The sequence below is a fragment of the Plectropomus leopardus genome, chromosome 18 (genome assembly GCF_008729295.1).
Source record: "Plectropomus leopardus isolate mb chromosome 18, YSFRI_Pleo_2.0, whole genome shotgun sequence".
Taxonomy (NCBI): domain Eukaryota; kingdom Metazoa; phylum Chordata; class Actinopteri; order Perciformes; family Serranidae; genus Plectropomus; species Plectropomus leopardus.
Window position 1 is genome coordinate 21312094 of NC_056480.1, and position 118840 is coordinate 21430933.

Below are 118840 nucleotides of genomic sequence, written 5' to 3' on the forward strand. Positions count from 1 at the left end.
TTCTAACTAGTCAACACATTCCTCTAGTGAGTAAACAAGCAATAGTTGCAGCTACTGTGGGGCATTGCAACCTGCAGCTGTTGAACACAGGCAGCTTCAGGGGCCCAGGAATGTTGTAAAGCAGGACGGCAGTCAGCGGCTGCCTCCTTACCAGGATGCCTCGAGGGGAATGATGTGAACTTTTTTGGGCTTTGACCTGCACAACATTTATCCATCATGTGCCAGTTACAATTAGACTTAAGTGTCACTGCTGCATTTTGATGCCTCTGTTGACAGAAGTATTTCTGCCCGCTGATTTTAACACTTTATGGTGCACAATATTCTCCAGAAGTGGAGTTCTGGAAATGCTACAGATTATGTGTGACATATGTCAATAAATAATAAATGTAAAACACAGCAATAAAACTTTGCTGTAATCCTTTATAATTCAGATACATTGGGTAAGGAGCTGCGGGAGGAGCAGTTAAGTTGCTGTTATTGGTTGTAATATGGACCTAGTTTGTCTGACAAGTTGAGTATATGATGATAGATAATGATAGATAATTAGCTGTTACCTTTTTATTATATTAATTTATGTGTTTGTATAAACAAAACAGACCATATTTTGGCACTATTAATAGTCTGGGGAGTATGAAGTGTTTTTGCCCCTTATAAATAAAAATTGAGATCTGTGGAAGTGAGGCTTATGGGCTCTTATTCTGCAAATTTTACGATTATATTTTTCTTGTTTACTCTGAATAATGAGCTCAACTGCATGAGTTGTAATGGAGGAAATTAACCAATTAAAAATATATTGAAAATATAATGATAGTGTCATGTCTCCCTCCTTTATTTTGCTCTGTGTCTCTCAAACTTGCAACATTTCATTAATAGTGAGAAATGTAAATGTAGAAATGCAAATGTTTGTACCAGCATGCACGCATAAAACCAACAGACCTGGATGCCCCAGCACAGGTATTGCTTGAAATTGCTGAAATCTAAACTAGAATTACATGTAAATAAGATTCATGTGGTGATAACTGCTTTTCTTAATTCTAATTTATACCACCTTCTATTGTAATCAACTACCTGTCCTAACTACAGATGCTTTAAAACGTTTGTGTTGAGAAATGCGTCCTCTGGCGCACTGGAGGACCAGTGTGCGGGGTGTTGCCTTCATGTCCTGTGGGATTTTTTTAGACCAATCATTAAAGTGGCATAAATAGCCTCCCAAAATGTGGCCTATGGATAGGATCGTGGCAGTTTAAGCGGCACTTCACATCAAAACCAAAACTATTTATTTTTTCCTCTTATCTGTAGCGCTGCTTACCAGTCTAGATTGTTTTGACGTGAGTTGCTGTGTGTTGGAGATATAGGCCGTAGAGACAGCTGCCTTCTTTCAAACATAATGGAACTAGATGGCACTCGGCATGTGGTGCTTAAAATGCCAAAAAATACATTTGAAAAAACTCAACGGCAATGTCTCTTTCCAGAAATCATCCAATCCAGAAATTTACTCAAGATAGACAGACCTTATTGTGGGCAGTTTCGTGAAGGAACTATTTTCTTTTTACCAAACTACCCCCACCAAATGGATCACCACGCAGAAGGAAGTTTACATCTAATGCTAGCTCACCTAGCGCCCCTGGATTAGCTAACGATACAAAAGGCTGTTGAAAAGAGGCTGGGACATGCTCTTTGACCCCTTGGGAGTTTGGGGTATGACACATGTGCAGTGTAACTGGATGTTGGAGGGTTACGGGAGACAGTGCTAGAAATAAATGGACAATGTCCAGCCACTCTTTTAGGTATAGAAAGGTGGATGGAAAAGACTCTTTGTCCCTTTAAGTCATGCTAAGTATTCAATATAGGTCTGCTTGTCCAATGAAAGTCATTTTAATGATCATACTTTACATTAATTAAAAATGCTTGGTAAAACATGGCGTGATTTATCTTCATTAATACTGAGCCTTAGCTGCCAAAGTGTGATGGGGAAGAGGAAGACAAAAGAAAAATCATTTATTGAGAAAAATCGTGGCCATATACTACATATTAACAACAATGTTAATATATGTACCTGCAATATGTATCAGGGTAGCTTTATTCAACTCTTAACATGCGATAATGAGGTTACTGCGGGGTCCTGTCTGAGGAACCTGGGGATTACGAGGAGCAAGTGAACGCCTCATAGGAGCCCATTTTTTTTAGGAGGGCTGATGTCATTTCAAAACTTAACTCACACTCCCAAGTCAACGCGGCGAGTTGCTCACCTCCTATTCTCCCGCAAACTCCTCTCATATGTCTGACGGGGCGCGTTAAAAGAAAACTCCAGGAGGTGAAATACGCGAAAGAAGACACAAACTTCTCCACCAGAAGCGAAGCAGGAGGATTTTTACAGCCCCAACCCCGGGACCAGAGCCCCTCTTTCTGCGGGCAAAGGCGGCTGAACTTTTTTTTTTCTCTCTTTAAAATATAACCGCAAAAAACAACAAAAAATGAATCGGAGCTTTAATAAGTCGCAACCTCTGCGGAATGCGGATTGTAACGCCGTGGAGGTGAAAAGCAAGGTGAGCTCTCAGGGTTTTGTCATTTGTGGGCTCTAAATGGGGATTTGGGCTGAAAATAAGGAGTTCACATGGTCGTCCCCGTAACGGTGCTGGAGTTGGTCGGACAAAAACTGTGTGCAACTATCACATATTTTCTGCTTTAATTCACAAAGCGCTAATCCAGTTCATGAAACGGGAGCTGGTTGTTTGTGGATGTTTTTGTAATTTGCACCGATTATTGCATTCTTACTTCCGAGCGTGCAGATAGTGCTGATTTGGCTCTTTCCCTCTCTGTCACGAAGCTGATGGGAAAAACTGGTTTGACATTAACACGTATTTGTTACAATGTGAAGGTGATATCGGTCTAATCGGGTGTTTTGCAACATTTTGCAACATTAGTCGCTTTCACTGTGGGTTTTGTGCCACATAGTTTCAGCCTCCTCATTGTTTTGAGTGGTCGGCGAGAGGCTGACAGTGTAATAGCTGCATAAATTAAGTTCACCAGCAAGTCAATGACCACAGTTATCTACCAATTTAAGGCTTATGTAATGGAGACCACCAATTTTCTACAGCATGTGAGCAAACTTCTCATGCACTTTGAGCATTTTCTTCATCAAACCTCATTAAATGCACAAGATCTGCTGCAGTTTAAAAACTTAAAGTGGCAGTTCAGATTTTTTAAAATTGGGTTGTATGGGGTACTCATAGAAAGACAGTATATACAGTTACATACAGTAGATCACTGGTTCCCACCTGGTCCAGTCACAGGATCCAGATCTGGGGTCACTGATGTTGTTTTTTCAGGGTGGATACTGAAACAGATTATTAGTAGTTAATGAGACTGATAACTGATATTTGGAACCGATATGCATTTACAGTAAAATTGAGAATCTTTCTGTCAATATTTAGAATTTGCAGTATAACAAACTTCAACACAAGACTTTGTTTAAATGCCTTCAGCAAATGTGTAATCAAAACTGAAACTTTCAGAGTTCCCAGCAACTTTTTTTTTAATTAAGTCAAGTGAAAATTTAAATAGAAAATGAATAAATAAAAAAAATTCTCTTAGCTTTTTCAAAGTAAAAGCCTCCCCATGCTGACACTTTCTTTGCCCTTTATAATTAATTAATTTAATCAGTGATCATTAAATAAATAAGATAATCAGCAAAATGCCAAATATCGGCCCCAATAATCAACTAGGCCGATAATCTGTCAACCCCTAGAAATGACAAGTGTTGACGGAGCATTTGGGCGTAGTGGAAACCCAGATAAACACACGGCACTGTATCCAATCTTTACCACAAAGTGGAACAAACAGGGAGCTATTTTTAATTTTGCCACAGCCTCTCAAGGACTTCTTGTAACCAACATTTTTGTCTAGATTCCATTAAAGTGACGGCAATCCAGAGTAGCATTCATGCCTGTGTGTTTACACATGCCAGCACACTTGAGTGTGTCAGCACATATATGACGGATGAGCTCTTTGACGTGCCAGACTAAGAAGGACAAGAGGTGACTCACTCAGGCCTTCTCACGTCTTAGTTTTGGCTTCCCCACAGAGGGATAAGAGATGATGCTGGAGAATCTATTCCAGGGTGCTCGTACAGCATCATGGGGGAGCTGTGTGTTGTTGTGAGGCAGGAGTGGTCACCTTCAGATTGTTTGTGGGTGGGACTGAGAAACCTGTAGCTGCCGTGGCCAGAACCGACAGGTTTAACAGCGTCATCATCGCAGCGCTGACTCACTGTCATAAAACGTCAAGTTTCCCTTTTTAGGATCACGACTCTTATCACGTCACTTTGTTTCCTCTGGTTTTGTAATGCAAAAATCTAGAACATTTAGTTGAGTATCACCTGGCTAAACCAGAATGACAGCTCAGAGCATTTGAATTCTTGTAAAACAAAAAATCCTTATCATGAAGCTCCACTGCAGTTGTGTCTCATTTTAAATGTGTTAAAGCTCCAATTAGGACTTTTCCTGATGTGATGTGTTGCAAGCTGAAAAGACGTAAATAACAAGGGGTTCATCTCAAGTCAGTATTGAAGAAATGCTGAATGAAATGTTCAAAATGAATCCATGCGTTAGAAAATGGAAACAAGCAGACTTTTCCGATCGCATCGACTGCATCAGAGCTATCTCTCCGCTCTTGTATCAGATGCTGATTTGATAACAAATTTAAAGTGTACATCCAGTCTTTGTTTTATAACGTTTTTGTCAAAGCCAGTTTCACAAAGATCAGTGGTGGAATGTAAGTAAGTACATTTACTCGCACTGTACTTAAGTATGAATTCAAAGTACTTGTACTTTACTTGAGTATTTTATTTTCATGCTACTTCATACTTTAACTCCACTACATTTCAGAAGGAAATACAGTACTTTACTACATTTATCTGACAGCTTTAGTTAAATTAAGATTTTTACATAAAAACACATTATTACCAAATAGTTTATACAAGTACAGCTGCAGGAATTAGTTGATATATAACATTGAGGTTTGGGGTGTTTTGTCTATTTTTAAAAAAATAATAACTTGGGGTTTGGGGTCTTTTTTTTCTAATGATTTTGAGTTTTTTGGGTGTATTTTTTGTTGATTAAGATTTTTCTGTATTAGATAATTTTGTTTTTCATACTTAAAGTACATTTTCCTGATTATACTTGCTTACTTTTATATGTAAGTGACATTTTTTCAAAGCAGGATAATAAGTTGTAACAGACTATGGGTGGTATTAGTACTTTTACTTAAGTAGGAATCTGAATACTTCTTCCATCGCTGTATAAAAACTGCTAATCTAAAAGTACTCAGTTGCAGGGAATATGACATACAGAAACTTTGACTTTGCATTAATAGATCATATGACCTGGATGAGTGAGAATCTTCATGGATGTGTGAGCATCCATAACAGTCCGACATGACCAGATAATTGGTCAAAGAAATAACCCTGAAAAAACTTTACCAAACAATTTTTAAATTTTTAAAAGTTAAGCATCCAGAATCAATAGATTGTCCAAAAGTGGTGTGTTTGTTGCGTATGTAGGTGAGTGTGGTGCGTGTGATGTGCTGCCTGGTTCTCACTGGTCAGCGTTTGGTTTTCTCGGGGGAAACCGCTCCAGCGATAAGCTTATCAGGGATAACACTGGAGGTGTCTGGCTGCCTGTCGTGGAGCCTCGGCCAGGAACTGGTTTCACTCACTTAAAGCTCTTATCAGAGAGAGTGGAAAGGATGATGGGGGTTGGGGTTTTTTTTTTTTTAATTCCTCTGAACTTACTCTGATTCATCAAATTTTTCTGTTAAGAAAATCATCAGAATATTTGTTTGAGGCCTAATGTATTAGTGTAGTACTACGTCTTGGTACCCTTGGTGCCGAGACTTTTTAAAGGTGTCGGTCTTGTCTTGGACCACATTTTTGTTCTTTCTTGTTTAGTCCCAGAAAAAGAGGACTTAAATTGCCTGTGCAAAAAAGATTTGCTGATTGAAGACGGTTATATTGAAAAAATCCACACATTGAATTCATCCCTGCAATGTCTTTTGATTATTTATTACTGAAGACATTTCTCATGGAACACTGACACATACGCACATAAATACATTACGGCAATAAATGAGTGAACGGAGAAGAATCTTCATTTGGTTTCTCTTTCAGATTAATTTGGGGAGTGCCTATGGTTTGCGTAATTCCCATTTTATCATGAGTTTTGACTGCAATACACTGCTCTGGTCTTGACTTGGTTTCAACCCCTCAAAGTCTTGGTCTTGACTCTGTCTCGGTTTAGGTGGACCTGACTACAACACTGACCTGCTCCTTTTGGCAGCATAGAAATATAACATCAATATTGTGATATGAGACTAGATATTGTCTTAAATTTTGGATATTGTGGTGATTTAGGTGTTGTCTTTTGCTGATAGAGATTGGAGTTGAAATGATTTTTATTGATAGCAGTGCCACCTTCGGTTGTGCTTATCGATCAAGATTCCCTTGTTGAGTCTTATTGAGTCTTTTTATTCATTGATAAAAATCTTTTATATATTTTGTCGAAATTCTCGTTTTCAAAGGCTACTCTTTATTTAGTTTAAGTCTTGTTTGGGTCATGAAAACCAGTTTTCCATTAGCCAATATTTTTTATTGTCATTAACAAAATTAAAACTGTGCATCAGGTGTTGAGGAGGGAGGTGATCGGCAAGTTGAGCTAGCTGTAACAACAGTCTGCCTGTTGTTCTCTAAAGTGTATGAAATTAAAGAATATTTGTACCAGATTTGTTGTCATTTAGGTTTTCTTGGGCAAAGAAAACTCTTGCAGGACGTGATGCTCAGTAAGGAAGCAGTGGCACGCGTGCTAAGACTGTTAAATACATGGCATTCTTGGGATAGAATCTCGTATTGCAATGTTTCAGCGTTTCAACTGCAATTTTATTATTATTATTATTATTATTTATTATTCTTTCCTCATGTAATGAAGCCACGCTTCCTCACCGCCATGACTCCTTCTTGATGCAAGTTTCCAGCGACTTCCGCGTCGGTGTTTCGCAATGTGCAACTGTCTGAAAAACATGCTGGCATTGGTAAAAGGAATTGATAAGGTCGGAGGTGTTGTCCGATAATTCGACAATTTGGAACTTGTGCTCAACTGGAACCAGTTCTCGATTCCCATCTCTATTTCCTGGTTTTAAAGGCTGCTTTACGGCGAAGTGAGGTCATTTTCTGAACTTACCAAATTTTTCTAGCTGTTCTATTATTTTCCTTTTCCCACTGTATCCACATTACTTAAGATTATTATCATCTCATTGTCTGAATATTGTAAAAACACCAATGGTCAACCCTACAATATCATAGCATATCAAGGTATTTGGTCAAAATTAAATTGATGTGTGGTTTTCTCCACGTTGCTCTAGACAGAAGTCGGTTTTGTTCCATTATCTCCAATGTGTCAGAGTTTAGTGTCTCCAGGCGTGTTTCAACCTGTTGACATCACTTTGCCCTGATAGGCCGGGAGGACAGGTGATGTCACGTTTGTAGTGATGTATTCTTAGGTTTAGCTTCGAGGCCCCGTGATTAATCACCCCGTGTTCAGACTTGTTTGTAGCGGAGGGCCTTGAGTTCTGCTTGCGAAAACAGATTGTTCAGACTGATCGGGGAACACGGTGCCAAGAGAACACTCAGATTGAAGGCAGTGACGGAGCTCGCTGACACGCAGAAGTGTAATTAACAGCAAGTCGAGTGTGACATGTTGAAGTCTTTCGGTGTTAATTACAGTTCAGTCATGGGTAGGTTTCACTTTTCCAAATGTTAAGAACACCTAGCGAAGACTGACAAACCTGTTTGTCAACTCCTTGTGCCACCTTCTAATGTAGGGTGACTTTTATCAGCTGGAATCCGAGTTACGCTCTTAAAATGCAGGTTCGCATGTGCCTTTGTTGCCTTCAGTGAATCTGGCAGCAAACCACACACCCGCCTGGCATCCCCCTCGTCTCCTAACACGCCTCCTCTTAAATTCATATGTCATCTTCTAATTACAGAGCTGGTTAATGTATCCCCCGCTCTTCTTCTTCTCCTCCCAGTCAGTACACTGCTACTCTTTTCTGCCTCTCTGTCAGCACTTTTCCTCTCCCTCCCTCCTCCTGCTCCATGATCACCTCTTCTCTTCTCCTCTGATGTCAGCTTCCCTCCGCTGTGAGCTGATGATTGCAGCTACAAACAGCACCTTCGTCTACAAATCACCACTGTGATTCAGACTCCGGAGCTGCTGCAATTGTGTGTTGTTGAGGTTTATGGAGCTTTTGTGCCTCGGTTGTATCTCTGCACCTCAAGTCCATTCTTGTGTGTGAGTCACATGATGACCCCACAGTGACCCTCAGCCGTGCTCTCATTGGTGGTTCAGTGACCTAGCCGGGAAAGCTGCAGCACAATTGTTCAAGTCTGCGTGTAAACTGTGGGTGGGAGGCGGGGCTGCCAGCCACTGTCATTTATATATACTGAGACAGCTTACTCATCCACCTGTATTGTTCTATTGTTCCTCTTTCCTGCAGTTTTTCTTGTCAAAGTCACATGTGATGTGCAACTGACATTTGTTTTTGTATCTTGGCGTGCAGTGTAATGCAAAGCTGCACGGTTTCCAGCAGGAACTTGTTAAGCCGAGGTAGTTTGCCATCTAGATCCTGATGCATCTCATCTTGTGATCAGTTTAGTTTCTGGAGGACAGCTGAAACAGATCAAACCTCATGCAGAAGCAGCGTTCGGCTTTAAAGCCAATTTGAGGTAGGGGCCAAAAAGGGTCCATCATATAATGTCACTGGGCCCAAATATCTATTTTTCCCATAGACTTACAGAGACATCGTAAAAGAAATGTCTGGAAATCAGTGGATACATTTTTGTGAGTGTTACAGGGATGGGAATAACTAGAGGCCCCACAATATGATATTATCACAATACAAAATTATTTCAGTTTCTAATGTGTTGCGATATGCTGAGTATTGTGATGACATGTATTGCAATTTTTCAACTGCAAATTGTGTCCTGAAAGAAGTACTTTGTCAACACCTGTTTTATCTAATAAAATAATGTTTTCAGTCTGTTCATAACACTTCAATCATTTTTATTGCAGCAAATTGTATCTAGTGGACTGAAAATGCAAGATTTCATTATCTAGTAGGGATGCACAAAACGTTTTTGCCGATATCCATAATGCTGATATATAACAACTTGTTTTGCCGATAACGATACCAATATCGATATATTTCCACACATAAGTTTTTGATCATCAATTCTCTTCTATAGTGGAATTAACATCATGTTATGCATACTCTCATCGTGATGGCCTACCAGCAGATAGACATATGAAATACAATGCTTTGCAATGTATGTAGTGTTCATTCATTGTGCAAAATAAGAGAAATACTTCAACTTAGGGTTGGTGTTTTGTACATGTACATGCATCCCTATCTAGTAGGCTACTAAAAGTGTTGTATTTCTAATATTAATAATTGATGTAATTTTAAAGAAGTCCATACTTGGCATCCATGTATTGATACAATATTGGCACTAAAATATTGGGATAGTATGCTGTAGAAGTGTAGAATAGCCGTACGATTAAATCATTCTGTCCTCATTCAAGTTAATGGAGGGCTAAACTGGAAATTAGCTGCTCATCTTGCGGAAGATGCTCGGCTCGTGGAGGTCTTTGGTGTGCTTGTTCTGTGAGTCCTGGTGTTTGAGATGAGCTGGTCCACCTCAGCCATAAAACACTGGTTAAAAGCCTTTCATAATCATAAGCACTCATTTTGAATTATTAGGCACATGTTACTGAATAGTAACTTTGGCTGTATTTATCTGCAAATGTAAAAACTACTCCAATGGTTGGGTGAGTGTTATATGTAAATGTATTTAAAAAATCTACTAAATTACTTCAGCTGCATTGAACCATTTTTGAAAAGGACTGTAGCCAGTTTGTATTGTGCTCAGAAACAGCTTCCCCTGTGCCATTTTGTACATTAGGTCATGACCGCGACTGTGACAGCTCAGTGGACTTCCACGCTGTTAGTTTAATGTGTGCCAGGCAGATGGTTTAGATAAGTCCATGAGGTCGGACATCCCGGTTTCCTCTTCCTGTTTTGTGACTCTCCTTTTTAATGTCCTGTTCTCTTCTGATCTTCCCTTCTCTGCAGTATGGGGCAGAGTTTCGCCGGTTCTCTGTGGATCGAGTCAAACCGGGCAAGTTTGAGGAGTTTTACAAGCTCATCCTGCACATTCACCGCATCGCTAACATGGAGGTGATGATCGGCTATGCTGACGTCCACGGGGATTTGCTCCCGATCAACAACGATGACAACTTCTGCAAGGCGGTGTCAACAGCTCATCCGCTGCTCAGGATCTTCATACAGAGACAAGGTAGGTTGTATGAAAAGTCTTTAAGATATGGCTTCCTTCTGGCTCTTTCTTCTGTTTACTTATCAGTTATCAGTTATCATTAGAATGGTAAACATTGTCTCTTAAAGGAACAGTGTGTACAATTGAGGGGGATTTAGTGGGATCTAGCGTAAAGCATTGCAGATTGCAACCAGCTGAAACTTCTCCCAGTTAGAATTCCTACAGTGTTCATTGGTCAGGAGGTTTTAACCAGGAGCAAAATTATCCACAGAGGTCTCTTCCTACATAAAAAAACGAAGCAGAGGTGTCATTGTTGGATTCATACTAAAAGTATAAGTGCATACAAATTAGATCACTACTTTATGCAATGGATATGTATGAGACCCCGTAAAAACGGAATAAACAAAGTGCCCAGTGATTCAAACCAGTAAAAACACTGGAGAAAAAAAAGCAGTTTTACATCACAAATCAGTGTTTCTCAAATGCAGTTTGGCATGTTTGAGACTTGCTAATGTGCACTCACTTTGTTTCTGATATATCTTAAGATCCACATATTCAGGAGGTTTTTACCAGGAGCCACATTATCTGATGAGGTCTCCTCCTTTCCAAAACAATCAGATTTAATGGTTTAAACCAGTTAAAACAGTGAATAAAGCACTGACAATGGTCTTGTCACAGAGGGGCTTCTAACTATGGTGGCTGATGCAAAAACCTGAATGACCCTATCGAGAGCCAGTAGACGTATTCGGTTCGTCCATTCTTGGCTGCTGTCAAAACATGGCGGTCTCAGTAGACAGGGACCCGGTCCCTATGCAGATTTAAAGGGTTCATTCTAAGAAAATTAAAACCCAACAATTCTCATTTTCAAGTGATTATACACTAAAGAAAACATACTTAGTATATTCAATTTCTGAAAGTATATCCCCCTCAATCCTACACACCGGACCTTTAAAACTGGTTGTTAGTTTGAACAAACACTGGATGGATATTAGTTTTCAACTGGTAAATCTATAAAACAATCATCTTTTGCAATAACTGAATCTTGGGCTGCAATTATCTTGCTGACTCGAATCGAGTTTCCCCACATAATATTTCCTCATCCAATTATGCCTCTTTTCCCGCTCTGGGAACTCAAGGCCTTCTTGTTTACTTCATGCAAGGCTCTGTGTGTGTGTGTGTGTGTGTGTGTGTGTGTGTGTGTGTTTTTTTTGTGTTTCCTGCCCTCTTATTGGCTGGATCTGTCTCAGTCTGTGCCTGTCTGCCTGGCTAAGTCCTGCTTCTTATCCAGAGGAAGGGCTCGCAGGCAGATGAACACACACACACATACACACACACACACATGCACACAGGCCAGTGCCTTGGCAGCCACATAGAAATCAGGTCATTGAGCAAAGCCTGTATCCCGGCATACCAGACATTACTAAGAGACAAAAGATCTGCATGAAAAGAGAGACTCCTTACTGAGCTCCCTCCGTGTGTGTGTATTTGTGTGTGTGCGTGCATGTGAGGGTGTATTTGTTCAAAGACAACACCACGGTACCCTGAATGGGAACCGGTCCTAGTCCCTCTCTCTCTGTTTCCCTCTCCATCTCTCTCTCATTGATCCGAAGTCTGGAGTGGGCCTTGACTGCCTGCCAGCATACAAATGAATCTATAACCATTCACATCTATTCATACCCTCAGTCCTCCCTGGAATGTCCCTCGCTCGGTTGTGTAATGAACATGTACGCTCCGGGGTATTGTTTTAATTGTCGTCCAGTAGTTCAAAAACAAAAGCTGGTTACCGCACGGTGAGTTATCTTGTCGCAGATTTCCAGTAAGAAATAAGGTTTGGATCTTTAGGAGGCCCCACCAGACTCCTGTAATGATTCACTGTGTTGAGATCGCAGCAGAATGAAGTCATCGTACACCGGCTCAGAAGACATCAGCCAAAGATGTCAAATGTGAAAAAAGTTTAGATTGTTAATTAGCTACATTTTTTTATTACAGAGTAGCTTTTTGGATTATTCTGTGAGCTTTTCAAGCACAAATGAATATTTCATAAGATTTTCTTGGGACTTAAAAACTCTCAAAAGAGCAGCTGTTTGCTTGTGCTATTCACTTCAGCTAAAGTTATCATTTGTACTCGCCGTTGTGTGCGACAAAAAACCCTTATTACAAGTTTTTAAAAATGATCCTAGACTGAAGACAAAAAAAAAGCAGATATCTAACATTTATCTTCTAGACATGGTAACTTGACAGTTTTAACTTACTCCAGGTAGCATGCAGGTGTTCCCAATAAAAGTTCACCCCAAACTAAAAAAGGATCTGCCTACTCTTGAATATAATGCAAGTACATGCTTCTTGGCTTGTGTTTGCTTAAAGTTTTTCCCAGAAATCATGACCTTGTTACTCAAAATAATCCACAGACCTTGTTGTGAGCAGTTTTGAGCAGGAACTATTTTCTTTGCACCCAACAACCATTTCACAGAAGGGAGGGTGCATCCACTGCCAAGACGGCATTGATGTTTACATGTCGCACTGTTACGAGCACGAGCCTCTCGTACACGTATAGATGCACGCTTCCTTCTTCACGCACGCTTCACGTTTTGCAGAATAAAATTGGTTCTAAGTGAAAGTCTTCCCAAGAGGTGTCTTAAGTTGTGTACTTATTAGTCTTTACCTTTGTCACATTTCTGTCCCAGTTTCCATTTCTGCCACTCTCTGGAATACTTCATACAAAAACGCCACAAAGCACTAGAGGAACTGAACCTTGTTAAAGGACAGATGCTCTTACGGAGGGGCAATGAAGTGTTGTGGTGGTGAAAACACAACGCTGACATGGTGATGCGGTTGATGGGAATGCACACTGTTGTGACTGATGCTGAAGCAGACTGAGCATCTCGAGCCTCACTGCAGTCTATTGTTAGTCGCCAGACAAAGAGGTGTGTGTTTTACTGTGAGTACCCTCATGTCTCAGAAGAGCTGCCCCACACCCAGAATGCTACATGCACGAGAAAGTGTGTGTGTGTGTATGTGTGTGTGTGATAATGACTGTATCGGTCAGTACCAGCCTGTTAGTACAGGTCATTTAGTTGTGCCACCGTGTGTCTTATGTCTCTGTCAGCAGACCACCCCAGATGAAAAGAAAGAGTTGACACACATAAAGACACTGTGACTCACCCCTCAGCCACAGAAGGGACATTTTGTGTAGTAATTTAAGCTGGACGGGTCTTTCACATGCATGTGAGTGCTGTGAGAAAAAAAAACCTCTTTTAATTGGGCTGCTCCCCTGACAGCTCAGCCCATAAAGTTTATATGTTTCTCTTTATTTCCACTGAAACACAGAAAAGTCCCCTTACCTTACATTTTAAAAAACTGTTACAATGTGTAATACTGTTTTTTTTTGTTGTTGTTGTTTTTCAAAATAAGATGCCACATAGAATAAAACGTGTAAAGAAAAGGTGAGAAATTAAAGGAAAACAAGGAGAGGAGGGGTCTCCAAATTTGAATATGAGCGGGGAAAAAGTTGTAGAGGAAGTTGAAAAAAAACCAACAAACTACTGACATATACCTGAGAATGTTTGTATTTAATTTTCTCAGTAAGACCAGAATCAGAAATCAGAATCAAAAATTCTTAATTGATCCCTGGGGGGAAACTGTGTTTCGTTACAGTTGTTGTGATGGCAACCATAGAGAATTATAGTTAGTAGAAATAAGCACCAGCACAAAGTATGTAAAATATAGAATTAAAATACAGTAATAGTTAAACAATTAGCAGTAGTATGTAAATATTTAAAAATATAAGAATATGTATAATATGCTTAGTATGTAAAGTGTGTAAAACATTAAATGTAAAAGACATACAGTAGTTAAAAATATAAAACTGCATTTTTCTACACTGCAATGTAAACGTTATGTGTGAGAGGAGCGACGCATTTCTGTGACTGGCCGTGTGCGTGCATTTGTCCGTGTAACAATAGGTATTATGACGTCTCTCTTTTATCTACCTGACACTCACCTTCCGGGCTCAGATCACCATTGTTGGTCAGATCACTGGAGCACGTGCAGCAGTTGTGTGGCAACACAGCAATAATCCATCTGATGATACCTGTTACTCCCTCTGGGCGATGATGGCGGCTTGTTTAAAGATGACTTCACCTGCAGAACAGAAGCCAACACTTTGTGGTTTATTCCCAACAATACACAATAGTCTTTTGTCAGCGCAAGCGGAAGTTAAAGAATAACAAAGGTGATGTTTAAGATTAAAACTGACGCTTTGGAGTAACTCACAATTCTTTTTAAGAAATCTATGTTGTACAATTTAGAGGAAAGTTGCAGGAGTTACAGGTGACGTCTTCCACCCTGAACCCCCTGCTCATTCTCACCTGCCCCGTCTGCCATGGTCAGCTCACTTACATACATGTACATTAAAGCAGCAAGCAGTAGACAAACGCAGTATCTTAAATACTCTGTGCATGCAAACAAACAAACCAACAAGCGAATCAAGAAAGACGGAAAAAGAACTGAGTGCAAGATGTGGGTTCATAAAATGACACGTCTGTGAGTTTTCTTCTTTAAAGTCTTAGCGCTATAATTTTTGTGGTTGAAAGGCACTAAGATGTTTTGCTGTTTTGAGAGGGTGTTTAGTTCAAGTAAAGGACAAAGTTCTTGCATATCTTATCAAGAGGGACCAGGTTTTTTAAAACGTTTTCTGAGACCCACATACTGAATATCTTCACTTTTTTTAATGTGAGAGTGGTCATCGTCTCTCTGATTCCATTATATGTAAACAGAGGAGACTTTGTTGTTTTCCAGATGAGTAGCATGATACGGCGGGCCATGGGAGAGTAAAATATTACAGCAGTTCTCTGATGAGCAGATAAATTCTCCTCTCCTTTTGTCACGTCGAAAATGGCACTGACAGGGTTTACCACACACATGTGAGAGGGAGTAAAAAAAAAAAACCAAACATTTTGTCTTGCCCAAAACATGTGGCCCAAAGAGGCAGGCCTCAGTGGCATCTGGGACAATTAAGATTTATTTGCTGAGAATATTTTAGCTAATCTAGCATTTGAAATTTGCATTTGTTTCTTAAAAATGATTTTAACGTCAAAGAATGAACTACAGTTTATTAGCAGATTCACTCCTGTAACTGTTCACAGAGTTTAATGCTGGTTTGCAGTGTGATTAGGTCTGATGTGATATTTCACCAGATGCCTCCTTTTGCCTGAGCCTGCTCCTCCAGCAGCTGGGGTTCCTCTGTCTAATTACATCTTCGGTTAGATAGAGATGTTGCACTCTCATGTTCATGCCCTGATGAAGTCCCTGCATTGGCCAAAACATGAACAGAAGAGTGCCTTGGTTTAGCTCCTCTTTTTTTTCTATTAGTAGATGCATTGAACTGCAACATTTTTTAAATTTGGATCTATTTCACTTGAGTGGGGTGCACTCAGTTAGATTGCAAATTGAGGAGTTGTTCAAATAAAAAAGAAAATGCCTTGAATCTGGTTGTGCCCACAGTAGAAAGAAGCCTTTCTGTTAAAGTGTTTACATAACTATAATCACTAGGAAGTCTTTTTCTAATGTAATGATTAACACACACAAAATAGATGTAGAGAAGACGTGTCATGGACTTGGATGTGCTTTCAGTAGTTTTCAAATTCAGATTAAATCCTTTTTAAACACAACATTGCCTCTGCATCCTCGACTGCTTAATTTCAAGCTTCACATCAGGGGATCTGAGGAGCCAACAATGTCAAAACCTGTGCTGAAAAATAGTTTGTAGACAGAGGGGGGAGGGGAGTCACTTCACAGAGGGAAGTTTTGTACTGGGACACTTCTACACTTCTCATGCCGGCACAATCAGAAGGGGGGAGGGGCGAGCTAGTGATGGGAAGAAACGGGACGCATCAAAAGAGCTGTGAGCACAGAAGAGTGAGTGAACCAGCTCTGTATACGGAGGTGGACTCCCTGTCTGGTCACATGTGTGTGTGTGATTGTAGTGGTTTAGTCAACTGATGATTGATGTTAGATTGGGTCATGTGAGGTTCTACATGTTCGTACAGAGGAAAAGAGAATATTCTAGCTACAGTTCCTCTCATATAAGTCATTTTTACACCGAGAGCATGCTCTAGGGCCACTATGAAGTCCAATCTTTGTGTCGCCGTTGGATTTTTACACAGAACCGAACAGCGAGCATGTTTTCATGCACGAAATAGTCTGTTTTTTACCCTTAAAGACAGAATAACTACAGTGTTAACATGACTAATGAAAATGACCATTCCACTCACACTCCTGTTTGCATGCAGCCATGTGTACTCCAATTAACATGTCGTTTATCACACAAGATGTGGAAAAGTATAATAGCTGGAGCATGTCATTTTGCCTCTTTGCATTAAAATTGCATTTTTTTTTAGTTTCCTACCGGTGGCAGACTTATTAGGGTCCTTCTCTCCTTCCTTCACCTTCTTGAAGAGGTTGGTGCTGCGATATTTTGCATATCCAAAAACCTCTTGATAAGTCAGGTGCATTTCTCCCTCTGACCAGAGTTGTGGGACTTTCATTTGCACATATCTCTACCCCAGCTTAACAAACGGCACTGACTGTAAACCGAGGCCATGTCTTGCAAACTGCGGTTAAAAACCAAAACTAATGGAGAAGCATATCCTGCATTGGCTGTGCTAAATGCTAAATTTAGAAAACAGCTTTATTCAGATTATTGGAATGGAATATGCTGGTTATATGACCATGATCTTATGCAAACTTAGAGGGGAATATTGGTGTGCATGTAACCATAGCAGCTCCAGTGTGTAATTTTAGATAGTATGCTGGCATTGTAGAAGCAAAAGAGGTGTTAGGGGCATGACATTTAGCACAACAGCATCTGCTTATAGTGTGACATAAAACAGGTGGAAGCGCTTTATAAACAATAAAAATGGCATAACATGGCAATAACTGTCGTTTACCATCCCTGTTATGTGGTGGTTGATCTCGTCCTCTGCTCAGAGGGTAAGGAGCTCCCATATCTCATTGTTTTTCACCAATATGCAGACATTTACGGGCGCCGTGAGTTAGCTACTGGATTGGTTGCATTACAGCCTGATAACTGCTGCTTGCTGCTTTTTAACTCTATTGTAGGGAGCTCTATACCAGGGAGCTCCCCTGAAAGGATTTTATTCTGGGAAAAAAAGTGACATTTCGAGCTAAAAAACACCTTTCCTTATCTTGCACACATAACTAAACATCACACCCTTCATGCCCATGATCCTGACCTGCCAGCTGTCTCTTTTACATAGATTGGGTGCTGCTGTTACTACCTCCGTAGCCGGCTTAAAAGGGGGATAACTCTGTCTCCCCAAATCACGATCTTACCTTTATACAAATTGGCAAGGCAGCATAACATTGCAATATTTTTTTTTAACCTTGAACAGGCAGTGTTAAATGGTCTGTCAACTCAGCTTTAAGTGTCCTCTTTCATGCTTTTGGTTCCAAGTGTTTTGTCCTGCTGGTCTAACACATTGTGATCAGAGGCATACACTGAATATACTCAGGTCGTCTGTTTTGTCAAAGGTTGTAGTATATTTATCAAGGGAAACTACTGGAAGCCCTATCTGTTCATTCATATTCTGCCTCTCGTGCAAAATAATGCAAATTAAGAATTAGATAAGAGAGAGGGAACACTGCCTACATAGTGATTTTAGGTAGAGATATTTCAGACAGGAAACCGGCTGCTGAGCTCGTAAATTTCCACATTTCACCAGCGTCTTCTACTGTTTAAAGATTAAAGAAATAATGTAAATAATCCTTGATACCAGTGAAAACATTGGACGGAATACATCTAATCTGTTCCCACAAATCTATTTTTGGAGTGTGACCCGTGAATGGAGGTTGTTAATGCGCTAAAAGGGCTTTTAGAGCTGAAGTCTGACACAATCTTAGCAGGCGTGGGTGCACAGCTACTAATTTCCCACAACACACTAATGGCTGGTGTAATGATGGTCTATGCATAGTAGAGGACAAGAAGAGTTCAAGTAAGGATATGTGTGTTAAAGTCAATTTGATTTTCACCTGTAATTACACTAATGGTTGACAAAAATGGTCTTGTTGCAAGAAAAAAAACACAAGCCTGTTTTTGGAAGCTCAGTTTTGGGGGAAATTGGGGTTGTTTTTGTAGACAGTGCCAGTGGCCTGCACACAGACTACACTCTCAACAAAGAGAAGAGACCCCTGTTTGGCAGAGGGCTAAGAGTTTAAATAAATAGAGCAGATGAGGAAGGCCAAGGTCGAGTCTGTGCAGCTTCATATCTAGCATGCTGAGTATCAGGGTTTACAGCTCCGGCAGCCTGACCGCTCTCCACACCTGTGAAAACTACAGGGCCAGATACCAACATCAGCCAGACTAAAGCGAGCTGTGGCACCGCAGCAAAATCTTTTTTTAAAAATGGCAGAATAAAACAGCAGCTCCGGCAGTTTAAATCTGACATCCAGACCAGTGCTGTTTCGCAACAACTTGGATCGCACACTCGCTTGGAGATCAAATAAATGCTAATGTTATTATGTTTCTACGGCTGCCCCGACTGTCTGCACTTTGCTGACTTTCCACACTTGGCTCGCGTGCTTTTTTTTTTGCATCAGTGAAATCAGGGATGTGTTGTTTGCAGAACAAAGCCTGGCAGGCTGTGAAAAGAGACGTGTCATTTACACTTAGAACTATTGACGGTGAATTGAATGTAGCATTTGGAAATTGCTTGAGTGAAAAGCTCCTAATATGTTTCAGTGTGTTTAGTCATCAGTCAGAGAAGTTGTGTCTGTTCATTGGAAACTGTTGACATCCAGACTTGGCTCATTTTTGGTGAAGAAAAGGTTAACATGGTTGCTTCACTTGCTTTCTCTCTCTACATCATGGAAAAAGTACTTTTGTCACGGTAATGTATTTTGGGCTATCAGGTCTGTAAAGAGTAGGCGTAGGCATGAGTGCGCAAGCTCTCAGTTTGGATGTCACATCAATATTCTTACTAAGTACAGAGTAACCTTTTTTTATTTTGCTTTTTAAAAGAACAAATATATTTAATAAATATACATTTCAGTTGACCCTATCCTATGTTTAAAGTGATCAATTTTTGTACAGCATGCAAAAGAATAGCATAGAACAGAACAGAATATAATAGAATAGATCTTTATTGTTCACCAGGATGAAAATTTGTTTTCGGCCCACCAGACACAGGAGACAACATAATTAAAAAACAGACAAGCACTTTGTAAAACAAACATATAATTATACAAGATCATTAGAAACACTTTACTTGCTCTTTACTAAACACTTTACACATTATCCTTTAAAACCTGAGTAAACTGGCCTGATTTTGAAAAATGTGGGAAAAAGGCAATGAGCAACTTAACAAGAAATGACTCAAAAATTAGCAAGAAACTAGTGAAAAGTTACAAGAGAATGATCCGAATGATCTAATATAAAATTGTTTTTGCAATAATGAAATACAAAGATCAATAATACAAAGATGCTTTTTGATATGTATGATAGGTAAAGGCTTGAGCTAACAAGACCTGACTTACCTTTCCAACTATGGAGTCACTGAAGCTGCAGCCAGTCATCAGCCACACTCAACCCGCTTATGATTTTATTATCATGGATTTATAATAAACAAATAGATAGCATTAGACAGAATTAAGACAATTCAAGTCCGTGAACCAGAAGCTCTGTTGTCATGGTCACAGTCTAATGCCTGGAATGATTACACTCCAAATGTTGACATGGAGTCGACGTCTGATGGTCTTTTGTTTGTTTTTGTCTGGTTTCTCTCATTTCCTCTCATTAAAGAATATGAGTGCAAGCAGACATCAACTTTCTTCAATGCTCATCATGTGCTTTAAAAACTTCTTTTAAAAGTTTTATTTTCAGGAACACTTTTGTTTCAAATGTATGTTGGGTGCACCAGTTCAGCCGGTTCTGACCGACACAAAGTAACTACAAAGAGACAAACAGTGACCAAAAAGGATATAAAATTACCTCAGAATAACTACAAAAACAGAAAAACAACCAACTAGAGACACAAAATTACTACAGACACAAAGCGTCCAAAAAAGACACAAAATTACAAAAACCCTAACATGAAATTACTTCAAAGAGATACAAAATTATAACAAAGACACATAAAAAAATATGAAGAGGCGCAAAAGCACTAAATAAAAAAAAGGCAAAACTACCACAAAGCTGTGTCCATGCCCATGCCAGTGCTGTCTTTTTCCAAAAATCAAACTCTATTTATCTGTGTACCTCACTGCGGTTTTTCTGTGAGGTTACATCGGGCCAGGAATTTTGGCGTTGCCAAAAACTTGAGTAGATGTTCTGCCTTGAGTGAGTGAATATGATTGAAAAACTGAATTTTTATGATGGCACTTATACAGAAACTGGATTGGTTGCATTGCAGCCTGATTCTGGATCTGCCAGTCAGTATCAGTGCCAATACCTCTCCAGTGTATAGGATTGCTGCATGTGTAACTAACATATTTTATTATATATATTTTTCACCGTCTCCATATGAGATCATGTAGAAACTATTATATTTGTAGAGCAACAGTCTCTGTTGTGTCCCTCTCTCAGTCTGTGCTTTTGTGTTTGACTGTGGGGACACTGTCAGCACATCTGGCCACTCTCACACCATCGCCAAAGGGCTTCAGAGAACACGTGGTGTGTGTGTGTGTGTGTGTGTGTGTGTGTGTGTGCGCGTGTGTGCGCACATGCCCTCAACACTAGATGGGATTGTGAAGCAGATGTGTCAACATGCCAGTGCTCAGTCATGGTAGCTGCAGGTTCAAGCTCTGACCTCACTGCATTTGATCCGTGTATACAAGAGGAAGAGCCTCCTTAGTAATTAGTGTTGGCTCTTTATCCCAGTCAGACGTCCCAAAGCTGATTTAGTCCTCGGATCAGAATAGATCTCTTGATTAGTATAGATAATTCAGATATTTATACATGCCAACGTGCAGCTTTTTCTATTTTGTCCTTTGTGCTTTTTTTTTTTGTAATTTGTGTGCTCTTCAGTGGATTATAAACTCGCATGCCAGCCACACAATCACATACCACGATAGGCAGAAAGCATCCTTTTCCTCATTCCAGCAGATCTATTTTGGTCGTGTAAAGGCACGGCCTTTTTGCGTTGCCTCTCTGTGCCTTTGTGACTCTCTTTACAGAACTTCAGAGTCATTAAGAGTGAGTTTGAGTGTGGTCTGTTATGTTGAGGCTGCCACTACTTCTCGTCTTTGTGCTTGGTACCAGTCAGCAGCCTCAGGGTAAACAGCGGAGGAGCTGGCTGAGTGAAAGGGATCGCTGTGAAACAACTGTACTGCTCCTTGAAGGAAAAGAAGACAGCAGCTGTCAGTTAAAGCTAGGGCTGAACCCCGAATCATATATTTTTTATTTGACTCCGGTCTGGCTGTGCAATATAAATAATTGACAATTCATTCCTCTTTTTTTCTTTTTTTTTTTAAAAATATAGTTGACCTAGCGTTCACAAAATTCCTGGCATGAGTTTCAAGTGATGGTTTTGACCACATTATGATAGAAAAATGCAAGAGAGTCCTGGGAACATATTTTTGAGCATTTTAAGATCAATTAAAGGCTTCGAGACAGCTATATGATGCAAGATATGAATTGCGGCGTAATTAATTAACGTCATATGGGGTGCCGGGTGACTCGGTTGGTAGAGTGTGCGCTCCATATTCAGAAGCTGTGCATCCTTGTCGCAACAGTTTGAGTCCGACCGGCGGCACTTTGCTGCATGTCATCCCCACTGTCTCGTGGCCCATTTCCTATCATCTCTCTAGATGTCCTATAGAATGAAAGCCATAAAAGCCCCCAAAAATAACTTCAGGGGAAAAAAATTAGAGACCTGTAACATCTGACTACCATATGGATTTGTCAGAATGATGAGACAGACAGCACACATTTGTTTCTGTTTAAATCAGGGTCGTATTGCCTTGTTTATTCCACTTCAAACATTAAATATTGTGTAAATATTATAAACAAATGAAATGAAACGTTAAAAATAAATTTACAGCACTGCCCACTCTGAAATAACTGACTTCTCTTGTTTAACACGATAGTTCTACTTTGTTATTTCCCTTTGAAAATAAAAACTAATACATAAATCGTAACAAGCATAAATAAACTAAATTAAATCATTTACGATTGCAATATTTTTTAGATGAAAATGGAAACTGGAAGCTCGAACTTGTTTTTTCTTTCTCATGTTTTAGTCAGGGATGATAACAACTAACAGACCATCGATTAATAGGTCTTTAAGAATTTAATTGAACATGTGAAATTAGAAAGATCAATCGACAGGCTATGCAGTGCTGTCAAAATATTTGCAATATGTTGCAGTGAGCTTTTATTAAACTGAATTGGTATTGTTTGAAATGAACAAAGTTTCTGTAGTTTTTACAATTAACAATAAATGTTAACAATGAATTGTTTCACCAATAATCAATCAAGAGAAGTGCTTGTGATTTGCAACCCTAGTTTTAGTTTTCTTTGTTACGTCTCCACTGCTCTGTGTTTTCCCTTTTTCTGAGCACAGTGGTGAAAGTGAGCAGTTCCCGTCAGATACGATGCCAGCAAAACAGTGCGTCTGATCATCTTGGTCCACGTTCAAGAATGCTGCCTTAGGTAGCCGCTCGAACCGATCCTCATTCTTTTCCCATTAGAGCTCAGGCATGACTCAGTTGTCAAGGGCAAAGGGGGAGAAAACCACGGCAGACAGTGGGGAGTCAGCCTGACAGTAAGAAAGACAGACAGACAGGCAGGGAGTAGGAAGGAAGGAGGGAGGACTGGGCAGGTTGAGTCCACCTCCATCCTGCGGTCTTGGCTGTTATCCTTGTGTTGCAATCAGAGCCAGCAGAAATTTTCTGGAAAAGAGGGGAAGCCCGTGCAGGCAGAGGTGGTACAGGCAAATGTCATGTACCGTGTGAGACAAAAAGCCTTTTATTAGAGCTTTGTTTAAGCTTCACACAGATACTTTGATGACACATCTGGGTCACATTCAGAGGGCAGCAGCAAGGGAAAATCCACTGCCTTTGAACACATCTCAGTAAGTGAGGTGTTCAAGGCCTTGTCAGAATTTTTTTTTTCCCCCACTCGCTGTGTGCACGTGTCACAGTGCATCTCTGCGCCATACCAAATAAATCCCCGTCTCTGTAGTGGGAAAAGTTTCAGTGCCGTAAAACCTTTTAGGTAATGTGTGTGGGCTTCTCCATAAAACCCGTGTGTGGCCTTTTCTCTGCGTGTCTTCAGACAATGCCAGCCATAGTTAAAGTGTGATGGAGATGGCTGGTGCCTGCCAGGAGCCGGACAGAGAAGCAGCAGCCATGTCCGACGGGGAGCTGCCTCTCTTTGTGCCTCTGACTGCAGACCAGCTTGCATGAAGCGGTAAATCATGTCAGCTGGCACAATAAGAGACAAACACAAATCCACACCCATGCTAAACATTCAGCCAGATACAAGCATGCACACACTTGGCTCCATTACATCTAATTTGTGCTTGGATAATTTGTTTGTGAAAAGAATCATTTTATTTGTGCCCCAGAAGTCTTTTGCTTTAACTGTAACAAAGCAGAAGATGTACACATTATTGCACTCTTACAACACTCATGGGGAAAAAAGGCTTCCAAATAATCCTTTTTTTAAGAAGAAAGAGGAGAAAGCGATCTTTAATGGTTCTTTGTAAGACTAAAGGTTCAATTAAAAACCCTTTCCCCTTTTTTTCCAGAGAACCTTTTTGAAAGAAAGAGTTCAAAGCATGGGTGTTAAATAAGCTTGGGTGATATCAGTTTTTTTCACACCTTCATATCTTCCTGGAATTTCACCAGGATATAGTACATTGTATGATGTTATCAGTGTGTGGCTCAGCTGCTGCTTAGCTGCAGCACATCTAGATAAACGGAGTTTGGCTGATTTATTTTCCTCCGCATGATGCATGCAGTTGTCAGCAAAAATAGACAGTGAAAATGATCTCTTGATGATCATATTGACACTATACCACCTTTTAATACAGTTTCAATGTCTTAATCTGTCACAGATATGAGGAAATGCAGATATATTTGTTCTACTCAACCTATCCTGTTTCGGTTTCAAAATAAAAGCTCTCTGACAACGTCTCTGTTGACAGAATCCCTTTAGTTGTTCAAATAAGGCATTTTACTTAGAAATATTTGCAATAGCGTGTTGTTGACAACGCAGGAGCTTGTATGGCTTCATAAATGAGTCGAGTATGCGCTTTTAATTGGGAAAATACAGCAGTTATAACAGTAGCTCTGCACCAGCGCCGCAACAACAAACACTGCCAATGTGAACACACATTGCTCATGCATAGTGTGGCCCGGGCGTAACCCTTCGGGGCATGTGATGCGCACTGCATGCAAAACAAACTTACAACCTCTCCGAGATGAATTTAATGAGGGTCCGTATTTTGGACGGTATTGAAAATCACTCTGTTGAGATTTCTAAATACCCTGGTCATAGCATGATACCAGCCATGCTTATTCTAGAAGAGTTCTCTATATTCCCTTTTCCACCAAATTAGCTCCGGTTCTTTAACTGGTTCTGTTCGGGATCCCTGAAACCTTGGTGCTGTTTAGCGAACCAGCCCACATTTCCACCTGTTCTGCCCAGAACCACTGTGATCAAGGATATGTCATCAACGGACTGTGTTACATAACAATCAGTAATTGCAAATTCTCAGATTACATTGATTATCTGCAAACTTTTGTTCTGTTTTGATCAACTTTTAATGAGGGCTCTTCACACTGCTATTCTTCGGCGCCAGCTGAGCACCAACCTTTTGGTTTCTGAACCAAGTTATTTCAGGTCGAAATGCTTAAAATGGTCCAAAATTATGTTTGGGAACTAGAACAGAACTGGGTTTATGTTGATGGAAAAGGATAACACAAGAGGTTCAGGGTGGGATGTTTCAGACGGTTCTAGGTATAATCCTTTACGTTTGGTTCTTGGTAGAGCCCTCTGAAAGGGTTCAAGACAGAGCCTTGATAGACTGTTCTACCAGGAACCAAAAAGGTTTTTGCTACTGGGACAAGCCATAGAAATAAATGTTGTTCTAGTTAGCATCTTTATTCTTAAGAGTGTACCACATGCACATGTTTATATGCATCCCATATCCCAGCTGACGTACATCTTCAGCCCCTCTCTCTGTTGTTGAGGCGTGGGAGGAGAGGTCCACTGTTTTAATTAAACTTGTAAGGGCTGTTGTGTTTGGCAGAACTATATTGGTGTTTGTGTTTCCTAAGTCCCTGCTTTCATTTCGGTTTACGACCTCGCTTTGAACTGCGTCCCCACTCCCCCACAATGAAGTTTCCAGACATTGTGGGACAGGAGTGTCTCAGTCGGGGCACTCCTCCTATCGTGTGTTTGTCACATTTGACGAGCATTTCATGGGTTTATTTTTACATTTTTCAAACCTGGAGTCCACTGTGTTCTCTTTTTGGTTTTGCGTGGTCATAAATTGTCGAAAAAGTACATAGAAAATGTATCCTTCCAACAAAACCGCTCAAATGTTTGACTTGCAAATTTCCTGAAGGATGCGGTCTATTTGCAGCCCCTCATATTGGTTAAAAGCGAACGATACACACAGCTGCTCTCAATTCCCGAATGCTATCACACCTCAACAGGCTTTCTGTTATGACTACTCGGATTCTCAAAAACTCAGTGGCTCACTTGAAATTGACCTCATCCTGCATCTAAATAAGCTCAGAGAGACACCGGGTTTTTGGAAATTGCATGCTAGATGTGATGAATATAGCCGGTCCTTCAGGGACAAACAAACAACTTCCTAAGCCACCGCCGCGACTAGGCCACTCCTCAGCAGCATGAACCTTCAAAGAGAGGAAAACAAGCCTGAAATACTCCCGTGCCTTATTTCTTTTCATTGGTGTATGGCTTGAAAGCTGAAAGAGATTCTGTGACATGTGTGACTGAATATCCAACTGTGTTGGCTTTTGTTCTTTGTTTATGGCGTTGTTTGTATGCTATCTTTAGCATAAGGGGGCAGGGATTGTTTGGGAATTTCCCCTGTCTTAACTTAAAGAATAAATCATTTATTAGCACATCTGTTTATCTATGCAGTAGGATTTTACATGACATTATTTGGTCTCTGGCCAACAGCTGGATAAGAACGTTGATACCAGTATTAATTCTGTCCGTTTATAGATCGAATCACAGCGTTTGTTTGCCATAACTTCCAGGTAGAAAATCCCTGCGTCAAAAAAGGCCCACCTAAAACAATTAATATCAGTTTATGTGTACACAATTCTTAGAATATTTTCACCACCTTACCGTGATGTCAGAAAGCCCTTTTCGACAGGAACTGAAGCTGTTGACTCAAAGCCAACAGACTCCACTGCCAAAAACAAAACAAAACAAAAAAACTGCATTTTTACTTCGCAGAACAGGGGAGTTGCTGGTCTGCTGCTGCCTTGACTGATGAGTATGTTAGGTAAATTGATGAAAATATTCCAAATATAGCATCAATCTATATTGACTTTCTTTTTGTTTTGGGGTTTATCAAAGACACTAACAAAGCAACACGCATATAAAATAAGCACGGCCGAAAGGTCACACCACAATTTGCAGAATTCACATATCTCTGCCGTTCAAATCAGTTGGCAGTTATGGCGATGTGGAAGGGATTGTTGTTAGCGTGACTTGATGGTGATTCGATCTCTAAGGCCAGCAGCCTTAGCGTAACAACAATTTCAAACTAAGAAGAAAGTGTTAACACAATTTGCTTTTATATGCTCTAAACAAACAAAATATAAGCTGTAAATTAGTGAGTTTCAGAGGTGTTGGTAGGTGTTTTTTGGACAGAGCAAAGCTAGTTGTCCCCTTGCATTTCAAGTCTTTGTGTTAAGCCGACCATTCGTTAGCCCTGGCTTCATATTTAGCGCACATCGATTAAGAGCGGTATCAGTCTACTCATCTAACTCAAATCAAGAAAGAAAAATAAACCCCAAAATATCTAACTTTTACTTAAAATCATTGAAATAACCTTTAAATCATCCTCCCAACTACAGAAGTACACCTTTTTTCATCTAGAAATAATTGGAAAACAGAAAACCATTTTATCGTTATACAATTATTCTTCGAGTTGATAGCTCGCATACATCAGTGTCTGCGCGTATCCTTTTGGAGTGGTTGAACCTAATTCTGGGAAATACAGGATGTTGTTAACTTGACAACAATAACAATTAAACAGAAAATGCCTCTCGTAATGCATCAAAAAGGTCAATGATATACGAAAATGCAAGGATGGATTTCCCCTCAAAAAGCGCAAAGATATTGCAGAAAGTGGTTGAATAAGAGTATGCAGTGGAAAATTCCCAGGCCAAGTTTAGAACCCAGCCATGAGCAAACTGAGGGAAGAGGGTGAAGATTTGGGGTTAGAGAGAGCGGGGGATATGGACACTGGGTGGATGTTAGTGGGTTTTTGAGGGAGGAGTAGCTGGTTTTGTGCAGAGACGACTCGCTGTGAGACTGCTCACTGCAGTTCCTCCTTAATTACAGTTCTACTGGAGGACAAGGCCAGGCATGCTCTGTGTGTAGCGCTGAAACACTCACACCGAGTCACACGTACAAATGTAATGAACACAAGTGCAAGCTTGAGCAAAGGATTTGTGTCCTTTGAGGAAATCCGAGTTTATCCCCCATTATCAAAGCATTGAGGCTGGCATGAAAAGAGTGTGATTGTCACTGACTCATGTACTGTATATAGGACTCAGTGTGTCTACCTGGGATACAGTTTGAAATCTTTAAGTAACTTTTGGATCTGTTTCGCTATAAAGGAGCAGTTTGTAAGATTTAGGCGGATTTAGTGGCATCTGGTGGTGAGTTTTGCAACCAGATTGCAACCAGCTGAATTTTCTCCGGGTTAGAATTCCTTAAGTGGCGAAGTTTCTGAATAGAGAATTTTCACGTTATAAAATCAGTTTTTCTCCGGCGCTGTTTGGCATGTAAGAGATAGGCCTCTTGCCCAGCACCTGCTAATGTGTGCTCTCCTTTATTCTCTGATAATTTAACCCCCAGACGTTCACAAGGTTTTCATCGGAAGCTAAATTATCCCCACTGGTCTCTTCCTCTCTGCAACAAACGGACGTGGTGATTTTAAACCCGGAAAAAACTCTTAATGAAGCAGTCTCACGTTAAAAAATCAGTGTTTTCCCAATGCTCATGGGGGGGCTGCTAATTGCCTTGGCCAACAAGAAACATAATAATAATAAACTTCATTCATAAAGCTTTTTTTGAAACAAAGTTACAAAGTGCTTTGTAAGATTGATCCCATATAAATGCAAGAAATGCAAAGAAACAGCAACCCCCAAAAAATAAAAATAAATACCATCAATGAAGCATATGAAGCAGAAAAATTTGCAACTAAGTGTCCAAAAAATTGCACTGAGGTACACAAAATCAAAAACTGGAATAATACAAAAGTTGTATATTGGCAGAAACTGAAAGAAGTTCAGTTTCTGCCAATATATTCCCCTAAATCCCAATAACACGCTGGACCTTTTAATGATCCTTTTAAAACCGTTCATAAACACTACAGTTTCTGGTCTGAAAACAAAAAAAGCTTTATGGCCTAAGTAAGCTGAGCTGTGAGAAGTACATGTACATCTAGCATCAACATCAACCTAGCATTGCCTCTGCAAAGGGTTATTTTGGGAGTCCATAATTACAAAGGAGGGACTGACTTTGCTTCTCCACAAGTCACCCGCAGCAAACACACTCACCACTGGCAAGGTTGGCTTCAGAACCACCCAGCTAACCCGGGGTTAACAGAGTCTTGGCTGCAACGACCGGCTCATGCTAACTGCTGGTACCTTGTCTGTGGGTTAGTTAATAAAAAAGGTACATTTATCAGTCCCCTTGTTTTGTAATTTAAGGATGTTGATGTGCATACTGCTACTGATGCACATGGCAGGCACATATGTACTGTACATTGCAAACACACACACACACACACACACACACACACACTCTCCTCACCCTTTAAACCAATCATGTGATGTTATTTATTTTCCCCGTTTGGTGACCCTGGTCAGAAGTTCACAGTTCCTGAAGCAAAAACCATCCAGAACTAAATCCACTCAACATGAAAGCCTCTGCAAACATGACTGTATGAGCAGCACAAGTGCACTCCATGAACTCTGGTGTCGTTTGGCCTGTGTGGACACTAGTGTTTCTGTCCCAGTCAAGGTACATGTTTTTCACATTTTTGTGTGTTTCTTGGTTTTTGGTCGTTGGAATCACTGGATCCCTAAATGTGGGGAGAATAATTATAAGCCATGTGTGCATGAAGTACATGTGTGTAACATTCAGCAACATGATTATATAAAATGCTGCGTGTCGATGCTGGACGCACCACCATGCCTTCAGCAAAGCGTGTTTATGTGTAGCATTTAGTAGATACTGCATTGTGTGTTTTTTTTCCTAGAAATGATCTGATCCGGTCTGCTGAGAGGGAGGTGGCCGTTTCTTTAGAGTTGTTTACTCCTCTGGTATTCCCTTGTGGCCTAGCCACACTGTCGGAATAGGAAGCCATTTTGTTGTTTTTGTTGGGTTTTTCTTAATGAAGAAATTGGGCTGTATTTTAGAGTAATTTGTCGCTTTATCTGATGGCAGCTGGCTTTTAAAATTGATTTAACCATTACTTTTTACCACCAATGGATGGTGTTTGTTTTTTATGGGAAACTAACTTAAGTTTTTCATTTTATTTTATTTTTTTTTAATTTTTTTCAGAATATTTGACTTGCTTTGCATGTCTGTTGTGGCACATTTGATTTATGTGGAGTTGTAGAGCGCTCAGGGAATTGAGAGAACAGTTGTATCTGGCTAAATGACAAGAGTAAAGCCATATATAGGTCATGAGGCTAAAACAATGAGACAAGCTGTCATGCTGCCTCACCATTCTGGCAATTGTTCAGCCACTACATGCACCGCAGTGATTTGATTGGCTAGAATGGAGCCAGAAGTTGTTATGATTGGCTATCACAAATCACCAGAGCTAACAGAAGCCATTGCAAACTTCATTTAACATCAAAGCAAATCACTCAGAGGACCCACGCACGCGTCCTTTATCTATGGATTGTCGATGCTGCTATTGATTTATCTTTGTAGTGTTTCTGCAGTTACTATTTGGCTGTTTATTATTTGACTGTGATGTTTTATCTAAGTGATTAGATTCAAAAGTTTATTTTGCAGCTGCGTTTTGTCCCATCAGTGTATCTCTGGTTCAGGGTCAGCTCACCAAATGAGAAGGCCTGTCCTGAATGCCTGAACTACTTTTGTCAGACAATATGTTGTTCTGGGAAATAATTGAGATGATATTGCTTTTTTCAATAGCAAAAGCTATTATTATGTTATAGTAATAGCATTATAATGCAAGTGCACCCTTTCAAAGAGCTTTGTGCTTTTAATTCTTAGTAATTTTCAGACATGGGAACATGTTTTTTTTATGTAATTATCTAAGAGGTAGTATTCAAGAAAGTACAGAGAAAAGTGTAGTATCTTTACAAGAAGAGCGCAAAATGACTCAGTTTTGTGACAAAATTTGGCCAACAAAAACAAAACCAAGTAATGCCTCATGCGACTAATAGACAAGCTCAGCGAAACTTTGGGAACACCGCAGTTACCTTCATAATCCGGTCGCTGTGCTGCCAAGGTTATGCAGCCTGGGAGCTGGGTGGTTTGCAGAGTGGAGGATGAAGTTGTTTGTGTGTTAAACGATAGATTTTTAGGACGGTTTTTCTGTAACTCCAAAAGTGGAGAATTGCTGCATCAGACTCTAATAATGGTTGGAGAAGCCCTGCTGTCCAGGTCAGTGTGACGGAGGCCATGTCCATATATCGTACATTAAGTTGATTATCATGACAGACCTTCAAGTAAGAGCTTGAAAATTGTGCTTTTTGTCTTATACAGTGTATAAGCTGTTTCAACTAAATATATATTATAAATACTGTAAAAACTGTTATGAAACTGTAACGTTCCTCAGCGACACCCCCTGTTGGCTTTAACTCATAGTCACTTTAAGGTGTACTGGGGCTTTCTGTTTGTGTCTTTCGGATGACGGCAGCATTGATGCATTCAGCATGAAAACATCCAACTTTAATGAAATTCCCCAAACTAATATTTAACCCAAAGCCTTGTCCGTCTGTGAAATTTACCATCTTATGAGCTCCTGAAGTGACTCACAGGCAGCAATAGACCGACGCACCGTGAGAAGATGATGCCCCCCACCACCCCACCACCCCCCACCCTCACAGACATGTGGGCCACGAGTTGGTGTTTGAATCAGGCCAACTCAGCAGTTCAGGATGGGAGAGGAAGGAAAAGAATGGAGGAGGGGAGGAATGAGCCCTGACTCTTGTCCCAATATGAATTGTGTCCCAGAGACTCGCTGAAACAATGGACACTGACAGCTCATGTGGAAATACTCCCACAGACAGTTTTGACATTGTGTGTGTGTGTGTGTGGTGAGAGAGTGTTTTGGCCAAAGAGACTAGATGAAGTAAACCACAAATGGAGTTGGTGGAGCAAAGCATGGAGCAGGAAGAACCAAGGATATGTGTCACCACACACACAGGAAGTGTTGTGTTATGCTGTGTGGTTGTGTAAGAGAGGCTGTTTCAGGTGCAGGGGAGGACGATGGGACGGAGGCCTGTACGAGCTTGCAGAGGATTTACCCAATCACACCCGGAGAATGGGGGCCCCTTTACCTGGAGGCCAAGAAGGGGCTTCTCACTGACCCATGTTCATGGCTGAATAGAGGTCATTGAGGGTGCTCGTGTTAATGGCGGGGTCCGTCACATACCAGTGGGAATCTCATGCTGAATCCCCTTCAAAGGATTAAGAATGATGACAAAAAAATGAACAGGAAGCCCATATTCAGCTAATACTATCATATTGATTTGTTGCAAAACACTTGACCACCAAAGCTTCCCAATAGAAGAGGTGTGTGTGTGTGTGTGTGTGTGTGTGTGTGTGTGTGTGTGTGTGTGTGTGTGTGTGTGTGTGTGCATTTGTCTGCTTAGATAAGGATAAAAAATGACCTCATTCAGCATAGGAGACAACATTTTCTCTGGCCGCTTATAAGTCAAGTTGTAGCGTGATGGATTATTTTTCTTGCCCACAGTGTGAATGAGATGAATGTCTCCAGAGGCCGCTTCATAACAGAGGATCACTTTTCCTGTGGGTTGTTGGAAGACCTTCTCAGCGAGGTGTCTTCTGTGAGACAGACAATCTCACTTTTTCTCAGTCTCTCTGTTTTCCCCCTAAGCCGGCGGTTTACAACAAATCATAACTGGCTCCGAGGCTGAATGATGGGACGTCGGTTTTCAAGACGGCATGTGTGTTCACATGCGTGGCTGCCTCATTTTCTTATCTGTCTGCTTGAATGTCACATGCTCTGGCATTCCTTGTCCTGTCTGCACTGTGTGTGCTAGTGACAACGAGAGAAAGAGCCAGACAGACCATAATCCTCCTACTCTGCTTGTTGTCTGTCACCTGCAGCCGATAAAAGATTAAAAAGTGACTCGCATCAGTTCCCAAAAGTGGAACAGTGGACAGTGAAGGTGGAGGTTACAAACTGGGATAGAAGTAAAGGTCACAAACTGGGATAGAAGTAAAGGTCATCCTGAGTTCACTTGTGGTTTTGAAGTGAGATCAAACCAAATTTTACCAGGTCTGGTCTCTTGTAACTGCATTTTGAACTGTGAAGACCTCTAGACCAGTGATAGTCAACTTACGGCCCATGGACCAAATGTGGTCCCCAACGGGGTGTGGGATGGCCTTCCAACTATTTTGTAAGTCAGTAAAAAATAGAGGGATTCACACTGAGAACTGTTTTTATACTTTAAGTATGCATAAGGTACAAGAGTGTGTAAAACAGCATCATAATAGAACTTGTTTATCAAAAAAGGGGGCAGAGGTCCTAGCTAAGCCCCTAACGTCCTGAATTTGTAGAAATGCTCTAAAATACTATCAATCTCCCAAAATCCTAGAAATGTTCTGAAATCCTAGAAACCTCCTAAAATTCTAGGAACGTAATAGAATTCTAAACACCCTAAAATCCTAGAAAGGTTCTAAGATCCTAAAGACATTAAAAATTCTAGAAACGTCCTAAAATCTTAGAAACGTATGGAGCCACTGTGAGGATTTTAAAATCATTTTTAAAAAGCTAGGGAAAAATGTCTTGAGAAAAAAAATGTCAAAACAAAGTTGGGAAAAAACTATATTAGTAAGTATCAGAATTACATATTTAAAATTTGTTTGAGTCATTGTACATTTTTCAAGAACTTTTTCAGGTCACTGGATTTTTTATCGTTCTGTGGGTTTTTTTTCAGCTTTAAAGTAATTTCTTGTACTTTTTACTAATTTCTTGCTAATTTTGGGGCTGATTTCTCCTTTTATTAATAGACTTGTATTTGTATAAACACTCTCCTGTTCTTCCGGCCATTCATTCATACACTTTATGTCAATTTTATTATTTATTATTTTAGCTCTCGCTGCTAGTGTGGCCACTTTTTACGACAATTCACCAAACCTGTTTGCCTTTATTTAAATAACATGAATAATTTCAAACACAACTGCAGCGCTGGATGAGTTTTATTCACTTTCTTAACTGTAAAACTATCTCAACAAGCTGTAGCAAATGAACCATATTCCCCTCCTCCCACTCCTGAAGTGAGCCCACATGCATAATATCCACACAGGACTCATAAACGTTGCTCTCTTCATTAAGCAACGTGAAGCAAACCCAATTGAAAGCAAATCTTTTCAGCCGGGGGGCTCATTAAACATTGTTTGATGGTCGACGAGGCTGAAGGCTGCTGAGCTTTTGTTTTGGTTTGTGAGTGTGGGAGAGGAACTGAACTGTGTTCGAGATGGTGAACACGTAAAGGAAAGATTTGATATCAGGAAACAGTATCCTGTGTTTCCTCATAGTTTAGGGTCATTTTCTTGTCTGTGTAAGCCTTAAGTCTAGTGCTCTTTCTCTCTCTCTCTCTCTCTCTCACTCTCACACACACACACACACACACACACACACACACACACACACACACCAACTTAATGACTTATCTCACAAACAGAAGGCCAGACAGGTGGCAAGGACACAACTCCAAGGCTGCTGCTGGGACTTGTGACACCGGAGCACTGCCAGAATCTATTTCCCTGATCCCGTCTTTGCCAAAATGCCCATGAAATATATATTATTTGTCATATGGCTGCAGGAGTGTTTTAATGTTGTTCTCTTTGAAATGAAAAAGCTGTCCACCACTTACACAGACTTCCTACAGCCTAAGGCATCAGGTTAGAGCTAAGATTTTTTTTAATGCCACTCAGAATGAAATTTAAGACCAATTTTACAACAACCAAATTGATTTAAAAAGAAAACATGAACTGATATCAGTTATTAGTTAAAGGGACAATTTTGGCCAAGTGTTTATTGTAACATAAAACATGACATTTTTAGTGACATTCACATGTGAGTTATTTTTTCAAGTTTTATATATTTAAAAAAAAAATAATAATGTAGAAAAATGATTCTTTAAAATGCTCAGACATGGGAAAAAAGATTTTATGATTTTTTTTGACAATACATTGTAAAATTTCAAAATAACTAGTAACATACTGTGTTTTTTTCCTTCTTTTTATTATTATTATTCACAATAATAATAATAATAAAAAGAAGGAAAAAAACACAGTATGTTACTAGTTATTTTGAAATTTTACAATGTATTGTCAAAAAAAATCATAAAATCTTTTTTCCCATGTCTGAGCATTTTAAAGAATCATTTTTCAGATTTATTAATCCCAATACCTTTTAAGACTTTTTAAGGATCTGTGGGAGCCCTATTATTGCTCAGGATATCTCTTCTTGAGAAAAAAGTCAAAGATTTCCATTAACTTCAGTATCCCACACTAACTTATATTTACATCTTCACGTGGGTTAGTGAGGCAGAGCCCGGGTACCTGTGGGCCAGATGGTGATGGAGACTTGGTGGAGCTAAAATCAACAGCATGTGTTTTCTTGGTTGGAAACATGCATATGATCAGCAGAGAGGCAGCTGGATTAAAACCAGAAGCAGTAGTTGGTTGTATTCAAGAGAGAAAGAGAGAGAAGGAGGCAGGAAGTTTGGTGAACCCCCCCCCCCCCCCACCCCTTTTTTCTGTGGGGGGGGGGGGGGGGGGGTTGGAGATTGAAAGGCTGGAGGAATGCAAGACCTGTCTGCTCCATCGCTCTCCTCTTCCTCCTTTGATGCCCCCCCCTACACACATGCAAACAGGTTAATCTCCTTATGTACGCACACATGCTCACACTCCCTTAACCTCTGTTTCTTGTGTGATTTGGCCCAACATTTGCGTGTGTGTATAGGTGGTGTGTATGTGTGTTTGTGATGGGGGGGGTGGGTGATACCTGCAGTGAATCTTAAACCTGTGACTCCCACCGCACCCCACCCAACCACACAGGCCGAGCCAGAACGGAGCAGACAAGGCAGCTCCATTTAACGTGTCCCAGATGTGCAGCCCGGCCCCTGTGTGCCGCGGCGAGTGAAATGAGTGCAGGGAGTGAAGGAATGGAGGGGGTGCGTGCAAAGTGCTACCCAGCACATATGCATGCAAAAAGTTTGAGAGCTTTGTTTTGTTTTATCAGGTTTGAGAACTCCTCGTTTGCAGACAGCTTCACCTGACTCTCACCTGATTCATGTTCGTTTTTTCTAATCCCGCGGTCTCTTTGTTTTCGTTTATCTACGAGGAGTATGAAGCAGTACAAATGCACGCTCACAGATGACTGCAGGTCTTTGACGTCTGTTAATAAGTTAACATGGCAGCCCAGACTTGAGGCTCCTTTTTTTTCGATTTTTTTGGTAGTTTACATGAAAGTGATTGAAGTTATGCTTGTGTGTATACGTGCAGTAGTGTGTATATTCCCCCGAATGTAGTTTTGACAGATAATCGGCCAATACAGATACTGATTACTGTTGATCGGTATCGGCCCTGAAAAACCAATATCGGTCGACCCCTACTCTGTTACAGGTAAAAGTCTTGGCATTAAAAATGTATTAAAGATAAAACTAAGTAAGCATCACCAGCAAAATGAATGCAGTACAAGTACTTTGATGCAGAATGGCTCCTTTTTAGTGTTGTATTATGAGTTATTTAATTATTTTGATTATTGATGTGTTAACTTGTAAGTCATTTTTAATATTTCATGATACTCCATAGACAGTGTGTTACTTACAGTACATGGCAGTTGTTGTACTCAGTCTGAAGAAGCTAAGCAATTTACTGCTGTTGACATATTTTAGCCACCTTAAAAAGTGTACGCCATATTTGGAGTATTTTCACCATTTTACCTCTCTCTCTGACAGAAATCAGTGACTAATGGTAAGGTAAAGCAGTATAAATATTCTGGAGCACCCAGTCGGTCACCTGGTAGAGCGGGCGCCCCATGTACAGCGGCTTTCCGTGCTGCAGCGGCAGCTGGTTCAAGTCCAGCCTGTGGCTCTCTGCCGCATGTCATCCGCTCTCTCCCCCTTTCATGCTTAATTTGCCCTTTTAAAAAAAATGCAAAAAGCTGAAAAATAGTCTTTAATAAAATAACATAACATAGTTATGTTATGTTACATACATAACATAACAACATAACATAACAAAATAACATAGCACTAAATAAATTTTAAATCTTTTAGGTGGAAGTTTTTTAAGGCTAAAGTGGCTAAAATACATTTACACTTTCGATACCTACCTCATACACTACCACTTCAAAAGATCCCGAAAATACCTTTAATATGAACAATGCATCATATTTTTTAAACTTATCATATGTTTTAACTTCTACTTTGTAAGGTAACTAGTCACAGTTTTCAAAAGCTTTCAAAATAGTGGAGTAAAAGATAGAATATTTCCTATATAGTAAATATAGTAAAGCCATAAGTAGCATTAAACATAAATACTCATGTTAAGCACAAGTACCTGAAAGTTGCACTTGTGTGCAGCACTCAAGTAAGTGTATCAAGTTCCTTTCCACCACTGTCTGTGTGTTTATTCTTTACTGTGCACCTAGCATAACACAGCATGCACAAGATCACAGAAACTTCCAGTAAGTTCCTGCCCAAACCTTCAGTGCAGCTGTCGATTATAACCACGTACGTTTATCAAGTTCCTCCAAATTTCCACCCAGGCCCTGCCTCAACCACCCCTGCAAGAATGTGAAATATGTTTGCATGTTTAAAAAAAGAAGTTCTTCTTTATTCTGTCTGGATTCTTTTTCCATGTTAGTGTTAGCTGAACGTCTTGGCAGCGGTCGGCCCCTAAACACACAGATAGACTTCCCGGCCGTCTCCGATGGGGAAGAGAGGAGACGTCCAAGAATACTGATTGTTTTGGTTCATTCCTCACATTTATGTGTACGTCCCTTTGGAAGGGGCTCCACGTGCACTTTACATCGACAAAGGTGAAAACTTGACCGGGCAACTCAAACATTAGAGGAGAAATGACTGTTTTAGTATTCGCTGCAGCTTATTTACATGGGAGAGGAATGTAGAAATTTGCTATTCAGCTCATTTTGCTGTATTTGGATGAAACCACTGGAGAGTCATGAAAACCAGCTATTTCTGAGCCCACGCTATGAGGAGAAAGCAACAGAATAGCGCTCTGCATTTCATTAAATCATGTCTTTTCTAATGCAAACTGGACAGAAAAATGCAAATGTGTCCGCAGGAAAAATGTTTCAGTGGATACATATGCTTACTGTACAGCACAGTGCCGGACTGTCTCTTTTTGTCCTGCATGGCTGTGCTCTGTCATGTGCTGTTTCATCCTGTTCTACTTTATGCCATATTCCTGGTGGTTTTGAAAGTGAGGAGCTTCCAGCTGTGTATGCATGTGTGTGTGTGTGTGTGTGTGTGTGTGTGTGTGTGTGTGTGTGTGTGTGTGTGTGCGTCTGTGTCTGTGGGGCCCAGGAATGGAGCCCACTGCCACAGCATCCAGTGACCTAATGCAAAAGGCAGCAGGGTCTAGCACTATTCACCATTCTCTCTGTGTGCTCTCCCCCCTCTCCAGTGATTATGGTCTCTCCTGTCACTAAGCACTTTGTCACGCTTGGCCGAAAACCATGATGGGGGCTGGGGGGGATTGTTGGGGTGCAGGAATGTCACTTGCATAGATGGACTGTAGCTGGATATGCTGTAGACAGAGCAGCAGGCTGCAGGTCATGGGCTGTAGTTTCAGCATACAGAAGTGAGCTGATGAATATGTATATCGTGGCTGTCTTGTGAAAACTGGAGATCTTATGTGCTAAGCAGAATAGCCCTGTTTTTAACAGTAACAATGCATTTTTTCAGATTATCAAATGTGTTTTATTTATATATTACTCATCTATTTTTTAGAAGTAGGATAATTTTTTTTTCAGAACAATAAATAAGTAACAGTTCGGAATTTGTGGAAAAAGCTTATTGGCTTTTTTGCAGAGATTTGGATTAGAGGATTGTCATCACTCTCACATCTGCACAGTAAATATAAAGGTACAGCCAGCAGGCAGTTAGCTAAGCTTAGCACAAACCCTGGAAACGGGGGAAACAGCGAGCTTAGCTCTGCCCATAGCTAACAAAATTTCCCAACCAGCACCTCTAGAGCTCAAAAATGAGCATGCTTTATATCTCGATTGTTTAATGCGTATTAAAGCCAGACTGTAAAACGATTAATTCATGGATTTCCCAAAATGCTGGACACTTCCTCTAAGTTGGCCTGCAACTAACAGTGATTTTCACTGTTGATTAGTCATTTGTTCATTTTCTTCATTTATCGTTTTTTTTTTTTTTAATAAAATGTCAGAAAATGGTCAGAAATGATCATCAGTGTTTGCCAAATCCAAAAATGACATCCCAAATCCCAAATATAGTTTACTGTCATAGAGGTGTATTAAAACCAGAAAATATTCACATTTAAGAAGGTGGAATTGGGAAATTTTTAAGTTCTGTTTTTTTAAGAAATTAACCAAATCGATTAATCAGTTATAAAAGTAGTTAGCAATTAATTTAAAAGCTGGCAGCCAATGGGTTAGTCATTGCAGCTCCATATGAAGTGCTTAATCAGAATTCCACACATCCTTCGTGTGTGTGATGAAGTCGTCTTTGCAGGATGCGGTTGTCTCTATTGCCTCTGTGAAGCAGACTAAAAGGATTGGATGTTTGCAAGTTCCTCAGCAGGGCTGCTAGTGTCTGGGTCATATCACTGAGTAAAAATATCATTACCAGGGGTCAGACCCCTGAGGGGCCACCGCTAAAGCTGTTAGCAGGGTGTTGATGTTGTCGCCTCTATCCCAAGTCTTACATGCACATAATGATGTGGCTTTCCACTGATAAAATTCTGTTTTAAAATCAGGATGAACGTCAGTCTTATAGAAAATATAGTTCTTGGATGACAGCGAAACATTTTTTACTTTAATTTTTCTGCTTTGACAGTGACTCAACCAATCAGAGCTGATAATTGGATAGATGCATACATCATGTTCCTCCATGGACTGCCCATCAAGCACAAAGATTTCCATTCATACAGATTAGCACACGCAAACACCGTGCATACACATGTAAGCACTGAACACATGACACTGATAAATCATGAAAAACTATGATAAAGTCTGCCTCTGGTTCCAACACAGGTATACCTAAAGTACTTGGACATAGCGTGCCAACTTTCACAAAGCCCTGTGTGAAATATCACACATGAGGCCGGCCCCAAACACCTCTTTAAACCTTATTAGTCTGAACTCTGCTTAGAGATTGTGGTGCCGCTGAGAGGAACCAAAAGCATACCAGACATGTTGTGTCTGTGGTGTTGCATGTTCACTTATGTAAAGCCAAGTTTTCACAACAGTGCTTACAGAGCGGCGAACACAAACACCCATCTCACAAATTCCCCGTTGATTAATTTCCATTTGAATATGGCTCACACACACATAAATCAAATGATAATGTCACACAAAGCTCAATTCCTGGTAGTATGTGGTGTAATGACTATGACATATAATTGGCATGTTGATGTCTTCAGGTCTGGACTGTTATTAGATGTGAAATTTTGGGCAGATTGAATAATATACATGCAAATTTAAAAAAAACTGTTACATGGCAAAACACGGAAATTTGACACCTCACCATGGCCACAGCCTTCAGCGTAAACTGAAACCTTTAATAACTTTTCATGTTGAAGGTGTGAAGATGGCACAGACTAAATTTGAAGTCGATTGGAGTAAATCTCACAAAGGAGTTCATTAAAGTAAAACCATTGTAAACGGCAAAATACAGAAAAACTGCACTTTCAATCGAAAATGTCTGACTTCCTGTTGAGTTTAGGGTATGGCGCCAAGAGACTTTTTTTCACGTCTGGACATGATACACGTGCATACCAACCATGTACATCTAGTGAAACATACCATGGATGCTACTTTGTTTTTCCCTCAGTTCTGATTTGTATGCAAAGTTTTGTGAGTTTTTGAGCACCTTCAGACCCTCAAAAACGCAATTCATTTGCATAAATGATAATAATTCCTTTAGTTCAGTGCTCGGGCTCTAATTAGAAAAGCATAAGAAATATTTTTATCTTTGTTAAAGCAGAAGTCTGTTTTTCTTTCAGTTCATTCCCACTGTCTCCTCATTTTCTGTTTACAGTCATGTCGAGTCAGAAGTGAATGTAAGAAGACCTGCCAGGAACAAGTGTGCACAGAGGCCCTAATGGCTGATCATAAAACTCTTTAGATTCCTGTCTTTTATGGGAGATGGTGGAAAAGCAGTAGGACTTTAAGGGGCTTTATCCTCACAGCTCTGGTTAACTAGAGGTGGGCTGCAATGGAACAAAGACTATTTTTCTTCTTTTTCCAAGAACAGCATGAGGCTTTCAAAAGCAACTGAGAGCCAGATGCAAAAATGGCCAGTTAGCTGACTTCTTATTGGTCTGTTTTTGAACCCCAAAGCAACAAAACTACATAAAAAAAAATATATATTTAAGATTAATTCATATGATTGTCAGGTAGCTCTCATTTAGCTCTAAGTGTGGGTGTGAAAAAGATTAGCAATATGCCAGTGATGGATCGCATTACTTCAACAGCTTCATGGCAAGCTTGAAATAGCCAGTCTCTTTGGTTCAAAGCTGCCTGTGCCTGTCTCCAGAAGCTATGCAGGTCTTCAACCTGTTCGGAGATATCTCCGACTACCACAGCATTCCTCAAGTGTCATACACACACACACACACACACACACACACACACACACACACACACACACACACAGACTAAAGCACATAGCACAGAGCAGAATCACCCAGAAGCCGTCTTTCCACCTTTGACCTCTTTCGCCTGGCCTTGTATGGGTTTTTTTTCCTCTTGCAGGAGTTTTTATTAGCTCCAGTATTCCTAAATAAAACACTTTTTTTCATGATGATTTTATACCAGTATACTGTAAGAAAGAATTTAGGTTCACATTACTGGAAAACTGTAATGTGGAAATCCCAGTCAGTTTCTGTCCTTCTGTCTTTATCCACCCAGCTGTGTCAGAGCGCTCGTATTACCCTTACTGATACTCTTCACCACAGATGTTAAATGTTGTTTAAGTGAATGAATGTTTTTTCCATCCCTGTCAGCGTTTAGCCTTGTTATTAACTGTACTTGTAGTGGAATTCCCTGACCTTAAGTTTGGTGCAAGCTTGGTAGGAGCACAGATGCTTTTTGTCCTCATAGATCATTACTGAAGCAAATACGAGACATAAGTATTTGTATTTTAATAGCTGTTGAGTACTTCATATTAAGATTTTAACACCACCAAATTTATTGCATTGAGGTATTTGACAGTGAAAACCATGTATCTGACGTTATTTCTTGTTTTGCAATACAAAAAAAATGCATTTAATAATTTTTCCAGTGTTCACAAATAGGGATCCAAAACATTCAAGTTTCAGAATTAAAAAAAAGATTCAGGTTGTCAAATTATGATGCAAACATTCAAGATGAACATTTTCAAATGGCACAAGCCTGACTAACCAGGGAAGGATAAGGCAATCGAGCCTGAATGCATTTAAACCGACTTGTGGCCGATCAGAGCGCAGTTTGTCTGTCATGTGATCTGAGAAAGCAACAATTGAACCTCAAAATACGTATTTTGCAGTGTTAATGTGCAATTGATTATACAGGATGTTCCCATTTGAAATTATAAATATTTTTTTATTTTAATTTCAAAAGGGTGATGGTTTTTAATTAATGTAAAATGCAATTCATTAATCTGTGTTAAAATGTCAATATTATGTAGTCAGCCAAAATTCAAATACTTCTGTCTCTTATTTGCTTCCATAGATTGTGCATTACTTAAATTTGCATTTAATATTTCATACTCTGATCTGTAAATAACGTGATGGTAAAATAACACTGTGGAAATATTGAGTAACAGCTAATTGAAGCACCAGGCTTTTCTAACAGGCTTTGATCTGAGGTGCTGTTTAGCCTGCCGAGCCTGGCAGTGACCCGACAGTCTCTGATTAACGGGTTCACATTGGCTTACCCATCATGCTTCAGTGTAGCAGGGATTAGGTTTGTCAGGAGTTGTTACGATAACCTTTGTGTGATCGACTGGAACGTGCTCACTTAGTTCAGCTGTGTGTGTGTGTGTGTGTGTGTGTGTGTGTGTGTGTGTGTGTGTGTGTGTGCGCGCGCGCGCTGCACTTGGCGGGGTCGAGTTAGGGCCAGAGAGCTGTGGCACCTGATAGTTCAGCCTTACTTATCTTCTTTGTAGTCATCGGTGGACTTTATGACAATGGACGGGTTTAGAAAAGTCTTTTTTGATCTATAATTTAAAGGGCAGAGCAATTTTCCTGCATTATCCCAAACTGCAATCGCATTTAGTTAAAACTCTACAGTCCAGCAGAGGAAGCACATGCAATTTTACTATGAAACATACAATTTCTACCATGGAGTGTGTTCATCAGGGGTTTTTTTCAACAGTAGCAGAGAACATAATGTTTAACTTTGCAATGGAAAAACCCATTTCACTCTGATGAACGCACTGGCCCTGAATATAATACCCCAACCCAGCAGACAGGCTTAATAGACAGACAGGATTTCGCTGCCACAGTCTGGTTCTATGACTCGACATCTTAATTTGTTTGGCATCTTCAAATACTGCAGTCCGATGATGCTCCAGTGGTTTTAGTTACCAGGGAAACATGCCATAGCTTCAGCGTGTTTTTGATGGAAGGCATGGTGCAGTTAAAAGGATGCAACTAACAATTATTTTCACCATCAGTCAATCCACTAATTATTTTAATGGTTAACTGATTCATTTTTTGGTGAAAATTCTATTTTCCAAAGCCCGAGGTGACGTGTTTAGATTGCTTATTTTGTTATCCTCCTGTCTAAAGTAAAAATGATTTAATTTGCTACTACCATTAATGACAAAGCAAAACTGAGAAACTGGAACCAGACATATTACATTTCTGACTGACAAAAAAGGCTGAAACAATTCGAATGATAGTGAGCTTAAAGGTTATAACTATTGTATTTCTGCCTGAAGCATGACTTCAGGGTGGTGATGTCAGTTTTGGTTTATTTATGCCCTACACCCTTTAACCCGAAACTTACAGGTTCATTTGTAGGGAAAAAAAATGCAAAATGGCGCAAAATACAAGCTTTCTGTTTAGTCCAGAGCTCCACTGGTGCATTCATTTGCAACTTACCCAGGATGCCATGGGCACTAACACACCCCCATTCACAGCCACTATGCTGGCTTTGAACTTTGCACTGGTAACAATCTGGATGGCATTTCTGGATGTTGGTGATAAGCTTTCACTTTGCATGGTAGTGATCCCTAATTGAGGGTTTGCTGACTGTCAGAATTTTAACTCGCAGTTTAACTGCTTCACCTGCGGCTGTTTATCCTTGTTGTTTTACGCCTTCTTCTTTTATACCGTCTTGGCTTACATTCACATTCTTTCACAAACTATGTGACATTTCTGGATGCTTGGTTGTCATCTAGATAGATTACATGAAGCGTGATACTTTTATTGACTTTTTAGTCGGGTAGACAGCTGTCATTACAAAGTCATCCCCTGTATGATCGAATCAGTTGGTTTACGCTAGGCATGTGCTAGTTTTCTGCTCACTGAGTTTCTCTTCTGAGTTGCTGGTCTTACTTTTAAAAAGAGAATTTAAGGGGAGAGGTGTGTATTTTGACCTGTTATTGCTGTTCATTTCATTGCTGAACAGTAGAGGACATCAGTGAGACAGAACTTAGATATAGACTCTTGAAAATGAAGCGCCACTGGTGTATTGAAATCAGCGTAATCAGCACAAGGTGTCCCAAAATCCAGATATAATCCCTGCTCAGTTTAACTTTAATCTGTCCTCTTCATCTTTTGCCCCAGGACATGTCAAACACACCCCGTGTCTTTGTATCTGTAGGTTCCTTTAAACAAATGACACCAACATGGGCTTCTTATGGGATTTTGCAGAACAGCTGTGAGACATTACAAATAGAAAGCATAATTGCAGTTGTACACATAGGATTTCTGACAGAAAGATCACCTATCCTACTAAACACAACTGGTGATGTGGTGTGCTGTGTGGTTTCAGACTGAGGTGAGGGTGTGGAAGGAGGAGGGTGTTGCACCATAGACCTGTAATGAGACTCTGCAGCCGTCCCCTCAAACGTGGTTCCCATCAGGGAGACTTGCACTTGTGGTAGAAATTTCAGCCCTTTAGCAGATGCCTTGTCTGGATTCAATCAAATAAGCTTGCGCCTCGATATGCCCAGAAAAGTAAGCATACCGTGCACTTTGTTTGATATTCAGAAGCTCAAAAATAGCATTTTAAAGCAGCAGCAGTTGATAAGATAAGGCTAGTTCTTTAGTCACAGCAGTTTGGCTTGAGTTCATGAGCGCTTGACAGCATTATTTCGTGCTGCGCCAAGCAACGTCAATCTACTCTGTCACCAACACTCATTTATCATTCTTATTTTCCCCCCAATTTAGTCATCACCAATTCCCCACATGCATTGTGGTCTGTATCACTGCTGACATAGGCAAAAGCTGCGTCTTCTCTTCTGACAGACTGGTTTCACACTATTTCCCACCAGATCCTCCATATCTGAAGCTGTAGTAAAACGTGCTGCTTAGTCAGGAGGAGCAAGAGGAGGCGGTGAAGGATGAGAGCGTGTATTAATGATGAGTCAGCATTGCATAGGGAGTTGTACGGCAGACGTCCACGCTCCTCGGAGGCCACGGGGTCGAGCGGCCAGCTGGCTGCGTTCGGAGACTCCGTATTTGTTTCACTGTTCCCTCCTTGCACTTTGAAGACGGCGCCAAAAATTACAGTGCGCTCACCCACAATCATTTGAGAAAGCAGGTGTCCCAAACAGTAGGACAAAGATGACTCATCGCCGTTGCCATGGAAGTGCAGGGAGCTGATGTTCCCGCCTGGGAACCTTCACTTCCTGTCACTTCAGGCTGTGTTGTGTCCAGATTTCCTGTCTGCCTGAGACGGGGGATAAGAGAACTATCAGGTTATTTTGTTTTCATTATGGAGCACACTGTATCATCTCCCACTATCTGGCACTGTCTTTTTTCAGAGCCATGATTCAGTGTGTGCATTCAAAGTAAATTCTTCATTCCAGTTGGAAACATCATGCTTTAATTGAGACTCCCTAACAGCTCATTCTTTCCACACTGTATTATATCATAGGGGGTCTCGTACCAGTTCATCTAGTGGAGGACGGTTTCCTAAAGATGTCCCGATACAATTTTTTTTCCTTTTCCTGTACCTGAGCCTGCATATGAACCGACACCGAGTACCTATTCGATCCATTAAGCACCAAAGCACCGACTTTTCAACCACTAGCACGTTGGTCTTCCATAACAATAAATTCGGGCAGTTTTGTCAGTTATCTTTGTCGTTTCTGAGTTGTCTGTGTGGAATTTCTGGCATTGCTGGAATGCAGTTTCTAACATTTGCTCCTGCTTTTTCCCCTGTTTTTTCTCCTTTGCTTTGGTGAAATAGTTGTGCTCTTCATGTGATCCGTCTTTGTACGACTGCTGAAGTTAAAAATGACTACACTAATGCCACCCCTCAAAACTACAGCCTTGCATACTGTACATTAGGATTGCAATTGTATGAAATTTTCCCGGTATGATATCTTTCTCCAGAAATATCCCGAGTTATTATTATTAGTTACAATAACCTTTTAAAGGACTGTTTTTTGGTTGAACAAACATTTTGTTGTAACTGAAACCAGTTTTTTTCATTAGAAAAAAATCTGTTTTGAAAATTAAGATTAAAGAGGAGCTTTTCTGTCCGGTTTCATTCTCTTTAATGCCATAGATTAGCAGATGTACACGGTATGATAACGGTCGATGTTCATAACATGGCAAACTGCTGCATCTCTACTGTACATGTTGCCTTTTTACTGCTGGGACTTTGTTGTGTGAAATATTGCCACATTGCTGACATTTTATTGATGTCTAACATTTTATTATTTACTGGAAATAATATTAATAATAATAATAATAATACTTTTTAAAAAAATACAACACAAACAAAACTAAATGAATTCCACTTTGCTGCCCTGAAACAGTAATTGCCAGTGGCTACACAGCACAACTTGCTGTGTACTCTTTTACAGTGGCAAAGAATTGATTTCCAAAAAAACTGGAAGTATGAAACCAATGTTTTTACAATGGTAAATGGTATTGGATCAGTGCATAGAATACCCAATCCAGCATTTTAGGCAGCACATTGAAGGCATTCCCAATACTGGTTAAGGCATCGGGACAACTCTGCTGTTTACTATCTTTTGAGTTCGTGTACTGAGAACAGTGCATGTATGTGCCTGTGTAGAAAAGAACATTGTGAATCTGTACAGCTGCTGCCTGGTAGCTGAAGGGTGGGTCACCTCTGTCAGCACAGGCAGGAATGCTCTGCACACTCAGCGTATCATACGAACACGCACACAGAGACAGACTTAGTATCAGCCGTGTGTGAATCCAGTTAATATGCTTGCATGCCATTTTTCATACGCAGGTTGGACTCATCATTGTAAAAACATTGGTTTCATACTTAACCTGCTTGTGGAGTAAAGCAGCAAGAACTTGAGTAATAAGAACTGTGTTATGTCACACATGGAATAAAATCTGTATAAATGATTAGCAGGTCTCTCACAGGAAAGTTATTTTCAAGCACATCTGTGCATAGTTTGATCAAAGCTTGTTGAATTTGTTCGGCAGGTGGTTTGATTTAAATATGTAGGCAAAGACTCATGTACAGGTTTTGTAATTCCCGGATGGACATTTTTGTGTTGTCAGTTTAACTCTCCAGATTCTCCTCTCTCAATCTTTTTGAGCTTTAAGATAGTTTTTCCTCGTTGCCTTTAACTTTTGCGGACAAAGTGCACATTGAAAAATGTTTTCAGCCTGCATATAAACAAAGAATTTCTAACACTTCCTGTTTCTCTGTCTCCCTTTTATCTCTACAGAAGAGGTCGACTACTCTAACTATGGCACCAACACAATAACTAGAAAGAAGAAGGCGGTGGTTGCCCTACGCAACAACGACATCAACCGCAAGCGACCACACATTCGCATCGGCATGCCGCAAGACTTCCGGCCCGTCTCCTCCATCATCGATGTGGACATCCTACCTGAATCTCACCGCCGCGTCCGACTGTATCGCCACGGCTCAGACAAACCCCTTGGCTTTTACATCCGAGATGGAACCAGCGTACGGGTGACGTCACACGGACTCGAGAAAGTCCCTGGCATCTTCATATCTCGGCTGGTGCCGGGAGGGTTGGCGGAGAGCACCGGGCTGCTGGCGGTGAATGATGAGGTGCTGGAGGTGAACGGCATTGAAGTGAGTGGAAAGTCTTTAGATCAGGTGACGGATATGATGATCGCCAACAGCCACAACCTGATCGTGACAGTCAAGCCGGTGAATCAGCGCAATAATGTGGTCCGCAGCAGCAGGATCTCGGGGAGCTCCGGCCAGTCGTCTGACAGCAGCGGGTCGACTGGTTACCCGAGTTTGTCTGTTGCCTCAATGGGGGTTACCTCAATGGTGTCATCTGGAGCACACGGGTACCAAGATGACCTGGAGAGCGATGAAGAGACGGATATAGTCATTGAGAGCAGCCTCAAGCGGCCGTCTCAGAGGTCAAACGCTTCTCTGGCGTCCAGTGCGTCTCGCACACACCAGCAGACACCAACAACAGCTTCAGGCCCAGCGGCACCTCCGAGCCCGCCCTCACGTCCTGCGTCGGTGGTTTCCACTGCCTCCTTCCACTCCCAGCCGAGCCTCAACGGAGGGTCCCACCACCACCACCACAGCAGCCTCAGCTACCAGCTCCACAGAGACCTGAACCTTCAGCACAACCCGCACCAACAGTCCCAGCACCGCCATCACCAAATACAGCCTCCGCATCACAGCAGCAACCCAGCCCTCCGTCACAGCAACGGCAGCCTGCACAGAATCCTCAGCTCTCTGAAAACGGACCCACGACACAGTCTCGCACTGCCCAGGGGAGGGGTGGAGGAGGACGGCACCGTCATTACCCTATAATACTTACAAACAAACACAGACACAAACATCCCAACTGCTCAGAGACTAAAACTGGAACACCAGGCCGGATAAACATGAGCACCAGTGTGTTTTGTCAGATACTAATTTTGTAACTTCTCTGCTTTTACAAGATAATTGATCATTGGAAGTTGCAAGCCAGGAAACGCGGAAAATGTATTGTATATATTTCCTGTATTTTTTAAAGCTGTCTTCGTCTTACATCAAAAGATTTGTACGTATGTAATAAGCATCAGAACAAATACGTGTTTTTAGGCAAGTCCACTGTATCCTAGAGTTCTGAATGTGCCTACAGCCTAATCTCTTTTGTTAGTGACCACTTTTATTAAAGATCCTTTTCATTCTTATTACCGGGACCAACATGGGGTTGCTTATGGATGTTTTTAAAGAGTAAAATCTATATTTCTTATATTCTGATAAATGCTGTTTAGAGTATGATTTTTTTTTTTTAAATAGTTCTTTTATGCATTGATGATTGTGATCAAATCCTTGTATCTGTTCCAATAAATTATTCTAAGTCTGCAAAATAGAAATGTGATATTTGGTTCCGCATTTATATAGTTCCTAAAGATTTGGACTGTGTCAGTTAAAAGTCCATGGGTCACTATGGTATTGTGTCACTAGAAACCAAATTTGAATTTTAATCAAATGAATTTGAACCACATAATTTGAAAGTGAAAAAATGAATTAGAAATGCCTTGTTTGAATTTGCACTTTTAACTGGTATAATTGCATTGGAAAAACTGAATCTGAATAGCATGAATTGAAATTGAATTCCAAACAGTATTCAGATCTCACGTTTCAAATTACTTGTTGAAATACAGTTTCAATTTTCACAGTTCAGAGTCAGATTTGGAAAGAACAAATTCAGTGCTTGGAGACATACATGCGGGTCCGCAGGAAACAGCATTCGAGTGCAGATCACAAGAACCTGTCGGCCAATGTCTAAAACACACCATACAGGGTCGGAGAAACACTGATTTGTACTGTGAAACTGCTTTATGAAGTGTTTTTAACTGTTTTAATCACCTCTGTTTGTTTTGGAGAGGAAGAGACGTCTGCGGATGATTCAGCTCCTGAATTTAGATGCCACTAAATCTCCCTAGATCTTACACACAGTTTCTTTAAAAACAAACTGACAGATCACAGTTTGTCTTAGTTTAACCTCATTTTAAATCCTCAATTTCATCACTCAAGTACGTTCTTAGGCTGTTGGTGCATAAATTAGCTATAATGTAACTTTTATCAGTAAACTTTTGTTCCCCTCTGCTTTCCATCTTCCAAACATAATGTAGGTGTAGGATTAATAGAAATATACTGGCTGAACAAAGACAATGTGATATCGAGATACTTTCGTGTCAGCTTGACTGGGTTTTAGGGGTGAAATTGCAAACATCATGGTTGTATCCCCTGATAAGCAAAACTCAGAATCTGCATGCTGCTGACAGTCAAAGCAAATAGTCACGGCAGAGTCTGACATCCCAATTTCTTCATCAACAGCAGCATCTGTAGATGAGTAATGCATAACCACAAAACACATTGTAAGGGGTGTGACTTTGGTTTCTCTGGAAATTACTCTGTATTTTTTAGCATTCTGCAGCTACAGTGAAGACATCAAGACGCAGTGCCTAAAACAAGCCAGGTAAAACCACACAGACTACTGATTAAATGACTATTCAAAGACAATAGAAACATTTTCATTGTACCTTCAACCTCATTTAAGTTATCTATATCTACAGTGTAATGCAGGTCAGTGGTGGTTTAAGGCAGCAGTCAGGCTGAGGTAAGGTGGATAGGACACAGGTCAAGTTTGCAACACTGTGCTCTAGACATCACATAGTGAAGAATGAAGGCTGGCATGCTTTTCTCAGGCCCAACCAGCCATATCATCCAAAATATTCAACATAGACTTGCAGCAGGAATGCAGTTTTGTTCTGGGTCAGAGGCCCTCCTGCAGCAGCACACTCCTTTCACCTCTCTGCTAATGAATGTTTGTCTGCTGTGTTTACTCGAGGTGCCACGCTGCTCAAACAGCTAATACATCATTGATACCCAGCCGGTCTGCCTTGACAGTCAGCACCACCAATCAGCAGCAGATTTCAGTTTTTTTGGTAGACACCTCCTTCCCCTAAAAGAGTTATCATCACTGCATTTAAACATGACTTTTAACCATGGGCAACCTGCATATGAACCATGAGAGATCAGCTGAAAACATGTATATGCAGCTCATCCATGTAGTCTGAAAAAGTTTTAGCCCAAAAGTGTGAAAGAGCTCAGTTCCTCACATGTGACACAGATGCTCAGCGAGCAATTTTGAGATTCAAGTGTAGACTGATTAAAGCTGACAAGGTCTTGTGAAACATTAAATAAACAGAAAAACATCTGGACTAAGAGAGTTCAAAATCTGATGTGCAAAGACACATACATAAATGAAACCATGTTAATGCTCTTTCAAACGCTTATTTTAAATTAAGGGGGATTCATTGCACATCCTCTCTCCAAATAAACAGATTTGACAGCTAATCAATTCTATTAGATATTTTAAGTGATGAAAGGTGTGATGAACATTTTTAACCAATGCCATACATACTGCCTCTGCACCAAACCTGTGAAGACCAACAAAGGTGATTGCCATGCAGCAATTCTGTCTGCCATCTGCTGGCAGAGATTGCAATGACATCTCATACCAGTGCAACTTCAGTGTCTCAAAATATTGCCATTTGCATTTTAAAATTGATGAGACAATAATTTCTCATGAAGACTTTGAAATGCTGTTTGGCTGAAAGAATAAGCTTACACTATTTTAATCGTGAAAACATGAAATCAGACACATTACTATAGTTTGGGGCATTTCCTATTCCAAAAGTAATTAAGATAAAATATAATTAGTGTTATTAATCCCACACTGAGGAAATTCACACATTGCTCAAGAGTGAGAAGCATGAAAAACAGGGGGAAAGGTAAGGTTTTTTTGGGCAGTTTCTTGTTTTTGACTCTTTTTTGTGTTTATTTTTAGGTAATATTCTTTCTTTTATTTTTTTGTTGTTGTTGTTTTTAAAGAAGTCAAATCAATTTGCTCAGCTTTTATAGGGTTAAAAAGGAATTTAAAAAATATAAACTGAAAAACAAATTAGATCAAATAAAATTATCAATAAACAAAATCTAAATACTCTATAAACACCTTATCTTTCCTATAACTTAGATAGACACATGGTGTGCAGTGTATTAACTGTTAAGTAAATAAGTGGTAAAATAGTGCACAGTGGGAAAATTCACAAGAATGTGACAGAGTATAAGTTAAAAGAATATGGATATTTACATACATAAGCCTATGTGAATGTATATGATTGTGAATAAATACAATATATATTACCTGAGGTAGAAATCGTGCAAATTAGCTGTCGTGTTTATGTTCTTTGCAATTTATTTTTATTTTTTATTTAACATCTATCCTTATCATCTATTCACTACAGGGCTTTGCTTCATCCCAGTGTTTGTTGATACATCTCATTGGCAGATATATGTCATTAACTGTTTTTGATAATCAGTTTGTATTTCATACGCTTTCGGTTTAATAAATGTGTCTTTTATTTCTAAATTCAATTATAGGTTACATGAACTGACAATTTACAGTCAAGTAAAAGTTTTTTTTTTCCCCCAATTCTTTATTGCGCGTTACACTATTTTGACCCTTGCGAGCCACCATCAGCTGCACAACACACGTGACTGAGTCAGTTGACAAGGCAAAACACGGCAGTGGACCTGAAAGACAGGCGATATGGACCATCATCGGGTTGACAGAGTGGGCCTGCTGTCTCCCCTGGAGGAGTCCAGCGCTGAGATAAGCAGAGACAGCGGCATCGTCTCCCAGAGCGCGAGCAGTTTGTCCATGGTGAGCGAAATCCTCAGCAGCGGTACCGTGTCGCAGAGCCCCAGCTTTGGCGCAGCAGCTAACGTTAACATCTCTCAAAGCCCGAGCCTCAACGAAGCAGCAGAGCCCGGGACACCGGAGCAGCAGTACCCGGAGCAGGACGACGAGGTCCTGAGACACAGCGCCCTCAGCTACTCCTCCTACATCAGGGCGACCGCGGGAGAAGAGGTTTGTGCTCAGACACCAAGTTATGTGGAGCAATGTACGCACTAACTAGCTAAGTTCCCGTTAGCTCTTTGTTTACGAAATATCTGTAGCTTCTGTTATTTGGCTAATAAATCACTTCAACTGACGAGCAACGCAGTTCATAACCAATGGCTGAAAGTGAAGTTGTTGCTAAGCGACAGTGGGGTCGTGACATCCCCCTATTGGTGTGCTTTCACTGGTTCGGGTCCACTGGGATGTGAGCAGCGGTGGAAGAAGTACTCAGACATTAGGGACTGTTCGTTATTTAACAGACGAATGGTGCACAAAGGGGGAGGCGTGTCAACTATTTTTTAAGCACTGGTGAAGGATTTGTTTTTTTATTTTTTTTTTTATTTTGGCTTAAAGAAGAGGGACATAACTTTGGATGTCAGTGCTTTGTGTTAATTTTACCACCAGTTTTTAAAATTGCAACATGTACTATTAGAAGTTGTAAAAACAGAAATTATCATTTGATTGTCACATTTTCCGCTGGCTTTGGACGTGCCATGATAAACAGAAAAAAAAACAACTGATAATCAAATCTGATCTTAAAACAGGTATGTATAATTCAAATGTATGTCATTTTGAAGCTCCATGAAGGAGCTTTTTTTAATACCTTCTTTGACACATGACGGAGCTTTCCAAAGTGAAAAATAAAGTAACCTAAATGATGTCATCGTTTTATCTCAGTCATGTGTGCCTTTTTACGGTGTTCCTGTGGCACAATTACAATCATGTGTAAGTTAAAAAAGTTGCATATTACAAACATTTTTGGTTGAGTCGTTTAATGTGAAAAGATGTAGTGTCATCTTTAAATACATATATGCAGTAAAAATATACACTACCAGGAAAATGAAACTAGTTCACTAAACACTATTTTATAATGTGATTTTTTTTGTTGAGTGTGTAACCGGTGTCCAAATCTAAATGGATTTGCAAGTCGTATTGTATTGCATCAAGCCTGAAGTCATCAGATCATCATGAGTCAAGACTGACTTAGTTGAGTCCAAGTCATGTGACACGAGCCCACTCCTCTGTTTTTTAGGTTACAGCTATAAACCCTAGCTCAAAAAAAAAAAAAAAAAAGATAAAGAACATCCGCTTGAAGAGACAGTTGTCTATGTTTGTAGGAACTATTTTTTCTTGGATTATTTATGATGGCAGACTAACCAGACTGCTGTCACTCCTGAGTTGACATTAAGTGGAAATGCGTGACACCAGGCAATTTACACAGAAGCTAAGCTATCCAGCTGGCTCTGTAGGAAGACAAAGGCCCTTGTGTTTTGGCCTTGTGGTTCTCGCTCGCTCAATTTAAAGACATTTTATTGAATTCCAGCTATAACTGGTGTGTGGGACTATTTAAAGTGCACAGTCCTACGCCAGCTCGGGTCAATGGTAACATTCTCACAGCCTTTCTGTTAATGATTTCTCTTCTAGATCCTGTGCTTGGACAAGAGCTTGGAAGAAATGCTGACGAGAGTAGATGAGTTTGTTGGAATGCTGGATATGGTAAGCTAAGTCAGGCTAAATCTTATGAATGCTTTGTATTTATTTATTTTTTTTATAAATTGAATAAAATGCATATATGTCTCTCACATCCTGTATTCCTTTAGATCCGTAATGATACCTCCCAGATAGTGAATGAAAACCTACCTCAAATCCAGCAGAAGTCGGATGAAATGAGACAAATATACAGAAGAATTGACAAGTTAGAGGTAAGTGGTCGTTTTAATCCAATGACTGGAATCATGTGACCAAAACAGACCACAAAGTACACTAACAAGGATTCTGAAATTGATGTAATATGAAACCTATGATATAATCAATCAATCAATCAGACTTAATTTGTATAGCACTTTTAATTCAAGCAAAACTGTAACACATAGTGCTTCATACAAACACAAAATCACCCAGAAAACCAAACAGAAATGCGAGTTGGTAAACCTTTATAATAATATAATATGTTCATTGTCTTCCGTGTGTTCCACTCTAAAAAGGGTTGATAATGATAATCAAACCTTTTCTTTTCAAAAGTCATATTTTATGATGCAATAAACATTTTGGGCAAAATAAAATTGTTCTTTTTCAAGTTTGGTTATGAGATTTAGAAGTTGTAAAAACAGAAATTATCATTCGATTGTCACATTTTCAGCTGGCTTTGGACATGTCATGATAAATAAACAGAAAAAAACAACTGATAATCAAATCTGATCTTAAAATAGGTATATATCATTCAAATGTATGTCATTTCCAAGTGTCATTAAGAAAGTCTTTGAAAGTTTAAAATCTACCTTGCCTTAAGCTGCAGGAATCATGCTTAGTGTGGCTGTATATTTAGGAAAAACACTAAAACTTATCAGTTTAATTTTTAAATATCTTGTCTTGGCACTGTATTCTACTGCATATAGGTCGAAACAGGATTTGCAACTTTTTTTGGAATCAGTATTGAGGTTTTATATGTGATGTTTAACTGTCTTGAATGATTTTGTCTCAAATAATGTTGCAAAGAATCTAAGTTTGATCAGCTATATTATTGCGGTGTGCCTGCAGGCCTTTGTAAAGATGGTTGGAGCCAACGTCAGTGCGATGGAGGAGCAGGTCACGCAGGCAGAAGGAGAACTAGGAACACTACCGGGTGCTTTCAAGAAGATCCTCCGCACAATGAGTGTCCCGGGCTTCCTAAATGTGAGAGCTCCTTCATGTACTTGTGGATTTGCAGTTCTAGATTTGTAATTTTTTCAGCTCAATACTTTTTATGTGTTTTCACAGTAACAATCATGAAGTAACCAGTGAATTCTGGTGTGAATCTGTGTTTTGTGCTGGTAACATTTTTCAAATAACAGTTAAAATCCTGCACGGAAATTGTTGTACTTTTATGCCAGTCAGTGCTGTTGGATAATTAGGATTCACTTTGTGTCTCTGACAGAAACCGGCCAGCCCGAGAAGACCGGCACCACATCAGCGTCAAGAGGTCCCCAGCGTTTTCCGGACAGATGATTATTTCACATCACAGCCAGAGCAGTGACACGCTAGAACATTTAACACATCACTTGGTTCTAACCTCAGAGGCCCGCTGGGTGAAACTGTAGAGACGACTTTTACTGCCATCCATTGCAAAAGGATCTATTGGCGCAGTGGCCTCGACAAAGCAATAGTAGCCTTTCTGAACAAGTCACTGGAAGTCAGTACGGAAAGACATTCTGCATTTTTGAGTGTCATTTCCTGGCAGCAACAAGCACTGAACTGTAGCAAAATGCTTTTAAAAAGTGCCTAAATTGGTCTTATCTCTGTCGGTCTTATTTTCACAATTTTGTGAAGAAAACAATGTCAGATTTTGGATATGTGACAAGTCAGGAGGACGAAGTCATCCCACTTGCTGAAAAGACACTGTAAAGAAGGTACAATAGGAGGAGCTGTAAACATCTGTAAAGACGTATTTCATGAAAAAAAAATTACCCACCTTTTTTATAAATTACATTCCTGTTACTGGTGTTTGTAAAGACCTGCACGCTGTTATGAATTAATCTGTGTTTCTAATGTCTTGTCACTCCCTCCGAGCAATATTGATCTCGTCCAGTTAAGCATTTAATGTCTTCCATTTCAAAATATTCACTTTAGTGCTAGCCTAATGTTCCCGGCTGTGGATGACAGTTGCCTCATTGATTTGGGCCTACATCTTTGATAGCACCTTTTCAATAAAAGCACACTATAGCCGAGTTGTTACTTGATTATGAAGTTTTGGGCCAGGGCTGGAGCTGTGATTGTGACAATAACCGGAGGAGGCCTGGATATTGTCCTCTGGAGACAGCTATACCTTATAGATGTGATGTGACCCGTACCCATCCAACAAGGTTTAATCAGTAATGGTTACAGCTAGGATTTATTATGTGATTTATTGTTTGCCAAAATAGTTAGGAATAAAGATGTTTCATTTCCAGGTTGATTTTTGTTTGTTTTTTAATAATCATTAAAGATTTATTTGAAGTTTTTCTTTGTTGCATGGCCTATTATTGTTTTTATCCCCCTTAAAGTATATATATATATTTTTTTAGTTTCAGCTTACCGTCCTTGAAAGAAACGGTGTGTAGGATTTAGCCGTGGTTACTGGCATCTGTTGATGAAGTTTGCAGATTGCAACCAGCTGAAACTTCTCCTGGTTAAAATTCCAAGAGTGTTTTTGTTTGTTTAGGAGATTTTATTGGGAATTGAAATTATCAGCAGAGGTCTCCTCCTCTCCAAAACAAAATGGACCTTATTCATGCACCTTCAAAGTACGCAAGTGATGAAATTGAGGATTTAGAATTAGGTTAAACTAACACAAATTAAATCCCAAACTTGAATCTGTCTGTGTAACATTACTGTTAAAGGAATGGTGTGTAAGATTCAGGGAGATTTAGTGGCATTTAAATTCAGGAGCCGTATTATCCGCAGAGGTCTCCTCCTCTTCAAAATAGAAGGACCAGGTGATTAAAACCTGTAAAAACACTTTATAAAGCAGCATCACATTACAAAACGGTGTTTTTCTGATGGCACTTGGCACTTCTGAAACAGGCTGCTAGCCCAGTACCTTCTAATGGGTGCTCACTGTTTTTCTCTGAGATTAAGATGTTCAGGAGGCTTTTACCAGGAACCAAATTATCCATAGAGGTGTCTTCCTGTCCAAAACAAACTGACCCATTGAAACCAGTTTTTTTTTAGGTAGAAGAAGAAAAAGAATAAAGCAGCAGATAAGACAACACATTATATTATGCTATGTAATGTTATGTTATGTTATGTTATGTTATGTTATGTTATGTTATGTTATGTTATGTTATTTTGTATCATATCATATTTCATATTACATATTACATACCCTTCAATCCTACACACTGGGCCTTTAAGATATCTCTGGACGTAGTGCCCTGAGTTCAGTTTTTCGGGCAGCGCTACCCTGTAGTATGCCTTCAAATCCTGCCTCCTTTACCAGGACACACTGGTGTAAGTCCAACCATCTGAATCAGAGTTTTGATCTTACTGGAGGTGGTGATTTTCCGTATTTCCACTGTATGGTATGGCTACTCTAAGAGGTTGGTGGTACATAGTCAGGGAGGATGAGCTCCTGACAGGCTAAACTCAGGGCGAAATTGTGAACGACTTTAGTCTTCATTGGTCCTCTGCCATCGACGTCATGGGTTTGTCATGACACGGAGGAAGCGGGAACCCCATCATCCTCGGCTGGGTCTGTCTCATTCCACGCTGGCTCGCACGCTAATTAAAAAAGTAAGCTAAAACTCCCGCGCACGGTAAATTACTGTTTTCGATGCTACTCAGCAACAACACGCCCGGTTGTATTAACGCGGTTTTGTTGAGGCGAATACAACGGAGAAAGAACGGAGAAAACCTCTATAAAGCAGTTCCGGGAGCAGCAAATCTGGTCGCTAACGTTAGCCATAACTTTAGCTATTGATTGACTTATGGCGGTGGCTCGCAGTGTTGAATAGTAGATACGGTTTGGGCTTAGTTTACAATATAACACTGCTTCCACTTCTATTGCATTAACCGTAATACGCCTGTTTAATGTATTAATTGTGATATACACCAGGGCAGCTGGTTTAATTGGAATGCCCAGTCATACAACAGTATTGGAAGCAGACAAAAATAACTTTTTCCACTGCCCAAAAAAATTGAGCTTTCACTAGTTTTGCCCTAAACTGTATTTTCGGGGGTTTCCCATTTAACGATGAAGGTACAATACAAATAAAAAGATGTTTATATACATATATGTATGAGTTAACTGTAAGCTAAACATTAAATTGTTCTGTCTGGCGTGGAAATCAATAATATGGGCTTATTCTTTCAATTTCTGTAGTCAATATATATATATATATATATTATATATATATATATATTTATATTTATATTTATATTTATTTATATATTTATATATATATATATATATATATATATATATATTATATTGATGATAATTGGGAGTATGCACAATAATATCGGAAGATCCACAGTATCTGCAGATATTTTCTTTTAAATGAGACATCATGACCGGCCAGCATGCTGTTCTAATTTTATCAAATGTAAAAAACATCAACCCTAAGTTGAAGTAGTTTTTCTTGTTTTGCACAATGACTGAATATTTCATACACTGAAAAGCAACATTTGGGATTTTTAAATAATTTTAGTGACAATGAAAATGTAAGGTTGGATAATGTGTTCATAAAGGGTCAACATGACTGGCTGCTAATAACCAGACTCTTTTATTTTGCAGATCCGAAGCTTCACAGATGGCTTGCGAGAAAGAAATATGGCAAAAGATTGGAGAGGGCTTTGTCCAAGAATATTACAACCAGTTTGACAATACCAACAGGGCAGGACTGGGTAATCTCTATGTAAGTTTGTTCACTGTCTTTTTAATTATTGCCTGTTTGATAACACCAATCAGGGACTCTGTGGATATTTAAAAAGTCTTAAAATGTATTAAACTTAGTTTTTGATTTTCAAGATCTAAAAATGCCTGGAGGTGTTAATTTTGATCTGAAGCATGTCACTGAGTGTGGTTTTTTTTGCTCAGTTTTTATATCTTACCAGTATTTTGTATCCCGCAACCATTTCTCCAACGTCCAGTACCTGTTTGTTCATACATCACTGCTTGGTGGGTGGCAGTAGTATACTTTGTGTGGCTGTGATCCACATGTTAAGCTAGAAGAAGGACATGTTTACTCAGCTTCAAATTTGACAGCCGCAGGGGAAAAGAAAAAAGTAAAACAATGTTACGCTGCAAGCAAGCAATGCAGTTTCAGCCATGAGTAAAGCAAATTCTGGTGGTTGAAGAAAGAAATGTTGTGCCTGGTTGACACTAACCAGTGATTTGCATGAGGCGCAATGTGAACTTTGTTAAGCTCTATGCTAGAAATCGAATAAGTGCTATGCCCATCAAGTCATTTGCAGTAAACTAAAGGATGAAGTGTTCGTTTATGTATTGAGAAAATTCTGAAAAGAACTAAAAGTCTAGTTTGTCGATTTTTTTTGTGATAGGAATAAATACTTTAATACTTTTTACTTTTAGAGGTATGAAAAAGATTGTTAAAAATGTACTTTAAAATGTGCTGATCAGCATGTGGTGTACATGTTTGGATGTACTTTCTTTCAGTCTGCCGAGGCCTGTTTGACGTGGGAGGGATCACCTTTTCAGGGGAGAGACGCCATCGCTGGCAAATTAGTAGTAAGTATCTCTTCCTGCTCAGTTTGTGTTAATCACAAAAAAATGTGGGAAAAGTAGGTTTCCCTTACAGGTTAATTTTAACAAAAAAGGAGCAAAGCTGTTTACTGGCAGGTTCTTATTTAAGTGTCTTTGTGTGTGTGTGATATTGAACAATCCATGAACAAATTCTCTCGTTATCATCCCACAGAGCTTGCCTTTCAAGCGTATTAAGCACATCATCACAGAACAAGACTTCCAACCCACAATAGATAGTTGTATCCTGATCATGGTGTTTGGACAGTTACAGGTAAGATGGTACATTCTGTTGAAAACCTTGTATTTGCACTTGGGGCCCGTATCACAAAGTGAGTTAAAATTCAGTCTGGCTCTCTTTGGATTACCAAACGTCACTGAACTTAATATTGACTGTGCTGGATCACAAAGCCCAATCTGTTTAATCAGTTTTTTCCAGTCCAGCTACAAACATCTTCATGTGAAAGAGGCGGTGTTAATTACAATTAACATTGCCACAACCATGAAGAAAGTACTTAACCCTTTTGTGCCCAAAACTAGCATTTTTGAATTAACTTTGGAAGTGCTCTTTGGGGTTTGTCTTTGGACAAATCTTGAGAAATTCTTGGTCAAATTGTTTGACTGGAAAGTGAGTTTTTCTTGCAATACTATATTAACTTTGGGCACATGGGACTAGAGTTTTTCTGTACATTTCATAATATTTCAGGCAGAAACATTAGTCCAATGTTCCCACTTAAGACTTAATATAGTGTGAAAAAAAGACGGCTTTATCTCAGAAACTACAAGGAGAGCCCTTAAAAAGTTCAATGTCAAATATTTGCAGAGTAAAAAATGTATACATATAAAAGAGATTTAATAAACACAATGTTAGCATTTTTCCTTTATTTTAAAAAAAAATCCTGACTGTTGATAAAAGTCCGATTTCTTTGTGATCTCAAAATTTCCAAGTTTTCCAAGCATTTTCCTTTATCATACTTAATATAGTCTTTGGGTACAAATTTGTTAATATGAAATGTGATGAAATTGGTTAAAACAACAGCAAAAAGTGAAATGTATACAATCACATAACAACCTCTATTAATAATACTAACAATTTACAGATTTAAATGTAAGGCTAGGCTATGACTAAATGTGGGAATTATTATACATGTCTTTAGTGCAGAGTATTCATTTTTTTGTCTTTTGGTCTGATAGTAAACAATATTCATTGTTAGATGTTAATTAATTTTAATGCAGCTATACCTGTCATTATGTTGAGTGTGGTAAAAAAATCCTTTGTTTTTCAGAAACTATAATTCTGCTGATCTATAAAACATTTATTACTTCTAAATACTTGCCACCTTAATAAAAAGTCAGTCCTTTTGTCCTTGGCAGAAGCCTGTCAGAAAGAGAGCCTGCTTCGTTATCGCAGGAGCTAAAGCAAAGCATTGTATTTGCCTCAAAACATTTTCATCTAGATTTAAAAATAGAGCAGAACATTGTTTTGTTCTGCATTTCTGCTTTAGTCAACGTTACCATTTGTCATCATCGTGCTCACAAATGCCTCCAAACCCTTTTCTGTAACAGGCAGATGAAGATCAACCAATGCCCTTCCATCAAGTGTTCATGCTGAGGTCCCATAACGGCTCGTGGGCCTGCACGAATGACGTGTTCAGGTTGGGGATTCACAACATACCAGTGTAACTAACGATCTGGATTTGTTCGTTTACACACATTGACATCCAGCTCAGAGAGTCACACTATGGTTGTGTTGTCATTGAAAACACAAAAGACTACATACAAAGTTACTCTGTGGTTACAGTACATGTATAAGCATGCTAACTGCATTAAAGCTGCAATATGTCAAATTAAATTCCTGTCCAATAAATAAATTTATAACTGAAATGCTCACTCTGTTTTTACTGTTTTACTCATATGTGCCCATGACAAAGACTACCATGTGACAGAGAATAATTGAAAGTGAAACTGAGTAGTTTTAAGCATGAGGTTAGTCATAGAAGTTTTGGGGGAACTGGTGTCCTGTCACAGCCTGGTAACGGGACTTGGTGGTTTTGTAATGTAGCGTGTGATGTGTATGAGCACTGGAGGCGCTGCACCTCCCTGTGTGGGTTGTCAGTTTAAAGCCAACAAAGCTGCAGCTGCATCCACACGAGGTTATGAGACGAAGCTGATCCACAGCTCCGAATGACATCGACGGTGACAAAATAGTACTGTCGGGAAATGGACCTTGTGAATATATGTCGGCACTCCGATCACCTTAAAGAAACGGTAAGACATTTCTGCACACTGCAATGAATTGTACTATGGGGGACGTTACGTCAAAAACAACCAGTACGTAAGTTTCCTTTCCCGAGACCACGAATAAATGACGGCGAATACGCTTCGACTTAAGTCGAATTAAGGTCTTAGCGTAATGGATGTGGGTTATTTCAAATTTAAGGTTAATATTTTAATGTTACAAAACTGGCCTTTCCTGCTAATGTAAGCTAGCTAGCTTAACTATCAGAGACGTTGTGGGGGTTTGTCGGATATAACAATCGTCGACAAAAGGGTCGACCTAAGTGGTAATAATGGCAATAACGCCTATAATGGTATTTTTCAGGCTTATGTTGGACACGTTACGACATGTCCTTTGTTGTGGATCATGTAGTGGATGTTGTTGGAGTTAGCGCGCAAGCGCAGTATTATAATAGCAGCAGTATTATATTTGGTAATTAAAGGGACAATCCTTAAACACGGTTTGTCTGCCAAAGTCCAAAAAACTAACGTAGTAGGGTTACTGCAAGTGCTTTGCTAAATTTAGCAATTAGGGACTTTTCTGTATTTATCAGAGGAGGGGGTGGCTGGGATGGGACTTTTAAAAAAAAATGAACTCATTGTTGCGTATAACAAAGACTGCGGCATGATGAGTTCAAGTGAAGTGAGTAGGTTTCAGCATCAAGTTTGAAGTCTACACAGTAATTTTGGGCATCTCTGTCATTTTAGGGACTGCTCTTTACGAGAGGAGTGGGTGGCTCTGGTGTGACCTCTGTTTTAGTCAATGACAAAGATTTCCATGTGATGAATACTGAAAGTAGAGTGGGTAGATTTCAGCATCAAGTCTGAAATACAGTAATAGTTGATTTGGGGAGGATTTGCATCATTTTAGGGACTGATCTTTATTCACGAGAGGTGTGGGTAGCTTTGGAGTGACTTTTTAAAATTGTATTTACTCATTGCTAGCTATGACAAAGACTGCCATATGAACAATATTGATACTGAAAGTGAAGTGAGTTGGTTTCTGCATAAAATTTAAAGTCTAACCATAATCACTTTATGTCATTTTAGGGACTGTTCTTTATTTGTAGGAAGAAGGGGTGGCTGGGTTCTGATTTCTATTATTGTTTGTTTGTTTTGTTTTGTTTTGTTTTGAGCCTCTCCAAAGCTACAGATGTTTTTCCCTTGAGCCTCCCTGAGTGACTGGGGGAAATGTATTAACCTTCCATTACCATAAATTAATGTTTAATTTTAAAATGTACCACTTAATGTTTGAAAGATAAAAGAGGAAGACAAAATCCTAAAGTTGCAAAAAAGACTCTTGTCATGCATGCAGCTTAGTTTGTACAAATGTTTTATTTTTGGCTTAATATTAAATGAGACACAGATTGATTTTTTTTTAATTAAATAAAAATATTTTGAGCTTAGATTTTTTTTCCCCTGACACAAGTGTTCAGTCCATGTAATGTGTTTATTGACCACCCAAAGGTAATTTCTGTTTTTACAGTTTGTCTATGATAAAGTGTCATCTTTTCCTGTGGTTAAACAAATACTTGACATGCCTCCTCCTTTTTACACCACTTTCCCCTCCCATTAACATCAAACAGTCTCTCATAATGTAAAACATAAAGCAATATACCAAACGCAAATTGAGAGTATGTTTACTTGCTGATAAGTTTCTTACTGTGTTCTTGTTCTTTGTAGAACGGCCTTAAGGATAAAGACCCAGACTGTCAAAATGATTCAGAGAAAGAGGAAGAACCTTTACTTCGAGAAAACCCCCGACGGTTTGTCATCTTCCCCATTCAGTACCCCGACATCTGGAAGATGTACAAGCAGGCACAGGCCTCCTTCTGGACAGTGGAAGAAGTGGGTATCAGTTTGACTTTACTAAGCAATTTAGGTAATTTAATTTTAGTGTTTCTCCAGCTGGCTTAATGGAAAGTATACTTACCAAAAGTATTTTGATGAAAACATACATTTCACAGTATCATAATATTTTAAATTGAATACTTTAGAAGAAAAAAATTAAAAATTCAACCGTGCTGTCATGGCACCACTTGAAATGCGCACAACACATAAAAACCATACTGATTGCTATTTCAGGTTGATTCTCCCATACTGTTATCATAATCAGACACGTGTTATTGCCAAGTCAGTTTGCACTTACAAGGAATTTGACTTGGTGATGATTTGTTGCCTAACAGTTAAACACAGAGCAAACATATAAGGGTGAAAAGCTGTATTAGTGCTGTTTTTTAAAAGCTGTGCAGAAATGTGCAGATTATTGTCCCGGGATGCAAAAGTTCTCAGTATGTGGCTTGTTGATGAGGCTAGCTGCAGTTGGAAAGAAACAGTTTTTGTGGTGTGAAGTTTTAGTCCTGATGGATGTCAGGCTCCTGCTTTAGGGGAGTGATACAAAAAGGTTTATATCTATCTATCTTCTCAGCAGAGTGAATAATATACTGCAGTCTGCCTTTGTCCCTTTGGCAGTCCGACACAAATACACCACCAAAACGAAAAGAGACACTTTGTCATCCACTGCAACGTTTATGAGACTGACAGCTGTACTGTTAATGTGTGTGTCTTTCAGGTTGATCTATCCAAAGACTTGGCACACTGGGACCGTTTGAAACCTGAGGAGAAACACTTCATCTCACATGTTCTGGCCTTCTTTGCTGCAAGCGATGGTATCGTCAATGAGAACCTGGTGAGGGATTTCACTCAGCTGTAACAGATGTTTTGTCACTTATCCCTTAAATATGAAGGCACGCACAAGTATTCAGAGAAATTAGTTAATTGCTATTTTATGATGGATCTAGGCTAAAATAACACATTTTCATGATTTGTTTTTCTATTTTTTCTTCAAAATATGACCTATAGTTTTCAGATTACATTTTGTATATCCTGAGATACATTGCCCGTATAGGGTATGAATTTAACACTTTCCCTGTATTGAATAGTTCATGTGCCAACTTATTAAACATTTGCTTCTTTCTGACATGTTTTGCATAGAAATTTTTTAAAAAGTAAAAAAAAAAAAAAAAAACACACAAAAAAATTTACATAACAGTATTTTTTGAATGCTCGAAACAAATCTAATCTTTGGCCAAACAATGACCTGTCAACATTTATAAACAAAACATGTAATTCCTGTTTTTATGTTATCTTCTTCACTGTGGTGCCCCTACGCTATCCTGTCATAGAGAGTCGCAGTTAGTGGAGGAGAGGAGAATTTATCTGGAACAGTGACACAAATTTGTGTCGCAGCCTCTAAATCTGATGAACCTTCAGGTAGAAAAATAAGAATAACAAAAAATAAAAAGCAATCAGTGTTTCACACTTTTATATTGTTATCTACAGAGACTAGGCCTAAGAACACAAGTATATCTGTGAGTAATTATTGCTAAACTTTATACCCCTTATCTGGGCAGTGTATCCTCCAGGATGTGGACACTGAATGCCCAACATGTTTGTGTCTTATCTAATATATAGGTGCAGAGGTTCTGCCAGGAGGTGCAGCTCCCTGAAGCACGCTCCTTCTACAGCTTCCAGATCCTCATAGAGACTGTTCATTCAGAGATGTACAGCATGCTCATCAACACCTACATCAGGGACCTGAAGGAAAGGTTAGTTCACGTTTCTCATTTTGATCAAGGCCTTCTGATGCTCAGTGGCGATGGTAAGATGGTAAAGATTATGTGCCACAGTGCCTTTGGCGCAAGTACATAACCACAAACAGACATATTTTTCCCATGTGTATAATCTTCTGAAGATTCATACAAACTGTAAGACTCGCACCTGTTCATCGCAGCCTTAGTCTGCTCCACTTTGTGCAAAATTTCTGTTGCTTTTCCAGCTGCAGCAGATGTTTGTGTACTTACAGACTACAAAGGCAACGGTTTTATTGCATTAACAGACAATTCACAACAAACGAATCAAACTCCATGTTGTATTGTTTTACAATATTTAATCATGGCATCACAGATTGGCAGTATTTCATTTTATTTTTTCAATTTATTTATTTATTAACAAGTGTAAGTTTACATATATTTCACAAACATTCATGTTTGTCTACACTGTGCTGGTCCTTACATATCACTTTACATGCATGAATCACCATAACACGGTAAATGAAAAGGAGACTTCATTACTCACATTTTTTCCCCATATTTTAACCCCCTCTCCCTCCCTCCCTACCTCAGAACAATTAAATGTATTTTAAATGTGTATTTTATCACTTTTGAGTATTATGTAATTGTATTTTGTGGGACTGAAAGAAATTAGACGTAATTTGTATTAAAATATTTTATGAGCTTGTGTTTGTACATTTTAAATACTTAAAATGTATTATTTAATATGTCGTTTTATTCTCAAATGAGACACATTTTTATCCCCAGATTTACAAACAATGCAAAAAATAGAGAGAAGGACTTAAAGGACTCTACCAAAAGTTACACACTTTGAGCCAAATAGTGCTGTGGAAATAAGGCATTTGACTGACAAAAGTGGATTTTGTCCACATCAAAAATAACACATTATAACCATACAACCTAAAACTGCAATATTCAGTACTTCTCTTAGTTACTGTATTTAACATTCTGATGTTATGTGGTCTTAGCTAGTAATGTGGGTCATTTTGTGTTAACTGTGTGTTTCAGGGACTACTTATTTAATGCCATTCAGACTATGCCCTGTGTCAAACGAAAAGCAGACTGGGCCCTACAGTGGATAAGCGACAGTAAATCCACATTTGGTAAGATACAACATTCAGTACATCATATAGCAAATAGCATTATAATGAGAAACTCTCGTCCAGAGGAGCTCCACATTTATATATAGTAAACAGCAGTTTTTGACACTTTTTCCCATCAGGAGAGCGAATCGTGGCTTTTGCAGCAGTGGAGGGCATCTTCTTCTCTGGCTCATTCGCTGCCATCTATTGGCTCAAGAAGAGAGGACTAATGCCTGGCCTGACCTACTCCAACGAACTGATCAGCAGGGATGAGGTGAGATGAATTCACAGACAAAAAGACATGTAGATCACTTTGCCGAAAGGACCGCCAATTTTGAGTGCAGCTGCAAAAAAGTGGACAAAACTTGGAAGAGGACTTATGTTTTAACTCAGGCTACAATTAAGAAACTGGAGCCAGTTCGGGGTGAAATTTAAGTTATCCATGACATCATGCAGCACATAAATAATACAACATAGAAATCATAGTCATTGCTCTTGCAGAGGCTGTGCAAGTTCTTCCTGTCACATCAGGCCATTCAGCTCACTCTGAGGCGACTGTTCTGTATCAGTGCCTATATTTGCTGATACTTTGATGCTGCTTTGTTTGGCTCTTCCATTCATACTTTGCTGTTTGAAAATGGCAAAAGGAAATACTGAATTATCTTTATTTTATATGTTAATGTGTCTCTTAGGGACTGCACTGTACCTTTGCCTGCCTGCTGTACAGCTACCTGGTGAAGAAGCCATCAGAGGACAGGGTCAAGGACATCATCACCAAAGCTGTTAGCATCGAGCAGGTCAGACAGTGTTTTTATTTACTTATTTATTTATTTTTACAGTTTATTTATATCGACTCACACTGCAATAGACCAATAAAGCAAAATCTTGTTCTGTAAATATATAAATGCATCTTGTTTGGTGTTGCAGGAGTTTCTGACAGAGGCCTTGCCAGTAGATCTCATTGGAATCAACAGTTGTCTGATGAAGCAGTACATTGAGTTTGTAGCCGACCGTCTTCTCAATGACCTTGGACTGGCCAAGGTAACTATCATACAAAAAAAAAATATATATATATATATATGTATATATATATATATCACAATCAAAAATACACATTTTTCCTCTTACCTGTAGTGCTTTCGATCATTTTTGATAGTTTTAACGTGAGTTGCAGGGTGTTGGAGATATCAGCCGTAGCACTGTCTGCCTTCTGTCTAAAATAATAGAATTAGATGGCATGTGCAAATGCTTTATTTTTTTGGCGCTTTGAGAACGACAAGCCAAGTGCCACATCATTTCATTATATTGGACAGAAGGCAGACATTTTTTCAGCCAAAATCTCCAACACTCGGAGACTCTCACCAAAACAATCTAGACTGATATAAAGCACTACAGGGAAGACAAAAAAAAAAGTATTTTTTGATTTTTGGGTTAACTGTCCCTTTAAAGCAGTCCTCTGCAGTCTAAAACCTTGGAAAAACTACCATAATGACAGATGCTTTGCACGTTATTTAAAGAAAGAAATGCAATCAAATAACATGAAGATGTGTTGATCAATTGTGTTTTGATTGCTATTTGTAATAGCAATAATAATGATTTTCTCTCTCCTTTTATCAAAGGTATACCAAGCTGAAAATCCATTTGACTTCATGGAGTCCATTTCACTGGAGGGGAAAACCAACTTCTTTGAAAAACGAGTGGCGGAGTATCAGAGATTTGGAGTTATGTCAAGTATGATGGACTGTGAATTTACTCTGGATGCAGATTTCTAAAACTTCGATGACATTTTGTTACAACATTGTTACATTTGAGCTATTTATTTATTTTGTTTAAGAACCTGATAAAAAAAAAACACTCTTCGGTCTTGTCACAATACTATCACAGTATTACAAAAGACATGTGCAGTTGCAGATAAAATTAAGTTGCATTGTTTCAGCAGGCATGTATAACTTTTTGGCAATACGGATTGAGCATTATATCTGGAGATCATTAGATGCAAAAACAGTTTGCTGGGTGAACAAATGGATCCTGTAAGCCCTGCCCATGGCTCTTTGTTTACCTCGACATATTGCAGGGCAGACGTGTAACCGGAGTTTTGGATAAACATATGGGTGATAGGAGTTATTAATCTGTACCTCAAAATGGTTAATATCTAGAATATATTTTATTCAAGCTGCAGTTGTGGCAGTTGACTTTTATGGTTGATTGTTTTAACATTTTGTCATTTTTAATGTAAAATAAAATATTTTGTAAAATGGAACATTAATTGTAATTTAATAGTTTTTGATAGGGAAATATATGTTATTTATCAGAGCAGGGGGTTAGCTGGGGGGTGGTTTAGTTTTGTTTTTTTGTTGGTTTTTCTTTTTGGTTTTTTTTTTAATATATCACGACCCTCCCCAGACATTGGGTAGAATGATTGGGGGAAAATACATGAAGCCCCCTCCACCATAAGTTACCAAAATTCATAGTTTCTGGTTATGATAAATGTAGTGGTGTTATGTGATGAAGTAATAATACTTAGTAAAAGTACTGTAACGCCATTGTATTTTATAAAGAAACTGTATACTTCACCATTACTTTTCCCCTAAGCATTTTCCTTACTTACTTACTAAAAATAGGGTAGGAAGGGAGGAGGGGTGGATGGAGGAATGAGGAAATGTTAGGGACAGAAAAACTGGGCTTTGGTTTTTAAATTCTTTAAGTTTTAAAAAAGACCTTGTTTTTTCTTTAATAGTCATGTACACTCCAATTATAAGGTGGTGTACACGTTATGAAGAATTACACCATAATTCTCAAAATTCTGGCCACATGCTTTTGTTTTGTAGCATTTATTTATTTTTTTACTTTCAATACTTGCGTACATTTAATATGATAAAATTACTTTTTATAAGTACAGTAAATATATAGTTTAAGATGAGATAAGATAAAACTTTATTGATCTGGGGAATTTCACTTGTCACAGCAGCTCAAACAGAAATTTAAAAATATACAAATATAACAAAATATAAAATATAAAGTATAAAGTACTCAAGACTGTTTACAGTGTATGCACCTTAAGACTTAATATTTGTATAGGTGACTTCAACTTCTATCAAAGATATTTTTCTAACGTGCGTTTCAAACCCACTTTGTAGGCTTGAAGGTCATAGCATCCCATAATCATCCAAGAAACTATACTGCATTCCTCATTTTGTCCCCCGTTCATAAATAATGAACAGTCCCTAAATTATCTGTTCATACAGTGATCAGAGAGCTAATCTCAGCAGTTTTATTTTCAGATCGGGGTGACCAGTTATAAACAACTATTTAACTATTTATTTGGGTATGGCCAAATCCTGAAATCTAGCTCTACTGCTGACCTTCTAACAGTCCGCATAAATCGGTGTAGTTTTACTGACATTTCGCCCAGCAGTCAGATCAGATTAGCCACTCCTCCGTTAGCATACGGATGCTGGCAATGAAAGCTAACAGCTAGCTAGTGTTTTCGTAATTTGGAAAGATGGCTGGGGACCTGCGAGGTTTTGCGCTGGAAAAAGCCGAGTTGCTTTCCAGCCGATTGAAGGAGCTCTTGACGTCGGGACAGGGGTATGTTCGGGATCAGTTCGGGGTGGATTTGGGTCTGAAGCCTGATGTGTATCCGACGTGGGTCATCCTGTCTACGGCCGCGGTGGGTCTGCTGCTGCTTCTCTGTCTGTCCTGGGCCGCCGTCTGTGGCGGTGTGTTTGTCGGGAAAAAGCGGGGATCCCCGGTCACACAAGGCAGCTGTGAGCCTAGCAAGGCCAGCTTCGTTAAAATTGCCAAACCAGAAGAGCACAAAAAGAGGAACAAAAAGAAAACGACTGAAAAGGTAACGTTACTGCTGGCAGCGCTAATGAGCAGCTGAATCATGGTGAATCAAAACAAGTGCGTCTGTTTATATGTGTCGAGAAACAATTAACGTCAGCGCTAAACAAAGTGAAATCAGTTAGCGTTAGCTACCTTTAAAGTCATTTAATAAGTTGATTCCCTCTGTTATTTTCACTAAAGTTGAGTTGAACGTTAGGTAGACAACTTTGCTATCTCGTACACCATGAATTAGCTAACGTTAGCATCACGGCCCACTTTGTTTACACAATAACAAGCTATCAAGGGACTATCGTGTGACCCACTTACCAAATGACAAAAATAAACCAGCTGAAGACACGACGAATCACGGTATCTCGTCCAGAACATGCTAACTACCCAGATAAATGTTAGGACCTGATTAGCCAGTAGCTAATGACAGTTCAAGTTAGGTAACGTCATTAAAAACCTTATCGTATGCACACACTTAACTATAATTTAACTATAAGTTTAAGTATATTTTAAGGTATGACATACCTGATGTAGGGGTAGGAATACAACAATACGGTATTATCGCGATGCTTGAGTAGATGAGCTTAGTATGACATATATTGTTATATATTGTGATCCATGACCTCATTTCAACTGGAAATCATGTCTCCAGAGGAATACCTTGTCAAAAAAATCAGTTTTTATCTAAAAAGACAAGTTTTCAATCTGTTCATCTCACTTTAATCATTTTTTAAAAAGCAAAGTGTATCCAGTAGACTGAAACAGCCACTGATTACTACTGTAGGCTACCATGGTTTAATTTGTATTTGTAATATTACATTCATATAATTATACATGGATAGTTTCTGTTTCTATGCCATATTGTCATGCAAAAATATCAGGATAATATGATGTATCTATTTTTGCCTGCACCCTTAACCTGAAGCATAGCACTTGTTTTCATGATTAATAAACTGTATATATAAGGTGGAAAGAGGTTGGTTTCACAGATCTGTGATCAAGGTTTGCTGCTTATAAAGCTGTAATTCAATCAGTATAATAACAATTCAAAAACAACATTTTAAACGTGACTACATTGGCTATTCAGTTCAGAGCCAAAAGTCTTATGAAGTTACCCACCACAGAATGGATCCTGTTTTTAGATTTAGAATTGTAGGTTAGTCAATGTTTCCAGTTTAAAAAAAACCGTATGTCCATGTAGCAGTCTGATTTGTGAAGTAAATTATGAAAGATCCACCTTGAAATTAAATGACAGTCTGCAATTAGGTATGTATGTTTAACATCATGTTTATCTGATGTCTGTCTTTCTCTCCCAGAACACTCAGTCCAATGGACAACCAGTGGCTGTAGCTCAGGAGGATGTTAAAGTGACCGAGGTGGTTTCCAAGCTAGCCCAGCAGATAAAAACCAACAAGGTATGCTTCAGCAGCTGCTGCCAAACTAAAAGGACCCAAAACTGATGATGGGCAGGGCAGCTACACATTTCTCTAAAGTCTTGCTCATTTGTGTTGAAGTTTAATGAGACAGTTTTATTGGTGAAATACTGCTGAAATCTCACTGTCACTCCTTGTCAGATTTGCCGATGTGGCTAGGCTTCAAAGAACAACAAAGTTACAGGATTGCTGTCAGTATTTTTTTTTTTAAACCCTGTTCTTTCATTAATGTTGCTTTAATTTCTCTCTCCACAGGTTCATGAGGTACAGGCGCCTGTGCACGTGAAAAAGAACAAGAAGAAAACCAAGACAGAGGTGAAACCAGTCCAGCATGTGTCTACAAATGACGGGAAGGAACCTGATGATGGTGAGACGAAACTGTTGTAGGGGATGTTTCATAACAACTTCTCATTTTAAACTGATGCTGTAGTTTTAGCCTGTACACACCCCTCACGTGGGCAGTATTCACAGCCTATTTGACCTCTGTGGTCTTGCCTGTTGTAACCAGCGTCAACAACAGTTCATCCACAGTCAATCATTGAAGTTATTATCACTTACTGCAAAGTAAGTCACCTAACTATTTAATGTTGTTTTTTGGTGTCCAACAGGTGCGTGGGAGACCAAAGTCAGTAACCGAGAGAAGAGGCAGCAGCGCAGAAAGGACAAGGGCCCTGAGGACTCGGGTGGCCCAGGAGGGGTGGAGGCTCCCAAGAGCAATGTGGAGGCACCTGTGGCCTCAGCACCTACCAACACCAGGAAGAACAGAGGAAACCAAGGTATACATCAGTGCAACAAACATGTTTTTACAATATAGTGTTGACAGAACTGAGCATATGTTTAGCAGCTTGATTTGAACAGTTCACTCATGTCGTAAAAAGAATTATCTGGTAATGTTGTAAGGTACTCAGACATGTTATTTTGCCACATTGTTACAGAGTCCCTGCTTTCAAGGCCCACTGCAAAAGGGGAGACAGCTAGTGCAGCGGGTAAAGAAACATATTTTTTTAAGCATTTATTGTGACGGAGATATGAAAACTATTCAATAGCTTCCCTTTTCTTTAGTTCTTTTTCCTTATATTCCTAATTAAAGCTTTTCTAGTATATAGATGAGGAGGACGATATACATAAAGATGTCCTCCTGGGTGTGGTAACTGAACGAGCCTATGATAGTTTTTAAAGAAATGATCTTGGTCTTAAAGGAAAACTTTTGTATTTTTCATCTTGGACCTATGTCTAAGTTAGGGATGCACGATATTGGACTTTTTGCTGATATCCGTTATGCCAATATATAACAACTCTTTTGGCTGATAACCAATACTGATATATACACTTTCTTTCTCACTTAATTTTAGTCATCATCAAGTCTCATCTGTATTAGAATTAAAATCATATTATGCATAACCTATGGAGATATAAAATACAATGCTTTTCAGTGTATGTAATATTCTTTCATTGTGGAAAAAAAGACAGATACTCCAACTTAGGGTTGATGCTTTGTGCATGAAATCGGCATGTTAGCTGATTCCAATATTTCATTTTAAAACTAATATCTGTCAATAACAATGACATGTTGATATTATTGTGCATCCTTAATCTAAGTGACTAATGGAGACATTTTTCTAAAATTGGACCAGTATTGAGAGATACCTGCAGCTGCAGCAGCAAAACAGGTTGTAATGTAAACCCTGCGGGCAAATAGGCACTGTCAATTTATGTAATTTTACGTCATTTTATGTCCACTAAAAGTGCTTGTTTTTGTTACTGACGGGCTCAGATTGTTATTAGAAGTGTCTGACAACATTACAGAAAAGACTCCTCAGAGAAATTAAACATTTTTTTCAACCTTTCGCTGATGTGGTCTATTTGTCAGTGTGTGTCTTACTCAAGGACAAGTCACTCATTGACAAAGCATCCTGTGTGAGTCCCTGTCTTCCCCCGATGTCTGTCTCCTCAGTGACTTCCAGGTGGAGAGAGGAGCCTTCAGTTAATGGCGGAGGATGGACCTCTGTCAACCTGTCTGTGAAGGTCCCTCGTCAGATGGCTGCTATGGAGGGGACCAAGTGGAATACCATGCCCACGGCTACTCATTACAGGGCCCCTCCTAAGACTCAGTCCTGGGGACAGGAAACACAAGGTACCACCCCAACCTGGGTAGACCTCTGAACACCACATATCTAAATATTAATAGCAGTGCTGGCTTCGCTCAGCACCGTGGATTTGAAACAAAACAATAAATATGTTTGGGAGTAATCACATACACATTGGGTGAACAGTGTCAGGCTTTTAGTCTTTTTTATTCTTGTGTGATTTAACAGTCCCAGTTATTACTATGTAGATTAGCAGTATGATCAGAGATTTCAACATACAGGATCATTTGTGTCCACACACCTATTTCAGCATTTTCAAGACTGGCTACAATAACGATAAAACCATTTTGTATGCTAACATAATTAAAAAAAAAAAATTACAATAAGATTTTTCTTGCATTTAATTTCACTGAGATAAAAGTATATTTTTAAGGCTTTCCAACTGAGCCATCTGCTGGACAAAAGTGGTATTGCAAGAGTAAGAGCAAGAGAAATAGGCTGGAGTGGCATTGTTAAAAATTTGAAACCTTAGTAAATTGGTTTGTTTTCTTTCAAATACATGGTGAGACGGCAATGAGCAGTTTGAGTTTTTAAGTCATGGCTCAGAAATTAGCAAGAAAAAATAAATTAAAAAAACAAGAAAATGCTGAAGTGCTGAATATTGAGTAAAAAATATGTATACATTTTTTCTGAAACTTGATTTTAAATAAAAACTAATTGCTTCTAAATATAGTTTGCTGGACATTTTTCCAGATTATTTTTTTTAATTTGCTCTTATTTTCTTGTCACCTTTTACTCATTTCTTGCAATTTATGGGACATTTCTTGCCAAGATGTTCTTTGCCTTTTTTTCCCCATGTTTTCAAAAGGAATCAAACCAATTTACTCATCTTAACACAGCACAAGAAAACTGATGAGGGTTAAAGAAGCTATATGCATTTCTCAGAATATGTATATGATTTTAGAGTCTGAGCTGGGATTGTCTGCACACAGTTCTAAAGATTGAGGTCGCTGAGCCAGCAGCTAACAGTGCTAACTCTACAAACTGTGCTAACAACATTGTCTGAAGATGTTATTGAGCTCCACTATTTGTTTGTCAGAGCAGCATTTCGACGATATAAATTATAGCATGTTTCTGTGTGCTCTCTCCAGCAGCATGGGGTGGCATTGATAGTCGTATGAAGACTGACCTCAACCCTGTTACCTTCTCCATGCTGGGACTAAACACCACAGGTTGGTATTGTGATTGACTGTTATCACCCAGTCACAAAGCTGACTCTACTTCCGGGATGTGTATTCAGAAGCATGTTTGATGTAGCTTTTCCACTTTACTGTAACAGCTTCCAGTGAGGGTTTTTTTCTGCACCTTGACTTAGTTACCTTTTTTCACCTCCCGCTCTCTCTCCATCTCCCTCTGACTGGCCTCTCAGATCCAGTATCAAATTCAATGGAGCTGCAGTGGGCGAGGGGCCCTGATGTTGATGATGAATGGTCTGGATTCAGTGAGTATTTCCGCAGCCTATTTCACGCAGCTCAGCCTTCTAAAGAACACCAGATCATAAAAAGAAAAGTTAAAGCTTCCAGTGATTTTTTTTTTTTTGTCAAAGTTTAATTTTATGTCTTAAAATTAAATACATGCACATAAAAAACATCAATTCTTATATCCCGTCCTGTGACCATCAAGACTCGATGTGATCCGATCACCCAAACTGCTTGCCGAGGTGGTCTGGTATGCATTTGACCACATATCTATGACAGGACAAAGGCTAATGCTTCCTGATGTGTCCCCAACACGGTCATAACAGGAAAATATGTCAGCTGCTAACATGACTTGCGGAAGTGTGGACATAGTAACTGTGTGCAGGGCCAGCAATAATGTACTGTGTGATGATGGGAATTATTTTAGATGGCATAGCAGCAGTGGATCCAAGCTCTGACTGGAATGCTCCAGAAGTGCACTGGGGAAACTATGAAGAGCCCCCTCTGTTGGTGACACCAGTGCCTCCAGTGAAGGAACAGCCAGTCCCCAACAAGGTATCACTGACGCTCTGTCAAACCCTTTACATGGTTAACTAACCATGAGACATTTTTAAATAAACTCTACATAAAGCCTTAAAGTCTTAATACTATTTTAAGAAGGCTTTTTATATTCTGGATTAAAGAGGCAATACAAATGCTAAGATGTTAAACATTTGCATGAATAGAAAAATCAGCAACAGAATACCTTTGATTCTCTTTTGTGATTCATTTGGTATTTTAATGTCCATCCCAAAGAGTACTTCCTGTTTTCTCCCTGCCATTGGTTACCAAAAGCTAGTGATTCTAATTGTCTGATAACCTGAATGTCTGTTTTTGTGATGGCAGGTGTCAGAGGATGAGAAGGACACTGAAGACCCCTCTGGTGGAGCAGCCAAATCCAAGAAGAAGAGGAAAAAGAAGAAGAAAACAGAAGAGGAGGCTGCATCTGAGGCTCAGGCAAGAAAAGACAAACATCAAGCTGTCAGATTAAAAACCTTGCTATAAATTATGAAACAGTTTTATTTATTTATGGCATTTATTTGTACATATTTACATCAAATTAACATAGGCATTTTTTTCTCAGTTTTGTAATGTCATTGCATTTCTTTGATTGTAGTTGGTGAGCACAACGCCTCCCGTCAACACAGTACCCAAACTCCAAGAGCCTCCTGTGCTGGCCTCCAAAAAGCAGAATCCCAGCATATCATCTTCTCAGAGTAGGTTTCAACGGCTCAGACTCTGAGTTCATATTAACTCACAGCAAGGATATATATATATATATACAGCATACATATTGTATATATATATATATATATATATATTTGTAGTACAGATTGTTTGCAGGTCCATCTGCTTTCATTTATTGATTGAAATTTATCTACAGCGTTAAATTGTAGTGTGTAATACCTTTATATATGCATTGAGGGGAAACTCTGTAATCACATACACACACATGCACAATCAGGACCTATACGTGCATTAAATGGAGAGATGTCAGAGTTAGGGGGTTGCCCATGGAAAGCAGTTGGAGATTTGGTACCTTGCTTCAGGGTACCTCAGCAGCGCCCAGGAGGTGAACTGGCGCCTCTGCAGCTACCAGTCCACACTCCATACTTGGACCAGACGGGGACTTGGCCCAGCGACCCTCTGATTGCCAAGCCAAGTCCCCACAGACTATTGCTGCCTTACTGTACCTATATACTAACCTGCAATCTTTCAATAAGGAAAAGATTATTTATCCAAAAATGAGTCTCAAATTTGGTTAAAAATATCTTCAAATGTCTTAGAAAGCATTACATTTTGGTGCCTGTAGACTCCCTTAGTATAGTAAAAATAAGATGGTTCTCAGCAGAAACGTTTTATTTTTCCTTTTTCATCTTCTTGCAGAGAAGCCTGAGCAGACTGTGGAGCCTCCGAAGCCCTCTCAGAAGAAGAAGGTACGAAGGGAAATATGAAGTCACATCATTGGTCCACACAAAGCATATGCAAATGATTGTAAAACGTGTCACATGCAATAACTACCAGGTACAGAGTTTCTTTCTGAGATACATAAACAGTTTATGAGTTACCGAAACAAAAAGAAGGCAAGCGGTGGATATCAGCTGCTTCGCTAAATGTAGTGATGAAATGTGGTCCTATGGACTGAGATCTTAACTAATTTGCACTATTTGCTACACTGCAACCAGAGTGGAGTTTCAGGGGAGGTGGACTTGCAGTGCAGGTACATGTTCATGTAATACTTTTTTTATGGCATCAAAAGTGTTTTTTTTCCCTCTCGAAGTGTGTGTGTTTATAAATTCAACCCCAAAAACACAACATGTTTTTTTTTTTTTTTTGTTAATGGAAATTTCCAAAAGAAGAAAACATGTTTTCTCCGAATAATATTGCACTTTGTTTTGTTTACCATGCTTTCTGCCTCTATATCAATACTGAGATGTGTGGGAGCAAGCTGCATGTGTGGGCTGGTCTCAGATGGGGATAGGTTCAGGTTTTTTTCAAGTCTATCCCTGTACAACCCTCATGTATCTATATGTACACAGGGTTGCTTGGCCATAAAGTCATACCCTCATAGCGTAACTACATTATAAGTAATAGGGTTCAAAAATCCACACTCCTCACTTTGTGCAAAAATGCATTCTCAAGTTTATCTGAAGCTAATATGAGGATGCAGTCCCAGCAGTCATATGGGGTTTGTTGCCACGATAAAACCCTGACAATAAACCTTCACGTGACTGCCTGAACAAAGGTTTGATGTAGCTGTTCTCAGACTGCTGAAGCCTGGTATTAGTTTTGAATGTTTGAACATTAGGCGGCACTTTTTCACAGTAAGGCTCCAATCATACAGAGCTCATTTTAACACCATTTTCATTGCAGATTTGGAAATCTGTGAGTTTACTTCTTAGCAAAATAGCGGAATAAATAAAGAAGAAGCAAGCTGCAGAACACACTCTCTGATTTGGGCCTAAAAATGCATTTTGTACCTCATTTGTTACATTGTAGTAGCGCTATGAAGGTGTCACTGCACAGCCAGTATGGACAAGAGTAATGATTACAGCAGCCTATGACTCTCACAACAAACACATTACAAATGTTGTGTTAAAATAGGTTTGCCTATCCTTTTAAGTAATATCTACCAAAATCTATCTTTTGATTACAAACATGCTCCTTGTAAAAGCTCCTTCATAAAGAATGGCAGCTGTGATCAGGTTGTTTCACAGCAGAAAAAAATAGTATTTGGCCATGGAAACTTCTCCACAACCACCCCTGCAGTGTATCCCACCTCTTTACTGTACATATGTGTGGTAGTATGTTCCAAACTTTCTTTTTTTGCCAAAATATGGTTAAATACAGTACTAGGCTTGAGCTTCGAAGCTGTGGGGAGATACAAAGCAAGACACTGACTACAATTGCATGAAAAAAATCTGTTTTTTTGCCCTTATTCCAAAAAACCCCCAATATTCCTACTAAGCTGTTTACATTGGCTAATGAAAATGAATACTCCGCATTTATTCCCACATACATGCAGGCGTACATACTCCGATGAATGGCCCTAATGGGTCTTATACTACGTCAAAATATTTTAAAGGGAGTGGCTGTTGCTTGTGCCATTTTTGTTTCTTTGCATCAAAATCAAGGTTTTCCAAAGATTTCCACCTGTGGCACACTTGTTCTCCCCTGCGTGCACAGCCTCTCTTTCATTCCTTCAACCACCTGCTTGTAAAGTTTGGCATTCCAGTATGTACACATACTGTAAAAACTGTCGATATCAATGTCTTTCAAAAGGTTAAAAAGGTGTGTTTCTCCTTCTGACCAGAAATCTTGGCTTTTTTTTGTTTGTGGTTGAGGCGTTCATCTCTACCACGGCCTTGCAAACTGTTGTTTTGTGTACAACACATTTGTGACAGCACACAGAGCTGACAGCAAACAGACAAGCTGTGTGTATTGCAAAGTGCATTAAAAACCTAAACTAAGACGTTTATTCTGAATGCGCTGCATACATGTCGAAAGGCTTCTTCTGGAACCCTCAATAATACAGCGCCACGTCTCAATCGGAAAATGCTACATTTAGAAAAAGGCCTATTAAAAAATATCCAAATGGAATATGCTGTTAACATGACGCACATCAAATTCAGAATAGTGTCACATTTGGAATAATATTGGAATATAAGTGTGCATGTAAACATGTCACTGACGGAATGTATTTAGCCAGATTTGGTAAAAATTTAAGTGACGATTCGGAGTGCACTGTCAGCAGAAAAATTACTGTTTTATCAGTTATGGATAAGATGAGATGATTTCTTCAAGGACAATGCTGAATTTGAAATTTGGACTTTGTAAACTGATTCTGGGTTCACATTGAGGACTGTAGATAACTGTTGTGTATAGAGCGCAGTAACTGATATGAAACACCAGGAGGCACTGTAATGTGACGTAAAGGAGTCGTGGGATTACCCCATAAAGCAGTAGCACTATTCGTGTCTGTCTTTAGCTGACTAGACTGTGCATTGATTTTCTACTTAGTTGTCCCTCCTGCACTCATGTCTGATTTTTATTTTTTTAATCTTCCAGTTTTGTGCTTGAAAAAGCCATGCCATATGTACAGATTGTAAGGGCTTTTTCCAGTTCTGTGATTGCACTGTGCAAAAGGCTGTATTGAGTTCCTTTTGATGTCGATGAATTGTTTTTTACTACCTTTTTGCAGAATGTGAAATGTGTAATTTGTTTGTTTGTTTAACCTGACATCCAGGATTTACGATGGGGATTTTTTTTTTTTTTTTTACATAAATTGAGAATGAAGACATACATAGAGATATGAAATGGAGCAGCTTTAATTCCATATCAATATATTAAACAACACAGACACACACACAAACATATAAAAGGAATTTAATTCCATGCCTTAACCTGTAGTTGCATAGAAAGTGCATTGGCATCCTTTTTTTATAGTTTCCAACCAATTGCAAGTTTTGATGTCAGAAATTAATTTCATCTTGCATGACTTTGATAACAGTACTTGTGTACATGACATGAACGATCTCTTGCTTTAACTGTTAGTACTTGGTCCAAGAGTACCACTCAGTGTATATACTGTAAGAGCTTTTTTATTGAGATAAATTGCAGCTTTTTTCTGTGGACATCTTAGCGGACATTAAGAGGAGTCTGTTATTGGTAGTCAAAGAGCCTTTGTGCATCAAGGTGTTGATCAGCTGGTGGTGATGCATAGTTGTTAGTAGAGCTGATAGAACAAAATGATACCTTGTCGCTGTGGCTTCAGGCGCCCCTTTTTTTTAATTTCTACTGATGAATAAAATGGATTCAATCAATGTATTTATATAATTATCTCTAGGACACGGTTATGTGAATGATTTTGTTTATTGAGGAGATACAAATGATATTTCTATGTTTGTTTGGTAAAAATAAACGAGAATTGCTTGGTACCATATTGCCATAGATTTTTTTTGTGTGTCTTCAGGCTTTCTTACTAAACCTATGGTTTACATTATTTATTTATTTATTTTATTTCTTGAGGCTTAAAGTCTCAAAGTAACAACAGCAATACAGACTGTTTCAAACGACAACACAATCCTTTTTCAAGAAGTAAACGGGTACCAAAACTTTTGCTCCAGCAACAGAATAGCAATAAAAAAATTAATGGGGGGCTTAGTGATCAAATGTTTACATTTATAGAGATATTGTTGAGTCTAACATCCAGAGCAGGGCTGGATATTGGTACTTGATATTGTTAATGGTATTCTATTCAGGATTGTTGTTTACTGTTTTTAAATGTGCTTTACTTCTTTTTGCCACCTTTATTTGCATCCATCCCGTATCGTGTCTCTTTGATGCCTTCATATTGCAGACTGGCACCTGGCTGCTACCTTTTTATATAAAGCCCCAGCCTCATCTAAGCACTGTGGGGGTACATGCCCATAAACCAGAGCTCAGAAAATAAGATAAAAACATGAAAATAAAAGCAGAGGGCAGAGTCTCTGAGGAAAGACACACCAGCACACTCTTTAAGTGTGTCATAAGTGAGGATTTAGAGGGATTACATTTGTATGAGTATGTTGATTGTTTTTTTAGGAAAATCCCACATAGTATATCTACCTCAAATGTATTCACAAAATATCCCAGTACAAAGTAACATGGAAATGTCTCCAGACAAACAAGAACTGCATTAGATTTGTGTTTCCCCGGGAGTCTAATGCAGGACCATCAGCCAACAGCAGCAGTGGCTAACTTCCAACACCAAGCATGGAGCTCACACTCATGCAGCAGCTACAACCCATACACTCTGTGGTGTGGTGACGTTCAGCATGGTGTATATGACCGAATGGGCAATTTAGCATGCCACATGCCACCAAAATGTTCGAAATTATGACTGTACTACATGCCAATTCATTCACATTATGGGTATCAAGTAATGCATTTGACTGATATCACTTGATATTGGTATCATTTGAAGGGTAGTAGTATTGGTACTGATATAGTATTTTTTTAAACAGTATCAAGCCCTAAATCCAGATCTCCTCAGGCAAGTTATATCTATGAAAAGTCCTGTGGAAGTACTGATGATTTAACCATGTTTAATCATGTTTTCGTTGCCAAAATAACCTTAAAGTATGAGTTAGAGGCATATTTTTGTAGCAGAATTCCCCACAAACAATGCTGACACTAAACTATGCTTTTTCCCTGTTCACTTGCATCTTGTTTTCATGTTTTATGTCAAACTAATCCAAAATCTGTGATTAATACAGTGAGGATTCACTACATGTCACGGTGCAAATCTTTGTCAGCCGCCAGGCCTGTGATAGGTGCTGGTTGCAGCGACTTTCCTGAGGCCAAACCGCTGCCCCAGTCAGTGTGGTGAGACAGTCGCATGGCACGCTTATAGAGCCTGACCTCCTTCGTCTCATCAGGCTTTCCATCCCTTATCTCTCAGTTCATTTAGGATTTACCAGTTTTTAATCTCTTTCAATCTCTAGCTCACTGTCCATTCAACTTCGCTTCAGAGGGATATCTTTTTTTTTCTCAATTCTTCCCTGCCAGAGGATTGTTCTACTTATTTTTCTTGTTTGTGTGTATGAAAGGCAGATATATTAATAGTGAAGGTCACTCTTTAATGGATGGTGCTGTCGTCGCTCAAAGCCCTGCTATGAAAATCACTCGCTAATGCTGTTTTAAAAAAAGACCCATCCAAAGTCCCCGTGTCTGAAGCCCACAGGCTTCACATAGTGCTATGCCGAAACAAGTCAGTAGATAGTGACAACATTAAATGGTCAAACGTACATCAGTTCTCCTATTGGGATTGTTTTGCTCTACATTAGGTCTGGAAAAAAAAGGATAATAAGGCTTTGTATTTCAGGTCAATGTGTCAGAGCTCTCTCCACACGTACATTAATTCTTCTGTTTAATATTTCCAACACCCTCTTGAGGCTGGAAAAATGGACAGTTTGAGTTTCAGTTTGAGATGTCCTCTTCAGATAGCGTTCCAACATTTAAAGAGGTGGCAGTCTGGTCAGTATTAAGTCATGGCAGGAGAGGAAAATCCCCTAATGTGACGGTGATGCGGTCCACCCACCAGAGCTTAGAGCTGTGGTCACTGGCCCATCTGTCAGGCTTGATCCAGGATGTTTGCACAGACGGGGATACAAACTGACATGAAATGAAAGATTTGTTTCTTGCTCTAACTCTGCAATGAAACACATCAAACCATAGTCAATTTATTTCAACCCATTAGTCAGAATAAATGTTGGTACTGCATTTTTCTGTAAACAACAGATATGTTGCATTTGCACATGTCATATGTAGCAGATATATTGAAATAATATGTTCAGTTTCTTTTGCTTCCGTTTTCAATTTTATGTGGCAGTAAAGTCATGGTTAACATGTGGTTCAGTTTAGGCACAAAAAACATTTGGTTAGGGATAGGAAAACAGTGTTTTGGCTTAAAATACCTGCTTTATTTGCTACAAACATAAATATACAAACCTACAAAAATACTTGCTTTTGTCCCTACAAACAAGGCTGAAAATATCTAGAATTCTCAGAAATAGATAGTGCATATAGAACCCAGTCACCAAAATAAATGTTGTTTTGTATAGGGGTCGATGGATTCTCGGCTTGCCTAATTATTGGGGCCGACTTTATTTTTTAAAAACATTGCTGGAAACTTGCTGAACATGATGTTAAAAGTTTCAGTTTTGATTAAACATTTGCCGAAGGCATTTAAACAAAGTTTTGTGTTGGAGTTTGTCATATTCCAAATTCTAAATGTTGACAGAAAGATTTTACTGTAAATGCATATTGGTTCCAAATATCGGTTATCTGTCTCATTAACTGCTAATAATCGGTATCAGTATCAACCCTGAAAAACCAATATCGGTCGACCCCTAGTTTTACTTAACCATAACCATGGATGTATTTTCCTGTATCACATGTATGACTGCAATGCATTGTGGCTGATATGCATCCGGACAGTTTTTGCTAGGGACACTTTAAAAGTTGAGCAATATCTTCTTTAAACCAGCAGTGCAATGTAACATAATGTCAGTAATAATACTTTATAACAGTACTTGAGCATTTTTTGGGAGTATCTGTACTTCAGTTTTTACATTTCTGCCATTTTTTGTAACATTCTAATCAATAACTTTAACTTCTACAAAAGTCATTTTCTGGTTAAAAAAATCTGTGCTGTTTCTCAAGTATGTCTTTCAGGTTCTTAATCCACCACTGCTTCTAACACTGGCCTGGATAAAAGCTGTGAGTACTTCAACCAAAAAGGCATTTAACCTGCCCAGCTTAAAGGACCCTGAGCGGGGTAAGTACCCAGAATTTTCCTCCTTTTTACAGTAGTTATTATTTTAAAATATTTTTATTGAAGTGTTCCAACTAACATCAAAATATTACACAGATCACATCACACCCCACACTATTGCTTTAAAAGCCAATGCACAAATGAGCAGACAAATATGATAAAACTACCTTTTGGGGAAGCTACTTTTATAAAACAAGTGCAGCATTTAATTTCTTCAAATAAGAAACTGTCACTCAAGAAAGACATCAGCACCATTTCTTCTTTTTCTTTACATAATTATTGTTGTCTCTTGTCTCCTGTCTCTTCTTATAATTTTATTATAGCTTCAATTTTTTGTGATCAGTGTTAAGAGATTGAATGTGCTGATGGATAGTTTCATAGGGAACCCCACTTGTCAAGCCCCTCGAGGGTTTTCTGGGTTTCCCTGCATGTCTCATTTTCTGAAAATGTAGGCCACAACGATGTCGTTTTGAATATGTGCATAATAATCTAATCAAATCACCCCCAAAAAAGGTTGAAAGAAAGCATCGTGTAGGAGCTGAGCTGAGCTGAAATGTTTTGTGTGTGATTATAAAGCATTTTGCATCCATCCCACGGATCTTGGTCAAAATCCTCCCGCGGTCACGTGACTCCGGGATGAGCCAGATTAACGGCTCTCTGTTTGTCAGGAGTCCACTTGCGGAAACAGGCGGACATCGTCTCTAACATACGCTGGATGTGGCGGTCCTAGCACCCAGGACGCCAATTATTCCGTCTTTTTAGGACATAGTAGCTTTGAATAATTCATTTCCTCGGCGGCATTCATGAAATAGCGTGGAAAAAACAGCAGGATAAATAATGATTTCGCCGTGGGACCGGTGGTACTCGACGAGCTGCTGCCTCTGCTGCCATGTACGGACGGGCACCATTATTCTGGGAATATGGTATATGGTAAGTGAATTTTTTTACTCGATGTCAGGCCCAACTGTCCTCAAATATTGGAAATTGTGTCGAATAGATGGATGAAATGTTTGATAAATGCCGAGCGAGTTTGACAGCAGTCGCTAAGTTAGCTAGTTGCTCCTGTTTTTCATTTGTTTTCAGCACTCGTTTGTGATTCACGTTGAGTTTAACGTTACAGCGCTAATGTGTGTCAATCAACAGCCGCCGTGTTCATTCAGGAAGTCTCTGTTAGCTGGGCAGATACGTTTTGATTAAATGTAGGTACGTAGAAATTAAGACATTTTGTAGCCGTAACGATATTCATTCTAGCTCTCGGTAACGTTACATTTTTGTTATGCTGAAATAACAACCCTACCAGCCTATCCAATCTGATTTGTCCCACATTTGAACCGGTTAAAAATAAGTTGGCGTAAAGAGTTTGCTTCTGTTTTTAACCACGGGATATACTAAAGTTTTAAACATAGTTCATTAAGCCTGTTAAATCCCCGACCTTTGATAAGCCTTCGTCTGCCTTTCGTTGTGACCTTACTACTAATCAAGTATATGTCGTTAAATCGAGCCAAGGCCAGAAAAAGATAACTACATAACATGTTTTGACATAACACTGACACGTAGGACTCATAAGGTTATTTCTTTCAATCATGCAGGTTGGAAAGATGCACCTGTCCAGCAGCTCACCAAATATATCAATTTCATGCATCAACATTTGCTCTTTAACAGTTGGTCAAGAAACTGACATAATTTTTTTTTAGACTTTTAGTTGCACAGCACAGCAATTTGAAGATGTTGCTTTCAGCTTGAACTTGTGATTGGTATTTTTGGCTATTTTTGTCTTGTTTTTAATCAGAAAAAAATAATAATTTGAGAACTTAATAATGAAAAATAATAGTACAGCCGGTCAAGAAGCTGACAGCATAATTTTTCCAATTTATATCATCATAATATGAATCTATGATTTTGGACTGTTAGTTACTCAAACGAAGCATTGTTGCTCAGGGTTTGAACTTGTGATTGATATTTTTTACAAATATCTCTCACTTTTAATAAATCTACCCTCTACAAACATTGATTGGACTTTTCTAGGCCATGGAAATAACATATTGAAATTCCTCATTGTGGTGGCATTCCCCTTTAATAATAAAAAAAATAACAGTACATTACAGCCCTGAACAACGTTTCAGGAAGCTTCATTGGGAGTTTTGTCCGGAAGATCTAACCACACTCAGCAGATGACCTGTATTGTATCATTATTGTGACTCAATTCAAAATCCTTATCTAATATCTTGTACCTCACCTGTAATTACTTTAATATTTAAATTACTTTATCCCATTTCAAGAAAAAGGCCCCAATCCATCGGATCAGTTCATTCTGAATGTTAACCTAAGAGCATAAAAATGATTAACTCTACTTTGAACTACAATATTAATATTGATCTTCATTTTCCCACAGCTCATCAATGCGGTGGTCTTACTCATCTTGTTGTCGGCTCTCAATGACCCAGTTCAGTACCGCTACCACCTTACCAGCTCTGAGCTGGGGACTGACATAGATGTCATGGACGATGCAAGTGAGTGCCAGTAATCCCCTCATTGTTACATATCTGATGTGGTATATATTGGATTAGATGTCCTCAATCTGGGATGCTTATTCTGCACAGAAAGTGCAAGTTCAAGATGTGTTAATATGATTTGAGTGAACCATATCATAAAGACATTTTTTATTTGTTATTAACACTAAGGTCTTGTTGTCAATATTCCAATTAGGTAATATAATGATGTTATATTGATATTATGATATGGGACTAGATATTGTCTTAAATTTGAGATACTTTAATATAGTAAGGCATGCCTATTCCTGGTTTTAAAAGACATTACAGTAAAATCATGTAATTTTTATGAACTTATTAGACTCCACTATTATTCTCCTTTAACCACTGAGTCAAATCTTATTGACGAAATTTTTTAAAAAAAAAATATCGACATTGAGGTATTTGGTAAAAAATATTCTGATATTTGATTTTCTCCATATTGTCCACCCATTTTCTTGAAATCAAAAGTTATTAGACTTGTCAACACTGCACTTAAAAATGTAATTAAATAATTCATCTGTTGTCAACACTATTTACAAGGAGTTAAACAGAAAAAATATCACCAGAAGACTATTTAATTCAATTTTTACTGCAAGGCACATAATTTTGGAGATTAGGGGTGTGTGTGTGTGATCCTAGTGACACGTTATGGCTAAATCATTTAAATGTTATTCTCTCAAAAAAAAAGCTCAAAACTGTTACACTGTTGTGGTCAGTAGCCTAATTTTTTATTTTATTTATGTAACCCATATTTAACCAGGCAAGTCCCATTGAGATCAACAATCTCTTCAAGGGAGACCTGGCCGAGACAGCATTACAAAAAAGTGACAAACAAAAATAACCACATTAAAAAACATAGACAGAGGATATACTGTAAAATGTAGTAATATTATACGCAAGCATACCTAGTAATAAGGCTTTAAGACTGAGAAGCCATATCAAAATATTACAATAACTAAATACCCAGACAGTATCGAGTTTAATGGCCCTAATAATATCATTTGGATTTACTTCCCAGCCCCGCCACATAGTGCCTATATAGCATCAACAGTATAGCCCCATGTGTTTCTGCAGCTGTAAAAACGCCTCTCCTTTCTGCCCACCACTTCGTTTTTTCCCAGAGTGCTTCTCTCAGCACAGACGTAGCTGAGTAGGCTCTGCTCCATACAGAACAAATCAGTGTGCATGTGTGTTTTCAGTATTTGCCCTCCAGCAGCTATCATCATCACAGTCGCCTCTGGAACACCACAGACCCTGTCACTGGCTACTCTGATTAAAAACGACTGCTCTAATTCTCCCATCGGATTTAAAGGGCCATCTTTTCTGATAGCGTAGTTGCTTGTGCAGCGTAATTCAGAGATGGTGAAATAGTGGGAAACAATGGAGACATGCTGGTGTCATGGTTTTGTAACAGGCAGGTGTCCCATGCAGAGAAATGATGAAGAGTTAACTCAGATATGTGGTTGATGTTTGTGTGAGGTGAAGGGTTATTATGCAATTTATGCAAGTGTTGTTTATATATAGTAAGTGTCCTTGTGTCATGTGTGGCAGGGGGATTAAGATGGAGGGGTATCATAATTTCCTGGGTATTAACACAGTATCAGTAATAGGCAGCGTTGCTTAATGTTAGAACTCACCAACAGTTGTAGTGATATAAAGAGTTGCATTCAGTTTTTTGGGAGTTTGTATTACGTTAAGTCATGGAAATATTTTCTTTCTGTTAATGCTTACAAACTAAATTTGATAAGTTGATTTTACTTTAGAAAATCTAGGAAACCTATTTCCATGAAAAAAGTAAAAAAAAAAAAAAAAAACTGTTAGTCTTAAGCTATGCCTACTTTATATCTACTCATTAAGTTAACTTAAAACTTTGCTGTATTTACAAAATTTTGTGAAGTTGTAGGAACTTCTTTCTAAATGTTAGCAACTTCAGTAAACCAAGTTTACTGTGCCTTACATCTGTATGCTGCTGGTTGCAAACTAGTCAGTCATATTTGCGTATTTTAAACATGTTAGGAAAATTGAACTTGCAGATATCCTAAATTCACCATTGGCAAAATTCTCTTTGTCACTGCAAAATTAAGTTAGATTAACTTGAATGAGATAAGTTGTTAACACTTAGAAAGAACAAAGTCCTTTTCACTTTACATTTTTAAGTTGCAGCTGCACCACAAAATTATGTAAATAAAATAAAAGTAAAGTAAACTTGACATTTTGGTATAAACTAAACAGAACTTAAGATAAAATAGTTTTATTTACTTATCTTTTACCAGGCAGTTTCCTATTATTATTATTATTATTATCATTATTATTATTATTTTATTTTTACTATTATTTTTTTTTTTTTTAAGTAAGGATAACCTGCAAGATTTTACAGTGTACCAGGGGTGCATTGATTCCACTGTTTCACAGCCAGGACTGTTTCTGTGTACCAAGTTTAATTACTGCCATTACTGCATAGTGATATGGGATCCCTTTCACCAAGTTGCACATGTGCAGATATCCTGTTTTAACTCAATGTCAGTGGATCCCTGTTATACTACTCAGCTACAGCTACACTGACAAGCTTCTCATCACTTAGCTGTAACGTGAATATGAGAGCAGTGTTACATTTAGTCTAATTTTGCACATCTTGCATAACAATTACCCACGTGCTGATCATGTTTTGTCCAAGGCAGATTGGGTGCCAAAAATAGTGAGGTTACTTAAGGTGCTTTGTTTTGTAAAATCCATGTCCTTATAAAGACTTTTGGATTACGTCTGTGTATTCAGGAGTTCCAGTGCAATATTGGTGCTGTTTTTCACTAGATTATCTGTTCTCACATTGCTCTGTTTGTTTGTTTTGCTTTTGCAGATATCTGCATTGCCACAGCAATATCCCTGCTCATGATTCTTATATGTGGCATGGCAACATATGGTGCTTACAAGGTAAATAAACAAACAACATAAATGGGATTCAGACAGAAATCTAAACTTGAGAAGACAACAGCTTTCCCTCTTTCCGAGTTTCTTCATCTTTTCTCAATCTCTCCCACATAGCAACATGCTGCGTGGATCATTCCATTCTTCTGCTACCAAATCTTCGACTTTGCCCTTAACACACTGGTAGCCATTAGTGTGGTTGTTTATCCCAACACGGTGCAGGACTACCTCCAGCAGCTGGTGAGTACTACTTACGGTTAACACAAACACCTGCTTTTAATGACTTTTCTTTTTAACTGCAGGGTTTTTTTTTTGTTCTTGAAATATAAATTCCCTGCTGTTAAAATAAATTTGTGATCACTGCTTAACAAGAAGGCAGATTCAGGGTTTATTGCTTTGTAACACTGCTAAAGATGCATTTAGTGAAAACATGTGACCCAGGCATTACATGGGTCTTAGTTAGGTAGATTAAGCAATGGTTTAAGGGCCCTGACACACCAAACCAACGGTTAGCCGTCGGTGAGTGTTGCCTCAGATTTTTGTGTTCCGCATTGTTGGTATTAGTCAGCGACTGTCAGCCATTGTTGCCTTTTTTCCGTCCACTTCAGCATGTCAGAGAAGGTGGAGCTCACCAGTGAATGAAATCACTCTGATTGGCTGTTGAGCTTATCGCACAAGAAGACAAAAGAAAGTGAGGAAAGCAAACAAATGACCCAAGTCAAGAGCACGTGAGATTGAAACAAGTGTTGTATTAGGTAAAATTATGATTTTTTTAAAAATCTTTGAGCTCTTTAGCAGAAATGGTTCATAATTGTTAATACTATTGTTCACCAGTGCATGGTAAATACCCATTGCTCTATTTGCATCAGGTTGTGTTGTTTATGTGCTAACTGGCTATCTAGCAATCTGTCATGTCTGTCTTCCGTTTTCCCTTTTTTTTTGAATGGTGAATGTCGACTATCGACTGCTGGTATGGAGAGTAATTTCCTCTTACACAGTGCGCAGAACTTGTGTGCTAATTGCAGATGGCTGTAAATTTTGCAGCATGTTCAAATGCAACTTTCTGACAAAGGTTACATGAGGTGACAGTTTGCTTTCGTTAGCACTTGATTTTTTATGTCGGTTTGGTGAGTCTGGGCCCTAAGACTCCATGACTGTTTAAGATCGAAACTATTGTCACTCCTGTCATTTATTTATTTTAATTTATATCCCTCTCTTCCAGCCGGGGACATTCCCTTACAAAGAGGACATCATGTCCACCAACAATATGTGCCTAGTTTTTGCAGTCCTCCTCTTCATTGGCTGCATCCTCTCCTTCAAGGTAAGCCCAAAGAGTCTCTTTATTACTGCAGATCCTCCTTTGGTCTTTTTTGGGCTTTAGTAGTTTAATCTACAACATCCATCTGACTGATGGTTTAAAAAGATAGGATATTTTGTAAAATATAATGATATGCAACACACATCCACACATTACACACACCCACTGAACATTTGTTCCCTGTAGAGCTGCCTTTTTATAGATTTTCTCGTCATATTGCAACGTGATTAAGGCAATTAAGTCCCACACTGTGCACATCTCATGCATTACCAACCATATGGCATGTGTAATGAATCTGCCACTGCGAACATTCCCATTATCGATGTTCTTCATGAGATTATCACACAGTCAGAGAGCAGCGGGTCAGGGACAACAGGAAACCAACTCCTGTCAAGCTAATTCCCCCTGAATGCATGGATGACTCTCCAGGCGTAGCCATGCTCTGGGGCTCAGGGACGAGCTGGGACAGGAAGTTGCAGTCATCTGTACAATCAAATCAAGTTGTTTCTCCTCCGAGCTCAGATTGGAAATGTTCTCGGCAGATATCCAAAGCCAGAGCCGGGACTTTATGATAGGAAGCAGCCACTGGAAGATAAACTGCTGGAATTATAAAGAGAAGAGTTATAAATGTCATGACTGAGGCACAGAGCTTTGTTGCAGAGAGAATATGGGATGGTTAAAATGCTTAGTGCTTTAAATGTCAGTAAATGTACAGTAAATGTGTGCTCTAAACATAAATATAATCTTGACCCATTTTTATTGATTGGCTGCAAATGTAGTATATATTGGCTACTGTAGTGACGACAGTTGGGTCAGTTCCCTGGAAAAGGGCCAGATCTGAAACCTCAAGGACGCATCCAGCTCTCAGCACAGAGGCAACACCTGCTGAAGTTCCTGCTGAAGCCAACATCCTCCACTTGACTGCACTTAGCATAAATGACAGATACAGATGGACAGGAAGGAGAGAAAGGGATGCAACAGAAAGAGAGATGTAAATGGACAGATGGTTGGATGAATGGAAAGTATGTGGGCAAGGTGGTCAAAATCAGACTTTGTAGCGATGCATATCTCCAGCCCACCACATTATCATTGCCATAGAGAATGTTAGATTTCGTTTTGCAGTAAGGAGGTCAACTCAGCAGATGGTAAAGGGATTGGCTAGTAGGCAGCCAGGTTTCCTGGTTTGTCGGTTAGTGCTGGCAGACGTACCAACTCAGCAGGCTAATCACACACATACACAATGAACCTCCTGTTTTTCTGCCAAGCCAGACAAACCTAAACCTCAGTGCTGCCATAGCTATACAGAGGGCAAAAGATGCCCGGTGAGTTGCCCTGGCTAAAATGTTGGTGGATGGCCACGAAGGGTGACATTGTCCAGGAAAATATCCTTTTATTTCTATGAGATTACCATGTATCCTTGCCTGTCCTGTAGCAAAGGTAGTTGAAATATCAGTCTTTATTAAGCAGTGATATGATGCATCTCTGCCGTCACCATCCCTAACCTTGATAAATGGATGAGATCATAGCAAGCAGAATCAGCAATAATGAAAAGTGGAGACAATGTTGTTAAAGGTCATTGTTTGCTCTTTGTTTTCACCTCCCTGGGGAACAGGCCTACCTGATTGGCTGTGTGTGGAACTGCTACAGATACGTGAGCGGCAGGGGCACCACAGAGGTACTGGTTTATGTCACCACCAATGACACCACGGTGAGTCCTCGCATCCACCTCAAGGACACACTGAAAATCCCCCTCACTCAGATCTTAATATTATTGCAATTGAACTTCATTGACTTTTGGCTTACAAGCTTTAGATTTGTTATATAAGCAAAAGATAATTCAGATAAAGGCTTTCAAAAGTTATTTTGGTTAATATGCGTGGCACAATCATTTTAATACCTGATTCTTTCTCAACATCTGTAAGGTTTTTTTGACCCGTACTAAAACATAGACTATATTAACTTTTATACGTTATTGCAGCTCAGTGAGTTCACACCTCTAAATGTGCAAGGTAAGGCTTATAGGCATTACTTGTAATGTGCATAGTATGATTATATAGCTTGGAAATATTCCATAGCTTAGAGCAGCAATTTAGAGTCTAAAAGAAATCATTTTTAATATTATTAAATTCAAAATACTCACAAAAAAACCCTCAATAACCTTAACCTCAGACGTGAGAAATTAATTAAATTTACGTAACACCGAAAGACAGGTGTTTTTCTTTCAGTGTGGGATTTGATATAATTTTATCAACTGGTTAAATATAACAAAAGAAATAGATCAGAGCATATGTCTAACTTGTCATCTGTTGAAATATCTTTATTTATATTCTGTATTTGTGAAAAACAAACAAACAAACAAAAAAAACAACTAAATGAAAAAAGACTTTTAACAAAGTATTTTTTATCTGGTGCGTCTGTATACTGCAGTCATGAAGTCATTTCACATGCACAATAACTTCCACTTCTAAGAGGTTCAGGTTAGTGAGGTCACCATGAAGTAATAAAATAGCTCACATATCACACCTCCGACTTTTTTTCACAGTTGTAGACTCTGTGGGTAGTATTTTAATGATTCATTATTTATCGCCAAAATGGAAATGACACAAGACTGAGAGGTATGAGATCCTGCAGTTAGTAATGTGCATGATTTGCATATTATCAAAAGTATTACAATACTTAGCACACAAAATGACCATTTGTTAATTAATTTGTTATGGAGTAGTAGTTTGAATTTGTGAAGAAAACTTTGTTTAGTCACATGCCTCCACAGTGCATGAGACTGTTTGTACTGACGTGTTTTTAAACGAGAATGAGGTATCCATTTAAGATAAGCAAAAATTAAGACTTATTTTAGGTAATTAAATAAGTGTCTCATAATAAAATCCCGTAAATGACTTTAGACGTTTTGCAAAGTATCAGTAGAACACAACTGTGAAGTGAAACCACTTTATCTCGGTTATCTGACAGTCAGTGACGTGACATTGGTGCTGTGCATAGCAGCACAGTACGTGCTGTAGGTCATCCTGAGGTGTGATTGGCTGGCTGTGCAGAGCCGGGTGTTGGTCTATCCCACTTATCTTCTTCAGTGTTGACTCATGGGGCTCCTGAGAGGCTTAAGCATAGTCACGGTTTCCATTTGTCTGTCTGTCTGTAATCCTCCACACTGATACATAAGACATTAATCTGCCTCACACCCGCTCAGTACGTCTCAGTACGCAGCACCTCATCCGTCTGTCACTTTTTCCTTGTTGTCGTGGTCCTCGTTCAAACTGCTGACGTTTTTCACCTTATGAACCCAACTCCACATCCCCCGAGCTAATCCAGTAGGGCCTGTGTATCATATTGTGTATCATATGGCCAAATATTGAATTTGTGCCAGTCAGTTTTGCTGTCTGCAGATATGATAAAAGCAAGATGTGGAGGAAATTAAATAGCTCTTTCCCTCAACCAAGTTCTAAGAGAAAAGTACATTTGAAATGAAAACATTCACTTTATAAAATACGAATTTGCTTAAAAATGATTGAAAATTGATTTGCATGTAAAGCATGAAAGGAACCAAAAAAACGTGCACATTTTGTTTGGGTTGTTTAAGGTAATGAGACTGAATTCTTCTGTGATATTGTGTATTATTGCAGTTGGTGTTTTTTTTTTTTTATGAACAACAAATGAAAATACCAAAAACAATATCAGTCTGTCTCGCAATACTGTCCAACTCCCCTATCTTGTCTCTGGCCAATTCATATCTACTGAAGACGTAAATCTTGAAAACTGTCCTTTAAATACGTCTTTCTGTAAAAATAAAAACATTTGAGGAAGACATAGTTGATGATGAACTACCTTAAAATTCACAAAGCACAGTGAAACAAAGACTATTTTAAACTTGACATCATAAACATTTTAAATTGGTCCCTTTGTATTTCCTATTGGAATATTTTTGCAATGTATGTGATGGGGCTGGACCCAAATATTCTGGTATTCGTTAATTGGTTAGGTATTTGGTCTTCAATTTAGGGATTCAGATATTTGGGTTGGGTTTTTTTTGCAGAGGTCGAATGTCATTTCAATGTTGGGGAGAACAAATAAATTGCCTAAATACATCAAAATCTTCATTTTTTTCAAGTTAGTATGCTCTCCCTCTGTTTGCATAGAAGGGTCATTGAACCCAACACCTCTGGAGATTGAGTTGGTCTGCTCAGCGCCCCTCTTCCTTTCTCTTGAGTTATCATGATCCTGCTGCTGCGCCTGTCACACACACAGTGACAGCAATGATTATTTTACATTTTACCCAACGGTTACTGGATGCAGATTATTGTACTGAGTAATTGAGTTTTTTAACTCTACAAATGTATCACAACCACTGTCAAACAGTCGGAGGCATACCGGGCTCGCGCACGGTGTCTCTCACCGTCAGGGTCAGGATTCCATCCTCTCCCTTACCTGACGGTGAGCTGTGAAGCACACAGTGTCTCTCCTAAGGCTCATTGGTGCAAGGTGTCTCTGTCTTCTGAGGCTGAAACTATAGATGCGCTGCAGACGCACCATGTCCAATTTTTTTTTTTTTTTTGATGGCTAGAATATGTATACTGGTAGATTTGGTTCATCAAAGAACCAATGGGTTGAACCACCATGTTTTTTTAAGTTGAAGTAGCAGCTGAAAATGACAACAGAAATTAACAAGTTTTGAGATCTCCGCAATTCAATTCCCTCTCGTCTATCCAGAGGTGATTGCTGTTGTTGGTGTGACATCAGATCTACAGGAATTTAATAAACCTGAGATCATAGCAAATGTGTTTTGGGCTGAATTTGTTTCACATTGTGAAAAATAAGCTTTATTATGAGTTAAAAAAATAATAGAAAGCTGTCATTTTCTTCTTTAAATACTTAGATTAAATCTTCAGTGAACAAATCATACATATTGATAAAATACTGACTACTTACTGACTGTCTTTATTATTTATTCAAATTAATTAGGAAACCAAGAACACACTTAAATTAAAAAACAAAACAGCTGAGGCAACTAGGTCAAAGTGAAGGCCACAGCACAAGCTGTGTGAATATTAATTAGAGAAGTATTCAAATGCAACAACCAAGTTAAACAGCCCTTATATTAGCATAAATAGTGACGCCATGATTTTATCACTGCATTCCCTCTCCCCACACACAGTGCTGAATGAATAGAGCACTCCATCTATTTTTACTATTAGAAAGCCAGCAGTGTGTCTAAATGGCTTTTTACTGCCTCGAACATCAAGTACCCAGCTGCTTATCTGCCATGCTTTTATATAAACGCCATTAAAATGCACAAGGGTCGTCTCTATCTCTCTCTCTTTTTTACCCCTCCTCCTCTCTTTATATATCTCTGTCCGTCCTCCTCTCTTCTTCTGGACATGTTACATAATTGTCTGCTTGTCCGCTTCATTTCAAATCCTCCCTGTGATGTGTTTGCCGGGCCTCCCTGGCTGCTTCACAATTCCATCCCCTCGGAGCATATTCTCTCCCTCTCTCACTGAATTAGCAGCAGTGCTGGTTTTATAACACCATTTACAGAGAAAAAAAAACTCTGATGGAGAGAAGGCAGTCTGGCCTCTAAAGCAAAGGACTGTGTGTGGACGTTATCCTTGCAGCTAGAAAAGCCTTCTGTGGGGATGGAATAAAGAGTATAAAAGATGAAGTAGGACCCTGCAACAGTTACTAAGGCTTTGCCTGAAATCACTTTCTATTTGCTACTTACTATATTGACTGGCTGCCATGTTAGGTAGTTCCTCCAGGATTTCATGGACGGTTATTGGGATTGTTGCGGCCTGAAATGCCTGATTTCATGACAGCCTTTGGTAAAATGACAAGGTAAAATTTTAAAAACAGTTCTGATGCTGCTCCAAATTCTGAGATTATTATCATAATAAATTAGTGTTTCCCAAAGTTAGAATCTTTTTGTGATGGTGGGGGTGGAGGGCTGACAGCTGATCACCGACAATCAGCTGTTGCTGCCGTTTGAAGCAGCGCTGAAGGACTGTCTCCGTTACCTGCTCTACTCCTGCACTATGTGCCAGGCACGAGCTCACATGGCAGGAATGGCTAACATTCAACACCAAGCTGTTACACGGTCCCATCAGTCTCACACTGACACTGAAACTCTGTTGTGAAATGTTAGCTGTGATGCTAACAGTTAGCCCTGTCACTGTATTTATGACTCTATCCTAGGCACAGAGCTTTCTTCTGCAGCAGAAGTGTTATGATCAATGGACAGAGAGAGATGGGCTGAGTGAATCAATACTCTGGGTGCAGCACAATGAAATAAGATCTTACTGGTTTCACATAGCCAAATTTGTGGTAAAGGTGATTAGACAAAACTGCGAGGGTATGGTGATTTGCTGAATTTGCGATAATTAGCAATGCAAGATAATATCGGCACATCATCAGTATCAGCTAACATGACTTTAAAATGAAATATCGTATCGGCCAACATGTTGATTTCTTTTTCTTTTTTAGTTATTGACAAAGTGAGCATGTACAAAACATCAATGCTTAGCTGAAGTATTTTTCTTATTTTGCACAATGAATGAATATTACATACACTGAAAATAATCGTATTTCATGTCTCCATTTACTGTTGGGCCATCATGATAACGGCATGCATACCTTGATGTTAATTCCACTTCATGAGAGACTTGATGATCAGTAAAATTAGACGGGGGAAAAAAGTGGATACATCGATATCTGTATTGGCCAAATTAGTTATATATCAGCATGTCTGATATCGGCAAAAAAATCCAATAATGTGAATCCCTAGCGTTAATTGTTGCAAACACAGCATCCTGGAAGAACAGTTTAGTTGAGTGTCTTAATTCTGAGTGTGTACATTTATTTAAATAGTTTCCCTGTAAGAATGCCCAGTTGCTCATTCATTCATCACACCTGATAAAGACACATTTAAGTTTTTGGAAATGAGACGGCTTCTGATTTTCCGTTATATTTCAGGTTCTACTGCCACCATACGAGGAGGCCATAGCCATACCACCGAAGGAGCCCCCTCCTCAGTATATGGAGGCATGAGAGACATCCTTCTTGCTGGAACCCCATACCCCGAAAACTTACCACATTTCCCTCCAACAGTAGGACCCCAATGCTGGCTGGAACATGTTGAAAAACAAGACAAAACAATGTCTTAGAGGCTGGTTTCAGCTTGGATTCCTGCCAACCTTAGATTAGATTAGAAGGACCCTGAGCCAGTATTGCCATCGACTTTTCCCCCACATCACCATCCCTGGCTGTTGTGACGTATCTTCCTCCCCTCTTGTCTCCTCTGTCCCCTTCCAAGGACAGTATCACAGCAACTCCAACCGCTACCAACTCTCCCTCTTGGCAGCTGCGGCCCCCTGGCAGCATCTAAACTCTTGCACGCCCTGAACACTCTGTCCCAACTTAATTTGCACTTTTCTTTGAGTGAAACGTGCAACAGTCTGGCCACCAACTGTTAACCCCCAATACTGTGAATCTCCCTTGTGGTCTTTGTCTAGAAACAAACTACCTGAAGAGAGAAAGTGACAGAGAGAGTGAGAAGGAAAGCAGCATACACGATCAGTTATGCAAGAGCACTTTTTTTCAGAAATTGACAAATTCCTTCATTGAATGTAATGCTGAGGTATTTTTGTATGACTTTTTTGTATAATAGTGAAAACAGAGAGAAAAAGAAGTGAATAGTGAAAGGCTGTCCTGTTGTGGTATCATCTGATGTAACTTGTCATGCAGGAAATCGTATTGAAAAAGGTTCCTCGACCAATAACAACTACGTCTTCCTTTTGTATCCATGCAACACACTGTCTGTAAATCTGTAATCCATTAACTGCCAGTAAAAAACGCTCACCCATTGACTTCAGTCACAAGATTACTCCAGTTTGCGTTCCTGTCCATGTCCTGTCGATTCCAAGGTCTTAAAAGGTGAAAAAGACTGGCGTTAATATAGTGTGCACACAAACATACATGTTTCTCACACTACAGATTCACATCCAAAAAGGCAATACACATACTATAAAATCTAAAATATGTAAACATTAGTATGTTAAAATGTTTCAGTGAAGATGTCTGTCTTGTGTTCCTGTCAAGCTGCAGCTTCAACAGCATCGTCTGTATCTTTATTGTGTGTGGGTTTTTTTTTTTGTTTTGTTTTTTTTTACATGCATCATGGTGTGTAATCTGATCTTTTTAGTTAAGCTAACTTAGCTGGACTGAGGGCATTTTCTTATGAAGGCAGAGCAACATGCTGCTGTACATGCAGAGACTGTGTGTGTGTGTGTGTGTTTGTACTTGTTCTTGTACTTGCACATAGTGAGGACTCTGGTTTTTAACCAACAGAGTGAGGACACTTTTGGAAAGTGAGGACATTTTTGCCAGTTCTCACTTTGTCATATGCCTGTTTAGGGGTTAAAACTTGGTTTTAAGGTTCAGGTTAAAGTTGGGGTTAGGTTAAAGGTCTATGGAATGCATAATGTCACAGAGGGTCCACACAAGGTTAGAAGTACAAGAATGTGTGTGTGTTTGTGTGCGTGTGCCTGCCTGAGTGCTATGTGTTATGTTAAGATACAACTCCCAGCTCCTTTTATATGTAGTAACATTTCCTTTGCACATGCAGCAATGTCGTGTTGAGATATTTCCTGTGCTTGTGACCTTTTTTTGAAATTAACAATGGATGGAAATCTAAAGCTTTGATTTAGCTTAGCATAGTAGCACAAAACCAATATACAGTCTATAAAGCTAGAGAAGCTAGATGCTAGTCTTTGCCTAGAGCAGGCAATTATGAAAATTAACAATGAGCCAAACAATATTAGACATACCTAATCCCACTCTTTCCAGTAATTCCTGAGTAGTATTTGGTATCAACAGAAAAACGTAACGTCCTTCAGGCTATGCAACAGTGCATTCGACAACTCCTTCAACCTACAAAAACACATACCATAAGGTAGTAATCCATTTGATACTAATACTGTAGTTGATAATGTAACCATTTGTTGGACCTTTCATCATTTGTCCCTGTGTGAATTACGACCACTGCTTTTGCAAATCCAACAAATCCGACAATGAAATTGCACTTTAAAAAGTCAGCGTGAGCTCACAGGGAACTCTTCTGTTTGTGTTTTTATTCATCTTTATCACTGTATGCTGTAGTGAAGTGGTTCTAAATACTATCAGCCACCCTCTCCTTGATAATGCAAGCTTCTAAAACATTACATAAAATCAGTATTTGAATTGTGTGATATGACTGAAAAGCTGCAGATTTTATTGTGACTGAAGAATTTCAGTTGCAGAATTTAGAGAAAGGGCTTGTATAGTATCTGGACCAGTGGATGGCTGATTGATTTTATTAGAATCACTTTAAGACTGTTCTTCCACTTTTTATTCACACACATCCTCTTGTTGGATCTGCATGAGCTCATGTCTTCAATTCTAAATAATAATAAAAAAAGCAAAATCAATGTTTTTCCTTCTCAATTTATTGATAGAGTCCATGGTTTGGTTGATTGACTTAACAAGATAATATTACCAAACAGACAGTCAAGTTTTGATAATGTGACTGTTCATTAAAAGTGGGTGCCGTGTAGATCTGCGTGCCTCCTGCTGCCCTCAGAAATTCAGTTATCCCTCAGTGGAGATGAACAAGCTGGCAGATCAGCAAGGATTTACCCGCCTGCCTCAAAATGGAGGCTGGCATTACCTTGGGTCTGACAGCAGGCTACCAGACAGACACGCTCACCTACTTTCTGCTACTGGGACAGGGGGTGGGGGGTGGGGACAAGTGGGTCACATTCTGTCTCTTTTCTTGTCGAAATGTTTGTTTGATGCAGATAGCGGGTTGTACGGTGACATCAGCTTCAAAAGGGGGAAGATATTTGTGAGAGGACATGAGAGCCAAAGGGTGGCTTTGCAATATCTGCCAGCAGACATTTTTGTATAACCTGGATAGTATTCAAATTCTTCTCCTCCATACCATGTTCCAATAACTTTACACAATATCTGCTAGATTATGAATAAACAGTACAGATACTTTTGATATATTTTAGCACCCCCTAATCAATGTGTTCCATAAGTACAGTGTATAAAACTGTATGTCTGTTATGACACTGCCTAGAGACAGAGAAAGATTAATAGGTCACACTGTATTCAGTTTATGGTGAGAATTGTTCAATACTGAATTCAGCCTAGTAGCTAACATGACCTGACACTGTTGCCATGTGACTGTTATTGATTTATATTTAATTTACTTTGTTCTACTTAACTGAAAATAACAATATAATCTGAGATTTTGAGACTAAAACAGTAAAAAAAACAAAAAACAAAGTTCTATTCATGGTGCAGATTGTCTATGCTGGTTCATTTAAATCTTACTCTGCAACCTCTTTAGAAATTGTCCTCATTTGGTGCAGGGCATCTGCTGCACGTGAGACAGATCATCTGGGATGATTTCATTCTATTTAATTGGGAATCAAGAAAAGAGCTTAGGGGAGCACTGAGTGGAAAAACTGGGCCAAACCACTGGATGGATGATGGACAGCTTATATCTCTGTCTCTGCGTAGATACATAAGCCAGAGTTTTAAACTTAGGCTAAAAACAATAACAATATTAAAGATGCAAGCAGCGATGAAGAAACCCTCACACCCATGCTTATGGGTACTGGTGAAGTCCAGCTAAAGTGGCCATTCATTTCTGTGATAGTCAGATAATGCACGCAGAGTTTGGACCCTGGAGTGAAATATTTCACTTGATGTAATACATAAATTTTATGTCACCTTGTTTTCGTCATTTGTAGACCAAACCATGAAAATTTCATGTAAATGAATTAATTAATTAACATTAACAAATGTTAACCTATTTGGAATATTGAGTTTGAACCTTATCCAGGGCAGGCAAGTTTTACAGGGTGCTTCCCAGAGAAGAGTCTGAAGTGCAACTTAAAACACAGTTCAAATGTCTGAAGGTTTAGCTCAGTTGGTTAGAGGGATTACCTGTAGACTATAAGATCATTAATTTGAACCTCACCCAAACAGGTGACTTCAGTTGTCCAAAGCAAAGAGCTATATTCAAGGTAAAACAACAGTGAGGTTTCAGATGCATTGGCTCGGTCTATTAAAAAACGTACTCATAAACCATGATAATGCAAGTTTAAGTTCAACAGAACATTGAAAACATGCAAAATATTAGGAGACACACTAACCCACTGAGCTAAACCTCCTAACACACCACATGTTTTTGACATTCCCCTTAGCTTAGTATCGGCAGTGATGTCTTTCAAAAACTCGACTGATATATGAGTCAGGCCGAAAATCAACTAAGTTCTTGTCAGGGAAAATTCAGTATTCAATATGTGAAATTTGGGATTCATTTGGCAGAAAAATAATAATAATTCCTTGCATTCCAAGAGCGCACCGCTAGGTGCTCGGGCCCTAATAATAGTGTAATACCATATCTTGTCGGATAATGATTCAATGGCTGCAGATGGCACCTGCCTGCTGTAGGTATTCAGGTTTTCAGGAATTGCTTTTTCTAATAATTGCCTGTAACACGAACATTGATAAATATATATATATAACATTTGATATATCGTTTACTTAATTAAGAAATTGATATCAAAATTAGATGATGAGAGGCACCACAACATTGGGAGGGGATCGAAAAGGTGAACTGACCATTTTAATGTGTTTTGACACTGTATTTTGATTAATGAGTAATGATGATGATGAATGAGTACAATTTTAGAGTCAGCATATAGCTTTTTTTTTTTATTACAATTTGTAATTTTATAACATACTACACTATAACTGTTTTAAAGGACAAACTATATTTTGACTTCCTTATAAAACACGATACAAGTACTGGACATACTATGCGACGATCCCTTTTTTGACTTTTTTGTGATTTTTGGGTTTGCAATTTTCTAAAAGAAATACTATAAAATGAATTTTTTTATACAATTCTTGACGACATTATATAGCATTACATTTTTGTGCTATTTTGGACGACATATAAAATAGCTTTTTTTCTGCCATTTTGGACGACATACTACAGTATTTTTTTTTTTTTTTAACTATTTTGGATAACATACTATTGTATGACTTTTGTATCATTTTGGAAGACCTATTATACTATGTCTTCTTAGTACTATTTTGGTTAACATAAGATGATATCACTTTTTTATTAATTCTGGACGTCAAACTGTAGAATGTTTTCTATTCTATTTTTTCTTGCTACTTTGGACGACATACTTTTGATGATTTTTATGCGACATTTTAAACTGTAATTTTAATTTTGAGCTTTTCAAGCAGAATTACAATTTGGCAAACAAGACCACACTATATCTCAGGGAAAAATGGACAAAAAAGTGATCGCTCTAAATGTTAAATCAAGTCGTAGTACAGCATGTTGAGACAGTTTATACTATAGTCTGCTGAAAAAATGGTCCAAAAACTCAAATTTTTGACTGAAAGTATGGCATGGCAAAAAAAAGCCATACTATAGCTCAGAAAAAAATGGTTAAAAAAATCATAGCTCTAAATGATGAAAAAAAGTAAAAGTACAGCATGGTGAGGAAGTTTTTGTAGTATAGTCTGCTGAAAAAACAGTCCAAAAAGTAAATATTTTGAGCGTCTGAAGCAAAAGTATGGGATAGCAAAAAAAGCTGTACGATAGCTCAGGGAAAATGGTTTAAAAAAGTGATTGCTCTAAATGTTAAATAAAGTCATAGTACAGCATGTTGAATCAGTTTATGATGTACCCTGCTGAAAAAAATGGTCAAAAAGTCATTATTTGAAACGTTTTAAGTCAAATTTTAGGATGACAAAAAAAAACATACTATAGCTCAGGGAAAAATGTTCAAAAAAGTCATTGCTCTAAATGTTAAATAAAGTCATAGTACATCATGTTAAGGCAGTTTATAGTATAGCCTGCTGAAAAAACGGTCCAAAAAGTCAATATTTTGACAAATGTAAGCAAAAAAATTGGAGGGCAAAAAAAAGCCATACTATAGCTCAGGGAAAATTGGTCAAAAAAGTCATCGCTTTAAATGTTAAATGAAGTCATAGTACAGCATGCTAAGGCAGTTTATAATGTAGCCTGCTGAAAAAACGGTCCAAAAAAACAATATTTTGACGGTTTTAAGCAAAACAATTGGAGGGCAAAAAAAGCCATACTATAGCTCAGGGAAAAATGGTCAAAAAAGTCATCGCTCTAAATGTTAAATAAAGTCATAGTACATCATGTTAAGGCAGTTTATAGTATAGCCTGCTGAAAAAACGGTCCACAAAACCAATATTTTAACGGTTTTAAGCAAAAAAAAGTTGGAGGGCAAAAAAAGCCATACTATAGCTCAGGGAAAAATGGTCAAAAAAGTCATCACTCTAAATGTTAAATAAAGTCATAGTACATCATGTTGAGGCAGTTTATAATGTAGCCTGCTGAAAAAACAGTCCACAAAGTCAATATTTGGAGCATTTTAAGTCAAAGTATAGGATGACAAAGAAAGCCATACTATAGCTCAGGGAAAAAATGTGAAAAAAGTCATTGCTCTAAATGTTAAGTAAAGTCATAGCACATCATGTTGAGGCAATTTTTATTACAGCCTGCTGAAAAAACGATCCAAAAAGTCAATATTTTAACCGTTTTAAGCAAAAAAATTGGATGGCAAAAAATGCCATACTATAGCTCAGGGAAAAATGGTCAAAAAAGTCATCGCTCTAAATGTTAAATAAAGTCATAGTACATCATGTTGAGGCAGTTTGTGATGTAGCCTGCTGCAAAAACTGTCCAAAAAGTCAATATTTTGACGGTTTTAAGTAAAAAAATTGGATGACAAAAAACGCCATACTATAGCTCAGGGAAAAATGGTAAAAAAAAGTCATCGCTCTAAATGTTAAATAAAGTCATAGTACATCATGTTGAGGCAGTTTATAGTATAGCCTGCTGAAAAAACGGTCCAAAAAAGTAAATATTTGGAGCGTTTTAAGTCAAATTATAGGATGACAAAAAACCCATACTATAGCTCAGGGAAAAAATGTGAAAAAAGTCATTGCTCTAAATGTTAAATAAAATAGTCATAGTACATCATGTTGAGGCAGTTTTATAATGTAGCCTGCTGAAAAAACAGTCCAAAAAACCAATATTTGGAGCGGTTTTTAAGTCAAAGTATAGGATGACAAAAAAAACCCATACTATAGCTCAGGGAAAAAATGTCAAAAAAGTCATCGCTCTAAATGTTAAATAAAGTCATAGTATATCATGTTAAGACAGTTTAAAGTATAGCCCGCTGAAAAAACAGTCCACAAAACCAATATTTTAACGGTTGTAAGCAAAAAAAAAGTTGGAGGGCAAAAAAAGCCATACTATAGCTCAGGAAAAAAATGGTCAAAAAAGTCATCACTCTAAATGTTAAATAAAGTCATAGTAGTACATCATGTTGAGGCAGTTTATAATGTAGCCTGTTGAAAAAACAGTCCACAAAGTCAATATTTTGACAATTTTAAGCAAAAAAAATTTGATGGCAAAAAAACCCATACTATAGCTCAGGGAAAAATGGTCAAAAAAGTCATCATCTCTAAATGTTAAATAAAGTCATAGTACATCATGTTGAGGCAGTTTATAATGTAGCCTGCTGAAAAAACAGTCCAAAAAACCAATATTTGGAGCGTTTTAAGTCAAAGTATAGGATGACAAAAAAACCCATACTATAGCTCAGGTCAAAAATGTCTAAAAAAAAGTCATTGCTCTAAATGTTAAAAAAAGTCATAGCACATCATGTTGAGGCAATTTTTATATTACAGCCTGCTACATCATGTTGAGGCAGTTTATAAAAAACGATCCAAAAAGTCAAAAAAGTCAAAAAATATTTTTGACAATTTTAAGCAAAAAAATTGGATGGCAAAAAAAGCCATACTATAGTCAGGGAAAAATGGTCAAAAAAGTCATCACTCTAAATGTTAAATAAAGTCATAGTACAGCATGTTGAGGCAGTTTTTTTATTACAGCCTGCTGAAAAAACGGTCCAAAAAGTCAATATTTTGACCGTTTTAAGCAAAAAAAATTGGATGGCAAAAAAAGCCATACTATAGCTCAGGGAAAAATGGTCAAAAAAAGTCATTGCTCTAAATGTTAAATAAAGTCATAGTACAGCATGTTAAGGCAGTTTATAGTATAGCCTGCTGAAAAAACGGTCCAAAAAGTCAATATTTGGAGCGTTTTCAGTCAAATTATGGGATGACAAAAAAAGCCATACTATAGCTCAGGGAAAAATAGTCAAAAAAGTCATCGCTCTAAATGTTAAATAAAGTCATAGTACATCATGTTGAGGCAGTTTTTATTACAGCCTGCTGAAAAAACGGTCCAAAAAGTCAATATTTTAACCGTTTTAAGCAAAAAAATTGGAGGGCAAAAAAAAGCCATACTATAGCTCGGGGAAAGATGGTCAAAAAAGTCATTGCTCTAAACGTTAAATAAAGTCATAGTACAGCATGTTAAGGCAGTTTATAGTATAGCCTGCTGAAAAAATGGTCCAAAAAGTCAATATTTTGACGGTTTTAATTTAAAAAATTGGATGATAAAAAAAGCCATACTATAGCTCAGGAAAAATGCTCAAAAAAGTAATCGCTCTAAATGTTAAATAAAGTCATAGTACATCATGTTGAGGCAGTTTATAGTATAGCCTGCTGAAAAAATGGTCCAAAAAAACAATATTTTGACGGTTTTAAGCAAAACAATTGGAGGGCAAAAAAAAAGCCATACTATAGCTCAGGGAAAAATGGTCAAAAAAGTCATCGCTCTAAATGTTAAATAAAGTAATAGTACATCATGTCAAGGCAGTTTATAGTATAGCCTGCTGAAAAAACGGTCCACAAAGTCAATATTTGGAGCGTTTTAAGTCAAATAATAGGATGACAAAAAAAGCCATACTATAGCTCACGAAAAAAATGTGAAAAAAGTCATTGCTCTAAATGTTAAATAAAGTCATAGCACATCATGTTGAGGCAATTTTTATTACAGCCTGCTGAAAAAACGGTGCAAAAAGTCAATATTTTAACCGTTTTAAGCAAAAAAATTGGATGGCAAAAAAAGCCATACTATAGCTCAGGGAAAAAATGTCAAAAAAGTCATCGCTCTAAATGTTAAATAAGGTCATAGTACAGCATGTTAAGGCAGTTTATAGTATAGCCTGCTGAAAAAACGCTCCAAAAAGTCAATATTTTGACAGTTTTAAGCAAAAAAAAATTGGAGGGCAAAAAAAGCCATACTATAGCTCAGGGAAAAATCGTCAAAAAGGCCATCGCTATAAATGTTTAAAAAAAAGTCATAGTACATCATGTTGAGGCATTTTATTGCATAGCCTGCTGAAAAAATGGTCCAAAAATCAGTATTTTGAGCATATTAAACACATATTAAATGGTCAAAAAAATGATCGTTCCAAATGCTGAAAAAAGTGATAGTGCAGCATGTTGAAGCAGTCTATAGTACAATCTGTCGAAAAAAAACAGTCCAAAAAGTCAATAATTTGAGTATTTTTAGTCCAAGAACAGTATGGGTGGAAAAGCCATAAGGGCAAAAATGGTCAAAAAAGCAATCGTTCCAAATGTTAACCTACAGCAGCCATACCATACTGTCATGTTTTGGGCCTATGTTTCTACTTTATGTACTATGCTGTGTCTCCAAAAGCTATAATATGTCATTTTCAGTGATTTTGTTACGTCAAAAATTGACATTGTTGACATACCATACTGTGGTGTTTTCGGACATTTTTCGACATGCTTGATGATCTTTTTGGTTTTGCTTGGCCTTTTTTCCCATTTTGTACACTATGGTATGATATTGTGTTTTCAGCCATTTTTATGACAGTTCAGAATTTGATGTTTCAACACATGATATACTATGGTGTCTTTTTCGACATTGTAAATGATTATATTTTGGCCTTTTTTCCCCCCACATTCAGCAAAGGCAGTCAATTCAGGGAAATCTCAAAAGTAACTATGTCCATAAATCCAAGCAGAGTCAAAAAACTGGTGAGTAAACACAAGGAAAAGGCTGGAAAGCATGAACACACTGGGGTGATAATGACAATCTGGAGGAAACCCTAGGCATTAAAAACACAAGGGCTGATTACTAACTGCACACAGGTCAGTGAAACAAGACACTGGTGAAACACGTGGCAATCAAAAAAGGCTGGAAAACTCAGGAAATAAAAGTAGCACTAAACACAATGAGAACACATGTCAAAATAAAACAGGAAGTGGACGCAAACATATGAACAGAAAGTTGACAGAATATCACAGTTTTTGATCAACATACTCTACTGTGACATTCTTGATGATTTTTCAGCAACATATTATACTATGATGTTTCTGCCTATTTTCAGACGACATGTTATACTAATACGTTTTTTGTTTTGATTTCGTGTACAACTGGGACTCAGATGCAGAGAAAAGCAGCAAACATCAATCACAGTCTATCAAACCTTCACTGATGGAAGCGGGGGACATGCACGTGTAAAGCAGTCAGTAAAGGCAGAAAAGTCCATTCAGGGAAATAACAAAAGTAACTAAGTCCATAAATCCAAGCAGAGTCAAAAACCAGGGGAGCAAACACAAGGAAAAGGCTGGAAAGAATGAGCACACAGGTTTTAAAAACACAAGGGCTGATTACTAACTGCACACAGGTCAGTGAAACAAGACACTGGTGAAACACATGAGGCAATCAAAAAAAGGCTGGAAAACTCAGGAAGTAAAAGTAGCACTAAACACAATGAGAACACAACAAAATAAAACAGGAAGTGGACACAAACATATGGACAGAAAGTTGACAGAATATCACAGTTTTTGATCATTTTTGAGCGACATACTATACTATGATGTTTTTGATTATTTCAGATGACATATTATACTATGATGTTTTTGATGATTTCTGAGCAACACACTATACTATGATGTATTTGATGATTTTTGAGCGAAATACTATACTATGACGTTTTTGATGATTTTCGGGTGACATACAATACTATGACTTTTTTTAAAGGTTTTTGAACGACGTACTATACTATGATGTGTTTGATTATTTTTCGGACGACATACTATGCTATTATGTTTTTGATGATTTTTGAGCGACATACTATACTGTGATGTTTTTGCTGATTTTCGGACGAAATAAAATACTATGACTTTTTTGATGATTTTTGAGCAGCACACTGAACTATGATGTTCTTAATGATTTTTGAGAAACATACTATACCATGACATTTTAGATGATTTTCGGACGACATGACATTTTTGACGATACTATAGCAACGTACTATAGTGTGATGTTTTTGAGCGACATACTATACTATTACAAATTTGATGAATTCTATGACATTTTTGATTATTTTCTTGCAACATATTGTACTATGACATTTTTGATGATTTTCAGATGACATAATATATTATGACATTTTTGGTGTTTTTCGAATGACATATTTTATAATGTTTTCGATCATTTTTGAGACACACACTATACTATGACATTTTTGATGATTTGTTGATGTCATACTATACTGTGATCTTTTTTGGCCAACATACTATTGTTTGACTTTTTTATGCTATTATGGACAAGATACTCTAGTATGACTCTGTTAACCTATTTTGAATGACATACTATACTATTACTTTTTCATGCTATTTTGGACAACATACAATACTACGACTTTTTTATGCTATTGTTGAAGAATACTTTTGTCAGGTTTGAGTTCTTATGAAGACACAAATGCCTTCAAAAAGGGCAGACAGGTCCTCAAATGTAAAGTGAGCTTCAGTCCTGATGAAATTGTTCAAAAATCAAGCAGGGAACCACAACACAGAGAACACAATACAATAGACACACAAATAAAAAAAAACAAGCATGATCACAAGGGAATTCCAGGGTGAAGACCCCAGCAACCAAAGTGCAAACAACAGGGTAGATAACAGATCAACTGACCACAAACAAAGGGAAACACATATGTATATCTAAACTTACAACAATCCAAGTTATAGCAGGGAACACAGGGGAGGAGCAAACAAGACTAAAACAGAACAGGTGAAGACTGGTAACAGGGAAGGGCAAACGGAAGGGAAACAAACAGCAGGGAGACCTAAAGACACAGGAAACCATAAGGGAAAGTGCTAACAGGTGAGGACTGTAGAATTAGTGAGGGACAGATGAAACCTATCAGTAACACACACTATGGTGGGAAAACATACAAAGACAGGAAGTAAAACCAGACATGACACGAGGAGTGATACCAAAAAATAAAACAGGAAACAGAATGTGAATAACGTGAAACAAGGAAAACACAAACAGAGAAACCCCCAAAACAAAGTCCACTTAACTGATGAGTGGATGGATGACATATTATGCCATGAATTTTTAATAATATTTTGGATGACATACAGTACAGGCCAAAAGTTTGGACACACCCTTCTCATTCAATGCGTTTTTTCTTTATTTTCATGACTATTTACATTGTAAATTCTCACTGGAGGCATCAAAACTATGAATGAACACATGTGGAGTTATGTACTTAACAAAAAAAGGTGAAATAACTGAAAACATGTTTTATATTCTAGTTTCTTCAAAATAGCCACCCTTTGCTCTGATTACTGCTTTGCACACTCTTGGCATTCTCTCGATGAGCTTCAAGAGGTAGTCACCTGAAATGGTTTTCACTTCACAGGTGTGCCTTATCAGGGTTAATTCGTGGAATTTCTTGCTTTATCAATGGGGTTGTGTTGTTTCAGTTGTGTTGTGCAGAAGTCAGGTTAATACACAGCCGACAGCCCTATTGGACAACTGTTAAAATTCATATTATGGCAAGAACCAATCAGCTAACTAAAGAAAAATGAGTGGCCATCATTACTTTAAGAAATGAAGGTCAGTCAGTCCGGAAAATTGCAAAAGCTTTAAATGTGTCCCCAAGTGCAGTCGCAAAAACCATCAAGCGCTACAACGAAACTGGCACACATGAGGACCGACCCAGGAAAGGAAGACCAAGAGTCACCTCTGCTTCTGAGGATAAGTTCATCCGAGTCACCAGCCTCAGAAATCAAAGTTAACAGCAGCTCAGATCAGAGACCAGATGAATGCCACACAGAGTTCTAGCAGCAGACCCATCTCTAGAACAACTGTTAAGAGGAGACTGCATGAATCAGGCCTTCATGGTCAAATAGCTGCTAGGAAACCACTGCTAAGGAGAGGCAACAAGCAGAAGAGATTTGTTTGGGCCAAGACCAGTGGAAATCTGTGCTTTGGTCTGATGAGTCCAAATTTGAGATCTTTGGTTCCAACCGCCGTGTCTTTGTGAGACGCAGAAAAGGTGAACGGATGGATTCCACATGCCTGGTTCCCACTGTGAAGCATGGAGGAGGAGGTGTGATGTGTGGGGGTGTTTTTGCTGGTGACACTGTTGGGGATTTATTCAAAATTGAAGGCACACTGAACCAGCATGGCTACCACAGCATCCTGCAGCGACATGCCATCCCATCCGGTTTGCGTATAGTTGGACGATCATTTATTTTTCAACAGGACAATGACCCCAAACACACCTCCAGGCTGTGTAAGGGCTATTTGACCAAGAAGGAGAGTGATGGAGTGCTGCGGCAGATGACCTGGCCTCCACAGTCACCGGACCTGAACCCAATCGAGATGGTTTGGGGTAAGCTGGACCGCAGAGTGAAGGCAAAGGGGCCAACAAGTGCTTAACACCTCTGGGAACTCCTTCAAGACTGTTGGAAAACCATTTCAGGTGACTACCTCTTGAAGCTCATCGAGAGAATGCCAAGAGTGTGCAAAGCAGTAATCAGAGCAAAGGGTGGCTATTTTGAAGAAACTAGAATATAAAACATGTTTTCAGTTATTTCACCTTTTTTTTGTTAAGTACATAACTCCACATGTGTTCATTCATAGTTTTGATGCCTCCAGTGAGAATCTACAATGTAAATAGTCATGAAAATAAAGAAAACGCATTGAATGAGAAGGTGTGTCCAAACTTTTGGCCTGTACTGTACATCACTTATATTTTTATGCTATGTTGGACAACATACTAGCATGTTATTTTTTTTGTTGACAAAAACCTATACTATGATTCTTTAAACTATTTTGGACGACATACTATGATGTGATATTTTAAGACTATTTTGGATGACATATGCTATGACTTTATTATTGTTTTGGATGACATTATATACTTTTTTTTATTACTTTTTTTGTGCTATTTGGACAACATACTATACAGTCATATTCTTTAAACTTTTTTGGGTAACATACAGTCCAACTTTTTTAACAATTTTTTGGACGTCATACAATACCATAACTTTTTTATACTACTTAGGTCGACATACTATATACTTTGACGGTTTTATTAGATTTAAGACCATATCCAACACGATGACATTTTTATGCTATTTGGGACAATGGTTTATAGTATGACTTTTTTGGACGACATAATATACTGTTATGTTTTTATGCTATTTTTTTTAGACCACATACTATAGTATGACTTCTTAATGCTATTTTGGACAACATACCTTTCTATGAATTTTATGTTATTTTGCCAACATGCTATACTAAAGCATTTTTTACACTATTTAGGACGATGTACTTCACTATGACTTTTTTATCTTTACTTTGATGACAAAGTGTACTAGGAATTTTTATATCATGACTTTTTTATGCAAGTTTTACATTCTAGAATTCCACTTTTGTATTTTCATGAAATCCTATACTAAGATGTTTTTTGCATGTTTATGCCATACTTTATATTAAATACTTGACAAACAATTTTAATACATACTTAAGTTGACATTTTTGTCATACTACGCTTTGATTTCTGAAAACATACACCATGAATTTTCTTTGACATATTTATGCTGGAAAACTTAACCACACATGTTCTTAGTTTCTTAATTTTGGGCAGTATATTCATAACTCACACACAAAGTCAGAGGACATCTATGGTATGCGTAACAGAGGCAGCCATAACACTAAAGCCTTTAATACCTCTGAAAGGAGTGTCCTTACTTGATTACAGTCAACGGGCTGCGGCTAATACAGCAGACGGTCATCCCCAAGGTTTATGTAAGTGAAAAAAAAATTCAAGGATCAGCAGTTGCGTAATTTTGACAACACAGTGACAAGCGATCAGCTGGATGGATCGTCGTTTAAAATGAAACAGTCCTGGTGTCGTGCTTTGTTACACAAGTCACCGAAGAAAGATCAAGTGTTTAAGAATTATTTCCGTGACGTTTCCTGCTGTTAGTCTCAAACTGTGCACAGCTCTGCAGAGACAGGAGGAAATCCCTTGCACAGAGCTTAAATGTTTATGTGAGCTACCTCATCTCAGAAAACCAAAGAGGACACTGGTGCTCTCTGGTGGTTCCTTGCAGGACTGCAGTATCTAGACAAGCAGAGCATATTGATCAAAAACAAAATGACAGCGACATGAACTCTTAACACCGACTTTATTTATAACAACGGGGTGGGGGAACAGCTCTACTGAGGTGGCTGCTGCTGGTCTGGCATGCTCCTGATGATGTCAGAATCGCCTGAGGAAGAGAACAACATAAAGTCAGCACATGAAAATAAAAAATAACACATATACATGTAAACATATAAATATATTCCCTTGAATATAACAGCTTATTTTAATTGCCTCCCACAAACATATTAAACTAACATTATTAGGTAAAGGTTATCAACAGAGCACTCATTAACTCGCCAGAAAGCACAGGCAGATGAACTCAGCACTGCCAATGCCTTTCATCTAGCAAACCACTGGTCTTTAAATAGACCACTGATGTGCAGGTACAACAGGTGCAAAAATTGACAGAGCAAACCAAGTGGAAGGATGCAGGAAATACATAAATAATCAAAGGATTTGACAAACCGCAGTCTAAGCATTGATCCCAGTATTTTAACAATTAAGGTCAGCAGACCCTTTGTAGTGTCATTTGTTGGGCTGCACTGGGTTTATATGAGGGATATTTATTTTAAAGATGTATTAAAACCGCATATTCAGTTGGATTTTCCAAATGAGGCCTTATGCCGAATGCAGCACCTTTCAATCAAGACATGCCGGCATTATTTGGGTTTTAGGAGCATTCTTTGGACATGTATAAACGTTACATTCAGAATATGAATCTCGACTGGGGATTTAAATGCAGTTTGTGACACCCCATCTCTCATAAGTTTGATGATACCTTTATTTTGTAGTATTCATATAAACAAGGCTATAAAGTGCTTCACAACATGTATAAAAATAAAACAAAAATACAGATACAATGATTAAAATAGAGCTAAGAAAAATTGTGTGCACCGAGGCAAAAACAGAACAGACCGTTTATGGTCAGCTGTGTTGTGATGAATAATGTTGTCCACGAACCAATTTGTTAAGTTTGCAAGGCTACAGAAGAGATGCATGCCCAAAAGTAAAGCACATATTTCAAGCCAAAAGAAGAAACACCTATTTTAATGTTTATAAAAGACTTGGATTTTAAATATGTCAAATATCGCAGTGTCCACCTTTTTTAGAAAGGTGCTGAAGGACTGACAGAGGGAGGTCATGTTGGCACAGTTAAATAAGTCTGCTGCCAGTGAAAAACTCAAAAATCCTATTTTGACACAAAGAAGCAAAATAGCACAAACGGCTCCAGCTGTAATGACATGCTTCATAAGAATATTGTCTTTTTCAGGACAAAAGGGCACACACCAGGACTACATTGGAAGCCACAATAGTGTTACATAAAAAAACTGTAATGAAACATTATTTTCCTCTGACCTCTCTGTATCTTGCTTCCATGTGTTGAATGACATTATGGTACTTACAGGCTAATATAAATATAATATATAAATATTCTGTCTTGAATCGATGACAATTCGGTGTTGTGGTTAAAAGGTTTGCTGGTATTTATTTACTGCAGGTCAGTTTTTTCAAACAGGCTTGCTGGGAACAGTCAGTGAGGCTAATATCTCTGCATCCATTTTGCTACAAGGCAGTGTCTAGCAAAAGTTTGTGTCAGAAAGTAGCAATTTGTCCATTAAAATATGTCAGTATGGGCTCACTCTATCATGACATCAGAATTAGCTCCAAAGAGCCAAAGAAAAAGCTTAATGTTTGTGTCAGTAAAAGAAAAACAACTGCACCTTATTGTAGATTGTGTCAAACACAAAAGGATAGGTACTCACCAGGGTCAATGATGGCCAGTGTGCACACCCTGTAGTATTTTCCGCAGGCTGTGCCGAGCTCAATGTTGTTTCCACTGTAGTGGTGGACACCAGTCTTGGCCAGCATGGCATAGTACTCAATCTCAGATTTCCTGAACAGGGTCGACACAAAGAAAAGATGTGAGTCAAACCAGCAGATACAAATAGTTACTTGGTTAAGCAACTGTATTTAAAAAAAAAAAAAGGAAAATGTAAAAATGCCCCAAAGTGCAAACAGGTCACGCAATTGTAGAAGTTCAAGAAAGCAATAACTGTTGTGTAATAGTTCTGTCAATAACATCAATGTTTTCATATATATCAGTTTTGAACATTTTAAACCATTTCAATACTCATTTTCTGCAGAATGAATTCAATTGTACTGGCTATCCTTTCTCTCTCCCTCTTATTGTTAATGTTTATTGCAGTTATTCTAATGCTCTGGGCTAGTAACCAAGAATGAAAAAGTTGTCTTATCATATTTTAACCTTGTTATGTTAATCTCAAAATAAAACTTGCAAACTGTAACTCAAACCCAATGCCAAATTCTCCCCAGGGGGTATTAAAAAGGTATTTAAATATTGCAATTTTTCAGGGAATTAAAAACTCAGAAATTCCAGTAAAATTACAACGCTAGTATGTAAGCAGACAACTTACAACAGAATCCACAATTATAACACCCTGTTATGATTCAAACATCTGCATCAAGTGAAATATATTGTAAAAACTGAACATAATTTTGTATAGAGCACAACACACCATAAGTGTACTGCACTTATTAAATAAATTTGTTGATGGGAAAAAAAAGCTAATTGTGTTTCTCTTCATTCCTATTACTGTTTACATCCCGGCTCAGTCAGAAACTATGTCAATGATGCAGGCTCTCAGGTTCCTAGGTTAAACTTACACACAAGCCTTAACAAATCACAAAACCCTCAAATGTTACTACAAGCGTACAACCTCAAACACATTAAATATGATATCAAATACTTGTTATTCTAATGAAAGAGTGTGAATGTGGTCATTATCCTCGTATACCTGAGGGCAGGGCAGTTGTTGGCCAGGATAACCAGCTTGGCTTTTCCCTGACGGATCATCTTCTGGGACTGCTTGTAGCCCAGGACGTATTTCCCACTCTTCATCACCAGCTGGAGCCGGGAGTTGATGGACTCCATGGACTTTTTCTGAACAAACATACGTGTACATACCTAAAGTTAGAGACAGCACCCGAGCTACAAAGCTAACTTTCACCACTTGTCACTTGTTACGTGTTATTGTCATCCGTCACGGAGTGGGAATATTGACTATGCCACTAACCATAAAAATACAACAGAGGAAACTGTATCAAATACGTTGTTTAAATACATTACACAAAATTGTTGCTACATTTTCTGTTATCCGTTACGTTGAGCAAATTAGCATTAGCTAACGTCAGACTGCCGGTGTTAGTAAATCTAACTAAAGCTACGAACGCTAACCGAGAAACTGATGGACGACACTAAATAAAGTGCCAATCGAGACGTGCTTCCAAATATTCACAACCGCAATAATTTCACGCAAACCGTACATTGTGCGTGTAATTAAACACGTTTATGCGCGGTGCTACAGCGCTAGCTAGCAGGCCCGGACAGTAACAAGTCTCCACGTGAAGCAGCAGCCTGGCCCTGGAGCAGCGCGTGCACTCCGGGCCGAGCCAGCGACACTCACCGTTTTCTTTGCGGCCACCATTTCTGCGGTTTAGTCCTGACCGGCCAACCTGCGAGCGAGAGGGAGGGAGGACAAGACTGTCGTTATTGTTCGGAGGATAACACAATGTTAAAATAACCAAATCCTGGTGATTTTTTAATCAAAAAACTTAGAGCTCGTCTTACAGTGAGTGAACTCCAATATGGCCTCGGAGAGAAAGGAAGTCCCATGGTGCACCGCGCTGCTATCTGTCGGTGGACCTGCGCAAACGAGTACTGCGCAGATTCCTCTCTGCTTATGGTTTATAGATCTTTAAATCAATAAAGTAGGCTACATGAAATATTGCGTATAAATAATTACAACAAATGAACTTAAATCTAAATCCACAGACCCAGACATAGGCTACACAGAAACCAGCAAACAATAATTAAAGCTAATAGGCTATTAATTGCTCTAAATATGCAATATGCTTTTAAGCATTGCTGTGTTATAGATTAAACTACTGGACAGTGGTGGAATGTAACAAAGTACTACATACACACAGGTACTGCACTTAAGTACGAATTTGACATACTTGTTTTTACGTCAGTGTATTATTTTCTTGTCACTTCCTACCATAACATTTCAGTTGGAAATATTGTACTTTTTACTTCACTGCACTTATCTGAAAGCTGTATCTACTACTTTCTTTAAGCAATAATGTTTTGCTTAAAACTAAAGGAAGAGTTTTTAAATATGTTTTGTTGTGAATTAAACTAACCAACTGTTTATGCAGCTGAAATTATTTGTCAATAAATCAAGTAGCTAATTGATAGTAAATTAGTAGGCAACTACTTCTAATGAACATTTAAGTTGATGTCTAATTTATTTTTAATAATTTGTAGTTTAGGGGATGTTCTGTTGTTGTTGTCGTTTGTTCTTTTTAATAATTAGGTTGCGTGTTTCTGATTATACTTTTACTTAAACATTCTCAATGCAGAACTTACCACTTGTAGAGTATTTTCGGGATGATGTTAGTATTTTTCATTCAGCACTGCCCAGGGGTTAGGATAAGTAGGGTTTTAAAGGCT

General features: G+C 38.6%; 7 protein-coding genes across 9 annotated transcripts; 6 read left to right on the top strand and 1 right to left on the bottom strand.

Moving 5' to 3' along the window:
- The first annotated feature begins 2207 nt into the window (after positions 1-2207).
- On the top strand, positions 2208-49580 carry pard6gb (par-6 family cell polarity regulator gamma b). The gene is made up of 3 exons (XM_042507197.1): positions 2208-2546; positions 10183-10405; positions 47954-49580. The coding sequence occupies exons 1-3, from the start codon at positions 2475-2477 to the stop codon at positions 49033-49035; spliced, it is 1377 nt and encodes a 458-aa protein (XP_042363131.1). The 5' UTR covers positions 2208-2474; the 3' UTR covers positions 49036-49580.
- A 3216-nt stretch (positions 49581-52796) lies between these two features.
- On the top strand, positions 52797-57158 carry bloc1s4 (biogenesis of lysosomal organelles complex-1, subunit 4, cappuccino). The gene is made up of 5 exons (XM_042506614.1): positions 52797-53152; positions 54608-54679; positions 54784-54885; positions 55721-55855; positions 56097-57158. Exons 1-5 carry the CDS (start codon positions 52832-52834, stop codon positions 56193-56195), a joined length of 729 nt encoding a protein of 242 aa, XP_042362548.1. The 5' UTR covers positions 52797-52831; the 3' UTR covers positions 56196-57158.
- A 1181-nt stretch (positions 57159-58339) lies between these two features.
- On the top strand, positions 58340-62282 carry LOC121957951 (nuclear transport factor 2-like). The gene is made up of 5 exons (XM_042506773.1): positions 58340-58429; positions 59433-59553; positions 60315-60386; positions 60574-60672; positions 61965-62282. The coding sequence occupies exons 2-5, from the start codon at positions 59449-59451 to the stop codon at positions 62079-62081; spliced, it is 393 nt and encodes a 130-aa protein (XP_042362707.1). The 5' UTR covers positions 58340-58429; positions 59433-59448; the 3' UTR covers positions 62082-62282.
- Positions 62283-62493: 211 nt separating this feature from the next.
- Positions 62494-69649, top strand: rrm2b (ribonucleotide reductase M2 b). The gene is made up of 9 exons (XM_042507212.1): positions 62494-62666; positions 64359-64523; positions 65248-65364; positions 66150-66283; positions 67316-67410; positions 67530-67663; positions 68082-68186; positions 68317-68430; positions 69009-69649. Exons 1-9 carry the CDS (start codon positions 62619-62621, stop codon positions 69159-69161), a joined length of 1065 nt encoding a protein of 354 aa, XP_042363146.1. The 5' UTR covers positions 62494-62618; the 3' UTR covers positions 69162-69649.
- A 1005-nt stretch (positions 69650-70654) lies between these two features.
- On the top strand, positions 70655-78517 carry mtdha (metadherin a). Of its 3 annotated transcripts, none has more exons than XM_042506495.1 (12): positions 70655-71239; positions 72543-72641; positions 72915-73026; positions 73268-73435; positions 73595-73645; positions 74614-74793; positions 75901-75978; positions 76176-76247; positions 76652-76779; positions 77110-77220; positions 77381-77480; positions 78151-78517. In XM_042506495.1, exons 1-12 carry the CDS (start codon positions 70892-70894, stop codon positions 78216-78218), a joined length of 1515 nt encoding a protein of 504 aa, XP_042362429.1. In that variant the 5' UTR covers positions 70655-70891; the 3' UTR covers positions 78219-78517. The 3 variants fall into 3 exon arrangements, with proteins under 3 accessions (XP_042362429.1, XP_042362430.1, XP_042362428.1); XM_042506494.1 differs by having other exon boundaries at positions 70658-71239; positions 75898-75978; XM_042506496.1 differs by lacking the exon at positions 73595-73645 and having other exon boundaries at positions 75898-75978.
- Positions 78518-85750: 7233 nt separating this feature from the next.
- On the top strand, positions 85751-101322 carry laptm4b (lysosomal protein transmembrane 4 beta). Its single transcript, XM_042507078.1, has 7 exons — positions 85751-86011; positions 87474-87591; positions 90467-90540; positions 90652-90774; positions 91757-91855; positions 93465-93560; positions 98831-101322. Exons 1-7 carry the CDS (start codon positions 85919-85921, stop codon positions 98903-98905), a joined length of 678 nt encoding a protein of 225 aa, XP_042363012.1. The 5' UTR covers positions 85751-85918; the 3' UTR covers positions 98906-101322.
- A 13005-nt stretch (positions 101323-114327) lies between these two features.
- rpl30 (ribosomal protein L30) lies at positions 114328-118010 on the bottom strand. Its single transcript, XM_042506482.1, has 5 exons — positions 117956-118010; positions 117792-117840; positions 117123-117268; positions 116070-116200; positions 114328-114430 (listed from the first exon to the last, which is right to left on the bottom strand). Exons 2-5 carry the CDS (start codon positions 117810-117812, stop codon positions 114378-114380), a joined length of 351 nt encoding a protein of 116 aa, XP_042362416.1. The 5' UTR covers positions 117813-117840; positions 117956-118010; the 3' UTR covers positions 114328-114377.
- Positions 118011-118840: the final 830 nt, after the last annotated feature.

Excerpts from the sequence above, each read along its gene's own strand:
- pard6gb (XM_042507197.1), top strand. The coding sequence starts at position 2,475 with ATGAATCGGAGCTTTAATAAGTCGCAACCTCTGCGGAATGCGGATTGT. Across the intron at positions 2,547-10,182 it reads CCGTGGAGGTGAAAAGCAAG|TATGGGGCAGAGTTTCGCCG; the intron begins GTGAGCTCTCAG and ends CCTTCTCTGCAG. Across the intron at positions 10,406-47,953 it reads GATCTTCATACAGAGACAAG|AAGAGGTCGACTACTCTAAC; the intron begins GTAGGTTGTATG and ends TTATCTCTACAG.
- bloc1s4 (XM_042506614.1), top strand. The coding sequence starts at position 52,832 with ATGGACCATCATCGGGTTGACAGAGTGGGCCTGCTGTCTCCCCTGGAG. Across the intron at positions 54,680-54,783 it reads TTGTTGGAATGCTGGATATG|ATCCGTAATGATACCTCCCA; the intron begins GTAAGCTAAGTC and ends GTATTCCTTTAG. Across the intron at positions 55,856-56,096 it reads GTGTCCCGGGCTTCCTAAAT|AAACCGGCCAGCCCGAGAAG; the intron begins GTGAGAGCTCCT and ends TGTCTCTGACAG.
- LOC121957951 (XM_042506773.1), top strand. The coding sequence starts at position 59,449 with ATGGCTTGCGAGAAAGAAATATGGCAAAAGATTGGAGAGGGCTTTGTC. Across the intron at positions 60,387-60,573 it reads CCATCGCTGGCAAATTAGTA|AGCTTGCCTTTCAAGCGTAT; the intron begins GTAAGTATCTCT and ends ATCATCCCACAG. Across the intron at positions 60,673-61,964 it reads TGGTGTTTGGACAGTTACAG|GCAGATGAAGATCAACCAAT; the intron begins GTAAGATGGTAC and ends TTTCTGTAACAG.
- rrm2b (XM_042507212.1), top strand. The coding sequence starts at position 62,619 with ATGGACCTTGTGAATATATGTCGGCACTCCGATCACCTTAAAGAAACG. Across the intron at positions 64,524-65,247 it reads CCTTCTGGACAGTGGAAGAA|GTTGATCTATCCAAAGACTT; the intron begins GTGGGTATCAGT and ends TGTGTCTTTCAG. Across the intron at positions 67,664-68,081 it reads AACTGATCAGCAGGGATGAG|GGACTGCACTGTACCTTTGC; the intron begins GTGAGATGAATT and ends TGTGTCTCTTAG.
- mtdha (XM_042506494.1), top strand. The coding sequence starts at position 70,892 with ATGGCTGGGGACCTGCGAGGTTTTGCGCTGGAAAAAGCCGAGTTGCTT. Across the intron at positions 73,646-74,613 it reads GGAGACAGCTAGTGCAGCGG|TGACTTCCAGGTGGAGAGAG; the intron begins GTAAAGAAACAT and ends CTGTCTCCTCAG. Across the intron at positions 77,221-77,380 it reads AGGCTGCATCTGAGGCTCAG|TTGGTGAGCACAACGCCTCC; the intron begins GCAAGAAAAGAC and ends CTTTGATTGTAG.
- laptm4b (XM_042507078.1), top strand. The coding sequence starts at position 85,919 with ATGATTTCGCCGTGGGACCGGTGGTACTCGACGAGCTGCTGCCTCTGC. Across the intron at positions 87,592-90,466 it reads AGATGTCATGGACGATGCAA|ATATCTGCATTGCCACAGCA; the intron begins GTGAGTGCCAGT and ends TTGCTTTTGCAG. Across the intron at positions 90,775-91,756 it reads AGGACTACCTCCAGCAGCTG|CCGGGGACATTCCCTTACAA; the intron begins GTGAGTACTACT and ends CCTCTCTTCCAG.
- rpl30 (XM_042506482.1), bottom strand. The coding sequence starts at position 117,812 with ATGGTGGCCGCAAAGAAAACG. Across the intron at positions 117,269-117,791 it reads TGGTGGCCGCAAAGAAAACG|AAAAAGTCCATGGAGTCCAT; the intron begins GTGAGTGTCGCT and ends ATGTTTGTTCAG. Across the intron at positions 116,201-117,122 it reads AACAACTGCCCTGCCCTCAG|GAAATCTGAGATTGAGTACT; the intron begins GTATACGAGGAT and ends GACCCTGTTCAG.